Here is a 114,595-nt window from a genome sequence, read left to right on the forward strand (position 1 = left end):
TCTTCACATAAAGGGTGATTAGACATTGCAATGGGCTTATCCAGGGAGGTGATGGGGTCACCATCCCTGGTGCTGCTTAAGGAAAGACCAGACGGGCACTTAGTGCCATGGTGTAGTTGACATGGTGGTGTTCCGTCACAGGTTGGACTCGATGCTCTCAGAGGTCTCTTCCAACCTGACTGATTCTGGGATTCTGGAATTTCCTCACCCGCCACCCGCCCTCCCCTCTCCCCCCGGCGCTTCCGCCCTGACCCAACATGGCCGCGCGGCACCCGCCGCCCACGTGACCCAGCGGCACCGCCCACCCACACACGTGACGGCGGTTTCCCCGGCAACCGCCCCGGCGTCTCGCACCGCCCCCCCCCTCCCCCGGCCAGTGACGAGCAGCAAAAGGGCGGGCGGGGGCGAAGCGCTCCCTGCCTTGTCCTGCGGACCCGGGGGCTGGTGAGGGAGAGCCCCGGCCCCGGGAATCGCCTTCTCCCAGGCAGCTGTCAGTAAGGCAAAAGGGCATGGTCTTAAGCTCTGCCAGGGGAGTATTGGGTTGGATATTAGGAAGAAATTCTTTGCAGAGAGGGTAATCAGGCATTGGAGTGGGCTGCCCAGGGAAGTGGTGGATTCTCCGTCCCTGGAGGTTTTTAAGATGAGGCTGGATGTGGCACTTAGTGCCATGGTCTCGTAACCACGGCGGTAGTGGATCAAGGGTTGGACTTGATGATCTCAGAGGTCCTTTCCAACCCGGCTGATTCTGTGATTCTGTGATTCCCGGGCTACACCGACCCGCGCTGCCCCCGAGCAGCTTCCTCGCCGAGCGCCCGGTATCTTTTGTCCCCAGGCTCAACGCCCCCTTCCCAATTACAGGGATGGCTTCAGGCAACGCTGCTGTCACCGGGACCCCCAAAACCTTGGAGCAGCCGTGGCTGCTGCCTCCTGTCCCGGGCGGGTTTGGAACGGGAGGGAGAAACCGGGCAGGACTCTGCCTGCGCTCAGTCACAGATCTGGGAATGGGAGAGCAGGGCGTGGATACAGCACAGCCCACAGCCAGCTGCTCAAGGAGGGAATGGGTGAAGCCTACACAAATTTCGGTGGCTTGCTGCCAGGGAGCAAGACTGGGACTGTGTCAGGCAGGGAGAGGAGCCAGGAGCTGAGGGCAACCCCAGCACAGGCAGGTTGCTGGTAAGAGGGATCACCGACGGCCCCAGGCAAGGAAAGGTCATGAATCGGGTCTGGGATCCATCCAAGAGACTTCCATGGAAACAGAACTACCTACAATACATACTTACAGAGTCCCCCTAGGACAACTAGTTAGTAAGTGAGGATCAGGCACAGACCAGTTCTGAACCTGAGCTTAAATGGAGTTCCTGGGATCATGCAGAAGGTGCAGGTGGGGCCAGTCACAGAAATTAAAGCCTATTAGTGCATGTTTTAAGAGGGGTTGCAGTATATTTGCAGAAGGTTACAGTAATGTGATGTATCTGATCTGTGGAGATGCATGTTTAAAATATTCTTTGTTCTTTATTTGTTAAATGTTTTAGCAAGAGCACAACAATCATTCAGAATCCAAACTGGAAGAATCTAGCATACTGTCACCTGCCGAATCATCTGAGGACCAGACAGCTGTAGTTGAATCCCCACCATCACTGGATGACTTACCTGGGTTTAAAACACCAGCTGTCTGTAGTGGAATTGCCAGTGTCTGCAGACGAGCTGATTATTGAGAAACTACCAGGTTCTGAGGATCAATTACCGCTCATTGAATAGTCCACATCCAGGGAAAGCTCACCTGAGATCAGATCATCTGTGGGTGAACTGTCAAGTTTTGAAGTCAAGATGTACATGTCTGACTCCACACAGGATGGTAACACATCTGAGGCTGTGTCATCGGCAGCAGAGACTGCGTATGAAACACCAGAACCAACGATATTTGAAAATGCCTATCAAATGTCCATCGATTACGTGGAGAAACATAACATTATGCAGATATTTCAGGTGAAATATATATTTCCTTCTCCTTCCAGAAGCTTAGATGAGAAACTTGGCCTAAAGTTAGCTTGAGCCAAATTATCCCTTCCCCAGATCCCTCCTTGTCCTTGTGCTTTCCTAAGTGTAAACTTAGGAAAAGCAGTAGAAAAGGACCCTTGATCATCTTTGAGGTTTGAAAGAGATGCTTGCTTTTTAAAATGCAGATAGTGTTAGAGCAGAAAGTGCAGCCACCCACCTACCCAAGGATCAATAATTCTTTCCTTCTGTCTGTCTCTGTCTCAGGAGATCACAGAAAAATTGGTGTACTCTAAACCTGATGACCCCTTGCAGTTCATACTGATGGAGGTATGGTCTTGCTGAGGCTCAGTGGGGACTGCCTGTTAGGGCCACAACAGAAAGCCAGCTTTACTGAGCACACCAAAGTCAGGGTCAAGCCAGGACTGTTTCTCTCACTGTGTGTCTTCTTGGGAGGAGGAAAAGCACAGGGCAGGAGCAGAGTGCTTGGGATGCAAGGGGCTGCGTGTGCTCCAAAAGGAGAGGGAGAGAAGGTACGAGAGTGTGGGTGAAGAGTTCAGTTTGGGGGAAGGATGGGGTAAATGTGCCCTGGAGTTACCTGAGAAATGAGGGAAGCTTAAGGACAGATATAGGGCCCCTCTGTGACCCTTCCCCAGCTACCTCTATCCTAGACTGGGAGGGAACACTTTTTTGCCCACACACCTCTATTCAGGAGAGCTATCTCTGCTGATCTTGCAGGGTATTAAAACACAGCTAATTCAAAGTCAGTCAAATTAGACAATAGTTTAGGAGTGAGTAGAAGTATGGGTTGCATCTTGGGAAAAGGAGGAGGTTAGAGAAAAGAAAGTAGACAAAGAGAGTGAGTCTTTTCCTTCATTGCCCTCTAGTCAGTCAGGAAAAGCACCATCTTTGTGGTTCGCTGCTGGGTTCATGGTGTACTGAACACAAAACCTGCAGAGGAATGGCAAGGCAGTTCTGGGCACCAGTGTGTGAGGAAATAAGCTCCCAAATGACCCTTTTCCTTTTCCTTTGTCCAGGTGCAGTCTATGATAGAAGCCAGGCAGGCAGAAATGGAGAGAATATCAGAGGAGAACAAAGATGTGTAGGTGTTTCTAGAAGAGGCCTGCACACTCCTTTTGGGCCCTACTGACCTTGCTATTGTGATATTGCATCATGCTTTTGTAGTCATTGGCAATAACTTGGAAAAGGTCTGCGTGTATCTGTCTTTCATGTTTTCCCTGTTCTGTATGCTTCTGCTTCCCCTTGAATTTAAATCCTGCAACCAAGTATTGGTATGGAATCACAAACTCAGATCTAAGTGTGCATGGACACATTGAAGAGGCAGGTCTGCTGAACTCCTATGTGGTCTGTGCATACAAATGCATAAGTCCCATATTTAGGCCACTCCTAGACTCTGCTTTTCCATGCAGAGAAATCCCACAGCTCAGACAACACAAGCACAAAAGCAAGTAGAATTTAAGAGCAGCCCTGGAAAACCCACAACCCTTTCTTTTTTTCCTGCTGCATTGGTGGCACACAGCTGTGCAGCTATGCAGCAGCACCAGTGCCCATCTAATACTTTGATGGGCTGGGTCTGGGCTTTCCCGCTGGCCCCAGAGCTCCTCTGATGCAAGAAGCTGTCTTCTGCCTCTTCCACACACTGGGTGCAGCTGTCACACCCTTAATCATCCTTGTTGGGTACCAATCACTCTGCTTCTTGGGGTTGCCTTACTTGTATCGTTGCAAGTACAGTGTATATCTTGATAACAAAAACAGTAAAGCAACAGTTGCACACACCCTTAATAGCTTCAGAAAACATTGTCCCTCAGGAATGTGGGAGGTGAATAAAACTAAACAAACCAAACCCAAGCACTGGTAGCTCAGGAAATTCATCAGAGTCAAGGTACATTTCACAAACACGTCATTTGAGCTGCTTTTGATTCTTAAAACACAATTCTCATTTTCATACTATCCAAGTGTCTGTTTCCACCCTGATAAGAAACTTTGTCTTTCTTTTTTTTGTATCTTGCCTGAAGATTATTGAAAATGTGCAACAGAGCATACTATTGTTTTGGCTTCATGTATTGTGTATGTGCAGTAGATGCCAGATAGTGTTTTTTTTGCCACTAGGCTTTTCTCTTTTTTAGGCAAGTGCTCTAATTTCCTGATGGATGGCAATGTATTCCCAAATGACTGTCTCTATGACTATGAAGAGAACGCCATAGAAACTTCATCTATCTATTTTTAGCTAAAAGTCTGATGATTGGGTTGTGTGATTCTCTGCAGCACAGCTTGGGCCCAAAAAGTCTGGGAATAACAGAAGCAAGTATTTGACATATGAATTCCATGTCTGAGAACAGTTTCTTTTTTATCGAAGGTTCTCAAAAAAAAAAAAAATCAGTAACTCATGTGTTTCCAGGTTAAAGGTAGGTAAGCACCCATCATTCTTAGAGCAGGGAGGTTTTTAAGGTTATTTTGAGCCTAGGGGTGGCTCAAGATTCAGATTCAATCTTTGTTGGTTTTGTAAGAACAAGCATTGAGGCCATGTTGCTGAGAACACAGCTGCACTAGGCAGGGCATGTCTCAAGGATGAAGGACCACCGCCTCCCTAAGATCTTGCTTTATGGTGAACTTGCCACCAGCTGCCGCAAGAGAGGAGCCCCGAAGAAAAGATACAAGGACTCCCTGAAACAACATCTCAGCCTCGGCCATATTGATCACCATAACTGGTCTACTCTGGCCTCCAATCGGAAGGCCTGGAGACACACTGTCTATAACTCTGCTGTTTCCTTTGAGAACGCACGCAGGATCACTCTCGAGGAGAAAAGACAACGCAGAAAGAATCGTATCTTGCAGAATAGACCACCTAAGGAGTCTCTCTGCTGTGCTTTTGCAATCGGATATGTCTATCTCATATGTCTATCTCATTAGCCACCAGCGTGCTTGTAACAAACGTGGGTAGAGCCTTCCTAAATCTTCGTTCGCGAAGCCCAGCCATGAGGTATAGACTTAGGCATCTAGGTCCCACTGAAGTGGTGAGATGCTTTTGAAATCCCTACTTATCCTTGGCAACTGGAAGAATCAGACACTGAGATTGTTTTTCAGCCTGATATATTTTTGATCAAGAGTTTGTAAGCAGCCCTGTGTATATATGCCCTGTCCTAACGTATCTCTGTGAAACAGAAAACATGTGGAAGATGAAGACAGTGGCTGAAGCCTTCTCATCTCTATGGTCATTTGTCATCATGTTGTCCCAGAAGATGGAGAAGTTGGCATGTCTTTAAATTATGTTGTAGAACAGGATTAGGGTACAGGATTGGGTACAACCTTAACTGTGTGTTTCCTGCTTTTGTCATTTGTGTATTGCATTTTGTTGTTCTGTTTTACTAATTAAAAGCTTTTGACTTGTAATATGTTCTCAGACTATAAGTGTATGCCTTCAACTTCATGTCATGATTAAGGGAGTTATGCAAGGAAAGATCCTTAATCCCTCTTTCATGTAGGTTGAAATGAACTGGAAAGCAGTCTTCTTACAAGTGACAGAAATTTTGAAAGAGAGGCCCTACCCAGTTTTCCTCAGCAAACTCAGGGCCAAAATTTTCCTTTGGTAGCCTGGCTACCTTATCTCATGCCAGCAAAGTTTCTGTGTGGTAGCAAGAAGTCTTCCCATTGCACATAAGATAGAGCATCTGTCTTTTCTGCTTCTCAGAAAAGTGAAACAGAAACAGTGTTTTCTGTTCATTTCTCTCCTCAGAGGAGAGGTCACTCTCCTTTGGGGAGCAGCAGTTGTATAGAGATGAATGAGGCTGTACTCAGGACAGCTCTTTGGGCCTAGATTTGTCATGTGTAAATGGCAAGAGACTGAGGAAGACAGTAGGCTGAGGACAATCCTTCAGCTTTCACTGACTTAGAGGGAGTTGATCAGCTCTGAGCAAGGGCTTTGACCAGAAATCTTGGGGAACATACCATGAGCTGAGGAGAAATGTCACTTCCTTCACCTTGAGCCTCTCAGATGATTGAATTGTATTTTGAATTGCAGTTTTTCAAGCAAAAAGAAGCTCAGGAACTTAATTTTATGAAAACAAAAAAGCATTCTCCAGCATGTTGGCAGATTATTGTGTTTAAGCTAGTGTCACCCGGCTGTGCTTTTTTATTTGCTTCACAGTTCTTCTGAAAAATACTTTAGTCCTAGAAAAATTCTACTTTATAGTAAAGCACTGCTGTTTGTGTATAAGAAGGCTTTCCTGTGGCAAGGAGGCAAGTTAGATTTCAAATGGAAACTTTTACTGTAGTCTTAATTCCAGAGTGACTGCCCCTTTTCCATAATTTATTTCTCAAACCATTGGATCCTTATTTCTTCTTCATAAGTGGACATTTATCAACATGACACTAAACTGTCATTAAATTTCTTGCCTTGAGTGCTCTGAAGGAATTAGCAGTTCATTGTGTGTAACTGAAACTATTCCATATAAGTCCTTATAGCACACTAGTCACAGTATATTTGAATGCTCTCCAGAGTGTGCTAAGCAACGTGACTAACATCTGTTGTTTGCTCTTTTTCCTCTCCACAAGGGAGATGTCTATGCACTGAAGTACATTCTTTTGAAAAGGGTGGTTTGTGGGTTTTTTTACCCACACCTGTGTGGTTCTAATGGATAAGGATAGGTCATAGAGTGAAAAGCGTTGAAGTTGGAGGTAATTTGTAGTTCCCAAGGATGATTACTCCTCAATATGAGCTGGACACCAAGAAAGTAAATTATTTTGAAGGAACAGATTTTTTTTTTTGCCGATCCATGGACAGGCACAGAAGCGTGACATCCAATTCATCTGCCAAATGGCATGACCTTATGGCCCATAGAATGTTTCTGTTGTGAACCTTGTACTCCAGAAGCAGGATGCAGAGGAGCAATCAGGAGGAAAGTGTAATCACTGTGGAATAGGTCTCTTGGATGAAAACATCAGTTTCTTTTTCTGCTATCTCTGTGTGGAAGTTAAAATTACTCAGATGCACCAAGCAATACTAAAGTTGCCTATGTATTGCTTCTAACCAATGCAAAAAACCCCCAATGTTGCAACAGCTGATTAAAGATCCTTTTGAAAAGTTCACAGACTCTGCTCTGCTTCTTAGTTAGGTGGAGAGCACATTTTTCAATGGCCAGCTGCTTATAGCATGAGGCATTTCATTGTGACTCATTGGATATGAATCATTGCTACATAACACTAACTTCAAGCTAGTTTAATGCCACTGATTTCAAAGTTTCACAATCATGTAAAACTTTTAGGCAGCAACAACTATTGAGGGCTTTCATGTCTGAAATGGAAGAAATTAACCTCTGGGTAAAGTCCGACAAAGAGCTCAAGAGAAAGCTCCAGCTGAAGACTGGAGAATGTGGAAGAGCTTGGAAAGGAATACACCAGGGCAAATTGGTCAAACCCTATCTGACATGCCTTTGAGTTGTATTCAAGGGAAATCTGCTCTTGACCATTCTTTCAGCCAGAGGAAATGGAGAAGAAAATGAAGGTGAATGAAGAAGAAAATGACATTACCTGAAGGTCAGACATTAATATCCGTGGCTGCATTCCTTTTTTTGGGACTGTCCTCATGGACAGAACTGATGTAGTAGCAGCACCACCAAAAGTTCATGGCCACAGCTCAACATACAGAAATGAAAAGGAGAACTTTGAGTTGTTGGGGTGACATGGATTGGATGAACACTCATCTTCTCCTGGGGAAAGGTGGCGGGTTGGAGTGTCACTGCAGAACAGATGAATTTAGGCAAAGCAGATGCAAGAGATTTCTATATACATAATTCAACACTGGAAACTAACTGCAGACACTGCAGTAGTTGGTCTGTTTTAGAAACAGTTGGTATGAATTAGGAGAATGGCTCTTCCTTTCCCCCTTAAGGCTATCATCTCAATTCCCCATGCAACTCCTCTCACAAGTGGGAAGAGCTCACCCTCCTTTGTGAGACCTTGCTGCTTTCAGGCACTAGGAAGGACATCTCATTGGCTTATTCATCCAGGAGTCTGGGGTAAACTTTCTATCTTCCAGTGCAGAAAATAGGAGAAACCGCTGGTGTACTTTCATAAACTGCAGTGAAATAATACCATGGAAGAAATGAATTATGAGATGGACTCATTTGCTTTTTTACATTGTTACTTTGAGACCAAAAATAAGCATCTTTTTTGTTGTCACTCATTAAAGCGGCAAGAGATGGAGGAACTTGGAACTACATAGAGCTGGACTTACAAAGGTGCATGGCTATTGAAAAAGGAAGGCACTGTAGCTAAGGGAGTGCAGCTCTCCATTTACATTGGCCATAAAAAGTTCACTATAAACTTGCAAGCCTTTGAGGCAAATGCCTTATTTGGAATCACCTGGTCCAACCTTAAAAATCCTTATTATTAACTAGGAGGAAGGATCTATATTAGGGTTAGGGAGTTTGTAGGAAAAAGAGATGACCTCTGTCCTTCCTCCTTCCTGTCCCCCAGCTTTCCTTCTAGCATAAAACAGGAAACAGAGGTGTATACAGGCATGTGTAAGAGCACAATAGTTTGTTAATGAGAAAAATGCATGTCATACCAGCCCTTGAAGAAAAACAGTTTCCACCCTGAGGAGCTTTTGGTGTTTGGACAGATGAGTCGACGTTAGGGAGAAGGCTATATTACATTCAGACAAATGGTCAGAGACCCAAGATTTTTAACAGTGGCTCAAAGTTACATAAACACCATGAACAAACATCACAACCCCTTTGAGGAGCAGAACGATGCTGGCCCTATCCCGCTATTGTTTAAGTATCCCCTTGGGTCTAGCATAATATCCTGCCTCCCTGCAAGGAGATTCAGGGGAGGGCAACATTGCCAGTTTGCTGAAACCCCACAGTATTGAAAGCAAGTATTGCCCACCATATAACCCAGCTTTTGGCCCTGTGGTTTGAATCCTTGGTAAGATAAGAGAGATATCTTGAGAGACTCCTTGACTGTAGTATGGTGCCATGATGCCGATACGTGTTTGGTATGGCAGATAGGAGTGCATATAGTAGAAACTCAGCCTATTGTTGGGAGCAACAGCTCCCTACATTTTGCATTGTTAGGCGTCTAAATGTTTCCAAATGAAGAGAAAAGCACTTTAAAAATGTAAGAGCTAAGCAGGGTCCAGCATAACTCTAACAGAATCACGTTTTGTAGCTACATTTCATACACCTCTTAGAAGTTGTTCTAAGCCTTAGTGGCTTTTCAGAAGTCACGTGTGAAAAAACGGCTCTTGAATAGCAGGTTAAAAAGCATCTTGAAACAGAGTGAAACGTAACCTTTCCTATGTGTGCCCATGAGAGGGCAGCACAGACCGACTGAGCCTTCTCTAAAGGCTATTAAGAGGCAGGGGGACTAACTCGAAGAGTTTATGTCCAGCCATGGAGCAGCTACAAGTAGAGAAGAAACGGTCCATGTAAAAGGTCTGAATTGCCCAAAGCACAACCGCATCCATCCCCCACCTGAAACTAAAACTCAGGTGCAGCTGAGTACCGGTTTGACTGAGTCAAACCCCAGGTGCATGGAAGGGTCTCAGGGAAGTTTCCACTTAGTTACTGAAACCTTAAGAGAGTTTCAGAGGAATAATATTGGACAGTGCCTACAGTCCTGTCAAAGCAATGAGTTGGTGTTAGACATCAACCACACCCTTGCCAAGGCAGAGGCTGTCACCCAGGAGCACTATAAACTTGCCCAAGGCGTGCATACTATTTATTTCCATCCCAGTATTGCACCAGCCAACACCCCTCTGCTATTGCCCTTTCCTCATGCTGCCAAGACTCTTGTGATGCAGCTTTCAGTTGACTGTCCTCCCTCTTTCCCTTGGGTGCTCCAGCCCTTTGACAAGGTGGATGGTGGAGATGCTGAGATAAATGAGACATAGGCTTGCAGCAAGTGTGTTGGAAACTGGGTAGTGACAGCCAACCATATGTAGATGGCAGTGCTCCACAGCCAGCCCCTTACAGCCTCCCACATCAGAGGCAGCTAATGCAGAGGAGGCATTAGCTCCATTAGGATGGATTTGGGAGGAATGAGATATCCCAAAACACCCTTCAATAATAGGATGGAATCAATTCATGTGAATGGATTTCTTTGGCCCCTTGCAAACAAGTGGTAAAGACCGCTTCTTTTGAGCATGTTGTGGCTCATGACTGACACACAGAATTTTGGAGAAGAGGTTTTTAACCATAAGAAATGCAGTCACTAGGTCCAGACAGAACAGCTTGTTCCCAGTCTGTTAGATGAAACTCGACTGAACCAGCAGTAGCAAAGGACCATCACAGTGCCAAGGCCATTTGGTAGCTGGGACCACATCCTAATGGATATATTGACACTGACATATGCAGTCTTTTAGAGGCCAGGAAGCCCTCAAATTCATAACCAAGAGCAATACAGAGACACTGTCTAGCAGACCTTCCCTGGACATTGTCAGCTTTTTAAAACACAAGCAGAAAATTTCTATCTTCTCAAAAGTCCTTTCTTCTGTCAGAGATTTCCTTACGAATCCCAGACAATCCTTTGCCAAGACACAATGAGATTTCTCTCCTCCTGTGAGCCTTCCCTGTGAGCACTTCACCTATGAAGACAGGCTGAGAGAGCTGAAACTGGTCAAACTGGAGAAGGGAAGGCTTAGGGGAGACATCATTGTGGCCTTCCAGTACCTCAAGGGTGCTTATAAAAAGAAGAGAGAGGGATTTTTTATACAGACAGATAATGATAGGACAAGGGGCAATAGTATTAAACTGAAAGAAGACAGGTTTATATTAGATGTCAGGAAAAAATTCTTTACTCAGAGGGTGGTGAAGCACTGGCACAGATTGCCCAGAAAAGTTGTGGATGCCCCATCCCTGAAAGTGTTCAAGGCCAGGCTGGATGGGGTCCTGAACAACCTGATCTAGTGAGTGGCATCCCTGCCCATGGCAGAGGGGTCAGAACTACATGATCTTTAAGGTCCCTTCCAATCCAAACCATTCTATGATTCCCTCCGGTCAGGCTCCTGTTCAGAGTGAGCTGCCTGCCCTCATCAATCTCATCGGAAGATGAGATTGAAAAGAAAGCCACATCTCCTTTACTGGCACTTTTATGCCATCAAGGGTGTTGGCTAAGGAGCATCACTCTTGAAGGGCTTGGCTCCCTTTCCCTGCCAGGAGAAACTCCTGCCAGTGGGAGGGGAGTCAGGGCAGGGCTTGACGTCAGGCTCCTCCATGCATGTTTTATCATGTGCTCTCTGCGTGTACAAAAATGTGACCTGTAGGTTGCTGAAAAACATAAGTGAGATCAGCTACTCTAAGATGCAGATATTTTGGTCTGCGTTTTCCTTTGCAGAAATTAGCCTCAGGCCTGTATTGAGGCTCTCCTATGAGTTTCTTTCATAGTCAGCAGAGTAAAAGAGGCATCCTTATGGTGAGATTTAGAGCCTAAATCTCTCTCAGTATGTGCAAGAAGGCACCCTAAGGGTCTTCTTTATTAACAGTAGTAGCAGCCAATAGAGATTAACCTTTATATACATCCACTACTTCTCTAAGCTTTTGGGTTGAGACCACTGAGGTAGGGAACCTAAGCAGCTGGTCTAATTGTTAGCAGTGGGGTACCAAGATTTAATTTGTTACTGGCTTTATCCACGCATGCAAATATCACTATATGCACTAGCCCAAAAGTCCCTGGGGAAGCAGTTCCCTGCCTGAATTCAGTTCTTTACCACACAGAGTAGCTTCCTCCAAGTTGTTCTTTCTGCTTGCTCACGTGTCAGGAGAAACAGTCTCTTCTGAAAGGCTGAAAGTACAGATTTTCATGCAATCTTATGATTCCAGTAGCTCAGGCTTTATGCAACCACCCAAAATTGCGAGTCTTAATGACACCAAAATACAGGCATGGTTATAAGCTCATTAATAAAGCTACCCTACAAAATTAGAAAAATATGGTGTGTCCCTTTCCTTCCCCAAAATATTAAAAAACCCAATTCTTGAGAGTGTGCCTTATAGCTCTCTCTTTAGGAATGAGGAGTGCAATGCCATATTCATTGCTAAATGCAAAACACCAGGATTACCAGCGTCACAACGATGCTTGTTCTCTGTAACACTCTTTCACCAAGATATCTAAGTTTGAGAGAGAAGTTACTTACCGCATTCCACATTATACTAAATATATACATACAGTTGGGCTTTTCAGCCTATATGTTTGCAGGTTTAGCTGGGGCGGCCAGCCCAGTGACCCGGTGGTTTATTCTAACCCACTATAATTAGCCCATGGTTGTTGCTAACCGTATGCCATTTGTCTCCCCACACTCAGCACTGTTTGGTAAACAATTTCAGAGACAGAGTTGCTCTCCCCTGATCTCACTAGGTGGTGTTCACTTATTTATTCTCTGCACCCCACAGTTATTCCTCTCTCTTGAGACTGAGAGTTATAAAAGTGGCAAAAAAAGGGCAAAAATTTGCCAGAAGAGGGAAGTAGCTGTAGCAAAAGACACAACTGGGGAGGCAGGAGGCAAGCCTGGCAGGAGGCCAGGCCAGCTGCAAACCCGAGGGGCACAACGGACGTCTGTCCCCCACAGCCCACATCCTCGCCCCCCATGCGGATGCATTGAGATGGGAGAGGAGGCAGCCATGAGGAATTCCCTTCTTCTCCTGGGAGGAGCTGGCTCCTGGCCATGGCACGTGGAGGGCTTGGGTGGTAGGCACGAGCCTCAAACCCAAATCTGGCCCAGGGAAGGAAGGTCAAACTGCGGACTGGGAAGCAGCTGTTTGCAGCCCTCGCAGGAATGCAGGAGCAGAGCTGGGTGGCAGGAACTGGGGCTGCAGCCACGGGGAGCAGTGCCCTCAGGAGGAGGTTGCCGGTGAGGTTGGGACTCTGCCAGGAAAGGCAGCAGCCCCTCTACTCGTGGGCAGCGCCTTTGCAGCTTGCTGCAGCAGGGATGCTCGACTTCACTCCCAGCAGGGCTGCCATGCACTGCCACCGTGTGCTGGAGGGGCGATCATCAAAAAAGCCCCTCTCCCTGGGACAAACAGACAGTGCTGATCAAGCTGAACCTGCATATGGGTGCATGGGCTTGGCCAATGCTGAAGCTGCACTGCTGGGGGTGCAGGATTTCTTAAGTCCTCTCCCTCAACCATGAGATCTGATCTTCCCATGCAACATTGCAAATCCAGTCAGGAGCCTCCTGTTCATGGATGGGAGTGGCTCCACCATGATGCTGACATGAGACAGTCACAGAAATGACTCCTGGCATTCTACTACTTTGACCATAAGCTCCTTTTCCTCTCTGTGTGCTCTCTCCCTTCCTAAATCCACCCTCTCATATTCTCTCAGTCTTAAACCACTATTTCCATGGTATGAAGAAAAGAAATTCAAAGGATTCAGGAAGGTGAAAAGTATTCTTAGAGGTGAGGAATGGGGCCAACCCACTGGAATTATCCACAACATCTAATCAGCCCTTTTCAGCAACTTTGGGCATCCTCCAGCATGCCTTCCATGACAATTCTGAATAAACACAGCATACTTCATGACAGGCATGTTCTCACATTGCCCTGTCACCCACAGAGCACATTGCAGTAGCCAAGTGATAGATCTGAAAAATTTCATTTTCCACCTCTATCTGAAAATAGGCCAGGCTGTGGCCTCAGCATCTGACTGTCCCTCCAGATGAAATCCCAAATGACTGTGTGTCTTCACTCCCAATCCTGCACTTTGCCTTTAACTCGAACGCAACAGAGGTGTGCGCATATGTGGACCTACGTCTGGATACGCAAGGAAAGCACGTGCATGTATGGATTTGTACATGTGCAGATACATGTGTGTGTTCATGTGGCTCTGTGAGAGGGTGTGCACACTTGTCAGTCTGTAGCTTTCACAAATGCAAGAGCTTTCACAAATGTATGGGTCTGGCAGTATAGAAGTGTTGGTCCACCTGCAGTATGCCAGCACAGATACAGACAAAAACACAGACACAGGCAGGCTAAAAGAGCTGCAGGCACCCCAGTGGAGGTACCCATGGGGGCACTTCCCACTGCATGGTTTTTCAGCCCCACTGCGCTCCCTTGCTCGGACAAGGTCTCTGACCCTCCTCTGCATGGGCATTCAGGCGAACTTACAGACTAACCTTGTTAGCGCACACCAAGAGAAGTGCAAAGAAACAAACAAAACTTCTCATTCGCTCTCTCCTTCTCCATATCAAATTTTGCTCCAGAGATCACCAAAAATATTCTTACCCAGATTCAAAGCCAGATTAACAAATTGTGAGCAGACAAATGGTGATGGCAGCTGAGGAGTGACCACCACCCACCCCAGCCTTACCCTCTCTTCCAGCCCAAAGAAAGATTCACTCTAACAGCCTTTTGCAGTGTCTTGGACAGGGCTACAGAGCTGCAAGAGCTCTGCTGCACCAGTGCTGGTGACTGGCAGAACTACGAACTTCAATGCCAGCTTCCGCTTCCCTCTCTCCTCTTTCCTCATCTGCTTTTCCCAAAACAATATTTCCAGATGAGAGGTGAGGAGTGTCTTACCACAGCAAGCTTGTGTCTAATCACTGCCTAAGATCAGCCAGACTGAGATGCTCAGGAGGTGCACTCCTTTTCCCCATCAGCTGCTCTCAGTGTCCAACAGCAACAATGAGAGCCTGCCCTCCTGGAGCTGAGCACACCAGCTGGTGTGAAACACCTGGTCCTGCCAACACTGCCGAAATATGGGGTGGTGGCTGCACCAAAATAGACTTCACATGTAAGGAGCACAAATAATGGGCAAGGAGATCTGAGTTATTTAAGTCTAGACAAATAAGCATCTGTATGCTTGAGGAGCCAAATGACCACTTTCTTGTGCCTGTCTGCTAGATCAGACTAAAATAGCTGGGTCTTCTTTTGTTTACAGCTGTGATACCTCATGGCACTGGAAATGCCGAAAGCACTGTCTTTCCTCAGGGAGAAATCTCGCAGGGACCTCATGCAAGAGCTGAATCTCTCTTCAGTTTTCTCCAGGTACCAAAGGATCCATACAATGTTAGAACTATTTCAGTTCTCACTAATTTCACACAAAATATTTTCCAGGATGGCTACCAATGGGATATATACATGTTATTTTCATGTTTGGTTTTGACTTGTGAAGGCTCTAACAACATGGAACTCCCCTCACCCTTCTCAAGCCCATTATTTATTTGGCTGGGTTTTGCAGCAGTAGATGAAGAACACCGAGCACAACCACCTGTGCTTTTGCCAGAGACATGTTCAAGGCTCCAGTAACATGAATCATGGCTTTTGGAAGATTTGGACTGGAATGAGTGAGGGAGAGGAAGGTGAGAGACATTCCTTTTTTTGCCGTGTTCCTCAGCCTTAGTCCTTCTCAGTTCATCACAGGCCAACTAATATATATGTCTGTGCTTGACTTTGCTCAGTCTTAATAAGACTGAATATGTTAAAAATCCAGTGGGCCCAAGGAAATGGGATGGTCTTCCCACTTTTTGTGTTATCCACAGTGTCTTGCAGAGTATCCAATGCTTACACTTCTGTTTCCAAAAAAAATCCCAAACTAAATAAGATGAAAATGGGCCCAACCCAAACCACTGGATTTTTTTCCATGCAACATAATTAAATGGAAAATTAAAATTAATTTAATCTCTGTTTCTATTCAGTACATTCTTCTTATACCCACGTTCAAACAGCAGTCCAGTAATCTTTTAGTCCAGCAATACTTACGTCCTTCCAATTTACCCATCATGTTTAAAGTTCAAGTACCTCATATGAGTGACTCATTCATCCACCCTTTCACGAGTATAATAATAGAAATTCTTTAAAGCTTTGTGTTTTCAGCACAACAGCATTCCAATACGATCTAAGAATCACAGAGACACCCTCTGGTCCCAGGAGGACTGGGGAACAGGTTTGGCTAGAAAAAAAGTTTTACTCATGTGATGGGCACCCTACCAATCACACAGCACATTCCTCAAGCGACCTGTGCTCTTTAAAGCCCAGTGGAGGTGGGAGAAAGGGGCTTTGTTGGCTTTGCAGTTGCATTGGGATCTCTGCTGGGAAGCATCACAAGAAGAGAGAGGTGAGTGCCTTGCTTTGGTCATCATCTTCCTCTTAATGAGGCATGTGAACCATAAGTGTCTGTTAGGAGAAAAGGCAGCTCTTATGTTTAATGTCTTTTATTTTAGTTCCTGGACTGTGTTTAGTATATGGGAATCTGGTACCTGGATAAGATTACCTGCAGTAAATTATCAAGTATTTAATTTTTCTTCCTCTGGCTTCTCTATGGCTCTTTTAATTTGTTTCATATTTTTTCTCCTAAAGACTGGGTAGGAAGGAATGGAAAAATTAAACCTGTTGTAAATCTGAGTGTAAAAGAAAAAAAGAAAAAATGTTGCAGAGGAAGACGAATCTTGTAATTCCCTCTCACTTGTGAATATAGGAAAGGAAAAAAACCCCTCTTGTTTTGGCTGTGCTGAACTAATAAGGGAGAGAGGAAAAACCTACCTCCCAGCACTATTTCCGAGGTAATTATGCTTGATGATGATTTACCATCCACTCCACTGTTCACACAGGCTTCATTTCATAGCAATCTCTCTCCAAAGGAAACTTAATTAGTCTCTGACCCCTTCTTGATGCCAAGCTTTGGTTTTGCTTTATTTTTCTCCCTGGTAGCACAAAATAACTGTCTGGCTCTTCCTTTTCGGAGTGTGGTTGACTCCTAACACACAAGCAGTTCTCTGTCAGAGATGGCTGCACTTTGGGGTAGGTGGAGCATTGGGAAAAGTCTGGAGGGGCAGGAGGAGTGCACGAGTTTGTGTGCACGGGAGGTGTTTGCTTTAAAATAAGTAAACATATGATGAATTGATATTTGCAAAGCATTTGATTTCTTACAGCGAAGTACAAGCTCATCATTAACATATTAAATTACATCCTCTTAAAACCTGTGTAACTCTGATGATGACCCAAGCACTTGGAAAATACCTCCTTTTTAAGTCCCTTAGGGGATAAATTTTCCACTGTAACTAACTAAAAAAAAAAAAAAAAGTAGGTTTATCGCTTAATGCATCAGACTCCACAGCAGGTCCGGGTGTGGGCAGGTCTGTGGCTCACAGAGGCTTCCCACGGCACCAGTGCTGGCATTGACACAGCACCTCCGGCAGCAGTTACGCCTCGGTGAATTCTGTCCTTCAGCACCACAGGACTAGCCCAGGCATCTCCCTTCTGCCTGTGGAGACATGCTCTCCCCCAGGGCAGGGTGAGCACAAGGGATGGGAGGTGTGGTGCCCGGGCCTCTGTGCCGGAGGGGTGTACAGGCAAGGTCCAGGTTTCTGCCGTTGAACAGCTGGGTTTGCTTAGTTGCGCCCGAGTGGTACAGAGCCCTTCAGCCGAGGCGTGCGGAGCCCATGAGTAATAAGGCAAACGCGTCCTTTGTCTCTGTCTCCTTGCACCTGGGGATGGGAATGCAACGCCCTGCACGGGGACCCTGAGGCAGCAAGGGGTGATGTGAGGCCCCTGTAAGCCCCACCACCATGCTGAGAAACCTCCATGAGCAGGGTTTAGAAGTGAATAATACTCACAGAGGTGGTTTTGGACATCCCTCTGTCACAATGCTTGACAAGTACCACAAAACACAAGACAATCAAAATGCCACTGGCTTCTGCATGTGACAATGCCAAATCAATTCTTATCCTGTGGCTTTTTTGTCAAGAGGTGGAATAGAACTAGGCTAAAAAGGGGAATTCATCCGTAAAGTCACTGAAATCCTGTCCTGATCTATAGAAATAGGGTATGGAGGCTTCAAAAGATCAACCAGCCCAATGTGTGTAAAGGGCGCACAACAGAGCCCAAATTGCACTTGAATCCAGGAACTGCTGGCAGAAGGGCTTCCTTTCAAACCCTGCATGAGATTATCACCTCAAACGCAAGGGCAGAAGCCATCCTCTGCAGAAAGAAGCTTCCTTTTCATCTCCCACAGTTGTGCTGCAGGTCTCACAGAGCCCTCGCGAGTAGAGGAAGTGAGGAGAGGTCAAGAAAGCTCAAAGGGCATGGAAAAAGCAGATCTGTCTGCAACTTTTGGAGGAGCGGGGGGAGGGGGAGGCAGGGCTACCACTGCTCCTGAACTCAAACAGGCTCAGCTGGACCCAGGGAGTGTCAGGAGTATTTGAGGAGTCTGAGTGGAGAGGAGTGGGGAGAAGTTGCAGTCTGGGTTGAGACCAGTATGTCAGAAAAAGGGAGATATGTGTTTCAGGAGGGATATATAGGGTTTTTCCATACAATGAGAAAAACAGACACCTTTCCAAAGCTGCTTGGACTATGAAGCAAAGTCTCTGGTATCTCTGGTAGTGATAATTGAATACCTCGGCTAAATTGCAAGGGTTTTGGGACATGCTGAGAAACACTGGGTCAAGGCTGAAATCTCAGGACCTGGCTGCTTTCTTATGTGGAGCTTTTGGATAGTGGTTGCAGCTGAAGCTCCAGTTTCCTCTAGGAGTTCACAGAAGCCCCAGGAAACTGTATTTGGGTCATAAAACTAATCTTAACCAGCCCAGGAAGAAAGCTCCTCTACCTCCAAATGCATTTGTGTCCACAGGCAGAGGCTGATGCACCTGTGTCTCTGGGAGTTGGGAGAAGGGCTGCCTACCAGTGTCACACCCGAGTTGTTGTCAGGTCACATCACAGTTGTTGTGAGTCACATCTCTGTGCAGCTTGCCTTGGGCAAGTTGGCCAAGGTTTGCCTCATGCCTCTGTACTCATGTACCAGCACCAAGTGCTGTGCTATCTGCTCTTGCTTAATGCAGCTTCCCTCTGAGGCATGAGGAGCAGATAGTAGGTGGAAAGCTCCAGATCTTCCACAGCTTCTCCTCTGGGGCCTGTTGAAGGACTGGCTCTCCAGCTGCCCAGCTATTGTCATGGCCTTGGACTACCTGCATGGTCTCTGATTGGTAATAATGATACTGGACCAGTATCATCAGATATGCAGAAGGAGTCAGACAAAGGGTTGCCATATGTGGCACAGGGGAATGAAGTGAATACAAAGTAATGGACTCTTTCAATGCCAATGACTTGAGGTAGAGGGAGAATTCACAGAAATACGGCAACATCATTACAGTGTTTATTTTTAGATCTACAGTAAAGGCTTTTCTTTCCCTTTTCCTCCTCCTGGCCTCTCTGCTTCTCTCCATGCTGCAATCCTATTGGACGTAGTTAAGGAGAAATAGAAATTTGCCACTCTCCAGCTGATACCTGTGTGGTGGTGACTGTGTCCAGTTTTCTTCACAACTATAGTAGCCTAAGAGATGGGTTAACCCCAGGAGAAGAGGATTGCTTTCTCCAACTCATGTGACTGCAGTAATAGCTGCCCAAGGGGAGGCAGGAGTAAGCTGGGCTCTGCCTGCCAAGCAGGAGAAGAAAGCCAGCTTCTGGGGAGGCAAGAGCATGGGCCAGATGGATGGCCCACATACAAGGTGTGAGCACTGTTGTTACACTGAAGAGGCATCTCACGCTCAACCATGGTATTTACATGGCAGCTGGAGCAGACCCGCTTTTCAATGTGGTAGTCAGAGTTCAAGTGCCTGCATTTGAGCAGGAAAGATTTCCTTGCTTTTTGGACTGCTCCCTGGCTTGTCATGTTTCTTAGATTGCAATAACTAAAGGCTTTTCTGAAATCTCTGGAGTTTGCAGCACATAGGTCCATGAGCCAGACAGCAATCTCTCCAGCTTTCAGATGAGTAGAGGACCAGGATCCATCTCAGGTTTGCCAGAATTTGCAGCGCTGTATTGCTGAACATGTGGCCAAACATTGCCCAGATCCAGATTTGACCTGCAAAACAGTTTCATGTGACCCCCTGGACATACTCGCTGGTCAGGAAGTTTGGCAGTGACAGAGCTTCAGGTTGACCTCATGAGCCTGCCATTTTCAAATACAGAGCCATACAGCTTCATATATATTGGTCTGGCCTCCAAACACCTGTTTGCGACTAAAAATGGCTTCTCACTCTAGAAGTAATGGCCATGCCTACACATGCTATCATAGGAAAATAGAAAATACTTATGTGCTCTGCTAGTATAATGGTGAGAGCACTGGAGATGTCTCTATGCCTAACCCTCAAACCACTGCAGAAAGAGTAGTAGGAAATACCTGTTTTGCATCTGTCACTGTTGGAAGTCTTGCATACTCCAAATAGAGCAGCTGCTTAGGCAGCATTGTTAGAGAAGTCTCGCAATTCTCTGTTCCTCAGGGAAGTCCCCTTCACTGACACCTGTGTCTGCTTATATATTCCCACAGCTTCTTTGAAGAATCATAGAGTCAGTGATCCCAGCAAGAGACACACAAGTGCAGGTACTCTGGCAGAAGTAGGATGTTAAAGCTGCTTTTCCTGTTGTCTGCTTAAGTTGGGCCAACTTCAGTCTTTCTTTCTGGGTTTATATTTTCATAACCACCTGGCAAATGCAGCTGTCTCTGGGTTTGGGTTTTTTCCCTTCCCCTCTCCATGCAGACACATGTTCCATCCCTTTGAAAGAAGGACTTCGTAGGAGCTGGCATTTGAGCTTCTTTCTCCAAGAGGTCTCACACCACTGACTAGTGCCTTTATGCTCCTCTCTCTGGAAGGGGATGAATTTGACACGGGGCACCTGACTCCAGACTGCAGGATATAGCACTCTCAGGAATTTGGTGGGAACGCTACTTGGCCTGGCTCCCATGAACCAGCTGCAGCCTGAGCTACTCCCTCCCTCCCTCCTTCCCTCACACCTGACTTGGGGGGCTCAGCCCCAGTTTCCAACATGGGTGGGATATGGGCTACCCTTAGCAAAGTGTAGCCAAGCCCTGCACCAAAGGTACATGTGTGGGATACAGCTAAGGCACCGTGCTTACCAGTTCAGTCCCATGGTAGTGAAACAGCCAGCAGAGTGGACAGCATCCTCTGGAATAACACTGGCTCCTTTGGAAGAGGAGTGAGGTGAGGGCACTGAACTTGTCCACTGTCCATCCAGATGTAGCTGGTGTTTCTGGCTAGGTGGAAATGCAACACCATGAGCTGAGGTTGGCATGGGTGTTGTTGTGATGATGAAAACCCTACCCAAAACAGAGATGAAGACACGATGCCCTCAAAGTGGTCCCAGTCTTCTGTAGCTCAAGTATCAAGGAGAGTTATCAGATTAATACCTGGGGAAGTTTCTCCTCTGAAACTACTATGAAGCAAGGGGTGAGAGGTGTACAGACAGGCTGGCAAGTTCTATCTATCTATCCTTCTCCTCAAGGATAATTTCTATTTCTTTGTGAACCATATTGTACTGGTGGTCTAATTGAAGACTGTATTTGGCTTTTCCTAGGTTGCATGAAGAACTAAAGATGGCAAAAAGTGAGGACTGCATACACATTTTACAGGGTCTATTAGTCTTTGGAAATGCGGTCATTGGGGTAAGTGAAGTGGAACAAGTACAGTGGAGGCTTCCTTCCAGTATGATACTTCTTAAAAACAGCAGTTTTCAGATGTGAAATCCTTCTTCAAGTGTGAAGTCCACACATAAATAGTCCAATAAAGTGTGAGAGAAGAGGAAAAGGAGAGCTGTCCTAGATGAACAGTTTGGTGGGAAAGGGACAGCAGGGGGTGACCCAGAAGATGAAGGTAAGTTCTAGGGAAAGAGTCCTAGAACTGTCATCAGAAGCTGACTAACATCTTTCCAGCCACCTCTCTCCATATAATGATGGAATGGTTCTGTTCATTCTTTCACAACAACATCCTCAGGTCCTAGGCCAGACCTCTCAGGTCTAGGCTGGGTGAGATTTGCCTGCAGTTCTTCTGTGAAGTCACAATACAAGAAATTGTAGAGCTGGGCAGAGGAGGAGTTGAGTAGCTCCCATTTGTCAGGCAATCAAAATAAAGGAAAGCAGTCTGTGCCTGCTTCTGTCTCTCCTATTTCTTTAGGGAAGCTTGACCTAATGCATTTCCTACACTTGTGCTCCTCAGATGTGTGGCATTGCCCTGACAGCAGAATGTATCTACTTTGTGTCTGATCCACATGGTCTTTACCCTCTGCTGGAAGCCACAGAAAATGATGGCATCTATGCTGCTGCCTGGATTGGCATCTTTGTTGGCTTTGCACTGTTTGCTCTATCTATCCTTGGTATCATTGGAATCATTAAGTCTGACAGGACCTTGCTGCTGGTGGTAAGTATAAGAAAGTTTGCCTACCTATTGCTATCAAACTGAACAAATGCTGCCTGATCACCTCAGTAATCCACCAATGAGCAAAGACAGCTTTTATAGCGATGAGGAGCCAAAGGTTCTTCTTGGTCATGGCTGTGGTGTCCCAGAAAATGACTCCTGTGAACATACATGCATGAGAAGATCCCAGACCAGGCTGAGGGAATGGATGGAGGTGGCCACAGTGGAGTTTTAAGCTGACTGGCTTGACCCTGACCTTGCCCTTAAGCAATGCAGAAGCACTTGTGCAATCACATATATCTGGGATGTGGTTTAGATACTTGTTTCTCCCCACCCCTTACTGCTTTTCAGCTGTCATGCACCATTCAGTTTAGGAGCTGATAAGTAATTATTTCTGTACAAGGCATTAGTAAGTGTCAGTATACCAACTATGGATGCAGTTGAGAACATGAGACATCAGCAGGCAGGCACAAATTACAGGGGTGGGGACAGAGATTTGGATAAGCCGAGGACAATGTTAAGATGTGAACAAATCTTTGTACAGTGTCTTACTTAGTCCTTTGGTCTGGAAAAAACATTAGTGGCAAAACTTAGCTGATGCTTGTATGAACAAAAGGTGGAGCTGAAAACTCTGGAATTGGCTCTCTCTTGGATTATTGTGGGGTGGCAGGGTGTCTGTTTTAGACAAGAGGCACTCAGAGATCTGAACTCTTGTGCCAGGGAATTTGCCAGCAAAGAGCTGAGGAAATAGAATTCCCTTAACTCTGAATTTTGGTGTCTTGGCTAAATCCCAAGGCTCTGATTTGAGATATGAGAGGCTACAAGGGACAGAAGCTTGGATAAGAAGGAAACTTGAATCAGAAATGAACATTATAAAAAGTGAGAGGAGAAATAGACATGAGGACTCAAAAGGGAATATGGAAAATGTTAAAGGGATTGTGCAGAAAAGGGAAAAGAAGGAGAGGTGACCCTTGGAATCTGTTTTCGTGAAGGATCTTTGCTCACAGTGTAAGAGTGTTAAGGAAATCTGATGATGAAAAATCAAGAGGATCTGAATGATACCCTGAATTGCACCTTCTGTTTCCCCAAAGTACAAGTTCTCCTGCTAGGAGTGAACAGCTTCTTGCTGACAAGCCTATAGCTGTCAAGTGGAAGGAGAAGACATGACACAAACATAGGTTGCCAATGAGTTGCAACAAAGAAAATGGCAAATGTTATTCTAGGACATATTAGGCAAAATGTTTTCCATAAAGGCAGTGTAGTCTTAATACCATGAGGTCCTGATGAAATCTCATCTGTGAGATGGGGAACAATTCCGGTCATTTACCTTCAAGAAAGCAGATTGCAAATTGAAACAAGCACAGGGAAAGGCTATATGAACATTCAGGGGCACAGAGAGGACTGAAGAAACTATGATAGCCTGGCCACCTTTACCTTGAGTAGGGTTTCAGGCTTAATCTTGAAAAAAATGCGTAACTGTTTCTCTAAGAACTAACTCTGCTCTCTGTCTCCCACAGTACATCATTCTGATGCTGATTACTTTTGCATTTGAAATGGCTTCTTGTATCACGGCAGTGACTCACCGAGACTTCGTGAGTATTTCTTTCCTGATGTATTCTTTTAACTGCACTGGGAAATGCAGTTCTAGGGCACACAGTTGTCCTGTTCCGTGTAGTAAATGGCCTATGTGATAGTACAGCGTAAACTCATAGGACTACTGCTAAGCAGAAGACAGCCCTTCAGGGAAAGACTCCAACATCATCATTCTAATCAAGGAAATAACTTTGTTTTTTCTAACATAGTTTTGTTACTTTTAACATTTTAAAATGTTTACAACCTTGCAGTTAAGGAAATAATAGCGTGGGTTAGCTGAATCATCAATACAGTGTTTAGTCTTTCAGCTACAGACTGATTAATCTATTATACACGTCAAAGACAAATCTTCGGTATTGCCCCAGGCAATGTTACTAGTGAGGGAAAGATTACATGGGTTATTGAAGATATTGGTGGGGAGCAAAATGATTTGTGGTACTTTAGTTCCAAGCAACATATCAAATGCAACCCATAGCTTCTGCACATCTCCTGTGGTCTGACATCTGGTAGTGCCTGCTTAAGATCTATATCTTTCTTGCTCCTGGTCCTCAAATCCTGCTCTTTATTCTCTTTTGTGTAAAACCAGGGTAGAGGCAGCATTCCTGTTCTCCATCAAGACACTGAAACAAGCAAACAAACCCTCCCCAAATAACCCTATATTTGCTTTACATGGCCACTTATTTACATTGTTTTTGCATCAACCAACTGTTGGGTTTTTTCTGTAGCTCACTCCAAATCTCTTCCTGAAGCAAATGCTGGAGAGGTATCAGAAGGCAGAGCCAGCTAATAACAATGACAAATGGATGACTGAAGGGGTCACAAAGACGTGGGATAAACTCATGCTTCAGGTAATAATAACAATAATAAAAGTCACTAATTACTAAATGCTCTACAGGTCTGGAATTTCAAGTCCTTCTTGGGGCCGCTCAGTAATAAAGAGGATGGCATCTGCCTTGAACCTTAAAGAAAGTTCTGACATACTCCCCCTTTTGCTTGTTTATCAGATAGACTGTCAAAAGCAGGCACTTCAAAAATCTCTCCCATAAATCTGTAGTTAATGTCTAACCAGCTATGTGCAGTGTCCAGACATGTGTGGGGCTGTGGCCTGGGCCCATAAAGACTATTCTCTTCTCTTCTCTCACCCTGCAGAACCATTGCTGTGGGGTGCTGGGCCCCTCCGACTGGCAGGAGTACACGTCTGCCTTCCGCTCCACACACAGCGATGCTGACTTCCCCTGGCCACGAAAATGCTGTGCCATGGATGCCCAAGGGCTTCCCGTCAACCTTGATGGCTGCAAACTTGGAGTCCCTGGCTATTATAACAGCAATGTAAGACCATCCCTGCTTTTTCCAGTTAATGTATGTCAGTCAACAGTGCCTTTCTGGAAGGGAATGAAACTGTGAATAGCCTTTCTTCTCTACTGTAATCTCTGGGTTTCTCCTATCTTCTGGAGCAGAAGAGCCTGGAGTGGAGTCCTGGCCACGTTGCTGAACACAGGATAGGGGGTTTTTTTAGGATAAAGACTTTCCTAATGGATAGAGAACTATTAAGAAAACTCTCCCAATGCCACCAGAAAGAAGTGACATCTGTAACATGTAGATGGACAGCAGCTGAATCAAACTTAGCCCAAAGATGAGTGCATATAATATGAGCAAATCAGCAGTTCTACCTCAAGGTAGAACTTTTCAGTAGACTAGCAACTAATCTATTCCAATAGGTTGCTGGGTCATGAGCATCAGCTTCTGCATTAGCATGTATTTCTAGAAGGCATTCAAGCTTCCAATTTTGCCTGTAGCTTCTTAATTCTAGAGGTCAATTCTGTGTCAACTGTGTTTGGTTATTTAAGTGTACTTGGCAAGTGGATGGCACAGGAAGCTGTCCTTGAAGTGTCTGAGATAGATTTTTGCATTTGGAGCTAGAAACAGGTAGGTTATCTAGAAGTTGTCAATAAGCAGTGTAGCTCTGGCTTGGTTTTGTCAGACCCTACGAGGTGCCCAAATTGCAGTAGGAGAGGAAGATGTCACCTCAGTCTCTCTCAGAAGTGGATGAGCTTCTTGCCTTGCAGTAAAAGCTCAAAGCTGGTATTGAGTCATCCCTGGTTGTCTTACAGGGTTGTTATGATGCTATTTCTGGGCCAGTGAACACACATGCCTGGGGTGTTGCCTGGTTTGGTTTTGCCATCCTCTGCTGGACTGTAAGTACTTTATATTTGCCTTTATTTCCTCTTCTCTTTTCTCGGTATTCCACACCCAGTTGGGTGGAGGTGGATGACAGGACTGACACATTTAAAATGTCCATAGATTATCATATTCATTCCTCACCTATCTGCCTATAGCCTGTTCCACTAACTGCTACATTTACAAGTTCTCCTCCATTATGGCTTCCAGAGGTGAGGAACTAGATGGCTTTCTAGTCTGATGAGTCCTGCCGCCATCTCAACAACACTCAGCAAATACAGCTTGCAGATACTTGTTTGTGAAGGGTATTGGATCATCTAAACAGCAATCACGATAGATAATTCAGTTTGTAGTTTGAAGACTTTGTATGAATATTTTAAGTACTCTTAAAAGTAAACTCTCAGGGTTCAGCAGCTTCATGAGAGATAATCCCTAGTAAGATGAGTGATACAGTCAGATAGTTATGGCTGCGCACATCTTCTTTCTTCACTGTGTAGTTTCTGTGCAGATAAAAAAAATTAAGCTTCCTCTGCCTGAACAAGCTTTGCTTTTCAAGAATTTCTGTTGTCCCTCCTAGCAATGGGACTAAATGAGGATGGGGGAAAGGTGGAGAAAAGGAAATGGGGAGCAGAGAAACTTTAGCAGTCTTGTCTTTTCAGTTCTGCGTCCTCCTTGGTACCATGTTCTACTGGAGTGGAATTGAATACTGAAGGCCCAGTGTACTCAGTGCTGTCCTGAAATGCCGTGTGAAACTGCGTTTGTCTTCTGCTCCATTCTCCTTGTGCCATGGAGGATTTGAAGTTTTCCCACTACCTCTCCCATATATACTTTTGCCCCTCCAAAACCTGACACACAGAACTGACTGCAGGAAAGAATCTTCTTGTCCCTCCTTGCCCCTTGTTCTGCAGCCTTTATGTCTCCTGGCTGAGGCACAATCCTTCTTTCATGGTGCAAGAAATCCTTGGAGCATAAGATAAGAAGTTATCTGATTTGTTCTCTGATGATACCAGTAAAGGAAATCTCCATATACACTTGCTGCGAAACATGGCTCTCTAAAGTAAGGTTGAATTTAAATGGTAACACTAAAGGCTCCAGCAAGGGCTATGTGAGCAAAGCTGTAACCTCTTGTGACCAAAACTGTAACCTCCCATGACCAATAAAGATGGATGCTGCAAGGGAGAAGACTGCAGACCTCTCTAATATATTTTATTGTTCAACTTCTCTTCCTGGTCTCTGTCACCCCTTGCCTTGGAATAAGGCAGATTTCCTGAGAGTTTTAGTGTGTCAGCAGTAGAGACATGTCACAGAGAAAAAGTGTTGCTAGTCAAGCCCAATAAAAGGCTAGCTCACTCCTCAGCAATATGCTGCCTATAAGCAAGCCTACCTTCTGTCGCTGATGAAACTACTGCATGTACTCCTACCTTCAGAAGTGCCAGTCCAGGAAAATCTTCACTTGCTGACAAGCAACTCCTTCAAAAAGCTGTTCTGTACTTCACACAAGATTTCACACATCTACAGGCTAGAATTCGTGCAGAATACAAAGGGTCTTGTGCTGTTGTTGGCTTTGCAAAAGTGGCTGTCCCATGCCCCTAGTTTACTGTGCTTCTTGCTTCGGCTACCTGTATGTATATGGTTACATCTCCTATGTAATTCCCCTTCCACATCCCTGGATCAGGTAGGACATAAGGCAAACAATGGCAATGAGTATCTCTTGTGAAAAATGCAAGCAAGGTGCTATCTGAACCAAATCCAGTCCTTGCATCAGCACTTAACAGTTCTCAGTCATTTCAACAGAGGTTGCGTATTTTGGCCCGGACTTTATCTGCTGTCTTTCCTAGTGAACACTTCAGCAGTTAAATGTATCATGAGAAATATGCTCCTGTAGAGGATTTTAAGATTAATCCTTCGGAAGTTCTACTGATTCAGGTCCTGACACTTGCTATCTGCCTTGATTCTTTGTTTTTGTATATTCACCAAAATACTAATTAAAAAGAAGTGGAGGTGAATTTTTTCTCTTGTTCAAGATGGTGTGTTTGGGAAGGGGAAATAATAAAGGTCTGTATCTGGATGTCTGGGGCAGGACAAAGGCAGGCTTTAATGTCCTGTAATGCCATTCTGATGCATGGTGCTACAGAAACACTGAATAATCCTTTGCTAGAGTGCTGGGGAAGAGAAAGAGGCAGATATGAGAATGAATAGCTTAAGGAAGAAATGCAGAACTGCAACATAGAAGTTTTCTGTATGAGTGTGCCTTCAGAACTGAAAGTCCTCATGGGTCAGCCACTCCCCTGGTTCAGTGGGGTGGTGACTGTCTTGGAGACCCTGGACCCTCAGAAATTCCATAAGAAAATTAGTCTTCGCTTTTTTTGTGAGACGTGAGTCATGAATAGACCATGGAAGCCATGTATGTCAGTGGTTAGAGTTTGTTTTTGAAGGGGAGGAGGGGGGAGTTTGGTGGTAGGATTGGGGTTTTTTTGTGTCTATGCTGCTGAGAGCTACAGTAACACCTAAATGTAAAGAAATCTTAAGAGAATCAGCATCTGCCCAAATTAAGGAGCAACAGCAAAGACTGAGTTCTCTGCTACTTGACATGAACTGCAAATGCTTGTCAACTGCAGCCAGAAGAGAGGAGAGAAATGGGGGAGGAAGGACAATGCAGGCACACAGCCTCTGTCCTTGCTCGGCCAAACCCCTCCAATAACTCCTCAGCCATGGCAGCCATCGCGGATAGAAGCACTCCTGTGTAAGGGCCTCTTGCTTGAGTTATTTCTGAAACTCAAGTAGCTCTGCAAATGAGTGAAACAACTGGCTATGGGACTTTCTAGAGACTAGTAGTGCCTTCTGCACACAGATGTCTCTGTAGATACGCCGGGAAAAAAATTTTAGGACTGCAGAAGCAGATAACTTCAAATATTATTTTCCTTCTCTAGTCTTTGGCTTCAGACCGAGAGGTCTCTTTCTTTCTGGTGCATCTAAATGTGGTGTGATTATAGCACTACACTCGGTATAGGGGGAAATGCTGCAAGATTTTGCAGGAGAAAAGAGACTGAAACTACTTTAAATAGACTATTTCAATATTAACTGCTCCAACCAGATGCAAATGATACCATTGACCTATTACATAAATGGCAGCTCAAGTCAATTAAGTTTAGGTTCTTCACATTTGTTTTCTGCTTCCTAAGCCTTTCCCTCCCATTGCACTTCATGATTCATGTTCTCAAAAAATAAAAGCAGTAAATAAGTGATCCAGGCAACGGTGGATCTATGCAGACATGCCAAACATGCCTCAATGCAACCAGAAAATGCCAGCTTTATCCATCCTGAACTAAGGAGGAAGGAGAAGACTGGACTGATGGCAGAATGATGTTGAGCAGGGTAATGAAAAATCCTGCACAGCTTTTTCTGGTTTTTCAGCTTCTGAAGGTTGATTCCAATCTCTGCAAGTTCATTGGGATGCCAGAGGGAGGGTGAGGAAGGGATGGAGTCCATGACAGGAATGGTGGCAAACAGGTTTATGTGTCGGCTGAGACTTGTAAAGAAATCTTGGTCATTCTCGGCTGTTTGGATTGAGTACTGAAGGTATGGATGTATGTGGCCTTCAGAGCAGGCAATATGCATATGTGCATGAAAACTACTGAACAAAGACATCCTGATAAGATAGGATGAAGAAAAAATCTCCAGGTAGAACTATATGGTTTGTTTGCAGATTTGCTCTGTTTATTTGTTCTCTGTAGGAGTGATTATTCACAGTTCTCTCTTGGCAATAAAAATGCATTTCAATTCTCCCATAGAGTGACCGAACATATTTTTGGATTATTAATTTATTGTAATATTCCCAGCTCTGAGAAATCAGTCTTGCTGAGAAGCATCCTCTGTTCAGACATGATGAAGTAATGTGGCCTCCAAGCCAACAAGAATCCCACATCCTCATCTGCTCCTCTCCCATGTAGTCAGAAATGTAATCTGATGTTTTTCACACTGCCAAACATTTGTGGCTGACAGTACTGAAGGCCTCTGTTCCTTCAGGCAATGAAGCAATGAGAGAGCTGCCTTTGCATATTTTGTGCCTTGACTCCCTTTTTCCAGCAGGCTTTCCTACCCTTCCTTTCCTACCTTTCCTTTCACTTCTTCTGCATGAGATCTCTTTGCACAGACTCTCTCAGGCCTTATTTTAATTTACCTTGCTGGTTCGTGGATGATGTACAATGACCATTATGTGCCATGCTTGCATCTGGCTGCGACCTCATTGTGAAAACCAGGAACCAGGCTGCTGGTAGTGCTCGGTATCCTCTGACTCAGATGATTTATTCCCCATCCTGCTCACTGACCTGGCATCTTAGTTTTTCACATTCCTTACAACAGGGACTTGTGCCAAGCAAATGTTTCCTGGGACCAGGAATGACCTAAAACTAGCTATAAATGAAGCCTCCTACTCCCAAGGCTTGACAGCCCCGCCCTCCTTGACAACTGGGGAAAGCCCCTGCAACATGTGGTATGCTGGGAACCTCCTGCAAGAACTCTCCCTGAAATCTCGGCCATCTATCTTTAGGAGACTGCTGTAGAGGAGTTGAGGATGACTGTTGAGGGTTAATCTCAACTGGAAAAAAAGGTAAGGGTGTTTCTGTGTTAACTTGCACCAAGGTGAAATTCCAGTATAGGCAATGTCATCTGCACTTCTTGTACATTCACTAGTTGAGATAAACCCTGTAAGAGAGCGAAGTGATGAGCAGTGAGCTGCTCTGGCTACCCAGAGCTGTTGCTAACTGTGAGAGAATGCAGGACTTCTCTATTTTTCTTGAGGCAACGCTCACCTTTAGCACGTGATGTGCTTTAGGTACTGTGGCTGGCACAGAGTTTGGAGCCTGTAAAGCCAAGTTACTTCAAAAAACTCTCTGCAAATGAGCAGCCTAGTCCTTTTACAGCTCTCTTCTGCCTCCACTATCTGATCCTTAGTCTTTAAGTAAATTATCTCACAATGCAAAAAAAAAACCTCAAAAAGCCCCTCAACTAGTAAAGCAGTTTGAGAACACCTGTTTCTTCTGATTTAGTCTTCCTGATTCTTACAAAGGAGGAGGAAAAGAAAATTTTACCTGATATTTTTCATACTGGTTCAACTCTATCTTATGTCTGGGTGTTGGAGTTTTTTCCTTTTTGGGTTTTACTTACCTAGAAACTTTTTCTGTTTAATAATTATCATGTGTTATTCTCCTTTCTCCAGAACTGGTTGTTCCCATGTTTGTGTGCTTTGTGGTTCTTTCTTAAGCAGCTACAAAATTTTCTTTCAAATCATTTCCTCTCACTGAATTCAAATATTTCCTGGTCTTTTCAGATAAGGGGTTTAAATTATACAAGTATGTAGTCCCTGCAGCAGATGTGCTATGGAAGAAAACAGGTCCCATTTTAAGATGGATGACATAATTCCTATGAGTTTTCTAGGTTTGCAGAATGTTCATCTCACACTGCAGTTTGCTAAGACATGAGAAAATACCTATTCTGTTTAATTATGGAGTGAAGCAAATATTCAAGTTTTAACACTCATACTGTATCTAACTTTTGAGGGCATCGCAACTTGGGCAGGTCTGAGCTTTGCAGGTCCCATTCATTTCTAGTCCTTAACACTGAAACACTAAATGCATGTGGTGAGGCATGTTCTTTTAAAAGTTTATCCTGCTCAGATGGAAAATTAACTCAGAAATCTCACTGCCTTTCTCTGTCTTGACCTTTATGATTCTGTTCTTTTTGCTGTTGTTGATGCCTTGTGCCAGTCTCTTTCACTGGGCTAAATTTCCTTCTCTGCACTGCCTGCCTTTTCCTTTGCTGCCAGGTGACCTTTAGCCCCATCCAGTGGAATAGCAGCTAGATGTTCTGTTGCCCACAGCTTCTGGACTCTGGGGCGCAATGAGGATGTGTGAGACACCAGTATCAAATGCTCTTTCACACTGAGTGGTTAGATTGCTTCCTGATTAACAGCCAGTTTGGGAACTTGCTTAATCTTGGTTTTGGCTTAGCTGAAAGTATTCAAGATGTTGTAGCTGTGGCTTCCAATGCAACCTACACAGACAATTGTTCTAAGTCAGGCAGGCAAAAGAAACTGGGTGAAATTGTGTTCGAAGACTTCCATGTGTTTAAGCACCCTGATTTAGGGAGCAGTGCTGATTGGAGCATGAGCAGGTCTACAGTGTGCCTTTTACTTAACTTTCAAACCATGGGAATGCTGTGGGGCAGTTTAGGATTCTCCTCTTGCCCTATGGCCAAGTCATTGCTAGATTCTGTGGCACAAAGAATAGAAAAATACTGTTTCTTGTACAGAACTAGTAATTGGCTCGGGGTAACAATTTCAGAGTTCAACAAACATGATTTTCTTTCTCACTTTGTGTGCCAGTTGCCATGGTAAGCAGGAAGCACAACCCAAGCATTTCCCTAAAGGGAAACTGAAGTCATGAAGGAGGTAGGAAAGGGAGACAAGCTCTGAGTTCAGCTGCCGAGTAGGAAAAAAAAAGTATTTCATTTAACCTAATGATTCATCTGGTTTTTAGGGAGAACAGTGAGCAAGCTGCACTGCAAATACATCCACCGAGGCTACAGCCACAAGAACACCTCCCCCTTCCTTATTTTGTTTTTTGTTTTGTTCCCAGGATAGAAGGGGCACATACTAATAATATTGACTTCCATGCTACAGCTCAGAGATTGGATTAATGAGAGTCAGGGAACTAAATTCATAATTTGCTTAAGTTCTTGCTTGTCCTTTACAAAGCAACAGAAGTGCATATGTAATGCACCAGAGGCTTCATAGTAACTTCTGTTCCAGCTTGGCTTCCGCTATACAAACACTGGGATCCCAAAGTTTTTCCATACTGCACTCTGCATTGCTCTGCATTATTACAGGCAAGGCAGAATTCTGCAGGAGATGTGCTAAATGGGATGACACGGTTGTATGTCACAGAAACTTCAGCATGGTAGAACTAGAAATTGTAAGAAAAAAGATAATTTTACCCTTGAAAATTTTAAAGTATGTCAGGTAACAGTAATTCTACAGAAGTCTCCAAGCCCTCACTTCAACTTCAGAGCTGCAAAGCAGCTGCAGTCCTCATAACCCCAATCAGAAAAGTCTGTGGTTGGGCCCTAACCTCTAATCCCCACCATCCAAACCCACACAAACACAATTCAGTGCCCTGGCCACTCACACAACAAAAGAGGGGCTCAAACTCCATGTGAGAGGAAGACAAAAATGTTTGCACTGCATTCATAAACCAAATCCGGGAAAAAGAAAATGTTCCAAAACATCACTAGGGCACAGGTCTGTTTTTTTTTTGAAAACTCTAGTTTAATCTAATGGCTGAGACCTGGCAAAACATCTTTCTTTTGTGGCTTTTGTTTTTCTTTCCTTTTTTTTAAAAAAAAAAAAAAAAAAAAAAAAAATTAGGCACGGGGGCAGACAAGTCCACACAGAGGAAAAAAGCTTAACAAAAATGCAATTCATCAGAGCTAGCAGGAAAAATAATCACAAACCAGAGTTAGTGGGATTGGGACAGTCCCTTTCACAGTGTCTGACTTCCAGCCCTTCCTTCCTTTGACCTGGCAGCAAATAATATTTCAAAGGGGACCAGTGCCTATAAGCACAAGATCTAAGGTCTGGACTGCTGCACGGAGCCCTCAGAAAGCTCTTACCTCTTGCCATCCTTCCTTTCTGGGGCTGTTACAGTCCTACTCCATCTCCAGTCAAACTCAGTAGCAAGCTTTCCATTCCTTGCTTGGAGCAGAACTAGTTATCACCAAGCCTTTTCATCAACTGAGAGCAAGCAAAGGCTAAAACAAATAGGGATCAGCTACAGCTTCTCCCCCCACCCTTGGAGATTTTTATTCATTTTTTCTAGAGGTGGAGACAAGCAAAAGGGACAACTGCAAAACCTGGGCATGCTTGAAAGATAATATATGCTTCAGTAGACTGTTTGCATTTTCAAGGACTTGGGAGAAGATTATGGTGGAAAGTTAAACCAGTCCTTGCACTCTGGTCTCCCCTGATCTTATTCCTCCTCTCCCTGGACAAGATCCTGCTCAGGAAGGTGTATTCAGGCCTTCTGCCCACCACAGATTAGCCAGAACTAATTAGCTACTTTGTGGGCAAAAAGCCCACATTTGATCTCACACTCTCAATGCTGCAAAAGTTGCAGCAGAAAACAGTTCCATGCATCAGCCCAAGTTTCACAGATGTGTAAAATACTATTTAGGCAATTCCTTCATTTTAATTACATTTCGTTTTTAATATATTTATATAGAATGATCTTATATATATATATATATAAATTTAAAAAGTGTTCACCACGACAGGCATTTCAGAATCAATAAAGAAAGAAAAAAGATTTTTATTGCACCATTTGGACTCTGGTTGAGGGAAAATGTTGCAGGCTTTATGGATGCTCTCTAATACAGATCTAAGTTCCTCTGAAGCTCTAAAGGTGAAAAAATAAGTACTTCGGTCTTTCTGCAGTCATACCATGAGAAGGACATCCCAGAGGACTGGGATTTATAAGGTAAAACACAGTCTTCCTTTCTGTTTACTCTCCTGCAAATAAGGCAGCTCCCACACGAGCTAACATTAACCGTGTCCCTCCTTTCTGTCAGGGGACTCTCATCTTTGCCAGCTCAGCCATTTCACTCTGAGCTACATTTAACAGAAACTGCACAAACCCCCGACTACATGGGAAGAATAAGTGCAATTTACTCACTTGTCTTCCATTGGTAAAAGTCCACAAGCAACATATGCTGGTGATATGTCATGTCTGATACTGGGGCCATCTGCAAACTTAGGAATAGCCTTTACACTGTTCACAGTCTCAGGAGAATTGAAATGTACTGCTGGGTCCCTAAAATGATCTTTGTGGAGCTGCAGAGGATGAGCCAGTCTATTTAGTCTTTTCAATACCAAGAACAACCAGTAGCTCTCTGGTACACAAAACTTCAAATTCTGGGCCAGACTCTTGTCCCATAAATCTAATCTATCCCTCTTCATAATGCTTCACAGATAAACAATTAAAAAACATACAGAACTCCAAACAAACAAACACAAATCTCAAAACAAGGAGAAAAACCCATAAATCCTTTCTTAGAGAGATCAGGACTGACCCTAAAACTGACATCAGGGATAGCTTAATGAAGTTGGATCTCAGGAAGCTCCTGCCACACAGTCAGCACCATTCAGTGGGAGATGGCATCTGTCTTCTGGTTCTGGCCAACTATCAAACTCTGGTCCTTCAAGCTGACTGCAACTACCAGCATCAACATGGATCCATCATCAAGCATTACAGACTCCGCAGAAGGCTGAGTATGAAGTTGAGAATCATGACACCTGTCCAACAGTGCACCTTGCAACTAAGCATGTACTTTCAGCTCTGCAGGACCTGAGGCTTTATCTAAGCACTCCTGGAACATCAGCTGAAGGCTGGAGATGAAATTGTAGATAAGAAACAGGATCAAGCTACAAAATAGACACATCATTACAGCATCTCTGCTTAATTAAAATCCAGGACCCGGATCTGAGTTCAAATTCTGAAACATCCTTAAAAAGTATGGTCTGGATACAGATTTTAGTTGAGGTTGATCTTTAATATTAAGTAAAGATTTCTAATAATTTTCTCTTGCAGGAGTTTCACCACTTATGCCAAAAGCGCTATTACTTACCGGAATGCTGTTAAGAGCTGAGACAGTGTATTATATACAAATTGCCAGACCTCATTTCTTGTTCATACATCAATTTATATGAGAATAAGGAGGGGGGAAAAAAAGTGGTTTCAGCATGCCAAGGTTTCATCACATTTTCTTTTTTCTTCTGGTACATTATTTTGTGAGCTTCTTTAGCTCTCTTCCAGGTGCCTTGGCTGTCAAAACTTCTAGGAACTCAGAGAATAAATCCTTGTCCAAAGTAAACTATTTTATTGATGCAAAAAAAAACCCTGGGCATCATTTCCACAACTTTGCCTTCTTCTAAACTCTTACAATACCTCATATCTTACTTTCCCGAATCATTTGCCATTAACCCAGCCGTGGTGATTAAAAGCTTTCTCATGAGGCAATAAAAAAGGCATTTGGGTGCCATGTTAATGCAGCCTAGAGCTGTGCTAACTATGAGGAGCATGGAGGACTGGCAACTCCCTAGTTTTTATAGGAGGCTGCACAGGCATCTTATGGTCTGGGAGTAGAATTATACGATTGTCGTGAAGCTGCATATTCTGGGCCTGCTGTCCACAGCTTGCCCAGCTAAAGCATAGGCTGACATCTGTGAGAGAAAATGGACCCAAACAAAAACTCCAGGCTCTCATCTGGTTTACTATTCTCCCTTAACAAAACCGACAGCATGGATTTAGTTCTCTGCTCTGTTGCCTCTTATATGGCATTATGCACACATGAGGAGTACAGTGGGGAGGATCAAAGACTGCAACTGGTGACAGGGAAAAGCCCTCTTGTTTTTTCACACTCCCTTTGCATATGGCAGGAGAAAATTCTGCTGAAGATATATTGCTTGCATTTGTGGATCCAGAACTTCTAAAAACTACTCTGGTACCTCTTCCCGTTAGCAATCAAAGAGTGGAGAGAAAGCATCATACAGGCTCAGGGCCCTCCAGCCACAATAACACTAATAAAGTGACAGTCAGACTAGGAGCTCATGGGTTGAGTTTACTAACCATTTGAAACCGCTAGTACTTCAGAAAAAAAGCCCTAAACATACATCCTTTGGGAAATTCTGGCTGACCCTCATTTTGGTGGCTATAGCACTTCATAACAGATGCTCAGTCACTGCTTCAACTATAGCCGATGATACCCAACAGAGGGCCTACAGACTCAGACCTCTCCAGGAGTGATGGCCCCTGTAAGTGCCATTACAGGGACAATCTCAGTGCTGGCAGCAACACCTGTGTACCTGTCTCCTCCGTAGTCACTAGTGACACTTAAATTGCAGAGACAGCCTGACTTTGCAATCACCCACGGTCACAAAGCAGTCAATAGATGAGCCTGTGGAGAATGTAGAGTTAGAGGCTTTATAAAGGAAGCTTTAATTCTATTCCCACAGCAGCTGTTGCATATCTGAACCTGTATTTTCCTGTAACATTAATGTTCCCTTCAGGAGAGACTTTAATTCACTTCAAATCTCCCTCTCAGGACTTGTTCATGATCTGTTCTGCAGTCCCACAAATCATCCTCTTTACCACACTTTTAATCAGTCTGAAAGCGCTGAGGTCCAGGGAGGTGACAACCAGCCATACTCTCAAAGGAATAGTGTAAAATCACAAGGAGTGGAAGTTTAAAGGAATAAGAAGCACCTGGGGACATGCCACACAGTGGCAATGAAAGACCAAGGGTCAAAGATATGTCAGTCAGGGTACAAGAGGGCAATAGCCCAAGAACATGCAGATCAGGAGATCCTCTTTCTTTTTTCTCCTGTTGGCAGTGTGGAGCTCAGCCAGAGATGGCAGAGATGCCAGCTGCAGATGTGTCACCTGGCTTTAAGCAATGGTGAAAATAGTTGATACTGGACTTTGTTATGACCACATCTTGGCTGTCATTGATACCAGCCTGAGAAGTCTCTACGCTGGGCAGCCAGCTGCACACTCATTCCTCAGCCACGTGGATCTTGTCTACCCGAGGAAGGTGTGGCTGAGCACACAAAACTCATGAGCAAGACTTGGAAGATTAAAAGAACAGGCGTTTCCTGTACAGCTGCTTTCATTCCAGCGCTTGCACATGCTGGAAAGAGCACATCTTTGATGCAAGGATAGAGCTGGGGGCAGTGTTCAGGTTGTATGTTTCTCATTGGAACATCCTTGAGTGTCTCACACCCTGTGTGACTGTGACCTGCTCATGCCAGCTTCACTTTCCCCTTCAGCTATCCCCAGCCTCTTGCACTGTTTATTTACACTGTCTAAATCAAACAGTCCTTCACTAGTGTCTGGGAAACAATGGGAAGAATTCCTAAACATCTGGATCTACCTCCTCAGCACCCTGGGCTGCAGTGTTTTGTAACAGGGTTTTCTTCAAGCCCTGTTTTCTATTTATACAGAGATTTATTTTTCCTTTTCTTCCATAGGGAGGCTGCGACTTTCACAGGGCTTGGTAGACAATAAGAACGAGAAAATGCAAGTTCCCTGGGACTGGCTTAAAAAAAAAAAAAAAAAGCAGGCAGTGAGGGACTAAGCAGAGGTGAGATAGGGAAGGAAAAGCAAGACAAAGAGACTATGACCTTCCATAGCAAAAAGCTTTGCAGGAAACCATAGAGGATTCAAGTCCATCTTGCACAAAATAACAACAGCAAAATGGGAACAGAATTGGTCTTGGACGCTCCCATTCCAACCATCACAGAAAAGGAATAGGAGAAGCAGCTGCTATTCAATCTGCCTCCCACTTCGTCCATCCAGAATCACGGAGCGCCTCTGGGGCTGGTAAAAGCAGCTGGTAGATGTCTCCAGTCTCTGGCCATTCTTGGGGATGGTCATTTTGTTCCGCAGTGTCACCCCCTCAGGTGTCGTCCGCGAAGTCTCAGACAGATCACCACAAATGGGGCTCAAAGAGGTGGTCTGAGTGGGGCTCCTTATGGGTGATAATAATACCCTGGAGTCTGCTGAAGTGGTGGGGTGGTCCATAATGGGGAAAGGGGGACTGAAGAGAATCAGACTTTGGGGCCTCCCGGGCCTAGATCTATAGGAAGGCTTGGAGAACCCTGATGGCCTCTCTATCTTTGAAGACTGTGGGTTATCTCCAGCTGTCTCCCCTACAGAGGTGCGCTTTCGGCGCAGAACGGGGGCATCCAGAGACGGGTTATGACTGGACTGAGATGGCTCCAGTGGAGGGCCAAGGCTGCCATGCCAGGGACAGGCTGAGTCCTTCTGAGCTGGGTCACTGTTTTCTTTCTCTGCTTTGGCTTTCTTCTCTGTCAGAGGGCTCTTGGGGGCCTCCAAGTGACTCCATGCCACCCGTGGCGTTTGCCTGATGGTCTGCTTGGCTTCTGCCTCCTTCTTCTCAGCAGGTGGAGCAGCATTCTGAGCCTGCAGGGGCTGGGGGATCTGGGTGTACTGAATCTTGGGCGGTATCACAGGCACAGCTCTAGCCTGGCACATCTTAATCATGAAGGAGGTCCTGACTGCCGACACACTGACGGGGGCAGAGTTACGACGGCCAGTGCTGGCATGGGCCACTGCCAGGTAATCCAAGTCTAGATCCACAGGGGAATTGAAACTAGACCCCCAAGGAACACCTTTACTGGCAGCAGGGCAGTGTGTTGGCAGGGATGGGACAGAATCACTGCTTTTTACTTCCTTCTGCCCATATAGGAGATTCCCAGGGGCAGATGGCACGGACAGGTTCTCGAATGTGAAGAAATCTGGGGCTGGGAGGAGCGAATCCAAGTTGAGGGAGGAAGGTCTAGTCTTTACTTTGCGAGGTGTTTCTTCACCTTTATTACTCAGCTGTGACTCAGGGGCAGAGCACAATGCTTTGGTGACAGTCTCTCCTCCCAGGGCAGTGTCCTGAGAGATGGATAACTCCTCCTTTGTGTTCTTTGTCTGTGAAGAACTGTCTGGGCTCTTTTGGTAGGGCAAAGACAGCTCAGGCTTTGAGGTCCAAGGGTTTTCTTTGCTCACATCCACTTTCTTTTCCTCTGGCTCTGAAAGAGGTATTCTGTAGGGTCCTGCTTTCTCAGCTGGTACTTCCTCCCTGATGAGGGCATACTTCAGCTTCTCAGGTTTTGGAGATTCTTCTGGAGGACTTGGGCCATTCTCATCTTGCGTAGCTTTGCCCAAACTAGAAGGAGAGACGGGTTTTGTTTTGGACAGCTCACAAGTCACTGACAGAATGTCACTGTGTGGTTGCTGCTGGTCAGTGGCATCTAAGAAAGAGAATGGGATAGTCCATAAACTCATCACTGTGTCTTTACTGTCCAGGGAGAGGCTGCGACTGAATCGTGGTCTAAGAGAAAGGCCTGTCTCTGCTCTCTGGCTCTGTGGATGAAACTCCTGTATCATCTTCTCCTGAATGTCCTTAGAGGTGGGGGAATGGAGAGGGCTTGTAACCCACTGGTGATCCTCCCATGGCTCCACAAGTTCTAAGCTCTGCACATTATCTGTCCAGGCGTCCTCATCATCCTGGTCGCCAGCATCCTGGGTTCTGCTAACAGCATGGCCCTCCTTCACCTCTGGGATTCCATCTCCGCTCAGTGCCTTGGAGGAGAATGTGTCCCTTTCATCAGTAGTCATTATCTCTTGCTTCTCCCTCAGGGTCTGGACTCTGGTAAGACCATCCTTTTCCCTCTGCTGCTGGCAAGTGCTATCTTTTTCTCTCCCTGACTCTGGACATGCTCCTTTGGAACAAGAAAATTCATCATTTGGGGCAATCTTATTAAATTCCAATTGACTATGAATCTTCTGGTCCGGGCTAGGAGCAAGACATTCGCTCCTGCTGTCCACCATTGGGTGGTGGTTCTTTGGAGTGGCTGTGCCAGTTGGAAGAGTACTCAGTTCAGGTAGGGCTGAGCCGGAGCTCTGCTGTGCAACTGCATCAGACTGGCAGTCGTGAGGGCTGTCTTGTCGCTCCATGCTGCTGGCACCAAATAAGGGCACCTGAGTTACTTGTGATGCTCTGCTTGAAGATGTCTGCTCAGCTAGTGTTGGACTCTGCCCTGGACCAGAGGAAAGATGGTCTGTTTGTACTGAAGAAGAAGATTCAGAAGTTCGGCTTGTCTTGGGGGCAGCTGCTGGCAAGAGCAAGAGCTCCTCTTCAGGTTCAATAATTTTCAGTTCCTGCTGTATCTCTGGCCACAGAGGTTCTAGAAGGGCATTTGCCGCGTCCTCCTCAGTCTGAAAAACAAAAGAAATGCCATGACCTGGGAGCTCACAACTCTACCAGTAAATACCCCTCAATTTTCCCCAAACAGCTCTCTCAGAACAGAGAGGGTCCCAGATGAGCACGTTCATGGGTACAGAAATACAGACACACATATTGCTACCAGTTCAAGGAAGGAAATACATCTATAAACAAGTGGGGTTATGGAGGAGAAGATCCAAGGTGCAGCCAAAAGGAGGTCTGGACAGATGTACTGAAACAGTGAGCTGAATGAGTAGCTGGAATATTTCAGCCCATTTCTCAGCTCTTCCCATTCAGGCTCGCTTGGCCTTGCCAGAGAATACGCATTCCCAAAATGCACACAAACGCGAATGAATAATCTATTCAAGGAGCTATGCCAACAGATCTTTAAATAGCTGTCCAGAGATGAGTATCACTGTAAGAAACTTGGTGAAAAGGCTCTGCTAGAGATACAGAGGAGGCAAAAATAGTAAGAATTTAAAAAAATTTGTGTGCGGCGAATGGAAGAATAAAGGACTGTTCAGGCTGTCCAGGACAAATGGGACAGCAAAAATAGAAGGGAAATTCAGAGACCGTGGGTCAAAATGCTCAGACATCCGGACAGTCTCACATCTGGAGAGTCTCAGAGCAGACAGATTGCAAGGGCTGAAATTGTATAGTTACAGGAAAAGAAGACCAAAAGGGGACAGTAGGTAGTTATGTAAAGGTAAATCACCACATGGTACTGTGGATAGAAGTGAAATCAATTCATGGTCTATTCTTGACTCTGCTTTGCCTAGGCTGTGGACTGAGTTTTCACAACTACAGACACACAATGAAACTTTAAACAACCTCTCAGTCACTACCATGACATGGTCCCCCACCTTCATTCTCATGTCTTCTTGCTTACCACATCTCTTAGGCATGATCCTTCTTCTGTCTTAGCTGTCTCTATCTCCTGTTGATGACAGCTTCCTTCTGAAGAGACATCCTTCATACTGAGCTGTCCTTGCTCTGCTCTGTCTTCTGGGAGGGGCCCCTTATGAAACTCCGACACTGGTGTTTCTTCCAAGGTGGCTCTCTGCTCTAAGGACTGCTGAGGGCTCTTGGTGCTGCTTGTGCAGCTGCTTTGCCCACATGTCTTCTGATTTTCTGCAGCTGGCTGTGGAGTTTCTAAGGACTCAGGTTTCCTGGCTGCCACCAGTTCCTCAGGGTGAGAGCCTGGATCAGAAATGCAAATGAAAGATGTAACTGTTTGTGACTGAAAACTTGTGTCCCGAGAAAAAGTGGTGCTGCTAAAAGCCAATACCAACTAAAAAAGATGAAGAGCTCCCTCCAGGCACAACAGGATGTTTCTGGGAGGCCATGGGCACTTCCCCGGTCTCTTTGCTGCAACAAACACCAACCTGACCTGCTTTCAGAGTCAACACCCACCCTGCTACAGCTTGGTCTCTTTTCCGCCACAAGAGCAGGCTGGAGAAACCTCCATGCCACCCAGCTGTGGGGCACCTCCAGTAGCACAACTGAGGATCCACACACCCCCCCCTTAACACAATGTACCTCTGGACGCTGCCACCGGCAGAGTGGGCTCCAGCTGTTTCTCCTTCCGCTCCGTTGCCAGGTCTGTCCTTGTGTGGGTCCCTGCTTCCAGAGCAGAGGGGCTTGTGCTCTCCACCATTAGGGAAGAGAGCTCCTCTAGGCTGGAAAGGGAAAGCTTCTCTTTGGTGGGCAGGCGGCACGGCGTGCTGTTGGTGCTGATGACTGCGGATACCCGCAGGGGGACAGAGACAGCGAATGGCTCTGAGATGTTCAGGGCTTTCCTCTGGTGACGAGGAGAGGCCTCCAAGGGGAAGAGGCTGCTTGGGAAGCCTGACTTGGTGGCTGTTTCAGAGGTGTAGAACATGAGCGCTCCTTTGGCTGAAGCCTGCTCATTTTCAGCATCCTCTGCTACCCGGAAAACCTTCAGCTGCTCAGGGGGTGACTTCACCTGTAGTGTCCGGGGAGGACCTTTCTCCCCACTCAGCTCTGAGCTTCCTTTGGCCCCCATGGCAGATCCTTCACGCTCCCACTCATTCTCCTTGCTGAGGTCATATGTGCTGCCTGTTCCTCCTGTCCGTATCTTCGTCGGAACGAAAAACCCTCCAGTAGTCACTGACCGTTTGAACCTGCCTTTTTCATCCTCCCCTAGAGATGGGAACACAAGAGGAAGTCAATGGGAAACAAAGCACTAGCAAACAAACTTACTCTGTAAGGAGCCCTCATCAATCTCCCCAGGAAAGAGTCCCGCCCTGGTTAACACAGTTCCCAGATAGATAGGAACAGTAGGTACTGAAGACCTTCCAGCCTCTAGCCCTGGGGCCTCCTTCAAACTGGGCAGGCAGGGCTGGATAGAATGCCCTCCAGTGAAAATCACCCAAGACTTTTATTAGATACCCTTCTTAACCAGATGCAACCAAGTCTAGGGCTATGCACATGCCAGGCTTTGTCTTATTGCAAGCACTTTTCACTTATGAATTGGAATTTTGTGCCCAGAATAACCAAAAAAGAAATCAAAGCAATCCAACTGCTAATGAAGATGCAGCTAGGCACAGTGGTAACTCTCAGGGGCATGCACTGAGATAAATGACACAGAAAAGGGTCAAAAATGCATGCACACAAAGTTGGGGGCACACGTCACCGTACAAAAATACACAACATGGTGAGATAGACAAAGATACAGACTGCTGCATCCATTGAGGACAGCGAGGCAATGGAACAGGCTGTTCAGTCAAGTTGTGGATACCCTTTCCCTGGAAGTGTTCAGGGCCAGGTTGGATGGAGCATTGAGAAATCTGATCTAGTGATAGGTGTCCCTGCCCATAGTAGGGGGATTGAAACTAGATCTTTAAGGTCCCTTTGAACCCAAACCATTGTATGATTCTATGATCCATGATGCTGAGAATGCAGAGCTGCAGTCCTTCACCGTTACACTATTGATGTCTCACCTTCCACTGGGAGAGAACACAACGAGTCCATGCTCTTTGCAGGCCGAATAGTTGCTTTTTCTGTGGAAAAAAGAGTTTTAGAAGCAGGTATCAGATCCTGTGGCTTTGCAGGCTTCAGCCCATAAAGATCAAAGACTACGCACATATAGACAGGCGTGCCAGGCAGACATCAAATTTTCCATTTTCAAGCATTCCCCCCATGTATCTGCACCACGTGGCTTATTACCCACAACACTTGTCCGCGCAGCTGGGGATCTGCTAGTGCTAACAACAGCTTTGCACCTGCTGGACATGTGGAGAGCTATACTTAACCCAGCCAGTCAACACCATCTCCACTGTGAAGCAGTTAAGCATCCCAAAAGCTGTTATGTTCCACTGCCCTCCCTGATCGAGTCAGGCTATTGGTTGTGGGGCACTTTTTAACTAAACTGACATAAATGCCTTTCACCTCTCATTCCTGATAGCAAATGTTGGGTTATTTTTATGTTGCACTCCCTGGCTCTTTTGCTGATGTGAGCATGCCCTGCCTCCAGCAAGCACTTGGGGAAATTTATGAGGGCAGTAAGAAACCTATTTTCCTGGTCATTCTAGCTGGACTTGCTTGTCCAGAAACAAGCTGCCATTTGTTACTCGACACTCTACAGGTCTGTTCCTGACAGGTTTTGGAAGCTTGTAGCTATTATTGCTTTGAAAAAGGGAGATGAGGAAATGTAGCTGGCAAGGAAGACAAGTTAGTCTCTGACAGCCCAAAAAGGGTCTGTGGAGATCTGGAAAATGTCTGGGAGCAAAATTTGCTGTTTACAGAGTTGCACAAAGTAGGTAAAGCAGAAAGTGAGCAGGCTTGTTGGACTTCATTTGTTTATATAATTAAGGCTTCTGGCTCTAACTTTTGCATGAGCATAGGAGAAACTCCAGCTACTTTTTGCATTTATATGGAGTCCTGGCTACTTTTTACATTTATATGGCATGATGTCTTGAGTACTGGCTCAGCTTTCCAGGAGGAACAGAATTCAAGCTGTGGAGCTCGCGTTTTGTGTGACTTACAGGCTTGTGTGCATGGACACAAGCTGTGTTACATGTGCTTAGTTTCAACTGCAACTTCATGTGTTTCCTCACATTAGGCTGTAAGCAGAGAGCACACAAAAATGTAACATGGCAGCGCAAAAATACTGCTTCTGAAAGGCACTACTTCAGTGCTTAAAACTGTGCACAGTTTTGCATTTGTGTGTCCTGCTCATGGAAATGTACAGCCCTCTGTTGCTCAGTACTGTTCCTGGAACAAGGCTCAGCCTTCACGATCACTGGGCTCCAGTCATTCCTGGGCACCCTTGGGTTAGCACTATTTTGAGACAGAGTATTCCTTATCAAAGTGAGAAGGTGATCCCATGATCAAAATAGGATAGAAAGCTATTTTGAGGTCTACCATAGGCACCCTATGTAAAGCCATCCGTACATGCAAAAGCTGGGGAAGGCAGGGGTGCAAAAGAAGCTGGATCCAGCATTTGGCATCACACTAATTTCTGATACAAACAGAGACTGTCATATATGTGGTGGTAGGTAATGTTGCCAACATTAACTATTTTATTTTAAGTCTTGCAATATTTGGTAGTGGTCCTCCAGACACCAGCTCCTGGAGTCATGAGATTATATAAATAAAAATTCCATCTTCATCTTCTTTTAAAAACTAAATTCCTTGACTTGGAGATACTAAAAAGTCTAGACATATAAACCTAAAACATTTCTTTATGAACTCAGAGAAAAGGGTATGCTTTCTTTAAAAACTGTGATTACTTTTAAGTCAAGTTCCTGATTTCTAGAACTTGAGTTATAATTTCTGAACACTGGGAATTGGCACTGTCATTTGATTTTCTAGGAAGCGGTGTTTAAGAGATTGCAGCTCAAAAGAGGCTAGAACTTGGGATCACAGCCAGAAGAAAAGACAACTTCTCTCTTGGAAATTCTGCAAAAGCAATGGCTTCCTTCAAAGTCCTGAAAGCCAGGAGCCACAGTACCTTGTTTTTCACAAAGACATTGAACACAGTTGGTTCTTACTGCCCTTTAGCGGAAGGACAACCCAGAAGGACAGGCTAAAAGGACAGCCATTCACCCAGTGCCATGTAAGGAACATTAGGAGGCAGAGGCTGACTGCGCTGGAATGGACTAATCCAAACCTACATAGAATTTCCAAGTTCCCAAACTTGACAGCTGGACAAGAGGAACCTGTTTAGGTACCAAAATGAAATATTTACTGTAGCTGTCTGGCATATCCTCCTGAAAGGTTGCTTCTTGCCATCACATGAAAACGAGATGTGTGTGAAACCACACAACAAGCATGACCCCATTAGACCATCCCAAGTCTAATGGTATTAGTGGCATGTGGATACAGGTTGCCCCATGCTATCAACATCACAAGATAAAGCTTCAGAGAGAAACACTTAACTGAAAGGTGTGTTCTTACCAGAGAGCTTCTGTGCCCTTACAAAGACACTCCCATTTCGACTCAGTTTAGACTTTGATTCTGATCCAGAGCGGCCCAAGTTAAATATCGACTTCCATTTCTTGGACTTTGTGGATAATTTTCTCCTGGAAGGAAAAAAGGCTCAGGAGGTTACTGAACCCTAGAGACTTTTATCTTTTTAATATCCCACAAAGACCTCTGAGCTGTCTCCCCTCAATACTGTCCCTCTTTTCTTCCCACATCTCATTTAATTCTAAAGCATGCAAGGCATAGCTGCTATACAACCAACTCTTCTTGGTTATATAGCTAGCAATTACTCTGCAACTGATTTATCTGTATTACTGATTTAACCATTTCATGGATGACAAGTCACCTAAACCTTCGGATAGTTGAGTCTGGCATCATGCTACAGCAACTGTGATTGACTGAGCAATCACCCATGCTTTTGTCCAGAAAGAAGAGGTTTCCAAGGTTTGGACTATCATGCAATACACCAAAGAAAAGTTGCCTTTTTAACAGGTTTTAATGATACAATGCATGATAAATTCCAGAGAATGGATGGAACTGGTACAATTGCTCAGTGCAAAAAGCTGTCCTGTAAAGACCACATCTTATGATGAAAATAAAAGAATCCCTTAATAAAACTAGCTATTAATGCTTCTCAAGTCAACATTAATTTAATCATAGGTGTTATATATTCTTATGCAAGTATAGTGTACTAACCAAATAAGAGGAGGCTTAAGGGAATTAAATAATTTTCTCGTTATTGTCAGAGGAAGTGGAACATTATTTCCCTGGGTCTCTTTGGAAATCACAGTTTTATGCAGAAAGAAACTGCCAGTCCTGTAGCCATTTTTTTTCCTATGCATATTTCTGCATGAAGCTCTGTTTTAGTTCCTTCACATATCCATTCTGATTCCTCCTTCAATCTCCCCTCTTACAGAGCAAGAACTTTCTTATCTCCCTGTCTTGCTCTCCATAATGGGCTTTCTAGCCCCATAGTTCTACTTTTCTCTCAGATCAGTACTCAGAAGAGTACAAATCAGTCCTACAAACAGGATTGATATCTTGGGGATAGGACTGTTCTCTTCAAATGAGAAAGGAAAAGGCACTCTAGAGGGACAATACATCCTTTTGTCTTAAGCTGGTCATCCTCTTGCCAGTATTCTGTTAGACGGCTCCTTTTTGCTTTAATATATCGAGTGACAATAAATATCTTTTCTCTGGTGCTTTATGGGTCAGTAGATTAATGAGCCTCCTGCTGCAGAGGCTGTAATCTATCAGAACCTGGCAGTAGAGTGGCCATGTATTAACAGTTAGATAGACCAATAGATAAATACTTAGGCTGGGCCACTGTGCCAACAACTGCAGCAACCTCAGCTGAAATAGGACTCTTCTCCTGGCATAGACATAGCTGGCATGGGTACTACTATCTAAGTATCTCTCCATGCTGGGAGTGAAAATTAGCCTTACTACTTGGCCATAATTGCAGAGGAACCTGGAGAATGATGAAGCTGAGCAGGTCAGTGGCACCAGGCGTGCCGTGGATCAGCCACCAGCAGGTGGAACTCGTAGGCGAGCTGTGCCCCAACCTGCTCCACGTTCATGCCGTGTTTAGCCAAATTCTGAGCTGGCATAAGGTTGCAAAGGCAGCTAATTCCTCCCACAGGAGGCCTATGAAGTTCTGCCCTGATGGAGGGATGAGGACTAGTGGAGCTATGAACCCAGTAACTGCAATACTTCTCAGTAGCAGCTGTGCCTCTTTTGAGAAAGGCACAGAATTTTCTCTTGATGGTGGTTGTAGATTCATGTGTGCAGGTGTGGGGGGACCATACTAACAAAAGGATCATTCCCAATCACACTAGGGAGCCTGCACTTTTTTATTTGAACTTCAACTCCTCTTGACACTCACTTGCTGTCGGGGAGGTCAACAACTGTGTGGAAGAAGGACCCAGTTACAGGCACAATTTCAGGCAAGCTGTTCTCTCTCCTCTCCTTCCGAGCAGGGTGGGAAGCAGACAGACTCCGTGCCTGCGCTTCTTCCAGGCTCACCAGTTTCATTGGCAGGGAGGCTGAGGGGAGGGTCAGACTTTTCACAACTGATGCACTCTCTGAAAAGAAAGAAAATACATTCCAGCCTGGGGTGAGGAGAGACGAGAGAAAGAATTTCATGTCTTTATTTGACTGGAACATCTCCTGTGGAGGGGAAAAAGGAGTGGCACGTGCAGGGAGAAAGGCTTTTTTTTCAGATAAGTCTTTCAACTCCCCAGCAACGTTATCCATCTGAGTGTATTCCCAGCAGGGGCCATGCTTGCCAGCCAAAGGCACTTCTGTGTGAAAGAGGTGTCTCTGAAAACCACCAGGATTCACACGGTCCCTTTTCTCCTCCCTCCTCCACCCACTCTCACCCTAACCCGATATTGGAGCGGTTCAGTCCCTGATCCAAATGTGGTGCCTAGTTCTTTCTCTCACTTTCACATCGTTCTCCTTGTCTTGCTCCAGGAAGGGGAACTGTTCTAAAAGCCAGCAATACTTTAACTTTCTAATCCATTTCAGGGCCACAGAAACAGTGGGGCTGACAGTCCGGGAAACTGAAAGTGCCTGTTTACAGAGGCAGTGGAAGAGCCAACCTCCCATATGCCACCCCAGCAACAGTGCTGTCCTGAACAGGCTGCCCCGAGGTGTGTGAAGGAAGCGCAGGCTCTGGAGTCCACCTGGCACTTAGCCCTACTGCTGAAGCAGGGTGCAAGTTCCTGCCACTGCAGAGGGGCTGGCTGAAGGGGCACTTTCCCACTAAGAATCAACCGAGTTCATCAGCATGTTCCTCTCTTGACTCCATATGGCTATTAAAATGCCAGCAGCGTTCAGCACTTCTCAAAGCTGGGACGGTTTTGGGTCTGTGACCTGCAGTACAACCAGAAGTCTTAGAATTTACTAGCCAGTGTTTCACTACAATGCTTAAGGCAGTACAGGAGCAGTTGCTCACTCCGTGCCTTCTGCCAGGGCATAATAAGGGCATAGGAATGACAACTTCACCACAATGCAGGGGTGTTACAAGTTGAGCAGGGCACCACACCAGAATCGTGGGATATGGGGACAGACTAGCACATGTTAAGGTAAAGATGGGCAGGACAAGCTGACACAGGGCTGGAAAGCAGAAAGGTGGATACTCCCTGAGTTCTGAAGGTATTACAAGTCTTTACAGTGTGTAAAACAGAAAGGTGCGTATTTCTGAAATTATTTGAGGTCAATGTGGATCCAAACCTTCTCACTTCACAGCCTTTGCCAACAAAACCATCTCTAAACAACAAAATCAGCATCTCAGAAAACTGTTGATGTCCCAGGAAAAAAAGAAATCTCTTACATAAAACATCATCAGGAACAAGACATAAGTTTTTGGAACAAAAAAATTAACTTTTGTCCTGGGAGTGTGACCTCTGATTTGGGTGGATATGGTGGCTGGAGGGCAGGTATTGTTGGTATGAGGAATTGTAACTGGGGGAGCCTGAGAGAAGAATTGAGATTGTGGCTGATGGACTTGGAGAGAGAGCTTAGACCAGGATTGAGAATCTGTCAGGTGGTCTTCCTTTTATGGAAAGCATTAAGCCAGATGACATCATGCAAAAGATGACATAGGATCAACCTGAGAAAACACTGAAGGAGGCTAATATTCAAAAAGAAAATGCTGAAGATAGGATGAAGAGAACAAGAATAATAAGGTATTGGGCTCAGGGTGTCTTTGAGGGAGTCTGTGATGCTGGTAAGGGTTAATGTGCTTGAAATATTAGTTGAAAGGAGAGCTGGAGTACATGACAAGTGACAGTGTGAAGCGGCTCAGGGAGGTTGTTACCGATGTTCTCCGAAGAGCTGGCTTTTCTGTTGTTGCTGAAGATCTGATCAACGTGATTCAGGATGAACTCAATCACCAGTTGCTGCACTCGCACCTCCAGGAAAGCTGCATCCCCATTGCAGCCAACTGCCTCAATCTCCTTTGACCTGCATGAGGAAAGAGGTGTATCAGTTCTGAGAATTGCCACACACAGCCCCTGGGAAGGAAAGACTAGATTTCTTCCTGCAAGCTTTGGAACAGGAATGATTTCCCCACTCTTGCTGCACTTCTTGTTCTCCTTTCCTCCCAGGCCCTCATCCTCTCTTTGCCTTTTCACTCTTTTAAAAATTATTTTCCTTGTTTTCTTTGCAACCTCTGTTATTTTCTTTCCTGACTGTGTTATTTTCCCTACTTGGCTTTTACATTCTTCAGCACAGATAAGACTGTGACTCTCAAACTCCATCCTTGTCTCTCCTTTATCCTCTTATAGCTATTTCAAAATTGGGCCTGAAAGACAACACAGGAGCTTTCAAATGCTGCTTCTAGATCCCTACTCAATGCTTCAATATCTCTTAGTGAAATCCCTTAGAACCCTGCTCAGGTCTTCCCCACGTCAATTTTTTCAACGCTTTGCCGTGTGCCCCAGTAGTCTCTTCTCTGCCCCCCTGTACTCCCACATTCTCACTCTTGCTCTCAGCAAAGAAACATTCCTTATCTTGACATGCCGAAGTGTTGCTGAAGAAATTATCTCTGGGCAATGGATCCTTTGTAAAGTTAATGACTGGTGTGTTAGATAATAGCTTGGGGCATTGCCAAGAGGATAACCCTGTAAGGAGACTGCAATTGCATTGCCTGCTCCTTCCTTTTCCTCCCTGGGACTTGTACTTATGAAAGATTGCAAAGAGAAACGGACTATTTTTTTTTGACAAGGATAGATGCTAGAATGAAATTGTTTTGGTAGTAAAGGCCCACTTTATTATATTCAATAGAGTCAACATTTGATTCTTTTTCAGAACCTGCTCTGCTAGTTTTGTGATTTAGAAGGGTGAGATAACTCTTTAGAGAATGCTTTTCAGGCCTGTACCTCTCTAGCCAATGTCCTTTGCCAGCCCAGGGCTTCCAGTACCAGCTCTGCCATCACACCTTTCCTGCCCAGCTGCTGTCCTGGACTCTCCCTGCATAGTTCATTCCTCTAAATACAGGCGTATTGGATGGACAGCGAAGACAATTTCAACAGCATATAAAACATTTCTTTTCTTTCCCCAGACTCTATTTTTTCTTGTTCTTCTTAGCTCTACAACATATCAGCCAGACCTCTGCCTGAATCTTATCCAGGCTTCTTCCCAGCAGAGTGCCAGGCATAGAAACATGATAAACTAGGTGGTGATCTCAGATCTGACACTGGCCGCCATTTTAAGCCCACCAAGCTCATCTCACTTTTGGGCAAGCAGATCTGGGCACAGATCTGCAGTATTTTTGCCCTGTTGCTCTCCCTTCTAAGCCTTGCTGTCTCTCACCACTCTGCTGCAGAAGCACTCGCACCATGAAAAATGTCATTAACGTTCCCCAGTGATGAGCTAACTCCTCATTTTTAAATCTATGCTCAACTTGCAAATAGCGACTTCTTTTTAATAAGAAACACACAAAACCACAAGTTTCCTTGGATGCTGGCAGTAAAACCTTAGATTATTCAACCTGGAAGAGCTGTTTGCTGTGCTCTGCTCTTCCCTTTAGTTGTTCAGCTTTTCCCTGTCTTTGCATTTTCCTCAGGTGATTGGGTCTTCAGGCTCAGGCGCTGGCATTCACCTTGGAGCTCAGCATGGTGCTCTGGACAAGAAGACTTTCTACTGTACCTGAGGAGATTTGGAGCCCACACCAAGGCCAGGTTTCTGGTGTGCATGTTGGTCATGTTGCTGAAGGAGGCCAGGTGAGTCAGATGCTTGATCAGGTATTCCAGCGTTCTGCAGTGGTTTCACATAAAGAAAGAAAAATGTGTCAACTTATCAGTGCCTGCCCACTGGGACAGCAAGGCTCAGACCCAGCTCTGTCCCCTTCTCAAGGAAGGCAGTGCCTGCAATGGCACAGCAGACCCCACAGGGCAGAGGATACACAGCATCAGCATTTACATGGGATGGCAGTGAACACCTACAACTGTGCTCTGGGGTTGCCAAGGATGGGGCATGAACCCAACTGTCCTTAGCAAGATGGGAGCAAAGAAGATGGGAGATAGATGGAAGAGGAAGTGGGATTATGCAAAGACTGAGCTGTTGCTCAAGTACCTCCAGCAGATCATCTTCTCCTTACCACACCTATGACACTGGCCAAGGGTGCCCTAGCAGTCAGAGCTGGGGAAGGAGGACGACAGACTGCAGCAAGGAGATCTTGTTCTGTCTCTAACAACAGTTTGTTCAATGATATTTAAATGCCAGATAAGTTGTTGTCAGATTTGGAAATGGTGAGTCAGCTTTGGGGAATTGATTTCTGGAAATGAATACCAGTGCTGTTTCAGGCAATATTCCCTGATGGTGAGGATCAGCACAGTGATCCTCAGCACCTCAGGGGACATGTTCTTACCTGTAATGTGATGGTGGGAGCTCCTGGATGACATTTTGAATTCTTGCCAACTGCTCGTCCTCAGGGAAGCGTGATACTGCTTCCTGCAGAGATACAAGGAAACAATACAACCTGGCAATGGACTTCGGGGAAAAGGGATTAAAAAGGGTCACACGAGACAGCCTGTCTCAGAGGGAATGCTCTCTTGTTACCTTACAGAGCTACTGGTAGAAGAGGTTGCTTTGTGCCCCCAACACAGCAGAGATTTCCTGCACTCTTATTTCAGGTCTCAGTACATCATCCACAGACATTCAGACAAGGTGGTCAGTGTTTAGGGGAGAGGGGCATTTAAGGACTTAGATTGGAATTGGAGTTTGTTTGTTTGTTTGGGGTTTTTTTTATAATTCTTTTCCCTTTTTTTAACTTGGGCAGTGATGGGTGAAATAAAAAGAGAGGGAACAAGACAAGTGAAAATAATGGAAAAAATAAAAAACAGTGATACATTCCCCCACTCCCCAAACTGTGTTAAAAATCAATCAGGTTTTTGAAGTCCTGTGTTATGAGAACACCTTGAATATATATGTTTCATATTTTTCAAATAAGCAATATTTTGACTGTCACATGAAGATAGCTATACGGATTGTTTGTGTGAGTTTGCCTCTTTTATGATGGGAGAAACCTTGGCAAAATCACTGTCTAGGCAGATTAATAAATTCTTATACTCAGGGTTAGACAGAATCAAGGCTATACATCTTGGTCTTGAGCAAATCTCTACAGACCAAGAGCTTAGAGAGCCACGATAGACTTTTGTCTGCATTCCTAGGAGTTCACTGCACTGGTATTCATCTGCTCAGCCATTCCCTTTCAATATGTGTGCTGGGGGGGGACAAACCACCAGAAAGTTCAAACAATGCATGACTGTCTGGGAACCTCCTGCCTATCCTACTGCCACTGGAGTCTGGAGCAAGTTCAAGGAAAGATGCTGCGACCCACACTGCCAGCAGAATCTGTGCCTACAGACAGACGTCAGCACTGCTAGGAAAGGAAAGGAACGAAACAACCCTTCCCCAACCACTCGTTGCTTAAACATTATGAACCTGAATTTGCCAGCCACAACCAAAGAAGCATCTTCTTGTAACATCCACACTGATGATGCTACCCTCTCTGTTTTTGTCACTGTCCTTTTCCCAGCAGATCACTTCTCACGTACAAGGACCAGCAAAATAAACATCACCAGTTTCAAGGACAGAGATGTGATGGCAAAGAAAAACAAGCTCGCTCACTAGTTTGGTGTATATGAGATGCAGAGGGACTTGTTTTGCCCAAATTAAAGGTAGGTTAACTCCTTCTAGTGTTTTTTACACATAACTACAGGTCTTTTTCCTTTTCTTTTTTTTTTAAAAAGCCTATTACCATCAGCCTAGAAATCCTATGTAGAAGAGCCCTTATGATCTTGGTATAAGGTTTCCAGTTCAATAGCCTTGTCCAAAGATGGAGACGGAGAGAAATAAAACATTTATCTGGCCCACCTAAAGCATTAGATTTCAAGTAGACTGTACATGATATTTTCTCCCCCAGTGCTGATTTTCATTCCCATATTTAACTTCCAGGTCTCAAAGACCCAATGATTTGACAGCAAGTGAATACCAACTTCTCTGAGGTCATGACCTGTTCAAACCTCTGAGCAACATTTTTGACTCATACAAGTTGTGCCTTTGAAATCCGAGGCTCCCTCCAAAACTGTGGATCACAGTAGCAGAATACAGAATTCAAGGAAGAACCAATAATTCCATTTATTACACACTAGTTGATCGTGGTATGAATTTATGTAATTTAGGATTTTTTTATACTCCACTAGTGGCTCTGGGAGTGCATGATTCATAAGCCCTGGTTAACAAGTGGAATAGAGTCCAGAGAGAAAGTAGCCTTGGCCTCCTAGAGCTGATTTGCTCTGAGGGAGTACTTGATCCCTCTATGTGCAAGCTAGAACAAGCCAAGAAGAGTCAGTTTATCTATCCTGAGAAACAACCATCCATCACTAGAATACAAAATGGCAACCATTTAGCAAATGTTGATAGCCAGTGAGGTCATGACTGGGAAGTCACACCTGTGAACGTGACATAGTGATGACCAAATGGCCACTCCCTCCCTAGTCATTAAGAATTTGACTTTCCTTAGACAAAAATCTCTGAATCACTCTGATGACTCAAAGTGCAGCCTATCCCAACTCAGAGACAGCTCTGACTGAGTCAGGCTGGGCTTAACAAGTGTTCTTTATTCCTACCAGCACTCACTTGCTGAGGTACAGCTGCCACTGTTCCCTGTTCAGACACCCCACGCATACACACACTCCTAGTGGTTGGTCTTTGGGGAATTGGTCTTTTTTCTTTCTTTCCTCCTGGTATATGACTGTGCTTCCTGTCAGCTGGGTTACCAATTATAAATCCATACTGAGTAGATTACATGAATAATGGATTTTGTGGCTGAGTGGACAAACTGAAAGGCCAGAGATGAAAAAAAAAAAACCTTTAGGTCAGCCCAAAGTGATAACATTTTGAGAGTTGGCATAAGATTCTTGAAAACAATTGTTCAAGGTTGACAAAAGCATCACACTCAACCACACATTAAAGAAATTATATTATAAATTTTGGGCTGTTTAACCCTTTTCTGAAAGACATTTTATGTAAGTTAGATGTGTTGATATAATGTTGAAACATTTCCTTTAGAAAGTATTTGTAGAAGAAACACTTAGTTACAGAAATGTTTTTCCTTTTGTTTTTGAATAAAGCTATTTCCCAAATGTATCTACTGAAAATCTGCAAGTCATCATTCCAAAACTGCACCTTTCAGCAAACATTCTTTCCTAAAAAAGTTTCCATCTAAATCGTCATGTTTCCTTTACAGCATTTTTCTTTCATAAATCAGTAGTGATGGCCAGAAAGACACCAGCCAAATAGCTTCAACAAGAATGAAACTCATCAGTTACAGTGAATGGTTGAATAATGCCCTGTATTTTCAAGATCCTATTCATCCTGACTATCTCCAGAGATCCTACCCTATATCCTCAGAATGCTTATATCCTGAGGATACAGGTCAATTTTTCAAATCTGCTCAGAATTTTTCCTGAAAATTTGGCTATACATCACCTTGAAACATAGACCAGTTTTACTTAAAATTTGGCATCGAAACAGCAAGACACCTAAGACTATTACATATCTGTCAGGCAGCACAGCGAGCCACTTTCCACCCCTTGTTCCCCAGTACAGACGTGTCCTAATAGCTACCTGACTTTTTATAGCAGGTTGCTGCTTGGCTGGTTCCATCTGGCTTTGCCCCACAGCAAGCTCCCCCATCCACAGACATGCCTGCCTCTTCCTATAGCAGGCAACAGGCAATTCTCTTTGGAGAGTGTCTTCTTGTGTGGAGCCAGTGGATCTCCCTCAGTGCCTCCTGTGCCATAGCAGCATCACTTGAAAGTGTTTAATTCAGGATAGAGGCAACACAGACAGAAACACCGGATTTTGCAGAATGTCTTCTCTGTAACGTCTGACATTTTTGGCAATGACTGTCCCCTCCTCCTCCCAGCAAATGGGAAGGAGTAGGATGACAGAAATTCTTAACAAAGGATGGATGTTTCTGACACTGAGAATACAATAATTCCCATCCCTCCACCCCAGTTATCCATAGAAGTTGGTGAATTCTTTTAGCTCCAAATGCATACCTTTGACACATAAGATTTCAACCCCAGTGATGGGATTTAAAGTTGTTGATGTCATAAAAAACTGAAAGTGGATTTAGAGTGGTAAGAAGCAGATAACTTTAACAACAAGCATAGCTTGCTGTGCCGCTTTTTAATAAAATATTATCTGTCATCAAAATTAACCAACTCTTAAAAAATTCAGGCATTGTGGTGTTATTTTTCTGCTCCCCTGCTATCTGCTCCTGGGCTCCAACTCCATCCACGTATAATCTATGGCTGTTTTACAGAATCAAGTAACTACTCCCTGAATTGTAATCTCTTTAAACAAAGTTAAAGATTTCTGCTTGGCCAGTTGCCACTTTCCTTTGCCATTTGTATTTATGATGTGATCCTGACTGACCTGATATGCCATAGCTGGCATAACCTGCGTCATCATTTGCACTCCTACAAACTGTGTAAAAAATGCTACAGATGCAGAAAAGCTGATGCTTTACACATGGGCTGAGAAATCAGTTTGTGCACATGTCAGTGACAGTTGGAGGGACAGGAATGAGGAAACCACACCCTTGTGATTATGATCACAAGCCCCAGATGACACAGAAGACTCTCAGTGATGGACAGTAATGAGGAAAAGAAAGAGCATTTGTAATTCTGAGAGGAGGTGCACAGTGGGGAGAGAGGCAGCAGGGAAGCAATGCAGTGAAAAAATGAGAAGATGAAGGGGAGGAAACAGCAGACAAACTGAGAGAAATAAACATTAAATGGTGAAAAGAAACAAGGACAGGGAAAGAGAGCCAACACAAGATGAGAAGGGAAGAACACTGAGAAGTGTTTATATGGATAGATGCACCAGAAGCCAGGACATTGGAGTGAATCCCAAGCAGCTGTCATGGAGGAATATGCAGCACATCTACACGGCTGTAGAGGAACAAGAACAGCCAAGGGTCTCACCGTGAATTTCTTGTAGAGCTCATAAGTGAGGAGAGGGTTCGGCAGTTCCCTGAAATACAGCTTGCAGAGTGACCCCACGCAGTGGATGTCCTGAAGGTACACTTCCCTTGTTAGATCCGGGCATTGGTCAGAAACAAACTCTTGTCTAAAACAATATGGAAACATAACAATACGAGTGAATAAGAGCCATAGCAGGCCAGTACTCCACCCTCAGTACTCCTTTACAGCTGCAGAAAAAACAAACTGGAAAGCAGAAATGTCTCTGCAGGCTGGCCCAGATTGTCTGCCATGTTCAGGCCTTGAGGTTTCAACTGGTCTCCATTATCCCTAACATAGTCCCATGAGGGGACTCCAAACTGATATAAAGAGATTGCTTTCTGTTAAAGTGAGAGAGAACAACTCAGCATTTGTGCTGAGCCCCTCCATGCCTTTCCCATTAATAGATGCAGAGAGAGTTTTTTACTTTGTCATGGGCTCGTCCTTGAAATGTTGTATTTCCCTGTTACCAGCTTTAGAGACAATTTATCTTCTGCATCAGTATAGAGCTCTGTTGGCCACAGTCTATGTCTGAGGGATTAACACCGAAAAGGTACTGAGCAGTGTCACTGAATTCCTCTGACACTCAAATATGCCGCCCTTACCTCAACTTTTGTATGTTGGATGTCACTCCTGAGAGGCGGTAGATCCCATCCACAATGCCGTGAGTCTCAATGAACTCCGCACAGCTCTTCAGCACATAGGGGACTAGGAGAAGAAAGCAAGGCAAGATGCCCAATGAATACACACTGACAACTTCCACAAGTCACCACAGAGGAGACAGTTACACAAAAAAACAGCAGAGGCTCTCTGCAGATGCAGGCAAGGGTACCGCAATGGGAGAAATACAGACCAAAAGTAGACCCTGAAAAGTGACCATGAGGATATGCTATGGTTGTGCCATGCCATGCTCCTTTGCAATGACTAACCCTGAAGTCACAGAAACATTGTAGAAAGTAAGGTAGGGTTTCTCTCTCTTGCTTTTTCTTTTCCTTCAAAAAAAATAAAAGAAGCTATTTCATTCTAATTGAAAGCATGCGGTAAAGCATGAGGTCCTGGGAACCTCCCCCCTCCCCAATCTAGGCCTGTAGCCTCGCTGAATTGTGCCAAAAGGTCTGATTGGCTTGGATAAAAATCAGAGAAGCATTCACACTTCCATATAAGCCTACATACCCACAGTTTAGTGCTCATAAACTCCCACAGAGGGGTTATAAAGTTCAAATATTGACTAGATCTGCACACTGACTAAACCTGACATCTGCTTCAAAAGAACTCCAGCAACATAACTAGACAAAGACTTAACCAGTCTTAAAGCTGAGAGGAGCCTGAGGCACAACATTTACATCCAGACCTGGATCCAAAGTATATGTTTATTTTTTCCCCATTATATAGGCATAAGAACCCCCCATTCTCTTGGTCAGACCAAGCCTCCCCATCCACAGTACTATAACAACCCTAGCTATAACAATAACAGTAAGAAAGCCCTTCCTTATTAGGTGCTAGAAACTACTGTGTATTTAATGCAATGCTTCATACAGCCATAGGCACAAAAGTCAGTAAATGCAGAAGTTAAAAGTTCCCCATTGTAATGCTGATTCTGCTGCACTGCACATTTGGAAAGCTGTATGGAAGAAAACAAAGTCATAGACTTGACTGGAAAGCCAGGCATAGGAATTCCTTCAGCTTTGAGGCACCACAGAGACAATGCCTCTGGTTGGACCTTCCCTGAGTTCTGCTCAAAGTTCAGGACCATAATGACATATTAACATGTGCTTCATCAGACAGCATCCAATGATAGCCTGAAAAAAACCAGCTGCTACATTATTGTATTTCTCCTGGGAGCCACTGAGGCCAGAGCCAGCTCACGGGTAGACCTGCCCCTACCAAGCAGCCTAGGGCACAGAATCTGGTGAGAAGGGCTCCCAAGCTGGTTCCTACCTCAGTGACACGCTACTACCAAGCCCAATCACTCAGGGAAGTGCTACCCTTCTGCCTCCTGACCCTTACCTAAGGAAGTAAAGAGGTCCTTTTGTGTGACCCTTCTCTTCCCTTTTGGCAAACCCAAATGCAGGAATACGCAAAGTGCCAGTGATTACTTGGAAGCCCAAACAATCCAGACTAATGCTTCTCAGTCAAAGGAGCCTCTCCAGAACAACAGGGAAAATCTGACTTTATGAGCAAGGACTCGTAATGCAGGTACATTAGTCATGCTATGCTACACTCAAAGCCCTTGCGCTGATTTTTAAGAACTTCAGGTTGCTGGACTAAGACTAACTGTTGAGCTCACATCAGAGGCCCCAGCCTACTACAGCAATGTTCAGGGGTAACCATGAGGTCACCAAGAGAACAGGTGAAGTCTACAGAATGAAAGTTTTGTCTACAATAGTCACAGAGTTATAGTAGTCTCTCCTCAAGGACTTCTGAGGAGGCATCACATCAGTGCCTTCCAGAACAAACATGGGAAACATTCCTTTCAGTGCATACAGCACCTGCTTCCTAGGAGGACTTAATGGTGTGGAAGGAGTCAGAGTAAAAAAATAAGTATAAAATTTCCTTAATATCCTGCCAAGAAAAGTCCAAGTGACACATCAAGAAAGAGGACCTTCCTATCTCTGAGTAAGTTCTAATTATCTGGAACTGCAGTAGGGGACTCAGATCATATGATGATGATCATGCTAAAAATAAAAAAGGGGAAAGACAAATTACTTCAGGCCTCACTCCATTTCTGGATAGTCAGGCTGTAACCTCTTTATGGAAGGAGCTATGCATACACAGCATATTGAAATTTTCTTCTTGGTAGGGGTCTCCAGAAATAAATGTAATGCAATCAGCAAAAATGAAAGTTAGGCAGATCCACTTTCACCTCAGATCTATTTGGGTGGGAAAATGGAAACCATACAACCTGAAAAGAGAATAATTAATTGAACAGAAAACATATTTGATCAGGATAGCCATGTGGCAAGGTTTGTTTAAAAGTTTAACAGTCTTTCATATAGACAAGCTTCATATGATGGTGACTAGCTGCCACAAGAATGGGGTCCTTTATTACATACTTTGTTTAGATACTTTTTTAAACCTCAGTGTTAAGAATAAGAACACCAACAAAAAATGCGTATACTGATATTTGTTGTGACTAATTGAACCTCTTGAAAGTAAGACCTATTAAATCACACTGGTTTTTTTGGCTGAGTTTTAAGTTTCCATGTAATAAATTAGGTCAAGAGGCCTCAGGCAGGTAAGCAAACCCCCCATACACAAACCAGAGAAGGCTAGATCGTTCTGTTGAGGACTGGTAAGCAAAAACAGGGGCCTGAGGGGAACAATCTGTAGCAAATGTATAAAATTCAACCCATTTTTTAAAGTGAGTGAAGACTCCACAGTAGAGATAACCTATAGATTGCGGATAGACAATACGCAGCAACCTCTGCCAGCATCTCTTACTGCAGCCCTGAACTCTTCCAGCCCTGGACTCCTCACATATCTTTGCTGGTGCCCTTCACTCATCATGTACAAGATTTCCTGCCATACCAGGTCTTTGGCTCGTATGAAGAGAAACAGCCAGTTACGCCAAAATTTGTGGCGGTTCTGTGATGTCAAAAAAAATCCCACATAGGACACTTTTCACTCCCAACTGAAAATTACAGACTTTGACCTCAAGTCCCTGGAGGTGAAGGGACTGCATCAGCTTCCTGCAAATCAAGCCCCTAAATGCAGCTCTTGTATGAAACTGGAGCACAATAAATGTTTTCTTTGAGCAGAACCTGTAGCTCTGACATTCCTGAGCAGCTCTGATCTCCTACAAGGCTGAGTCTTTTGGGCACTTGGGGGAGGTGAGGTTAGAGCAGCAGTGTGCTGCTCTCTACCATTTCCAGGCATTTCTGAGGTGGTTTGATTATTTCGGACAAAACTTCTGATGAACCAAGGCTGTGATCAATCCTGAGTGGAGGGAGGTACAGACTCTGGCATGTGCTTTACAACAAGACTCTACTGGCATTACAGGGTGTATGTAAATCACAGACCTGGGTCTCTCGAAGGAAGATCAGACATGGATGGGGATTTGTAGCAAGGTCTGTACGTGCAAACACAGAAAGGAGTGGGTGGGGGGTGTCCAATCTTGACACTTCTATAATTAAAACTGCTCTGAAGGCTTAGAAGTTGGAAGAGGCAGCTGGTGTCACACAGACCCCGCTTGTTCTGCCAGACAGCCAAACTATCCTCATTTAAAACTACAATAGAAACCAGATGGAGGAGGAGAAGAGAGCATGGAGCAAGGCATCAGTGAGAAGGGAAATTGAGTTATAAACATACTGCATACAAAAGACAATACTTCTCTTCCCCTAGACAAAAATAAAACATAAAGGCAGTCACAGTAACTCCTTCCACTCACTGGATATCACAAGCCCAGTGTACGCATACATTCACCTTCACCAGGGTCTTTTTCAAGACTACAGATCATGCCACGTCCTTTACACATCTGCTGCTCCTGCTAGGTCAGGTACCGTGTCTTCCTCCTTCTGATCCCTCTGGCTTCCTGTGCCAGCAATGGGCATTGCTGGTATGGAGGGGGGCTCTCCCTTCTGTCCCTTCCCAGCCATAGTGGTGCCACCCACCAAACCTCCCCACCAGCAGGGAAGGTGCTCATTCTTTGCCTGTCTGACAAAGGCTTCACCTGGCACTAGACTGAGCATTTTGGCTAAGCTGGGGAGACCTTTAAGCATGTACCTGTCTGAATCACCAAGCAGCCCAAGTAGGAGAGGATGCTAGGGAAGGAAGGAGTGATCCTATCTAATGACTGCTGGGAGGATGGCTTCCTGGCCTCCCACCAAAGCCAACAAAGAGCAAGAAAGACCCTGGTCCAGCAGGAGATGCAGGCAATATCCTGTGGCCTTCAGTGACACCTTCTAGAAGAAACTGAGTCTCCATGGGCTCCAGAAGGACCCCAGGGAGGCGGCTGCTAAGTCAGACACCCCAACCAGTCAGTGTGAATACTGCCCAGTAAGACAGTAAGCTATCTTACTGTCTTACTGGATCATGTGTTCGGGGTACACTGCACTGAACTGGACTGAATAGCAGCAGGCTTCATTTTTCACTTATCCTTCTGTGGTTTCCTCAGAGAGCTCCTTGTAAGGATAAACATTAGTGACAGAGATATTCAAGACCTCCTTACTAGTTGGTTTCTGTCACATGGAGGAGGTTCTTGTCCTCTCTAATTTTATTTTAATTTTAGTTCAAGTAATGGTAGGATAAATGCAGACCTTTCATTTCACCTGGAACATCACCTTTTTGATGTTTGACTTGCAAGAAATAGTTTGGATTTTTTTTTTTTTATTTCCCCCCAAAATGAATACTGCATTATAAAAAAAATATGTTGTGGGCATTTTTATTTCATCATTTTGGGGGTTTTATATATTAGAATTTTTTTTAAATTGTCTTCAATTGCCCTCAATAGCAGTGTATGCTTCCTATCATGCTATGTCAATAGCATGACAATAAAGGTCAAAATAGTCTCTTGTTTCAATGACTAAAATGACTAAAGTAGGAAATATTTCCTTCTCAAAAGTAAGTGTTTCAGTCTATTAAGCAAGAGTTGTTATTTTGCACAAGCAAAAAATAACAAAACAGAACAAACCAATGTATTAACTTGGTCTCCTAATCACAGGAAAGGAACAGAATTGTACAAATGGCGACATACTTGAGAGTCAGTATCTCTGATATGACATTTTTCTGCATTTCCTGACTTTCTACTGTAAATCACGAGTTTTAAAGCTGATTCACTAGATATTTTTATTTTTATTTTTTGCTGACTTTGCCTGATTTTCACTAGGCATAAGGTTGGTTGAGAAACAGATTCCAGAGCAGATCAAACTGTGCTTTCCTCTCTGCAGCTTGCCCAACCCCTGGTCCAGCACATCAGTCACAATTCCAGATTACCTCCCAATGCCTCCTCACCAGTGGCAGCTAAGGAAAAATCCTGCCTTGCCCCTAGGTATTACTTTCTTTGCCTTCCACTGTCCCCTTTTCAGTGGCAGATGTGGATGAAAGGGAACATAGCATCTAAAATCCCTGCAAAGAGTCTCTCCTGCTCAGAGATGAAGTTGGCAGAGCTGGAGAAAGGGATGGTTTGGTCTGTCTGGACATAACTGCTACAAGGACAAAGAGAAGGCTTCAGTCTCCAGGATGCCTATGCATACTTTTCACCAGCACTAGATTAATTTTATAGAATTAAAAAAAAAATAAACTGTCTCACCCTCAAATCCCAGTGTTGAGTCTGGCTGTTAGTGCTGAGCTGCCACAACCCCTCCATGCATACACACACCTGTATTTAAATAGCATGAGATAGCTAAACAACACCAAGCAGGCCTAAAAACAAATCAACTTGTTGCAGTTCACCCTGTCTTTTCCCTCTTAGCTGCCATAAACATAGTTTAAAAAGATGAATAACTGGTGCCAAGGTGATCCTGTCTGCATGGACAGCACAACTGAGTCACTGTATGTCACACGTTTCATATTTGTTTTCCCCTCTGCTTCTGTGGGAAATGTTCCTGCAGTGTCACAAAGGTTAATGCAACAGTGCCATTCCCTGCAATGAAAGCACTGTCCTGTACACAGTTGTGATTCTGGTGGGCAGAAATTTAGGAAAAACGGATGTCAAATCTGTCAGGTGCTGCAAACCATCGCCTTCCATGCCCTGCCTGGGAAGTGAAAATGCTGAGTGCTGTTCGAGATGTGACATTCTGATTTCAACTAAATGCATTTCAACACAGCCTGCAGGCCAAGTGTGAGTTTGAACGAAGTCAACCAGACCACTATCAAGGGATTTTTTCCCATTGATATTATACCCTGCTTACATCTGACGTACCTAAATAATACATGTCAGAACACCTGATTTTCCAGAGCAGATCTGACAACTGTGGTGTTCCAGACAGAAATGAAAGAGCCCAGGGCAGACCTGGCCATTTCATAGACAACAGACATCAAAGAAAGCCTAAGAGAAAGCACTGCCAAAGCAGACATTGAAGGCTGACTCTCAGCCCCAGTGGTCACTGCGCCCCTCTGAAACCTGACTTTACCTTGACATAGCTGGCAAATTCTGTCACGCAGGCACTTTTGAAAGAGGTTGTACTAAATACGAGAATAGTTTTGTTAGGAAAACATCCTGCTGTGAATTTCCTGCAAAAAAAAGACCAGATAACCGAACAGGATATCTCCACTCCTAACTTTTATGACTCTGTGGTACAACTACCTTGGAAAATAGAAGCTTAAGTTCTGAATGGCAGGTCAATGAGCTGTGCACGTCCTCATCTAATAATTTAAATCCTAACAACTCTAATCCACAGCAGATTAGGGTGGATATTGTACAGCATTTTGTTCACCACAGCACAAACAACTGGGGTAAATAATTATGGAGGTAGGAGTAACAGGATAATTTATACTGTCTCAGGAAACAGAGTTGGGTGTAAGTCTAGAAAATATCAGAATAGTTTTGAAGTTGCGTGTCCATAAATGCCTAGATACTGTGAGGATAAGCAGATCATAAGACAGGGATTCTGTCATTAGCCTCAATTCTGATGACACATACTAAAAACACTAACAAATCCAAAGGCTGCATCAGCTGATGGAGTGCAGGAGTGAGTAGGGGGCAATGCCCATGCTGCAGCTCAAGAGAGCTGGGAGAAGCAGCCTGCAAGGGAAGAGTACAGTGCAGGTAAGTGTTGGTGCTGGGGTGGACAACCAGTGATGTAGGCTTCATATGAAGTCTCTTGAGTGTCTACTGTCTTTCATCCAGATCAATAAACAAGCTTATGGACTGCAGGTGTCAAGTTTTCTGTATCATGTTTTCCCTTCTTCCTCTGCTCTCTTCTCAAGCATGGATACTTATGAAAGCCATGCTAACCTAGTTAACTGCTGGCAACAAAGCGATGAAAATATACAGACTTCATAAGCTTTTTCCTCCTCTTAACAGATTTTAATCTACATGTTTTCATTTACAAGTCAGAAAAGAAGCAAAGTCTCCATCTTTTACCCGAGCCTGCTAGCTGACGCAGACTTGCTCAGTTTCTTATAGTCCCAAAATTACTCTGGAGGCAACTTGTAAGCCATTACACCCATTTCTTAACTGACAAAAAGGTGTAGAAACCAACATCTCCCTTGACACATGGGGATCCTTACATGGGATTCTTAGGATCCCAGAATCTGGAGAAAGGCAATACAAGGGGATCAACATATACTCCCTACCTGGCTGTCACTGTTAGTTTGTCTCTTAGTTCTTTTCAACTTAGACTCTAGTGTGCCAGGCAATAGGGATTCCAAGCTTCTCTTTATAAGGAAGACTTTTGGGGCTGTTACAAAGAAATTCTGGATACTTAGATCTTCATGTGCACGTGGAAAACACCAGTTATTAGTTAAACAGTTTTGAAGTCCTTTGTACTGTGCCTTTCACAAGCACCACTTCCATACACTGAAATCTATAGCAATCTCTAGAGGATACAATATTCTGTGCTGCTCTGTCATGATACTTCCCTGTTTGACAGATCCTTACTACACTTTTGCAGTGATGACATAGTGGTGACAAAGAAACTAACTCCCAAATAAATGCTCTTGGAAGGCTTTAGGAAGGAGGTGAAGAGACAGGGTGAAGCAAGGAACCAGTTTGTTATCTCATGAACACGCTCATGCTGCAGAAAAGTGGGCTGCTCTGCAGTTCTCTCTGCTGTTCTTTCCCAGGACATTTCTGTTGTCCCTTCAAACGTGCAAGGATAAGATGGAGGTCCATCAGCACGCATGGCTGTCCTACCATGCTTGCCACACAGCAAGTCATTTACAAGCATATATGACAGCCACTCCCAAGCTTTAAAGTGCACATCCAACTGTGCCAGCTAATGCAGAATGGCAGTGCCAATGAGCTTAGGGGTGTGAAAGGGAGAACAGAGGCCCATCACCTCACTGAGAGGCCAGGTTATTCTTTGGTAGCAAGGTACAAAGTAACAGAGAAACTGGTCCTGGACCAAGCTCTCACATGGATGAAAAACTGCACGGTTGAATCTCACAGCACATATTTATATCTTCTCTCTCCTTTTTTATTTTGCCCTCTGTCACACTGATGGAGTGATGCAGACTGACACTAGACTGTGCAGCAATGTACTTTCACTCAGGCCTCTCACTGATCTTGCCTCTAGGGCTCTCCCAGTGAAGAGCAATATAGCAATTTCCAGAGGTTATTCCAAATGGGCTGTTTTACAGATAGTCAAAAATTTAGGGCAGAAAGCAGTAAAAATCACTGGGGATCATTATATATCACAGACAGACAGATGAGGAGCTTAAATACAAACCCATAACAGCTGCAAATGAGAAGTGAAAGGCAAATGAAAACAGACTTTTGAGTAAAAGTAAATAAGGCTTTATGATGTCAATCTGATTGAAAACAAACATGTGAAGGCATTAGAAATAATCAGTCATTATAATTTGAAGCCAAGCAGCACCAAATCCATTCCATCTTTGCTCAGTTCCTGAGCATATATTTAGACTGAGTGTTTTCATTTCGAGGTTGCCTGGGCCTGACCCAAAGAACCACACTCATACAAAAAGTCCCATTGAATTCAGTAGTATTTTCCAGAAGAGAGGAAAAAACTGATTTGTTCTACACCCTCTTACCTTTTACTGTGTCATGCAAATACTAGCAAAGGAGGCATAAGAATGATAGAAGCATTTTCACCAGCTTTACAAGAGCATAAAATGTTGGTGTGAGTTTTGACACAGAATGGAGAATTAAAAGTTCTGCTGGCAGTGGAAGGTCACCTAGAAATTCTCCTTCCAGCTCTGCTCAGAGGAGGCTGAAAACAGGTCAGTCTTTATTTGAAGAGGATTAAGCTGTGGGTGACTCGGACTGCTGAAGTTTTCCTGCTGAAACAAGTTGCTGTTCTACCCACTCTAAGTAGTGCCCAGGGTATACGATCACCACAGCCTGTGGGCTCAGTTTCTGTGTCTGTGAAGCACAAAGAAAATTCTGCCAGAAGCAGCACCTGGTCAGACATGTATAATTCTACACATATATAAATGTATATCTATGTATACATCAGCATATATATGTGTGCATATATATATATATGCAAGTATTTTTACATATACAACTACATTCATTTATGGACGTGTGAGAGAGGTTTCATGTGCATTACCAGGAAATTCTTCTTAGAGAAATAGCTGGTTTTTAATAAGGTGTCAATCAAAGCCTAACAGAGTCAAAAGATGCAGAAGTGTAACTAGCCTGATGTCACAGGTCTTGGGGATACATCACCACATGCTGTATCTCCTGCTTGTTGAATCTTGCTCAGCCAACCAGAGAATAAGACATTGCCAGACATTTTCAATGCTTTCCTGTCCCAGGCAAAGGGCATTAAGCTACTGCATTTCCCTTCTACTGTGCTGAAGGTCTTTCTGGGTGAAGTACGTGCTCTCAGCCAAGGAAAGCTGTTGGTTTGGGGGTGTGTTCCTCAAGCATGCATGGATTTCTACATCAGCAAGTCCAGAACCAGTCTCAGTGGATTGGTTTAACACAGTAGCTTAGTTCAGAAGGGCAACCCATGGGATATGGGTCATTTTGGCTACATCTTTTCATCTCCAGAGGCTGCACTACTCTAAAGTGTAGTTTTACAGCCTTGATCAGAGGGATCATAATTTTCCTTTCCATACATCAGGGAGGGTAAAGAGCTCTAAAAGAAGCTGCTGAGCAGCCTGGCTCCAGCATCTGGATGTGGTGCTGTTCCTTCAGGGCTTCTTTCAGAAACAGCAGGGAGCACAGCACTGCTCCATCTGCCAGCCTTGTGGCACATCAGTGCTTCACATATGTTGCAAGAGGGCAGTTTGCTCACTCTCCAGAGCCCAAGAGAATCATCAAGGACAGCAGAGGAGGCAGAACAACATTTGCAGATTGTGTCACAACGCCTCCCAACTTTCTAGAGGCTGATCCTGGGCTAGGATTGTTTAGAAGAAAATATTTCCTGCCATGTTGTTTGTGTCTACCTCCACCTCAGGATGTCAGCACACAACTACTGAGATGCACCCAGAGCACATGGAATGGTTTCTCTCAAGGCTGAGCTGCAGAGACTGTACTTCTGCAACTGCTTGCCAGAGTGGTAAGAGTATTAGAAACAGAAACTAGTTCTGTGAGGTCAGTGACAAAAGGAGGCACAATATGGCTTTTACAGACCCTAGTAAAAGAGGAAAAGAAACAAAGCTGAACAAAATATTCAGCATGGTGGTGTCTTCTTATTCCCCAAAAGGCTTCTATCCCCTCAGCTAGCAGGGAAAAGTCACAAGAGACATCCATCTATACAATACTCTTCTTTATATTCCCAAGACCCTCCTACCCCCCAGTGGTAGCAGTTGTCCCCCTGTCTTTTGTCCTCCACAGAAAATCCCTCCAGTTCCACACGGGATACAAGCTTCCCCCTCCCTTCACCTTTCAATAAGGGTGAATCTCAGGGGTTATCAAGCTGAGGGTCATTCTCAGTGCTAACAATGGAAAAAAAGCAATATCAAGCTGTTACTAAAGTAGTAAATCTAATCACTTCGCAATTGTGCTCCTCAGTTTCCAAGCCTCCCAACAGATTCCTGATATATTCCATATTTCACTCTTTATTTTGTTTTCCATTTGGCAAAGGACAGGCTCTGAACCAGTATGAAGAAAAACAACCTTCCCACTGCCCCTACCCCCCCCAACTTTTTTTTTTTCACCATGCTATCTCTGCTCTAAGTCAGGCCAGGTAGTGCTTATCATTTCCTCTGCACAGCAAACACCAGCGTGCATGCGTTTCCTGCCAATGAGTCCTAAACCGTGAGCTGACATTGTTTTCAAGGCCCCCCTCTCTTGGAGGCAGAAGCAGCTCTGCTGCACAGTGCTTCCTGTTGATGTCAGGGCCCTCTTCCTCCTAAAGCAAATGGGCTTCCTGATGGCATCTGTGTCCTTTTCCATGAGGATTAACAGGAGCCATTTTCCTACACAGTGGTCGGGCAATAAAAAAAAAAAAATGGTAGTGGAGAAAGGGATGTAATAGGGAGAAGCCAGGGTGGATTTGTTTTTTTCCTAGCAGTCTTGGAGAACATCTGGGACCCCTCGCAATGAGGAGGAGAGAGAAGAGATAAGAGGTCAAAACAATCCAGCTGTGTCTCAGGGATGCTGATATTTGCTAGTACTAGAAAATCACTTATTAGCAGAGAACATCAGAGACTAATTACAGCTGCCAATTTCCCACTGCTAAGGAATGTAAGCTCACAAAAGAAAAGCTACAGCCACAGCCCCTTGTTCCAGCAGCGCTGTCATAAGCTGTGGGAAATGCCAAGACCTTTACACCAGACTATTGCCTTCGTTTTTATTCTCTCAGATGGAGGAATCACTACCACTGCCAGCACTGTTTCATCAACAGCGGAGAAACTGGGTGACGATTGCAGAACAAAACTCACACCAAGCTGAATCACTTGAGCCCTACAGACTGCCATTGTGTTAGCCACTGCCACAGCAGAGAAGGGAAAACCTAACCAGACACCATTTCACATATTCACCATTTCCCCCAGTCTATGGCATTTAAGGTTTGCACTTTTCCCGTTAGAGGAAAACAGAGGTTGAGATTTTGCTGCACAGTGTAAGAAACAGTCATGGAACGTGTGACTATAGGCTCCATCATCTTGGTGGGGACACAAAACAGGGCAGAGGATGAGAAGCACAGCAGTGCTGCCTGCTCTTTACAGTGTTTCAGCCACAAGGGTCCCATGGCCTCCTGCATAGGGCAAGGAGTCAGGTTACCTTAGGACATCTTGCCTTGCAAGCAGAGGTTTCCCATGACTGAGGAAACAGGGACGCCAGCATTTTCTATGCCACATCTGTTACCACCATGGCCAAAAAAAGGTGGGGTGGGAAGGGGGTTTACTAAGAGATCCCTAACAATAACAGAACAGGGCCTGTCCCTTAGCAGACCTGCCAACCACTGCTCCTAATGGTCCTCTGGGTTGAGTTTCAGGTATATTTCAATAAAATTTACTGTTATGATTTTTTCCTTCTTTTCCTATCTGTGGCCTGGTTACCTTCCTGTGTCACTGTAGGAACTAAGCAAAGGGTTACACTTCCAATTTCTGGCAGTAAATTGCCACAGAGGCTGACAAAATTATTCCAGCTGTATGCAACTGTAGCCAGCAGCAGATGTGGCCCCAAGTCTGGCAGAGACAGCAGAGATGCAAGAGAGTGAACTGGGACTTATTTTTCCTCCCAAGAAGAAATTCCTCTTCAAGGTGCAACTGCAAAGTCTTAATGGCTGGTGTGGGTATAAGAAGCAAAGGAAAAAAGCCCACCTACATTCTCACAGCAGAGTTGGCCAGGGCTGCTGAAGTTTACATTGCTGACATTGAAGCAAGCATTCCCGGACATGGAAGGTGTGACAAGCACAGCCAAACTCAGCTGGAGCTGTGCCACTGTTCTCACATGGCAGTGGGATGGAGGACTAGGAGAGGAGACCTCCCTGTGCTTTTTAGGGAGCTCCAGCCTACACAGTGCCAGCAGTTCTGGAAGGTGCTGAGCAGCTGGCAGTGCCAGCTAAAACTTGTGAGTACTTTGCAGGATAGGACCCCATTTTCGAAGCTGCTCTGGAAGCAAAGCCGCACTTTGATGGAGGATTGTGCAAGAGAAATAGGCTCCACTGAGCCCGAATTTTCCCATTGCCCTCTCCCTTTCTTTTAGAACGGCTTGTTATTTGTGAATGAATTACCTCAGTCCCTGTTAAGCAGTGTACTGACCAGGAAAAGGGCGTGGGGATTATTAACGGAAAAATCCTTGAGTCTTTCAGCCCTGCAGCATGGCTACAGTTACAAGAAAAACAGGATACTATGCTTCATATGGGGAGGAGGAAGAGAAAAGGAGCAGAAACTCTAATGATCTACAGAGACTAACTAGCAAGGAAGAACATGTGGTGGTGGTAAATAGGCACAGATGGCCTGAATGACCAGGAAAGAAATGAAGGCACACAATAGTGGTCTGCACAGGGCATGAATACCACTGAGGGAAATGGCTTGTTCTAGGCGATCAAGGGGTTGTAACTACGAGTGAGTGAATGAAATTATGAGGGGATATTTAGGTAGAAAGGTAGGAAAAACCTCCTAAGACTGAGGCATAGTATCATGTAGAATTGCCTTCTTAAGGGAGGAGGTGGGAGGCATACTGCCTGGATATTTAAATTCAGTCAGAAGATTACTCTGAAGGGAACAGTCCTGCTCAGGCCGGAGACAAAGACAAAACAATCTTGCCAGCTTTCCCATGCTGTTATCAGGTGATGCCTTTTAAGCCACAGCAAGATCCCTTGGAAGAGCTTGCTGAGTTAACTATAAAGAAAAGCATATAGTGCCAGCACTCACTACAGCAAGGGACAACCACAACCAGCAGCTGGAGTTTAAATTGGATACTACAGCATACGGGAAGAAGGGCTACTTGAAAATTATCCAACAGAATAATTTTCCAGTGGGAAAGTTTCACATTGCACAGAATCAAACTGTTTCACCAGGATACAGGGATTCTGTTCAATTTTTCAACCAAAGAAATACTCAAATCTATTGTTTCTAGAAGGCAAAATGTGTTCACTCCCATATCATTATTTTCAGTGTAATATAACCTTCTGGAGAATTTTTGTTTCAGGGAAGTTTCTACTTTTTTATTCCAATTCTGGGTGAAAGCAAGTCTTGTAGTAGGGGAAGTGGAGCACAGTGCAAAACAGGAACCAGCTCTAATGGATATTGAGTGATACCATCAATGACTGGCTAGCGTTTGCTGCTCTCTGTACACTTCCGAGGACAGCAGCACTCTTCCTTGCAAGCTAAAGCCCAGAATATTATCTGTATTTCTTGTCATCTTCCTTGCAAGCTGAAACCCAGAATATTGTCTGTATTTCTTGTCAATGAATGAGAGAAAAAGGGTGCTAGTGCCCTATGGTTTGCTTTTGACCCTCATTTGAAATCCTGCCTGTATCTCACATCCCCCATTGTGAGGATGAAACCCCAGCACAGTCTCACAGAATGTGCTTTGCTTCTGTCAGCAAAAATCTAAGCCCTTGGCAAGCAGTCATGAATTAAGAGAGGATAAGTATCATTCTCATTCCATAGGTACAAACAATGAGAAACAGAAATTATTTGGCAGCCTGAGGTCATGCATGAGATAGTGGAAGACCTAAGGTTAGAGCCCATGGCTTTGATTTCCAGTCTGTAACTAATCAAAATGGCTAGTTTTCTTGTATCTGAACTCCAGGTAAATAGAAACTTACCTTCAAAAATTCAGAAGTTGGTAAAGCATGCAGAGATTGCAACTGATTTGTCAGAATCACTGACCCAGAGAGCTGAGTTGAAAATCTCACATAAATGTGTTTTTCTGGGAGAGACTCAATTTCCCCCAAGCTTCTACCAAGCCATAAAGAGCCTCTCTACACAAATTTCTAGCCAAAACCTGGACACACAGGCTAAAACCTCAGGAGATTTGAGTCAGAGACCACTGATCAGATTGCGGAGCAACCTTTTGGGCTCTGTGTCCTTAAAGTTAGTTTGCCAAAAGACCAGACTTCAGTAGCCCCATGCTTGGGAATGTTTGGAACTGGACCCACACTTTGTGGCTTGGTGTCACTTCTGTAATTCTTTTCTTTTTCTTTCCTCTTGAATGGTTGTCTCATAACTAAATACCACAATAATAGCAAGAAGCTACCAAGAGGTCATCTGGGGAGAAAGTGCAATACTTCTGATCATTTCAGGGAAGGGAGGTTGGTAGGGGGTGGCAGGACTGGTCCAAATTCCCTGAAAAAGATGTCCTGTCTGATCACAGATCAGTTATACAAAACTTCTTACATTCCTTGTCTACTGACTTCCTCCATCTCCTTAACACCCACTGGTTTCCTTTCTTTACCTTTCATTTTAATTTCACAGGGCACTCAGTTTTCAGCAGAATTTTCTTTCCATGGAAATCACACAAACCCCGCCATTGGGACCTGGATAGAGGTTTGAAATCCCTCCTCGGCAAAAAGGCACTTGGATATCTGGCATTTATGATTCAGGCCCATATCTTCCAACTGCAGCTCTAAACTGCATCAAAGACTTTTGTTCCTAGCTTTTGTTCCCAGCTTTTGTTCCCTTCTCTGTTCCCTTGAAATGTCAGCAAACATGATGGCTTTGTTGATGCCGTCAGGGTGGTCTGACCGCTTCCCACGCTGGGCATGCGGATTGGGTAGCCGTGGAGCAGTCAGCAATTCACTGGATGTCTCCTCTAGGATGTTGTTGTTCCTCACACCAAGGCAGTGGCCTGAAGCAGCAACACTGCCATGAAATCAACAGAAAACAAACCCGCCTCCAGCTGCCCTGGCTCACACAGGGACATGCAGACTGTTTGTTCCAAACTAGCAGCTGCTGATGCTGCCATGAGGACAGGAAACCATGCTGGGAACTCGGGGCTCTCCTTGGATATTGGGATGGATATCCACCCCTTCAGACATTCCCTGCTTTGTCTGGAGTAAGTCTCCAAATATGTGCATTATTGCTGCCTCCTGAGCCAACAGACTGCAGGGCTGTCAGAGCGCACAAACCTCACATCTGTTCTAGCTCTCTGCTGACTTCCATGTGGAAATGGTTTCTCTCACATCCAAGTGTGTGTGCCTGCATGTGTGTGTGTGTGCGTGGCAGGGTAGGGATGGGATGGACAGGCATGTCCTGCACCAGACACCTCCTGTTACCTCCTCAGATGCCCCTGGACCACTCTGTGATGACCTGAGACCTTCCTGGCTACTGGTTGTTTCTTGGTGAGCACTGGATGCCCTATGGGTAGGGGCAGACAGCACAGCTGGCCATCCTGACCCACGTTGCTCCCTGTAAGGTTGCAGGAGAGTCCGTGTAGGGCCCAGCAGACTCTACCTGAGCTCTGGGAACTACCCACAAAACATGTCTGCTGTCACAGCATCCTAGGGCAGTTCATGGGAGGAATGGGAAAATCAGCTGAGTCAACTACCAAAAACAGGCCATATTTCTCCACCCCATCACAGGAAACACTTTAGCCTGCACTGCCCAGTAAGGATTGCCTTAACGTTACTCCTCAGCCCACCCCAAATGTTTGTACCAAGGGGGATCTTCAGGGCTTCCAGGACATTTATCCTGCTCTCTCTCTCTCTGCTTTGCCTACCAATATGCTGCAAAATTTAAGTCATGGCCTCTCAGCTGTTCTGAAATTACATGTTTTGCTTCAGCCTGAGGAGCCTGAGCAGCACTGCTCTTCTGCACTTCCCTGGGAGCCATTATGGTAGGGATGTGATCCTATTTAGGAATGAGCAGAGGTACTTCTTGCTGTCTGCTCTGCATCTCTCAGGTTCAGTAGGTCTTTTCCTATCACAATGATCTTTCCCAATTTTCTTCAACTGCAGCAAAAAAAAAGGGCCCTGGCCAAAGAGGAATTTTGCAGCAAGTCTCACAAAAGATCATATTTGTCTGCAGCTTGGTTTCATTTAAGGAAGGTCATTCCTTGGTCAAGAGCTCTCAAAACAGACAATACCTTGTCTCCAGGTCTCCAGAACCTCCCATCCAGACACTGTCATCGAAGCTTTCAACTTGAGTGCTCCTCTGATCCATATCCAGCCTCACCAATAATTTCTCAGCAGTCTGAGAAGAGTTTTAGGCCAACACAACCTACTTCCCTTGGAATTGATGGTACCAGCATCTGCAGTGTCAACTGCAGAAAATAACAACAGTGCTACCTACTGTTGACAAATCCACCTAAAATTTGGTTATTTTTTTTCCTCTTGACACCAGTTGTGTTCTGGTGAATTCCTTGGGCTTCCCTGGGACTAATTCATGGCTCACTCTGGTGGTAACAGGGAAAGTGTGGATGTTGTGGAAGCACTTTGTCACAGGGGAGATTTGCAAGTACTCACATCACATAGAAGTTGCTTTTGATCTGCTGTTTCACTAAGCTAAATCTTAAGCCCCTTTATGGCTGGGAATAGTTTCTGTATATGCAGAGTTGAAGTGCTTCCATACCAGTTGGCTGCAGCATCCCAGATTTATACTAGTATCACTGAGGTCAGAAGCTGGCCCGATGCCACACATGCTGTGGTTCCGGAGGAGCTCAATGGTAAAAGGCAGTGTGCTGAAATGGAGGCAAGGCATCAGAGTGCTGCAAGGTGCTAGAAAACCCCTTCAGAGCCCCAGCAACAAAATGAAGACACTCTTTCTCTGGCAGCATGCAAACCTCTTATACTTCTCATGTCCCACTGTGAGAGACCTGTGTGTTGGAGCACTTGAAAGGACACATGGGGTGACGAGAACCACATGCTACGGAAGACTTGTGGTACAAACGTACAGCCAAGGTATGTTCCTAACTGGATCCCTTGGCTTGTACAGCCCTGCCCCATCCAGCTTTGCCACACTGCTCTGCACATTATCCTCTACTCCATAGCTTCATATGGCAAAATATAGCTGGGCAGGAGACATCCAATGAGGCCAACTCTGCCTCTGGTCTATCTGAGCAGAGTAGGGAAGGGTCTGCAGGGAGGCACATCAATAAAAATGCATGAAGTGCAGACACAGCTGTCAAGGTCTACAGACCAATGCCCTGGTCGCCTGGGCACAGATGATCCCTTGTAAACTTAGAGACTGGTTTCACATGCAGCATTCAGGCCATCCCAGTTTCTAGTACAGCTCTGGGCAGAGATTGAAGTCAGTTGTATGAATCCTATACATAATGCCTGTCCCTTGATCTGAAATGCTGGGCATGATGGCATGATTCAGGTGCATAGCTTGGTACATAAACCCCTTGGTTATGCAGTATGTAAGCAGATATTTGGGTGGGTGATGTCTTGTTGGACTGGGGCTGTAAGGGGAGATGGCAAAGAGGCTGGGAGTCACAGTCAGGTGTACATAGGCAAGCTTAGAGAAACAAAGGAAAAGTAGCGAAAGATAGTGATGTTCCCAGGGAATCCACATTTCAGTTTGGCTTGTCTGACCATGACCTGAGACTCCTTTATAAATTGCATCAGGAAGACAGCACTGGCCAAAAGAACACAACAGCTAATCATAAAATGTGAAGAATATCTATTATGCGCTCAGCTAATGACATTTTAAAGCCTATAATTTTTTGCATCTGTAGTTTCCTGGCCTGTAGTATTTTTTCTCCTTTCCCTTGGAGCCAAGCTAGAGGCAGATTCAGATAAAAATCCTGCAGCTGAACACCCTGTATTTCAGGGAAATTGAACTCAGGCATATGTACTTCATATTCAGCCCTGATCAGAGCAGTATGAGAGAAATCAGTTCAAAATGAACTGGGCTCCAGACAGGCACCTTCAACTCCCACTTTGGACAAGAGACAGCAGAGGCCAGTGCGAGAGTTCCAGAGCGTAATTCAAGTGGGCTTTTGAGATACGCAAAACTCAAGTGCAAATCAAGTCAGCTTTGTAGGCCTGTAGACCTTCATAGACAACACAAGTAAGGTCTGTTTCTTCTGATTTCAGGTTTTGTTGGGGAAATTTCTTAACATCGATTTGGTAGCGCTTGGGTAACCTCAGTCTTCTTTTACACAACTGCCTGAGCACTCCTCATTGGAATCTTTACAGAGGGTTTGAAAAAAAAGCATTGGAAGAATATGAATTCAGGAAACAGGAATGTTATAACCTTGCTAACACAAAGGCATAACCAATTGTGCGCACACAAATTTAGAAGCAGCAACAGCAAAAAACTTTGAAGGAAAACAGCAGCGATTTTTATTATTGCCTTATATGAGTTCAGAATGTTGCAAAGTTAAACAAAACAATTATAAGGCTAGGCATTTAAAAATACCTAATGTTTTACAGGCCCCTTTGAGATGAATCAGGTATCCAAACATCTGGGGACTGCAAAATCTATCAGGAAACACAGACAGATGAGGCACATTGAGACAGGAAGGTTCAGGGCTGCCACTGATGAGACAAGGAACAGCAGGAGATTCCCACACCTTCTTTTGTGTACAAAATGTTAGTTCTACATGGATGTATACACTAAATAAAAAAAAGGAAGAAAAAGAGAGAGCTAAAAAAGGTTTTTGCAAGTCTCATGCTGTTCTGTGTCTTTCTCACTTCGCTCTGATCGCTCTGTACATGTCACTGGCTGGCAGGATGACTGCTTCCTGATTCATGATTTCATATTTAGTTCTTTCTGTATAAAAGAAATTTAAAGGAAATAATTACAAATAGTTTGGCCACACTGCATCAAGTCACTGGAAACTATTTCATTATCCCTGACATCTTCTCTTTTTTTCCTCCTTTTTTTTTCCCCTTCAAGGGAAAAGCTAAATGCTTTCCTAAACACTTTCCAGACTTGAGCTATTCACAGATTGCATGTGAAAGGCAAACACAGCCCAGGCCTGGAAGAAATACTCTCTCATACTGGTCACCCCAGTAGCTTGGGGCGTTGCAGGCAATGTCCTCAGTAGCATTTCCTTTCAGAGAGCTGTTGCTGCATAAAAATGCTTTGGGTGTAGCAATCCTGTGCTCATCCCACAGGCACTTCATGAAAGAGACAACTGTTCCATGTTGGGAATTCAGAGAAACCTCTGGCCAGTAGTGGCTGCTGGAGGCACCCTGATTAAAGCCCCATTGTTTTGCCCACTCCGGCTAAACCACTCCCTGATGAAGCCCCTGTCTGTCCAGTGGTTTGGGAAGAAGTAAATAAGTAAATACAGTCGTTGCTGGGAATAACAAAGATTGGAGGAAGCAAGGAAAGAGGAAGTAACAAAAGAAAAAATCCTTTAATGCATTACATTCCTTCAAAGGCACATGCCCAGGAGTTGTGTTTCTGAACTGTGTTTCTTTTGTCTTTCTTACTCCTGGATCTTGCTGTACTAAGGGCTTTGAGACACTAACAAACACATTGCAAACACAAGAAGGGGTGTTGCAGGAAAAGGGCGTTGAGATCATACTTAATCAAACTTCCTTACATTTTGATAGCTACAGTACTGCTATACAAGTCAATCATCTCTTTGCCTTTGCAGTTCTCTACAACCAACACAGTGGAGCCACGCACTTCAGTCCATGACCTGTATCATGATTTTAGTACATGGCTGATGTGTTTCAGAGGGAAAAAAGTGCCAGGCTAAGTTCATTCCCTTGCACAGGTCTATCTCAAAGGGGGATTAACTGAATGATCTAAAAGCAGGAACTTGCTGGAGACTGTAAAATCAGAGAAGTTTTGATTCATAACATAGGCTTCCAAAGCAAAGGAAGATGAGACACTACATCCTTCAGCAGATGTGGCTGAGCACATTCAAACATAAATATTGAAAACTTAACCAAATGAGACAAAGCTGCTCTTGCTCACATCCATAGACTTTGGAACCGATCTGAGACTGAAGCTCATTATAACATCAGTTAGGCACCAAAAGGGGAATGAAAAAATTTAGTTAGGTAATGAAAAAATGTAGTTAGGTTATGAAAAAATGCATTGCTCACAATGTAGTAACTCAATGGCCTCTCCATGCACTTCACAAAGCCAAGCTTGCTTCAAGGGCTGAAAGGAGTCAGAAAGTATTATTTTACCTCTTGCCTTGTCTCAGTTTTAGGTAAGAATCTGGAAGAGGAGTTTTGGATAACAAGAGTTGTTGGCACTGTGAGCATCTTCCTTTACTCCTGCCTATCCTCCAGCTGACTATACCCAAAAAGTATCTCTTCATCTGCTCTACCCCTACTACTAAAGCTGCCGGGATTTTGAATTTTGTTCCCACTTACAGCCCTCTCTCTCCTACCATTCATTGGCAGGCTCTGTTTGTTCCAATACAGTAAGTTTTGCTCTCAGACTAGTTTTTCCAACCTCCCCCTCTTCCATTTCAAGCATATTGGAATTTTCTTCCATGCTTTTCTCCACTCCACCTTTGCCCTTATTCTCCATCCATTCCCTCCGGTGTCCTTTTCCATTTCTCTGACACACTTTTTCCCACCCAACTGTTTCTTTGAATGCGTTATCATTAGATTCTATCCATAAATTAAGGTTGGGCCTGGTCCCAAAACCAGAATCAACTGGAGTTCCTGCCGGTGACTTGTAAGGGGTAGTCCTATCCACAAGCCAGTATTAAACCATGTCCCGTGGTGTGCAAAGAGAAAGCTGTGTTATTGCATATGCTTCCTTCTAAATCAGAGACTATAAAATGAAGACTGCAGTCTTGCAGAAATTCTTTGTAGCACTTTCTTTTCTGCTTGGTTTTTTTTTTTTTTTTTTTTTTTTTTTGCAAGATTAGCAGAACTAAGGACAGCATCCTGGCCAAATTTCTATTTAGGGTAATCTCTTCTGCTATTTCAGATACATGCTGCATTGTTTTTTTCCATTTCCTAGCCCCAGAGGTTAGGTGGTAAATGGCTGTCATGTTCTCTTAGAATCTAAAATGTTGCATATTGGAACAGAGGCTTTACCAGCTCAGAAGGAAGCACTAGCAACCTTCCACTCTGGGTAGTTAATACCACTCTGGTGATACTCACACCTCCCTCTGAGGTTTGTGGTATGAGGCCTGCCTGAGACAGGCAAGCTGGGCAAGTACTATGCTTTTCTCCTCTCACTGGCACCCAGTGTGGCACTCCATAGCTGCAAGAGCCCACTTTTCAGTACTGGGTGATGAAAACATCTATGACTCTTCACATTTAATAATAATAATAAGCAACAAGAGTAGTGAGAACTTTGAACCAAAAAGAAGACGATACCAGCATCATTTAATCACTGAGGGGGGTAGGATGTGGAAAATGAAGGAGTGCCCTAAGGTCTCTCACTGAGTCAGGCAGTGTCAGCAGCAGAGCTTGCCATAGCCTGTGGCATGCCATCTATGTGACTCCTGCCACCTCCGTTACGCAATTCAAACTCCAATTTGAGAAACTTGGCCTTCATCTGTGTACAAGCACTGGAATCCAAAGAGAAAAGCAAAATGTGTGCTTTTAAGCTGCTTACATATCCATCAGGTCACCAACTTGTATGCGGGACACAGGAAGCCAAGCTGAGGGTGCAAAACCTCATTTCACACATGAACATCCCTGTTCCCTTGTAGCCACCAGTACTGCCTCAGCACAGGGCGTGGAGAGGACAGCACTGCTCAGGGCACACGTGGAGCTCTTCCCAATATTTCAGACAACTATGCTGCTGGTAGCTCGCAAAAGCACTCAGCCAAAACTGCTGACACGTGTCAAATTCCCCAGGCAGCATTACTGGCCTGGCCAAGTGAGTTCGAGGAGCCATCTGGCCAGGGACACGGAGCCCACGTGTCAGGGAGTGGCCTCTTGCTCCCCGGGCTGGGATAATTGGACATTGTTCAGACCCTGAATCGCTGCTCTGTTGGGCTGCGGGCTTGTCTCGGAGGGACGAGCTAATTAACATGCAAACTGTCAGAGGAAGGAGAGGGTCAGAGATGGCCCTCACCCCTTCTTCTCTCACATATAAACAGGAGGATTTGGTGCCACCACAACACCCCGAACCAGAGAGGGGAGAATGTGTGGGGATGGGGAGGTGAAGGGAGAAGCCTCTTGAACGCATCCCATTCAAACACAAATACAGGAACCCGCGTCAAGCATGGGAGAGGATTTTCCTGCCACAACAGCCCACAAAGCCACCCAGAGATCTCAGCAGCACACAGTGCCGTGTTTGCTGCCTTCTCTTCCTTGTCCAACATCAGCCAAGGTCCTGCTTTTCCCCACCACAGTCCAACCAAAGAGCTGAAAACACTGCAGAGACAGGAGTGCGTTGAATGTCCCAATCTCCACACTGGCATCACCATGAGGTAAAGCAAGTAGCCTTACTGCTGTCAGCCTCTTTTCAAGGAGGCAGGAGTGGGGCAAAGGATAGAAACGAGGCACTTTACAAGATAAAATATCTTTCCTTGAGCACAAGACTGATGTCAAGTGCACCTGCACTATTTCTTAATCAAAACGATACAAAATCTTTTCATATCCTGCAAACATTTTCTGTCAAGAGGCGGGAATGGATTTTTCTGGTTTTTCTCATTCTCCTAAAGAAAACATGCATGTGTCTCTCTCCTTTTTCTACCAATGCTCAGTTAGATTGGTTTCATAGGTATATAATGTTGGAAATAAAAGCCTTGCTGTCACCCTTTGTCCATCTGTTAAATCCTGCCACCACCCTGCAATGAGTTCAAATCTATAGTAAGATATGCATGAAAAAACCCTTGTAGGGAACCATTATTAGGGCAGGGATAAGCCTCCAAAGCACTTAGGATGCAGAGTTGCAGTTCACGTCTGCCTTTAATGCCCAAGAGCTAACATCAATAATTTAATGAGTGCCTTACATCCTGAAATATTTCACAAACGGCAAAAACAAGACTCACTCCACCCAACTCTAGGCTGGGAGGTGGCAGCTGTTGAGCCAGGCAGAGCAGTGCTACGTGACAGTTTAGGACACTGGATGAAAAAACAAATCCTAGCTCCAGCAGAAACTGCTTCTGTGAAGGAAAAGACACAGCACAGCATGTACATGTATAAAAAAGCCCTGTCTTCTAGGAAAAAAAAAAAAGATAAGCCAGGGATTTTTTAAAAGCATTGAGGTCCTTGTTTTACCCTGTGCTCAAATGGCAACATTTCTCCAAATGATGCCAAAGCAGCAAGTTGACTGAATCGATACTACGCTTGCCATCTTCTGAATCACTCACTCCATTCCTGTAGCAGATTTTTTTTGGCCACTCCCATACAAGCACTAACCAGACATAAACCTGCTTAGGGTGTAATTGCTGCAAGTGTGGCTTAAAGCTGAACAGCAGCACACTTACTGAGCTGCCGTGCGGAGGAGCCTAAGTAGTATCCAGTTAATCTCAAATCTCATTATTGCAGCAGAGTGACAGATGCGTATTTTAGCAGGCTAGAAATGAGGCCTAATTAGGACTCCTAGCCCTTCTTTGTATTTATCTCATCAGTTCTTCCCTGCCTCAAGCAGGTTTGTGAGCAGCGATGGAGGGCTGCCTCTATCACCGTGCTCTGTCTGCCACCCCGAGGACAGCAGGCACTGGGTCACCTGCACCCACCTGATCTAGGCTGCAGGAGTATCTCATTCCTCATCTAGGTTCTGGCAAGTCTGGAGGGCAAGCCCAAACTAAAGTTATTGGGATACAGAATTGAATTTCCTGACTCGGACCCTGTTTGTGGCTTTACACAGCAAAGCCTGGGTAGCAGCATGTAACCCACTATTGAGCCAGGAGGGAAGAATGATGGACTCAATGGATCAAAACCAGCTCTTCTCATTTCTCCTCCTAAGCCTGCCTTAGGCACAGACGCTTGATGTATTGACTTTGGCAAAATGTGCATGCTGCCATCCTGGCAATAAAGTTATTGAAATGGAGGGGGACAGGAGGGGATAAAAAAAAATCAACTAAATAGGGGGAACTGAAAACACTTGAGAGAAGGGAGAATCCTCCACAGCCCCACTGTAACCCTGAGCCATCGCCTCAGGCCTCCACGCTCTTTTTAGAGATTCCAGGACATTTGTTTTAACTTCTTTTTTTTTCCCCTGCATTCCTCCTTGTTGTACTTCTGGTTTCCAGTTGGGACTGGAATGGAGAGAACAGGATTATAGAAGGAAGTCTGTTGCTCTATTTTTCTGGCTTGATTAGAAGCAGAAGATGCAATAAATCTCACAAGAGAGTTTGTTCTCATTTAGCCTCTTGTGTATCTGAAACTACCTGACCAGGGCAAGGGTAAGGAAAATGCAGTACCAAGTGGAGCACACTGAGAAGATAAAAAGAGAAAGGGCAAAGTACTGAAGCTGTTTCCCTCTCTGATTTTGTACAAGGAAACAAAACAATTCAGTCCCACCGACAGCTTATTTATTTCACACAAATTGCAGCACAGATGCAAGGGCTCCAGAAGGAGTCTTACCCTGCCTGATCACACCTCTGAACCTCCTGAAGTGTGACTGCCACCACTAGCAGTGGCACCATAATGAGAGATGAATAGAAAAACAAGCACTAGTTGCACATGGAGCAAAGGGTTTTCCACATGCTGGATGGCCCTGTTGTGCTGCCAAGATTACTGTCTGCAATAGTACTGACAGTCACATTTGCTGCTGAGATGGTAAAATGCAGAATAACAATAGTATGAAAAATATCCCATCTTAAATATTCCCAACCAGATACACACACAGACACATACACACACCCACACCCACACGCCCTTCTCTCCCAATGTTCTGTGTCTGCTAAATCAGCATTTTTCTATGAGCCAGTGACTACAGATGGTGAGCTCAGGCACAGATCTAGCCTACATTCTCAGCCCTGGATCCCACATGTAGAGAAAAATTTGTGAGCACGTTCAGCACCTTTCAGATAAAAAGGCAGTACAAATGCTGCTGTATTTAGTTAAAACCAGCAGTTGTATCCTTTAAATGAAGTTTGTACTGGAGAATCTGACCTGGTCTCCTGTCTAATGCTCTTTAGAAAATAAGTTAAACAACTTAGTTACATCAGGAACGTCTTCTGGCCATTTGGATGTTCCATCACTATTTTAGAGATGGAGGTATATCTCCGCTAACCATTTCCTCGTGTGCCAGTATTTAATGACATTATAAAACCAAATACGTGTACATTCCCAGATTGGAGAGAGAAAAGAGAGAACATGAGATTTAAAGAGACCTTTGCATTTGGGTTGGCATTTATTTTTTGTTCTTTCTTTATCTGTTCTGTGCTTTATAGAACTAAACAAAGCCTCCTGTTCCAGATGATAAATCTTCACGCTGCTCCTGGCCCCAGAGAGCACAGGAGATAATAGCATTTCCAAAGGCATTTAGTTAGCTGAGCCTTGAGTGTAGAAGAGGGCAGTAAGAGGAGCTAGAGATAAATGGCTATGAAACCAACTCAGCTGCTCAGGGCATATTTCTAAGAGCAGCAGCCACAGCTGAGAATCCTGCAGAGCGGTGCACGTTTCCCCTCCCCTTGCTCAATCCCTGTGCTGGAGAAGGGCTTGTAACACAGCCACCACAAAAGAAAGAATCCTGGCCACAATGTCCTGGTTCAGTGCACAGTGGCTTTTTGGGGAGGGAGAATGGAGTTGTTACAATCACCACTTGAGAAAAGTGTGCTGTTTCAAAGCATTATTTGTAGACTTTCTATTAAGCCAAGGCTCTACTAAGCTTTCAGAAGATGCAGCATATCAATGTATTATATAAAGCATACATTAATTCATTTAAGCTGGTCCACAGCAAAACTGCAGAAACCATTAAAGAACAGGGGCTCTTTATGAAAAGACAATTCATTTCAAGCATTAACCAGGGCAGAAAGGTTCCTTTACACTGTCCCAATTGCACATTAGTTATTGACTGAATTTTGCAGCCTAAGCTGGGATAGCAAGGCAAATTCTGATAAGTAACTGTATCAATTACTTAAGAACATCAGAAGAATTAGGAGGAGGGGGGTTGAGGGGGGAAGATCCTTCCCCTCTGCACCACTGAGCCCACACCTGGAGTCCTGTGTCCAGCTCTGGGCCCCATAGTACAAGGACTTACTGAAGCAAGCTCAGATGAGGGCCACGGAGATGACTAAGGGACTGGAGCATCTCTCATATGAGGAGAGGCTGGAATTGTTCAGCCTGGGTACGAGATGGATCAGGAAGGATCTGTCAATGTGAATGAATACCTGATGGGAGGGAATGAAGAAAAGGAAGCCAATCTCTTCTCAGTGGTGCCTACTGACAGTACAAAACACACGAATTAAAAACCATGAGACTCCATCTGAACACAATACTTTTTTACCGTGACAGTAATCACAGAGGTTGTGGAGTCTTCATCTGTGGAGATATTCAAAACGCAGCTGGACACAGTCCTGGGCAACTGGCTCAAGATGACTCTACTTGAGCAGAGGTTTTGGTGTACATAGACTCAAGAAGTCCCTGCTCACCTCAGTAGTCATGTGATTCTGTAACATTTTCTGCTGCTGTTAAGGTAACTCTTCCTATATGGACATTAACTAACCTAAGTCAAGGCAGCCACCCAGCCAACCCAACATTGCTTGGAACTCGCTCTGTCACGCACATTATCAGCTGCTGACAGCAGAATGGAGGAAGGCTGGTTTGAGTCTAGGCCAGGCTGCTGCTCCCAAATGAAAACACAGCAGCTGAGGTAGAGGAACTGAAGGCAAATGCAAAAAGCATGAGTTTTGTTCTACCCCTTTTGGTGCATTGTTAAAATCAAAAGGGCCTCCGCTGGGATGAAAATGGGGAATCTAATGCAGCTGCAATATCATGTTCAAGGCAGGAGGATGAAACAGAAGAGGATTGGGACTTTCCCGTCTTCTTATGTGCCAAAAGACTTGTAGCGTTAGGGGCTGAACTCCTCACCCTCACACACAAGGATAGCATTGATCTGGCACTTGAGTGAGGGTGAACTTTAGCATTGGTGTCTTTAACTTCATTATATGCACAGGCCACAACATCTGACAATAAGCTACGTTTTAAGCCCATGGTAAGTACTTTCATATCTGCAATCACACTGGTGCAGAAGATTAGACAGAGTGATGTGGTTTCAGATAAATATAGAAAACAGAGGTCTACATTATTGAATTAAGTATGAAAGTTAATAATACAGTCAGCACGGTTGCACAGCGTTATTTCATTTAACATTAAATTCAATTTATGTTTCACTGTTCTCTGTCTGTGGCCATTGTAAACATGCTGCAGATTCTTTTTCTTTTTTTTGTTGTTGACAATGCAAAACACATTAACTGAAGTTATCAGCAGAGAAGCTGAAGGCTCTGGCATACGAACAAAAGACAGCTGGGGCTTGAGGCTCTGGGAATGTATGGAGAGGAGCCACTGGTAGGCAGCTAGCAACACTGCTTGCCCTTAAAACAACCAGCACTGCAGCCATTTAGCAGCCTTTGCATTTTAGGTATCTGCAGGTTTCCATGTCAAAGTTTTAAGTGTGTCTGGTGCCTTGTTGGTGGTTCAGGACTGGAGGCAGCTGCTGGTAGCTCTCCATCCTTTAATCACTCTCCAGATGAAAGATCCAGTCCAAGCCATGATGTGGGCAGTCCATCTGCCAGCCACCCCAACCCAGGCCCTTCAGAACAGGGCTGGGTACGCCATTACTGACAGGCTGTTTTCATTTCCCTCATTACCGTTAAAGGAGAAACACTGGAACATAAATTTTTGGCACAACCCTGACTGACAGCAAATGTTGCTGCTGTAGCACTGCGTCATATATGCAAAGCCCAAGTTACAGATGTGAGCTTTCGAGTATTTTTTTTTTGTGTCATGAGCGCTCCAAAACCAAAAGTTTGGATCCAAGCACCCACGCCAATGGGGATCTCCCAGACCTTTTCATCACATCTAAATCAGCCTGTGTTGTACATCCACCCTCTGCAGTGCCAGCATTTCATCCACCTTTGAGAGCTGTGATACCACAAGCAGTGAAGTTTGGTTCACTCCTTGGTTTCCATGTTCAGATGAAATCAACTGTTACCAACAAAGAGAAAACATTTGCTAAATCAAAATATATTTTCTAATCTCATATGTGCAGGCAAGACGTGTGATTCATGCTGTTCACAGGGGGTGGGGGAGAAGGCAGGATCAAAGTGGGGCTCAGTGCATGCAAACGACACGTCTGCCTCCTGTGGTTCTCAGAAAGGGAAACGTAAAGCAGGAGGCAACATGGAAGAGCTCTCTGCTAATCACACAGTGCTAGCAATGCAAAGTCAATACAGAACAAGGAGCTGAGTTCGCAACATGAATGTTAAATGGCAGTAACACTGTGCTACAGAGACACAAAAAATCCAGCTCCCAGGAACGAGAAACAGATTGAGCAAGTGACAAAAACATCATCCAAAACAAGGAGGAACAGCAAAGCAACAGAGGCAAACAGATGGCTTCTGCTCCTGTTGTTCCCAGTGTCTTTTTGCTCTCACTTGTTGCCATAGAGGCTGGTATCTGGGACTCAAAATGTGACGCTCTGCTTGTGGGAGCAGGTAGAGAAAAAGCAAGATTTACATTATTAATAATTTCCCCCACACTGTCCATTTTGGCAGCAGAGTTTCTCACTCTCCTGTCTGATGGACATGCCTTGGCAGTCTCTGAAAGAGCAAGGAGCTGTCTTCCCTCCAAGCCCAGCCCAGCTTCTTCACTGCCAATACATGTACTCACCACATGCACTCACCTCTCAGTGCCCCTCTGCCACAGCTCTCCTATACTGTACAATAGTACAATCCCACTTCTTTTGCCCCCAAACTTCAGAGCTGTCCCTTTTACTCCTATCACAAAGACGAGGGATGCATCCTTAAATATCCACACAGCCTGCATGACTATAGCCAGGAATAGACCCCACAGAGAGCAGGTCATGGGGCTTCTCAGCATATCAGCACTGTGAAAATGTAGAACAGACCACAGCAGCACAGCACACAATAAAAAAGGACTAATGCATTTCCAAGCCAGCCCAAGAGGCCATTCTTGTCCTGTTCTCATCCCAGCCCTTGCCACTTCCTTCCTTGAATGGAGACAAGTGTTTGCATAGCCACAGAGTAAGGTAGGTCAGGGAAGAGATCTAGGTTGAAAGCAATTTGGCTACAGAAAAAGGTTTCTTTTCAGCTTGATCAGTTTTTGAGACAGAAATCCCCAGTGCCACAGTTTCTAATTTTGAGGGCAGGATGAATGCAGCCCTTCATTCTTCTGCAGCAGATTAAATGAGCGTATGGCATTTTTATTTTTCCAAGGGGACTTTAAAAAAAAAATACCCATCTTTTTCCTCCACTTTGCCATTAATGGTCCTTCAGCAGTTTTCCCAGGATTTTCTGCATGCATCACTAACCAAAAGCACCTATCCAAAAGTATGGGCATGCATTCACTTTGAAATATCACCACAAGAAAGGCAGCTTAAAAGAATGTACTAAGTGAATAGAAATGCACCTTTGTGTGGTACACACTTACTTGTGCTGTGGACTCCTGCTCGTATCTGCATGCTCTTCTCCCACAAACACATGCAGCTGCGCATGCAAGTGTGAGGAAGGAAAGCCACACAACCCAGAAAAGCTGCTTCACATCTGGGTAGCAGGTTTAATGATTGGCTCCAAAGGGACTCTGTTCTCAAAGCAAACTACTTTTTTCCTGAGTGACAGGTCTTTTCATCCATTCAAGTATGGACAAGGCAGCTTCACTATGAAATACAAAATGTCAAAACCAGACAGAAGGTAGCGTACTTAAGGAGCTGCACCAACACAGCCAAAGAGTATCCAATACCATCTTTCCTTCGTACAACGTGCATTATTGCTGAAATTATTGTTACAATTTTCCCTCGGAACTACCTGCCTATCCTACAGAAAAGTACCTACTGCAGCTCTCAACGACATTTAAGATCCTACTTGTGAAGCCAGTGCTACCATGTTTCTGAGATCACTACCACTAAATCAAAACTTTCCTTATTCTTTGATTCAAATGCAGTTGTGACAAGGCAGAAGCAGTCATTGCACAGCATAGAAGAGTATCATATGGACTAGCCATCATATCATATCATATGGACTAGCCATATTGCTATCTCCTTTCCCATACTACAATCCAGGGACTTGCAAGGGTTTCCTTACGCTTGCAGACAACAGCTCCCTTTGCCTCCCCAGCCTCAGGGAGTGCTGCTGCCTGGCCTTGCTCTCTGCCATGGCAAGAAGGACCCTCAAGTGGGGAGCACAAGGGATTTGGTAGCTTCAAAGCTTCTCAAATGAAGCGTCCCTTTTTCTAAAGCAAAAAAACAAACAAAGCCAATAAACAGCATTAGACAAAGGGCTAGAAAGTGCTTTGGGTGCTACAGGCTCAGGATGAGAGTCATTGAGGGAGCTGTGGGGAGTGTGGGAGGGGGTTGAGAGGAAAAGCTGAGCTCATTGCATCCCAACCAGACAACATCAGGCAGGAAACAGATGTGGAAGAAACCACAGAGGGGTACAGCAACAGCAGAACTAACTCTCCAGCAAATAGGGGAATCTCAGACATATAGAGCTGATCTGCACATCTAAACAAGGCATCGAATCTGAGACTTTCTGCAGTCCTGGCAGCATCTGCTAGCAGAGCATTGGGACACCACCATACTAAAAAATGAAGGAAACAATTTAGCCTTTTTCTACCTGGTTCTAAGCAAATGAAGCAAAAGTAGGTGCAGATTTGAAGAAGTTCCTATGCGAAAGACTGGATTATCTTTTACCAGCACAATCCAATTTTTGTAGATGCTGTGTATATTTCCATTCTAAAAAGGGAAGTTGTACCTGCTTGTGTATCTGAAATTCCAGTCTGAATGTCTCACAGTTAGAAGCACTGGGAATATTAAACTCCATTTTGACTTAATCCCTTCTCACTTTAACAGCTTTGACTCTTACAACAGCCTCCTCTTACAACACTTCTCTGATATAACCAGAAGCAAGACTGCTCTCTGTGACTGTTTTCTTAAGCAGTTCAGACTGTCCTGCTCCAACTAAAGATGGTGCACAACTATGTGTCTTGTCTTCTCTGCTAGCCCATCCATCACTAGAAAATGATACTGTTGTTATTACAGAAACTGAAGGTGTGACGTGCAGCTCCCATTGACTTCAGTAGAGGCACAATGCATTTTTCTCCTCTGGAAACCAAGCTGGTTATCAAGAGGCCAAAACATGATTCTAATGTTAATCCTTTGAGGCTTATGTCTGTCAGCCCCATTGCACCTGTACAATTCAATAAAGTTTGACACAGGAAAATGTTTTAGAAGAGGGCATTAACTTCCTCCTGCATTGGTGCCTATCCATGTCCAAAGCCTGGGCGTAGACACTGCTTTCTAGTAAAGCTCTGATATTCCAAAAAATCACTTGACTTTGTGTGTGGATTCAGTGCTGACAGCAACACGAGAGGGACTATGTGAAATCAGACAACTTTTACCCATTGGTATTGCCAGCCATCACATCTTTATGTCCTTGGCCTCAAACACACTGCTAAACGTTGTTTGATAATTGTAGTGGGGAGGAAATAAAGTTGATTTTTCCCCAAGTTTCTAGCCCTCTTACCAGGAGAAAGATTTGAAAAAATAACTCAGATGCACACTGAAGTTTCAGAAAACGGAAAGCAGACAAAGAACCCAGCACTGATTTTATTTAAATAGGGTTTGTGGCCTTAGTCATGATTTCAAATGCTTGTGAGCACTGATAGCAGGCTGTCCCCATAAGGAGCATGACCAGTGTCTGTGTAGAGACCGCCAGCAGGAAAAGGCCAAGTAGGGTCAAATGTGGTAGTGACAGGAACTGGCTTGAAACACAGCAAATTTAACACATCTGAGATTCTAACCAGCCACCAGACAGCAACATCTGTCCATCACCACTGACCTGTGTCAGATCTGAAGAATCGACTTCGAGCTAAAGGCTTTGTGTCTCCTGAGCTACCCCGCTGTACCTGCTAAAGTCTTTCCATTTGGCTGCTTTTAAATACTTTGTAGTTCTGCCGCAGCTTTCATTATATTATCATAAAGTTCTTTCTACTAGAGGCTTAGGTACATGTGTCTGGTAGGGGAGACAGCAGGATCTTCAGCCGTCTCTGAAGTGGACCATAGCAAGTTATTAAACAGTTAAATGAGAGGAGAGGAAATGCTGATACCTTAAGTAGAACATAATTCGCTCCACTGGAATTTGGCAACAACACAGGGACTAAGGTCCTTGCAGAAAGCACAAGCTGCTCTTCAACAACCACAAGCGTGTAGAGACTTAAGTTGTGCCTCTCCTGCACAAAGCAACACGCAAGTAGTGCAGCACCCCCTAACTGTAAAGGCCATGTGCTCATCCAGAGGAAAAAAAGTCAGACTGAATTGTCTACACTAGCTTTGGCCATCCCCTGTGCTCCCTTTGCCAGCACCAGCAAAGCAGGTCTATGCATCCCTTTGCCTGTGCAGGACAAGTCACACAAAACAGCACTGCCGGATGCCGTAAAGCATACTCGAGCACGAAACCACAACTAACATGACTCGTGTCCTGCCTGTCCTACAGCATCTTCTTTTCCAGTTAACCCTTCTGGGTGCATTTTAAAACCTGCTTTCAGAAAACTCCACAAAAAATGTTTTCTGGACAGCAGCCAAAGTGCCCTTCTGCTCCTCATCACTTCCAGATACCGTGAACAGTCTTATAACTTCATTGCTTCCCAGCAGGGAACAACTTGAGCCTGTATCCCACCAGTTAAACACATAGTACTATGTAATGCAGACAGAAAACTACTGCTTTATGTCTCTGCCAAAGTCCCCTGTTTGCAGGAGCACTTACTTGTCACTGGAAATAATTCTTGGCAGGAAAATTCAGCTGTCCCCAAATCAACCATATCTCATACCCTAAATGCTCCTCTAATTTTGTATAGTTACAGGTTACATGTTTGTGATGTCCTTATGACATCTGAACCTTCATTTTTTCCCAAGACATCATTTTGGCATACTTGGTCACATCCCTATTGATCCTGAGAGCCCTACTAGCAACGAAATTAATATCTCTAATACTTTCATTTCTTCTCTCCCTGTCCTGATGAATAGTACCAGCCTAACTTACACCTTTCCCAGTAAACCGAAAACAAGTGAGTCCTTCATTTCTGGATCCCACACTGGGTGATGGGATGTGCTATTTAACAAATTGCAGTACTGCATAAAGGGAAAGGAACCTCATATTCTCCCGCACTGCTCCTCAGCACAGAGACATAAGTAGGTTGGAACTGTGAACCATCCCACAAATGAGACTTGAGACAAAGTCCTTCTTTCTTGTGCTCAAAACAACTATTTAAAAAAAAACTATGAGAGCCACTGAAATGCAAGAAGGGGGTAAAAACTTGGGAAACTAAGGAGAGGGAGGAGGAGTGAATCGTTGAGATCCCTCCTCCCCGGCAAACATAGATTTTGCTCTTCTAGCCTAATTTCTACTGCAGTAACTATGTTTCTCCCTTTAAAATTCCCCTTGCTGCTTCAGGTGAATATACTGCCTGTGCCTGCTTTCCCTGAGTTGTTTTCCAGTGATTCTGTAAACAGCTGTGAATAGTTCCTCCACCACGGCAGTTCATGTTAGCACTGGATGGAATTCACCTATCTGCACCTCACATTGGCAAAGGGACAGCAGTTCATTAGATGTGTTATTTTTTCCTATCTCAATTCAATAATCATTAAGGGCCACATAAGTTAGAAGATACAGTACCTGTTATGGACAATCCGCAGTGAAATAGAATGACTGATTTTCCCCCGTTTATAAGTAAATGCACAATATAACATTTTACCTTAGTGTTACATTTACTGCCCTCTTCACTGTGCAATGGAAAGGACTACTGTTATGTAGTCCATCCCTCTGCCAGTGTGGTTCCACACTGCACTTCATCAGCCATGTTCATCAGCAAATGAAAGACCTGATTGTACAGCCCTGCATGTACAAAGCTGACATTCCCGATAGAAGTCTTTTTTTTCTTTTTTGCTCAGAGTAACCTGACATTGGTAAAAGTTAAGTAACTCAAACTGGAACATAATGCTAAACCTGGATCATAATGCTAACATCAGGGATGGTAACAGGCACGTATTTATTTTTTCCTCTTGCTAAACTGCAGGTCTTTCTGCCTTCCAAACTCACAACGGCTTCTCTCATCATCCAATCCACTTTAAAAATCGTTCTGCTCCTTCCCTCATCAACGACTAACCATTTCAAACTCAGGACCCTCTGATTTTATTGGAGTTACCTTTTGTCTGAGCTACTGTGTCCTTATCAGATACCTGGAGGCATTGAGGTCAGGAGGAGGAGGAAAGATAACAGGCAGAGTAGTGAACATGTTAGCTCAGCTGCCCCCTACACACACCCTACTCCACCCCATACCCCAATCTCTGTCCTGTCTTCATCCAGCAGTGAAAGGACAACATGGGAACTCCCTACAATCCTACAAAATTCTAGTCTCATGGACTTCGGCAGGATTTTGAAGTCACGGAGGAGACAACACAAAGCACAGTTCAGATTTTCAAACCTGACTCTCTAAAAGCCTGCTACTCCTTTCCACAGCCAGGCAGATGGGAGAGGGCATCACAACATATGTCTGGCTGCCTCTGTACACACTTAGACAGCTCAAGAGCCCTAGCCCAGTCCTTTCCCCACACGCAGTACTACTCATGCAAGGGTCATGCAGACGCGTCACCAAAGCAATCTTGCGATCGTTCATTCATTGTGAGTAATTGGACAGTGACTCCACTTTCCAGAGATAAACCAGCTCCAGGCTGTCTAACCCTTAGCCTTGGGAAAGGTCTGGTTTGCAGTCCTACCAGTTAAAAAAGGGGGACATGCGCTCTGCTTCTCTGCAACCATAGTGAGAATAAAGAAGCATTTACCATCCTGCCCAGAGCTCTCGAGATACTCCGTCAGGTCACAGCCGAATGCGCTCGCAGCTCCCTTCCTCTTGAGTTTCTGTTTGGCTCCCTTGTTCTTCATGAGGTTAGTCCCAAAAGAGGTTCGCCTCCCCTCCTGCCTTGCCCCCCTCCCCCCAACCTCACGCTGAGTGACAAAAATCTTGCTCTTCTCCTCAGACCACCGCCCGTGTCCCGCTCCCGGGGAGCAACATCGGGGGTCCTGTACAGCGTCCAGCCAGAGAAGTAAACATTAATCCCCACCAGATGTTGGGCTGCTCCTGTGGCAGAGGAAGGTCAGGGTGAGAAGAGGCTCCACAGCCAGCAGCAGCAGCAGCGATCATAGCCTGAGCCCGGAAGGGTTCTCATCAGAGGGAAGTGGGTGGTGGATGGGTGCCCGCATCAGAGCTGGCAAGTTGGGGGCAGGAGATGGAGGGGGGATGTCTTGCCCTCAGCGCAGTCCCGGGACCCTCCACGGCCACCTTCTGGGTTTCGTCAGTTGCGCTGTCGCCACTTCCAGCAGAAAGCGTCCCAGTCTGGTCGTCCTCCTCTTGGCTTTCGGAGGAGACTGGAAGTTCAAACCGACTAATGAAAAGGCACTGGGGAAGAGTCTGCACAAGGCTCCTCTTTGGCTCCCCCCCCTTCCCCTCCTCCTGCCTTTGGACAGTTAGAGGAATGAGAAACCAGCTTCCTGTCCTGACTCCCGCTCACTCTCTCTCTCCTTTCCCCCGTTTTACAAATCCTAGGATTATCCAGCTCAAAAAAATGCTGAAAGGAAGTTAGCTGAGGAGGGGGGCGGAGGACGATTTTTGGCAGTAAAATGTGTATGTGTGTGTGCGTGCGTGAGAGGCTGAGGGAAAGCAGGGAAAGGAGTTGGGGGACAGGGATGAGGATAGCAGGAGGAAGAGGGAAAATTCGTCCTGACAGTCGGCAGATAACGGACTGCCTGAGAGGAAATCACTGCGAGCCGGGACGCAGCCTGTGGAGCGGTCAGACGCTTCCTGCTCTACCAACGCTCAGCTCTGCAAAGGCCCGAGGAGGGTCCGGAGAGGAGGAAAGAGACCAGGAGCCTGTCCAGTAAATCTCTGCCTCTGTTCGTCTTGTTCTTAGTCACAAGGCGGCTTCCTCCCCTCAAACACGACTCTGTGACTTCAGGATTTGCCTTCCCCTACAAAGGTGCAGGCTGGAGCTACTGAAGTGCAAGAAGGGGGCAAAAAGTTGGGAAACTAAGAAGAGAGGGGAGGAGGGAAACCTTGAGCTCCCTCCTCCCCGGCAAGCAGAAACAGATGCTGTCCGGGCATCTAAGTTCACATACTTTTGAGTCAGCTCCCAAAAAAGGCTCCCCTTCACCAACAAAGGGGTTTAGATAAGGAGCTGAAATGACTCAGTAGCAGCAAGAAGGTCTGCCTTCAGGCCCTGAGTCTTGTCCGTGTCATCTCCCCCCTCTCCCTCACGAACCACTTTTCTAGTCCACTTTTCAGTACATGCCTATCTCTGCTCATAAGAACAGTCGCTTGCACTTACTCCACATTTTTAATCCTGGAGATTCAGACTTTTTTACAGGGCAGGGTATGCCCACCAGCATACCTAGGGAGACAAAACTCACTCTGCTAAGGCTTCACTGATCCCTCTTGCACTGTGCCAAATGTAGCTGTGTGGGTCTGGGTGGAAAAATAAACAAACAAATGAAAAACAGGAAATTGCAGATTTTCACCAAAAATCAGACCAAAGACAAGGAGAGTAATTTGGTTCGAAGGAGAGTAATTTGGTTCAAAACTCTCCAGGAACAGGGCAAAGGACTCCCTTAACCCACCTCCCTCCACAACCCTGGACTCTGCACCCACGCACAGCAGACAAACTCCATCTCCTCCCATATACCTCTACAAACTCACCACTGCACCCCTTTATTTTCAGAGTCATTTATCATAATTATCCCCATTTTACAGCTTGCTGACTGAGGGGTTGAGGGGAAAATGGTTTGCAGAAGGTGTCATAGAGATGTCTGGCCTGTCATCTCCCTGTCTTCTTCTTCTTCTACTCCCAGGCTAAGGAGGAAACTGAGCTCTCACCACCAGACCAATGGTTGTTCTCAGGAATCCTTAGTTCTCATGAAACACTTAAAACTTCCTTGAATTTATTCTGGGATTCTCACAGCACCTTGATGTTGAGTCAGCGCACGGGATCCCTCCCTGTACCGGCATGCTGCCAAAGCCATCGCGTGCCACAGCGCATCCTGCCTGTCTGCCAAGGGCAGACTTCAGACGGGTTGGACAGACAACAGGACGCTCAGACCTGGATATCTTGCCAGGCCATCCTCTCACTGCTCGAGTGGCTGGCTGCCTTCTGTAAGAAGATAAAACCCTCTCCTTGCCCTCTCCTGGAGCAGGCATGTCCTCCTGCACATGCCAGCCCTCTCCCACATGGCTGAGTCCTAACACTGGACCAGCAGTGGGAAAAGAGGTTCACCACAGCAAGGAACCACACCATCTTCTTCGAAGTTCTGCAGACCCCTTCCTCCGCAAACCAAACAGGATGTTTAATCTCACTGTGCTGGTCTTCTCTGTTGCTCTACTTAAGATGGAGATCACATCACTAACAGGGTCTGTGTCCACAGCATTCACGTGGGCCTTCTGCCTGATGATCCACTGTACTATGCTCCTGTCCCACTCCATTGCACTGCCTCATCCTAGATATGGTTTCTCCAGTCCTCCCTTGCAAGTTTATCCAAGCAGGATGTCTTCAAAAGAGGGTGGCTTCATTTAAAAACAAATAAATTCAATAAATAAAATTAACCCCTGCATGTATAGAGTTTCCTTACGTCATCAAGCAAGGGAGCTATGGCCTCAAGGGCAGCGGGGAGAATCCCATGCAGTACGGAACCTCTCCCCTCCCTTGCACAGCCCTGATCCAAAGCCCACAGGCCCAAAGCATGGGCACTCAGCATCACTGCTGGGCCAGCCCATCACCCTCACCCCTTGGTATTTCTTACAGGCCAGTAGGCATTTTCAGTTGGAAGCACCATTTCTTGGAGCTGGCTCTGTGGCAGTTGCCTGCAGCCACCGAGGGAGGTGCCATCTTTGGAAGCCATGGTGGTGGGTCCCGGTGGTTGATGAACATTGCAGAAATTGAGTGCTACTGCCTGATTTTGATTATCTGGGGACTGTGCTGTGCTGCCCCGACCCCAGCCAGGACCCTGGACCATGACTATCCAGAGACAGCCTGTAGGATCCAGCAGCCACCATTGCCACCTGGGTGCTGTGGTGGGGAAAAGAGAGAGACTGCCACCTCTATGACAAGAAAAAGCAGTACTTGAAGCACAAGTAAAGAAGAGAAGTTAGAAAGAAAACAGGGAACATTCTTACTTTATTCACAGAGGCTCTTTCAGGCACTGTAGATTTGCTTTCCCTGCTGCCTTGTGCTGATGCCCAGCTCCTCATTCCCATGGAGGGAAGAGAGAAATGGAGAAAGGAAATGGCATGGCAAGCGAGGTGAAAGAGGCATGTGCTGCAGCAAGTGAAAGAAGATATGAGGAGCTCCAGGATAGCTCTTGCCAGGCAGGCTGGTCTGCTGGGGTGGCTCTTCCCGTGCCAGGATGAGGTTCAGCAAGAGGACAGAGGGGAGGTCACTGCAGGATTGCCTAGGGATCCCGTGGCCAGGAGGAGGAGGAGGAGGAGGAGGAGGAGGAGAAGGTCAGGCAAGGTGAGCGGGAACCAAACAAGGGAGGCTTTACAAACAAAGCACTTCATATCGGAGCCTGAAATCAGTGCTGAGCCAAGGGATTTTTCTGAGGGAAAGGGGCGATGTTCTACTTCAGAGAGGAAAAAATAAGAAGTCTGGATTTGTGCAACCCAGGTCTCTGCACCAGTATGAGTGAGCAGGACTAAGGAATAAGCCAGTGTCCCTCCTGGAAAAGCTTTCACAGACAAAATCAGGCAAAGCTAGAGAGGAAAGGAGCTCAGGCAAGAAGTATGGAAAGCAAAACGGAGTTCAAAGCTAAAACAGATGGAAAAGAAGGGGGAATTTCTCTCCCTCCTAAAAAAAATTAGAAAAAGAAAAAAGTGAGTCTGCAGAATAAGAGCAACACAAAGCCAAGCCAGAGCTCTCCTAACAGCCATCTCCCTGTAGAGATTCCTTCCTTGTCCTTGCTGCTGTACGCACAGTGTGATGGTCAGCTGCCCCCCACGGTACTACAGCCCAAATCTGGAAGGCATGGCCTACGACATTACTTTAATTCCTTCCCTTTGAAACTGTAAATATAGGTCAGGACTTTAAGTTAGTCACAAAGGCCTCCCTGTCAGCAAGGGCCACAGGTTCACACAGGAACGTGGGGCACCTCCCCAACCCGCTTCACTGCTGATCGGCGGTGCCTCACCCACCCTTCGGCTTGAGAACGGATGTGGTGAGCCAGTGTTGTGTGTGAATGAACACAGTACAGATAACTAATGTACAGTTCTCTCTGTTCTCACAGACAAGGTATTGGTGACACCCAAAGCGATCAGAGAGCCTGGGGAACAGCTTTGGCCATTTGGTCTAAATATTTCTTCCCCTTCCAAGAGTTGGGGGCCATGGCAGAGGCATTGCACAGGCTATTTCTGGGCACCCATCTCTCCCCTCCCTGATGCATTTCCTTCACTGTGTTTGAGCTCTTTCCTATCTGTGTCCTCTAAATCTCCATCTGCCAGGCGCCACTCAGCACAGAAGAGGGGGCGTGGAAGACCCAGGGAGGGGGAGATCTGAGCCCCTAAAAATAACCCTGCCAAGTACGTCTGTTTTCCTGACACAGACAGTTCATTGTTAGACTCTGACACGGCAGTTCACCCTCCCTCCCCACCCCTCGACATACTCTCTTTCCTCTCCTGCCCCTCTCCGGCCCAGTTTCCTGTCTACTCCCATCTCTGTGGCCAAAGCCAGAGTGTATTGTAAAGCCAAAGGCTGGCGTGAAGGCTTTTGTTTCTTTGAGTACATTTCAGACCACAGACTATGGGGTTGACCCTTGGCACAGGGCACCTACCACTCTTTGTTCCTAATTTCACCAATTCCCAGCCACACAAGCCCCATATTCTCAGCTCTCACCTCCCTTTCTGCCTTTCAGAGGACCCTCTTGACCCACATCATGACACACCTTGCTCTGTGTGTCTGTCTGCCCTGTGCAACTGTTTTGTTAGCTACTTTGCAGATTCCAGCATTTCAGTTAAAAGTGAAGGAGGCACCTCACACATGCTACTGAGTCTCCTTGCTGCTGGATGCCTGCCCATGACATGACAGTGTAACCAGGAGGTAAACAGTCCTTTGCTAAGAAGGTTCTAGTTATGAGCCTTCATGATGATGTGATATCAGTCATGTCAAAGGCAACCAGAAAATAATTGGAACGCCCCTTCTACCAGGAAGGTACTTTTCTCCCTCTTTGCTGGTTGGGGCATAAGGCAAGGATTTTCAGCCGAGGATCAGATGTAGTCACTGACATATTGGGAGCAGACATACATTTACAGAATCACAGAATATTCTGAGTTGGATACCTCCTTGATTATTGTCCCAGGTGAAATGAAATCTGAGGTACACAAGATATGTAGATGTGATGCTTAAGGTTTAATAGTGGACTTGGCAGTGCTTTGTTAATAGTTGGACTCAATTATCTTAAAGACCTTTTCCAATCTGAATGATTTTGTGATTCTAAGTAGCTTAAAATAGCATGATATTCAGTACTGACCATACACAGCACAACTACAAAATGTGCAAATACGTTTTTAGCCAGATTACCTTCTTTTACTGTTCACAGTCATTTCAGAGACATCTTGCATACAGAAAACAAGATGAGGAACATATCACCATTCCCTTTCTCAGAGCACAAACTTGTCTGAATTATTTGCATTGACATTTGCCTAATCCTGTGTTTGTCCAGCATCTAGCATGGAGGAACCCTAATTCTTGACTGGGATCTCCAATTGTTTGTTATTTAAACGACATAAAGACCATTACAGAAAGGGTTTATATCTCTGTGTAAAACTCTATTAATAGCTCAATAATATATATGATAGAGTTATAAAGCAAACTCTCGAAGAAAAAAAAAAATCTATCCGACAGCTAGCAAAATATTCCTTCATCTCAGACACATGTTCTGAACCTTCTCCAAGGTTCAGAACCAACGAGATGACCCATTTGGTGAGGCAGGAAGACCACAAACCTCACATGATGGAACCATTTCAAAATCACAGAGGCCTTTTCAGGAGCATCCTGCCAGCAATTTTTAGGATAACATGGAAGAGGCAACTGGCAACTCTATGCTGAGTACAAGCAAAGTAGTATTTCATAGAGAGATATGATTTCTTCAACACATTGTCTCAATGCAAATAACAAAAATAAGGATTCTCACGAAACCAGGAAATGTTTTTGCCTGTTTTTTCCCTCCTGACCAGCTAACCAAAGAGGACTACAGAAATTAAACAACTTACTTAAAACACATTGCGACTCTACAGCAAAGCAAAAAGCCAAATCAACAGCACCTGCGAACAAGGCAAATGCCTTAACCATCAGTCCATTTCTTTTCTTGTCTTACTAGCCTGTGAACACAAGTGATAACCTGGATTCTCAAGCGTAGATAGAATCTCTAGGATCTGAGAAAACTCAGCTCATTGGGAAAGAAAATCCTGAGGAGATCTATCTATCCCTTCAGACACCCTTTGCTTAGTCACTATATCCAGCAGCTTTACTACCACAGTCTAAGGGATGGCACAAGAGTTCCAAGTATCAATCTCTTCCTCCACACTTGTAACCCACTGGTTTTATTGCAGTTTCCCCTGCCCTTTAGCCTATGGACACTGTTCTAACAGTAATGAAAAATCTGGTGAGCCAGAGGCCTATATAGCAAAAAGAGAAACTATTAAGTCATTTAGTCTCTCCTGCTCTCAATTGTGCCAAACAACAGCATTAGTAGTACTCTGTAAAAGACCCCACATATATAATTTCTGATTAGCCCAGCTCACCACCACTCAGAAGGCACTGACACCAGCACCCACTTCACTGCCTGTCTTTCTACTTTCACATGTACCGCTCTTATTATCTGTTCTGGTGATCATGTTGCTGTGGGAGAAGGAAGCTGTGGGTTAACCTGACTGCATAAAAACAGCAGTCCATTGCACTTGCATTATTTTAGTGGTGATGCAAGGCTAAGGGTTGAAAAATAATCTATATTATAAGAACTAAACTGAAAGGGAGAAAAGAAACGAGTTTAGGGGTTCACTCAAGCAATCATCCATTTTGATCACTTTCTGTAGAAAATAAGTGCTGTTTCATAATAATCTTTTTTTGGAAAAAAACCCCAACAAATAGCTCAGGGGATGCTCACTATTTTAGGGATAAAAGCTAGCCTGTTATATGTTATTTTTAGAAGTCACTTAAAACTTGACTTCTTTTATTCTGAGGTCTTCTCTTGATCACTTGCAAAAATCATCTTTTCTATGAGAGAGCTACTCTTGTTTTAGCACAAGCTTTCAACTAAGATTCCTTTTGTTATGTCTGAACATCTACCACAAGGATGAGTTCATATGAAGAATCACCAACTGTGGTGGTGATCTTCAGCTAGGACAGTCTGCTACTTCACCCCTTCTGTCTGTCTCTAACAAGGCAAAGTATGATTTGGTCGCAGGAAAGGGGACGAGAGGAAATAGGTTTGCAAAAGCCACACGTCCCCTTTGCAAACACCTCTACAAGAGGGCTGTCAGCTGTGATGGGTGGAGAGTGCTCGCAGCTGTGTCAAGCGTGGCCAGGTGTTCTTGCAAGTGGCAGGCTCAGGCACAGTTGTTGTTTCTTATTTCTACTCACTAAGCCCCTGTAGGAAATGCACTGGTGGGTCTGCACAAATGATCTGCTATTGTCTTCTCTGCAAGGCTGATCATATCCCCTCTTCCTTCTAGGCTTTTTCTTCCTGCCTTGCATCACACCTCTCTTAATGGTCAGGCATGTGCCTAGGTTAAGTGGAAAAACAACTTGCCTTTCTACTGTGCTCTCAAATGCTGAAGATATCGAGCAGGAAAATCAGCTATGTGGGGAGATTCCTTCTGCCTGAGATTTAAGTGTCCCCTCTCTCAGGATGCATAATATTAAAGTGCTCCATATACTCCCATATACTCCCTCAGGAAAAGCCACGTTTCTCCTTTAACATTTCCTTACCTGTGTCCTGGCTGTTCTAGCAGAATGTGTTTTCAGTGGGGATGTGCCAAGTTGTGGAGGATGTTTTTAAACTTCTTTGGCACACTTGCTTTCTCTTTTCCTCTGCTTTCAGAAATGTCGCCAGCCCTGCAGTGCTGTCAGCAACATTATTTAGTTTGAATCCTACTGAGTCTCAACACCTCCAGGCAAAGGTGGCACAAAGTTATCCTCTTTCCATCACGGGTCAAAAGGGCTTAGCTTGCCACCGCTCTGACACCTCATTGTCTAAATCTGTAGTTCAGATTATTTCCTGATTCATGCTGAAGTTATAGTGGGTGTGAATTATAGCAGAAAGTACTCAGAAGACTTCAGGCTGGAACCAGTAATATTCTCTCTGTGCTTTGCGTTTACTTACACAGCTTAAAAGGCTACTTTCATGGCTAGTGTAGCATTCTTGTAGCTGGCCAATACAACTGGGACATCTAGAGCCCTCTTCTGTGTAACTGGGGTGCTTACAGCAGAACTGGTGTCTTTTCTGTAGACTAGCAAAGTAGTTTTGTCGTCTTTAGAGTGAGCTTTTGCTAAGAAGCCTGGCTCCCTCAATGCTGCCTTGCTATATTTAGACCCTCTTCTGGTGTGCCCACCCAGTGCTGTTCCCCTTGTTTGTTTCCTACCAAACAATGAGACCTGAAAGAATTGCTTGGAAAGGAGCCAATGCTCTTGCAAACGAAACTGTCAGGCGGCCAAGCTTTGCAACAGCCCTTTGTAACATACTGTACTGGGAAATGGGGAGCAATTGTGCCTCTGCTTCAACCTCCAGCACGGGCTTTTTCCCCATGCTAAGAGCTCTGTGGTATGGCCTGGCCCCAGGAACTGTCTTTGAGGAGGTGTCAGAAGACATGGGGGAAATGCCAAGAGGCAACAAAATCAGGATGGCAAGGAGCATTGTAAGATCTGCTCTCTGTTCTCCCTCACCCCTAATCCTGTATTCCTGTCAGAATGTATTTCAGTGGCAGGTTGTTCCTGGAAAGCTTTTGCTATCTGCACTGATTGTAGTGGAAGCTGGTCATGTACATATAGGGTTACAGGTGTGGTCAGATGCCCTTCTCCCTCACCCCGTTTTTCTTTTCTGTGCTCTTGTGGTGTTTGGCCACTATTCTCTGCAACATCAGCACTGTAAGGGAAGCGAAAAAGCAGCCGCCGCTCTACTGGTGTGCAGAGCAAGAACCACGTTAAGATTCCTTTTGCTTGTTTTAAACAAACGGAGACAAAGTTAAAAACAAAGAAGGAGAGGGAAAAACAAAAACAAACAAAAAACCGCACCAAACAGGCAGAGGAGAAAATGAACAAAAGTTTCTTTTAAGACAGAGAGGTCTGCCTGCTCCGCAGCAACCTAAATGATGAGAGCCTGCAAATCACAGATTTTCATCCAAAATGGATTTTGTTCCACTACCTTAGGTTCCAACTTTGCTGCTTCTTTTGGCCTTCTGAGCCAAAATTTCTCTAGCCAGAAAAGGACATGTGTATCCCTGAGGGAGATTCCAGGAACATCCTTCAGTTGGATCTGGATTGGGTTTTCCTTTAGACCCATAAGCATTAGAGAGGTCAGAGCTTAAAAAAAAAAAAAAAAAAAAAGAAAAGAAAAGAAAAGAAAGGAAAAATCAAATGCCAACATTTCCATTTCCAGCTGGGAAAGAAAGGTGCTGAGTGCCAGAATGATAGTTTAGGTAAAGAGACTGATAATGTAGAAAGGTATCTGCCTAAACCACACAGGCGTCTGCTAGTCCTGCCTGAGAAAAAGGCTGTAAATCTCCTGTAAGGAGCAGAGAAGAAGTACATGTGACCCCAGTGCCAGTGTCATACTCTCACTCCACTGATCACCACATACACACTGTTCTCTGGCAAATTTAAGAGATGCTGGGACAAATCCAGTGGTTTCAGTTATAGTTACATAGCATCTTTGAAAACAGAACCAACTTTTAAGAACAGCTTAGGAGGATACGTGCAGGAAAAATGCAGCTGGGGGAAAAATAAATAGATAATAATATTTTGACACCATAGGCAAACAACGCTGATTTATGGGCATTGTAGCACAAGAGTCTTGGAGAAACTGTGTAGATATATGGAGAGTACAGGGAACAATTCAAGTGTTACAATTCAAGTCTTACAGGTAAATCAGGTAAAAGGGAGAAATTAATGCAGCAAGGAGAGGCTGCATTTCAGACTGACCCCTAGGAAACAGAGTCTGTGGGATACAGTGAGCAAGACCCTACACTGTTGCACTTCAACATATCACAGAAGACAACTTGAATAACTGAAGGGTCCCTAATAAAACTGAAAGAGTCAACTGGAAATGTCCCTTGTCATAGGAAATAAGACAGTTATTAGAAAACCCAATATGTGTTGGGTTTCCTGGGCTGTAATTTTATTTTCATACATAGCAACTGTCTTAAAGTTGAGCTTTAAGACATCCCAGCTCCTGTAGTCAGCGGATTTCTTGTAAGACTCTCAGATTTCAGTATAAACCACTATCAAAAAAGCTACAGCCATCATTAGTGTACAGGGAAATTTTAAAAATGCAAACCCTAAAAGCTTGGAAAATTTTGGATGTCAGGCTGAAAAAAAAAGGCCAGCTCCTGATTTAGTGCACACAGGCTGGACAAGAAATCTGCGATCCTCTCGGTTCATGTTGCAATAAAGAAGGGGGTTATTTCATACTTGCTGTTTATTGCAGAACACAGATCCACTGTGCTCAATCACTAAAGATCATTTATGGAGCCTTAACAGTCAACAGGAAATTATTCTCATTTTGCCAAATCACTTTATCATGATGCCATTTTGAAAAGACTGTTCATCTGTTTTGGTGGTTGCTTAGGAGATGCAAGAGGGATTGATCTGCAGCCACTTCCCTCTTCTGGCTCTCCCCAAGAGTGCGCTGCAGCCCCTTACCTATAAGAAAGCCACTGGGCAACTGCCTGACTGTCCAAGGAGACTTTACACTTGGGGGCCTTCTGTGACCTGTTGTGGCAGCATGGCCAGGTGGAGGAACTCCTGTGCTCCAACCGAATGGGAAACATAAAAGGGAGAATCAGGAGAAGAAGGTGGATTAGTGACATCCTGAGAAGCTCAGGGATGGCAGTGAAATGGCTGCTGAGGTAGTGCTAATTCTTTGGGGAACCTGCAACAAAAACCTGTGTTTGGTGGTTAGATGGTGGATCCTGTTCTGGGAAGAGCCTTTTGCAGAAACTTCTGTGTAGATGTGAAATGGAGTAGGAGCAATTGGAGGACTGCTGAGGGAGGAATCATAGCAGCCTTTTTTTTTTTTAGTTGTGTTTTTAGCTTTGAATGAAACGGATCCTCCTTTTAGAAAATGAAGCTGTTTGAAAAATAAATGCGAAATTTCGATACAGTGTATTAAAGGCCTACTCTCACACCAACAAAGTGAGGCAAGTCACCAGTGCAAAGTCTAGGAGAATTTTGCTGAAGTCCAAGACCTCCTTTCCCTAAAACTTGCAGCTTTTTCTGGAAGTTCTAGAAGGTTTCCTTATTTATTATTTTTTAAATTCAATAAATAATACTCTGATCAGCACAGCAAAGTTCATAGCAAGTTGGAAGACTGGTCTCAATGTAAGTGAGGCTTGAAAGGCTGAGATCTATTCACTCTAAAACCTTGTGAGACATATGAACCAAAAAGAAACAATTCAATTTATTACTTATAGATACTATCTTGCTAAATCATTTTTTATCAGCTTGAATATCCTGCACAAGTACTGTGTAGCTCCATTTTCTAATGAAAAGTAGAATTAAAATGCTGTCTTTCTGCATCTTAATTGAATTCCAATTCTTATCCAAAAATAGCTTGACACAAATCAAAGAAAAAAAATAATTATCATGTAAATAAGCAAAGCCATTCACTATTTTCTAACATAAGTAAATGCAAATTATGTATTTGAATAAATGTGATTGATTAGATTGTTCTATTTACATGTGCAGAGAGCCCAAGCTAGCAAAAAGTTACCAAATTTAGTGGAAGGGCTATATTTAGTTTCATATCAGGATGTTTTAATTACTAGCTAACAGGAAGCAACCTTTTTAGTTTAGTTGAGTTTTGTTTTGTGGTAATTTTTATAGAGTTTTGGAAATAACTACAAATATGAAGCATAATTAAAATAGATTACATCAATCATCCTTTTTTTGCTCTCTGATATTTTTAAATCACACCATCTTGAACAGACATAATCATATATCTGTCACGTGGACATAATCATATATCTGTCACGTGGAAACTTTACAAATGCTTTTCTAAGATACCCCAGTTTGTGTCAACTCACAGTTGTCTCCCTTTCAAACTATCTAGGCTACTCACAAATGAGTTGGAGGTGGATCACCTCTTTTCAGGTTAACCTTTGCAATAAGTAACACAATTTCTCATGTGTTTGCTGGTTTTGTTCATTCTTTATGGCCAGAGAAGAAGTGGATAGCAGTGGAGACTCCCAACACTTAGTATGTGCTTAGCAGTCTCCAAACAAAAGAATAAAAATACAAAACACTGTTCATTACAGTCTAACACTACTTTCTGTTATTTCACAGGCATGTGAAACCACAGCCACTCAATATCTGAGGGTTATAAACTTTTTTTTAACCTGTTTTGAAATGCCACTGCATCTGAGTACAGCTCTTGCACCAGGGATACTTAGGCGCCGCATTTCCAGAGGACCTTGGAGTCTCTGTCACCCCTGTCAGTCCTCTTGCTCTGCCCTTTCCGGGTACAACGTTTCCTGTACTTCAGCTTTTCATGCTGTCCTTGGGTTCCCAGAGCCCATTTCTAGACTGCAGAACAATAGCAATTGCTGAAAATATGAAATGGGAGGGAAAAAACCTCTTGGTAAAACACTCACACACTGGGAGTAGGATATAAAAATGAGACATGACAGCTCAGCTCTGGGGCCCCAGGATCTATAGGTTGTGGATAAAAACGGCTTCTCTTTTTCTTCTACAGTCTTACCTCTTTTTCTGCTTCTGAAAAACACCAATAAGGAGATAGATCCTCTTTGTCATCTCTCCAAGGAAGTATATTCCTTCTGTGCCAATACCATCATACCTTCTATTACAGTAAAATATTCTGGATCCTTCTCCCTCCTTTCATTTGGCTCCTAAAGCTCAGTGAATAATTTTGTAATGAATTGTTTATTCAGCAAATCTCACTTCTTTTTCCATTTTTGGAGTATCCCAGAGCAGATTGAAATTTCCTCAGGTTCTTTATTATCTTATGTTATCTGGCAAGTTTTCTGCAGTTTCTTCCTCTCCTCCGTGGATTGACTCTGAACTTTGACTAGTTGTGGTTTCAGGCATATGAGCCAGCTGTGATGAGTGAGACCGCATGGCCTGAGAAAAATAAGAGCATAGTCACATGCCAATGTTTTACTGTAAAAAGATCATCATTATTACTTTCAGTTGCTGTTAACTTTTACACCTGTATCTTTCGCTTAAGAAGGATGCTGAAAGGAGAATCATTTAAGTATAGGACTGCATGAAATAACTTTTTCATTATATTCAGGACAGGATACAGCTTCAGATATAAAATTCAGAGAGAGAATTGATGACTGAAAAATTATATTGTCAAGCGGCCAAAAGCCGCTTCATTCCACTGTTATCCTGGGGCACCCTGATGTTTTCCATGTCCCCATCCCTGCCCCTGACAATTTGTTGTTCGGTTGCTGGAGGCAGCTCTGAAGGCAAGCGGAGCGGGTGGTGACACAGGGATAACACCAAAACAATCCTTACTTTAAACACCGTGTGGGTTGCCATAGTAAGGAAGTCCCATGAAAAAGTGTCCCAACATTGGTGTAGTATGTGAAGGAGGGCCCTTTGAAGGGAAGTGCTTGTCTTGGCTAGCCTCTGGTGTTGTGTGCTGGCCACACCTTGCTGTAATGGGAGCTCTGGTGGAAAGTGCAGGCTTGCTGCATGCTCCCGTCATCCCTGAACTCCTTCGTTTACCTTTCCAGTGAGGGAAGGAGAGCCAGGGCGTGGAGAGGAATAGAGAGACGGCTTTTTTGAACAGACACTGTCCAAGAGCCAGAATGCTTTGCAGAAAAAGCAGAAAACATGAGAACTCCACCCTTTTACCACAGAAACGTCTCAACCACATCCCAAACCTCGGCTAGCTAGAGAATCCTTCCTCACATTGAGAAGCAGGCTGGAAAGGGAGCCAGGAGAAGTGGGATGCACAGGGACCCAGAGATATTTTTAAACATGCTGGAGGTTTGGTTGCATAGTTTTGGCCTGGTTTTGTTGGCACGAGGCCCTTTCTTTGCTGGTTTTGAGAGATCACACTTGCTAAGGAGGCCCTCCTCATGTGTCAAGATGAAATTTTTTGGGCTGAGGAGACAGCTTTGGGGACGAGTAACTAGACCCAGCAGCTTTCCTAACCATTCTAGTTCTGCAGCCTGTTTTGTTAAGGAGACCCTCCTCTCAGACCTGGTGCCATGCACACTAAAGCAGGGCTGCCAAAGAGGACCTACTGTGGGCCTTTACATAATGTCTTCAGATAAGGACTTCAGGCCAAGACTGCCTTTCCTTCCCACACAGCTTTTTGGCTGTTCTACAGCCAGAGCCTCCATTGCCTGTGTGGGAGGCAGACAGCCACCATGCTATGTTGGACAGACCATCTGTCCTTACAGAGCTATGCCTCAGGGCCTCTTACCAGCTTGGTAGCCATGGAAGAGAACCACAGGAGGAGGAAGCAGAGGAGGAACCAAACAGGGCCATGAGCCATGGCTAACCTTTGTTTGCATACTGAGCACATGTGGAGAATGGACAGAGAAAGAACTGTGGCTATATTCAGGGCAGGAGCTTGGGTGCCTTATACCTTTCAGAAGTGTAAGGCACCTTTGCTAAATGAGAAGGCCAAAACCATATGATTAAATCCTCCTTATTAGGCTGTGGAGGGAGGCTCTGCACTCAGTATACTTGGTCACTCTTGATCCGCTGGGAGATGATGATGAGAAACTAGAGGCAGGAGAGGCCCAGCCACTTCCCCACACACGGCTGATCTCAGCCTATGTCATGCTGAGGTGATGTGGTATGTTGTGGTGATGTGGGACATCCTGTGACACAACTTGTGACAAAGCCGAGAAGGTTTAAAAGTGCTAGAGAAGAAAAGCCTCAGTGTGTTTATTTTTGGTAGGAACAGGAAGGATGCTGGTGAGGCTAAAAAGAGCCCAAGCGGTGTCCTTTCAGAAGCCAACACGTAACAAACTGTATTTTCCAACACATGGCAAAGGCAAGATTTCGTCCTTTACATAATAGCTTTCATGGAAAAAGTGTTCAGTTAGATGGGACTTTCTTCACCTCCTGCTGAGAAGCAACCCTATCTGGGATTGTCATTTTAATGTAAAGGTGACAAAAAGAAGCACACATCTGAGAAATCAAACTGATGGCAGGTAGTGAGTTCAAACCTCTACAGAGTAGCAGTGCCATGGACCTTTCCCGAGGAAGGAAACACGTCACTGGTAGTTAACACCCTTTATTAGAGACTTCAGTGTTCAGCTCATCTGCAAGGGAGCACCTCCACTGCTTCCAACTAAGCTGCTCAAAGGAATTAGCAACTCTTGTTGGTTTTATTCCATGCAAGGAAATCCTTGATCCAGATGCCAATCACAACTTCTGTGCTTCATGTACAAGTGCTGCTAGAGCTGTAGTCCTAAGCTAAAGGCTCCTCAGTTCTTCTTACTGATTCTTGTTTTAAAGCAGCTGAAACTTGCTAAGACAGAACAAAGAAATAATATAGCCTCTCTTGCTGATAAGTGAACTTTTCCCCTGTGGACCTATATTAATTTCTTCTTTCATTAACGGTGTAAGCAGGTAGATTTAATTTTTGAACAAAATCACAGTTAGCAGCTGTTAGTAACACCTGAGCCTGCCTCTCTGGGCAAAGTACCCCTTTAGAAATGCCTGTCTGCGGTAACTAAAGCCCTTTAATTCAATCATTTGTAAATCATTTTCCACCGAAGAAAAATTGAAATCTACTCTGACACTGTTTCTGAAAAGGCTGCAGCAGGACCGGCACGTAGGGGCCTCCATCACTTGACACCGGAGGCATTTGTGGGATTTGGGACACAGTTTGACATCTAGTGGTAATGTGTGGTATAATCCCAGAGTTTACACTAGAAAGTGCGAGGGTCACAGTCCCACATAAGGGAAACTGAGGGAGGACCCCTCCATCATCCCAGTACACACTTGTATGCTGCATGTACAGCCAGACACATCGGTGTTATACATCTTATCCTGCACTGACTTTTGATTAAGGGAGAAAAACAAATAAGAGGTAGACCCAGGTCATATTTCATCCAGAAAAGCAACACCTTTTAAGATTTGTGTTTTGATCTCTTTGCTTATGAACTCTTACATCATTATGCATGCTTTTACCACGCTAATGAAGAATAGCAGGAGGGTCTTAACCCAAGCAAAGCAACAGAAGATGTGCAAATAGTTAATTCTGAAGTGTGGTAGGAGACTGAGTTTAAAGAAATTCGGAATATTTCAGCTTCAGGTCTGATTGGTGCTATTAATGATTGCAACCAGGAGAGTCTTGTGAAGCTGATCCACTGCTAGGAACTGAATAATGAATGCACTGATAGAGCAATCTTTATTAAAAGAAAATGTAGGGAAGAGCAAAATGATTCAGGTGACGTGAGCAGCAGTCCAAAGTAACACTTCTAGAGGGCTACAGAAAGATTGAAATCTTCTCTGTTTTTTACTTCTCCACATTTCCTACAATCAGAATGGGAAAGTATCATTATCCCTTAAGAAACATGATTTTAACCCAAAATCTCCCTGGGAAATCACATATTCTCAAAAAGTTTGGCTGGTTTCTAGCTCTAAGATTCAGCTTGGATTGCAAGGGTGAGAAGCTCTTCTGACTTGCAAGATCCGCATCTTACCACTAAAATCAACCTGTGCAGATAGAGAGTGGTCATGTAGTCTCTCTATCTGCCTGAAAACACTAGATTAAGTATGTATGCAGGAATTAGTAACAATTTATGAGGGATGAATTTGGCCCACTGTGTACAGCTGCTGAAACAAAATGAATAAATGTTAACTGGAAATTATGTGAAGAATTCTCAAGCACTTAGGGCAATTGTTTTCTTTCTCTTTATTTTTATAGAAAGAAAATAAGAATAATCAGAATAGCAATTATGTATTAGAGGTGATGAAATAACATACCCTGTCCTTGAGATGTAGCAGAGTAAAGAAATTCCCCCTCCCTCTTGGGGAAGTAAACCATTTTTCTGTGTGCATAAAGGCAGGTAGCAATGCCCAGTCTCTGTAGCATCATTACATGAACCCTATGTGCTATGGTGCAAACAACATTTGGGTGCAGTAAAATGATGTTTGTTCCCTCAGGAACAATTTCTCTGTCTCTGAAGTGTGTAGTTTTAACTCCCAGGATGTAGCTCAGATGATCACCTGAAAATTGCCTTTTCAGCTTTTTCCTGGGAGAAACAAACCTAAGATTTGTGAGTGTCTAACAGATACACACAGGGAGATTTCACTGACAAGGCCAAAAGCTTTGGCCAGCTTAATCAGCCTGCCTGCTTGGAGATATTCCTCTGTTCAGTACGTAAATCAGGCAAATGGCCTGGCTGGCTGAAGAGTCAGGATGGCTTGATTTTCCCTGGCAGGTGGATGGGAACCAGGCTTCTTCTGCAAGTAATTCTCCAGGTTTCAAGAAGTCTCCAGGTGCAAGAGGTGGAAAGGAGTAAGAAGCATCAGTGAACATTGGTTTGTGGTAAGGGAAATTTCCTATTTTCCCTGTTCTTGCTCTGTCCCACGGTTCATTCACACACCATAAAAAGCCCCAAGGTCTGAATGTAAGAGTATCTCAGTCAATCAAGGCTTCAGACTCTCTTCACTGCCCTGTTATGCACTTCTCAACTGCTCGCTTCCTCAGACAGTCAGATGGGCTGGTATGGTTTCCCTAATGTGACCCTTAGTTCTCAGGACAGATACAGAGCATCCACTCCCAGTGTGGAGTAGAGGAAATCTGCACAAGCGATTTCCTAAAAGCCTTGCATTTTACTCTCTTCTTTCTATTATCAGGCTTCTTTTTCTCTTTTCTTTTCTTCTTTTCTTTTTTTTTCCTCTCCTTTTCTCTCCTTTTCTTTTCTCTTTTAACTTAACCGAAGTCAAGAGCTCCTCATGGCAGGAATTGTCTCTGTCTGTCTGCCAGGAGGGTGCCACAAACATTTGTAGCATAAGACAAACAACATAGTAATGTTTCTTCTAGAAACTAGGCACTACTAGAGAAAGAGGAGAAAATCTGGAATTAACAGGAGATTTAGGGCAGAAGAATCAGCATTCTGAGGAGTGGCAACTCTAGTGTTTTCTAGTTGGTGGGGATCTTGAAAGAAAATTTTGTAGTAGATATGCTTATGCATGTGTGATGTGATAAAGGTTTAAAGGAAGACTATCAAACAAGAACAGTGAAAAATTATTCATAATCAAGATACTACTATCAAGGTGAATCACAGAATCATAGAATCAGCCAGGTTGGAAAACACCTCTGAGATCATCAAGTCCAATCCTTGATCCACTACCACCGCAGTTACTAGACCATGGCACTAAGGGGACATCCAGTCTCATCTTAAAAACCTCCAGGGACGTGAAAGTATATAGGGTTGGGGATGGGGGTGAAAAACAGAAAAAAATGGCCATTACCTCATAAAAGACCTGGTAGTCTTCTCCTACATGTCCCATCTTTGCACTCAGCCTGTGTTGCTGCATGTCCACCTCCAAACCTGGGAACAGCCCATGAAATCCCCACTGAGGACTACTGCACAAGAGCACAAATGCAGAAGAACTCTAATGATTCAACATTATCTATAAAGTTATCTCTGATAACTCTTTATGAGTGTTCTTAACAAGTTTCCATTAATATATTTCTTTAAATAACACTTGAATATTTTGAAGAGTGGCAACTCAGATGGACACAAAAAAGCCTACGTAGGAGAAAGTTGTAAAGGTTAGTCCTTTACAAGGTAACAGCTATGTCTTCTGCCTTCCAAACAGAACAACAAAATCGTCTTGTCTTGTTTGTATGATCTTGATAATGATAAGGATAGCCAGTGCTGTTCTTGTTTTGTACAATATTGTTCCCTTAAACACTTGTTGCATTTTGCAGTGACTGTACATTGCATTAAAACAAAATAACAGAGAAAGATTTTAGTGACATTTATAAAGCACTAGTGGGTCTAGATGCTGCTGGCCCAATGCTAAGAACTGCTCTGGTCTTAGTCTTCCAAATAGGAGGAAGAATTAGGATTTTTGTTCCTGTTTGTGGAAGTTTCCCCTTCCCCTTTCTCCTCCCATCATGTCTCCTCTAACAGTCCTACAGTCCTTTCTAGCTGGGAAGGGGAAATCCTGAATACTCAGATGAATGATAGCTTTCTCTGTCCAGAAAGGGGATCCTGGTCCCCTGGTCCTGTGTTTTGCACAGCAAGTCTCTCAGCCCTAAGGACATGCTATACCACCTGCACAATATTATTGCTCTATGCTCTTGTTCCTCATGTTCTTGCTCCTCAGCATCTTCTCTATGCTCCTATTCCTCAGCCAACCTCTTTCATCCTAAAAAGCACATTAAAACAAACACCAGTTCATTTGCTATAGAAAAATGGCTGAAAGAGCTCATGTAGCACAGTGTATCAGCTGTTCTGATGCCTTTTGCAGACACAACAGAGCAGGGACTTTTGCAATCCTTTTCTGGATATTGTTCCCATTTATCAGTAATGCCTCTTCAGCCTGTAGCTTCCTGTCACTGCCACTGCCCGTCTGAGCCCACAGAGACCGTGCACAGAGCTGGGGTGTCAGGGTGCACAGCAGCCAGTGACCACTACCCATTGTGCTTACTGGCAAGAGCCCCAGCATTGCCACAATTCAAAAACAACCCAAAAGCCAGGAGAAACCTGCCCATGTGTTCCTGGGCAATAGTTTCCTTCACAACCTGGGCATCAGACACTTACTCTCTGCAGCAGTGCAGCTCACAGGCAGAGCCCACGCGGAGGCACTGGAGGAGCAGAGCTTTCCATGCCCTCTGGCAGGTGCCTTCCTTACGCAATCCCTTTGCAGAGGAAGTGCCATTATTGTGCTAGCTGGGACCTGTGCCTGCCACGTGCCTTGCCCGGCCGTCCTTCCCCTGAGGTACCATTCACATCATCTTTAAAGAATTAAACTGCAGCAGCTTCAGGGCTGGAGCTCAAAATGTTTTCCCAACAGATTTTCAAAGGAGATGTCAGGGGAGGATTCTTCTCCCCCAGCTGTGCTATGCCTACGTCAGACCTTGACATCTACAATATCTCTTTTTATGATCAGCCACAAGGAACAGGCATTTGAAGGGCATGGTTCATTTCTTTTTGCTGACTATAAAGGAAGTCCACAATGACGAGCCTACATGCAAATGTCTGCATTCAATCAAGGGAGGGAGATGAATTCCGTCCCAGTGCCCAAAATTTTTGGAAGCTCTAAACATTTAACCCTATTGCTTCACATTCAAAAATTATTCCACATTTTTTAGGTTGGAAGCATTTATCTTTTTTTCTGGCAAGCTCGTCTCTCCCTTCTTGCATGTTTTAAAAAAAATCTTGGCATCATCTCAGCCTAAAATGGTGGATGCTAGTTAATTGTCTAACAAAATTGATTAATTAATTTTTTATCTATTTATAAAACTCTTTTAACTCTATGAAGTGCTATAGAAATGCCATGTTGTTGTCAATAATTAATGAAGTAACATCTGGTGGACACAAAGATGGATCACTGTCCCACAAATTAAGGTACACTGTGTTAACTTGAACACTATTTT

At 44.5% G+C, this 114,595-nt stretch overlaps 3 protein-coding genes across 4 annotated transcripts; 2 read left to right on the forward strand and 1 right to left on the reverse strand.

The window, feature by feature from the left end:
* Positions 1-384: 384 nt before the first annotated feature.
* On the forward strand, positions 385-4,337 carry TEX55 (testis expressed 55). 2 transcript variants are annotated; one of them, XM_027748243.2, is made up of 5 exons: positions 385-494; positions 1,533-1,986; positions 2,263-2,325; positions 3,033-3,097; positions 4,143-4,337. In XM_027748243.2, the coding sequence occupies exons 2-5, from the start codon at positions 1,828-1,830 to the stop codon at positions 4,153-4,155; spliced, it is 300 nt and encodes a 99-aa protein (XP_027604044.1). In that variant the 5' UTR covers positions 385-494; positions 1,533-1,827; the 3' UTR covers positions 4,156-4,337. The 2 variants fall into 2 exon arrangements, with proteins under 2 accessions (XP_027604044.1, XP_027604045.1); XM_027748244.2 differs by having other exon boundaries at positions 385-490.
* Positions 4,338-15,965: 11,628 nt separating this feature from the next.
* On the forward strand, positions 15,966-27,934 carry UPK1B (uroplakin 1B). The gene is made up of 8 exons (XM_027748248.2): positions 15,966-16,065; positions 21,318-21,405; positions 21,956-22,156; positions 23,671-23,745; positions 24,472-24,594; positions 24,896-25,075; positions 25,858-25,941; positions 26,584-27,934. Exons 2-8 carry the CDS (start codon positions 21,337-21,339, stop codon positions 26,632-26,634), a joined length of 783 nt encoding a protein of 260 aa, XP_027604049.1. The 5' UTR covers positions 15,966-16,065; positions 21,318-21,336; the 3' UTR covers positions 26,635-27,934.
* Positions 27,935-34,255: 6,321 nt separating this feature from the next.
* ARHGAP31 (Rho GTPase activating protein 31) lies at positions 34,256-94,259 on the reverse strand. Its single transcript, XM_027748246.2, has 12 exons — positions 93,580-94,259; positions 57,867-57,969; positions 57,226-57,370; positions 52,596-52,678; positions 51,875-51,982; positions 50,043-50,188; positions 48,105-48,303; positions 46,193-46,317; positions 43,735-43,794; positions 42,311-42,934; positions 41,661-41,971; positions 34,256-40,764 (listed from the first exon to the last, which is right to left on the reverse strand). The coding sequence occupies exons 1-12, from the start codon at positions 93,677-93,679 to the stop codon at positions 38,299-38,301; spliced, it is 4,470 nt and encodes a 1,489-aa protein (XP_027604047.1). The 5' UTR covers positions 93,680-94,259; the 3' UTR covers positions 34,256-38,298.
* Between the last annotated feature and the right edge of the window lie 20,336 nt (positions 94,260-114,595).

Source organism: Pipra filicauda, unplaced genomic scaffold (assembly GCF_003945595.2).
Source record: "Pipra filicauda isolate LSUMZ 115617 unplaced genomic scaffold, ASM394559v2 scaffold220_size1292976_pilon, whole genome shotgun sequence".
NCBI classification, from domain to species: domain Eukaryota; kingdom Metazoa; phylum Chordata; class Aves; order Passeriformes; family Pipridae; genus Pipra; species Pipra filicauda.

Bases quoted from the DNA above. Each gene is read 5' to 3' on its own strand.
- UPK1B (XM_027748248.2), top strand. From the start codon at position 21,337: ATGGCAAAAAGTGAGGACTGCATACACATTTTACAGGGTCTATTAGTC. The intron at 23,746-24,471 runs GTGAGTATTTCT...TTTTTTCTGTAG, and splicing joins CAGTGACTCACCGAGACTTC to CTCACTCCAAATCTCTTCCT. The intron at 25,942-26,583 runs GTAAGTACTTTA...TTGTCTTTTCAG, and splicing joins TTGCCATCCTCTGCTGGACT to TTCTGCGTCCTCCTTGGTAC.
- ARHGAP31 (XM_027748246.2), bottom strand. From the start codon at position 93,679: ATGAAGAACAAGGGAGCCAAACAGAAACTCAAGAGGAAGGGAGCTGCG. The intron at 52,679-57,225 runs GTGAGACCCTTG...GTATCTCTGCAG, and splicing joins AGCTCTACAAGAAATTCACG to GAAGCAGTATCACGCTTCCC. The intron at 41,972-42,310 runs GTACATTGTGTT...TTTCTGATCCAG, and splicing joins GCCGGTGGCAGCGTCCAGAG to GCTCTCACCCTGAGGAACTG.
- TEX55 (XM_027748243.2), top strand. From the start codon at position 1,828: ATGTACATGTCTGACTCCACACAGGATGGTAACACATCTGAGGCTGTG. The intron at 1,987-2,262 runs GTGAAATATATA...TCTCTGTCTCAG, and splicing joins ACATTATGCAGATATTTCAG to GAGATCACAGAAAAATTGGT. The intron at 2,326-3,032 runs GTATGGTCTTGC...TCCTTTGTCCAG, and splicing joins TGCAGTTCATACTGATGGAG to GTGCAGTCTATGATAGAAGC.